The sequence below is a fragment of the Vanessa atalanta genome, chromosome 8, assembly GCF_905147765.1.
Source record: "Vanessa atalanta chromosome 8, ilVanAtal1.2, whole genome shotgun sequence".
Taxonomy (NCBI): Eukaryota; Metazoa; Arthropoda; class Insecta; order Lepidoptera; family Nymphalidae; genus Vanessa; species Vanessa atalanta.
The window spans coordinates 4,514,613-4,637,835 of NC_061878.1; the positions used below are offsets into that span (position 1 = coordinate 4,514,613).

At 30.1% G+C, this 123,223-nt stretch overlaps 5 protein-coding genes across 12 annotated transcripts; 2 read left to right on the plus strand and 3 right to left on the minus strand.

The window, feature by feature from the left end:
* Nucleotides 1–16,311: 16,311 nt before the first annotated feature.
* On the minus strand, nt 16,312–17,381 carry LOC125065830. The gene is made up of 3 exons (XM_047673674.1): nt 17,240–17,381; nt 16,956–17,070; nt 16,312–16,680 (listed from the first exon to the last, which is right to left on the minus strand). Exons 2-3 carry the CDS (start codon nt 17,041–17,043, stop codon nt 16,496–16,498), a joined length of 273 nt encoding a protein of 90 aa, XP_047529630.1. The 5' UTR covers nt 17,044–17,070; nt 17,240–17,381; the 3' UTR covers nt 16,312–16,495.
* Nucleotides 17,382–20,057: 2,676 nt separating this feature from the next.
* LOC125065875 (luc7-like protein 3) lies at nt 20,058–26,688 on the minus strand. Of its 2 annotated transcripts, none has more exons than XM_047673727.1 (9): nt 26,385–26,688; nt 25,972–26,167; nt 25,582–25,679; nt 24,769–24,920; nt 24,227–24,364; nt 22,652–22,882; nt 22,162–22,340; nt 21,578–21,660; nt 20,058–20,537 (listed from the first exon to the last, which is right to left on the minus strand). In XM_047673727.1, the coding sequence occupies exons 1-8, from the start codon at nt 26,487–26,489 to the stop codon at nt 21,614–21,616; spliced, it is 1,146 nt and encodes a 381-aa protein (XP_047529683.1). In that variant the 5' UTR covers nt 26,490–26,688; the 3' UTR covers nt 20,058–20,537; nt 21,578–21,613. The 2 variants fall into 2 exon arrangements, with proteins under 2 accessions (XP_047529683.1, XP_047529682.1); XM_047673726.1 differs by having other exon boundaries at nt 22,158–22,340.
* Nucleotides 26,689–27,009: 321 nt separating this feature from the next.
* On the plus strand, nt 27,010–28,692 carry LOC125065731 (charged multivesicular body protein 6-A). Its single transcript, XM_047673517.1, has 2 exons — nt 27,010–27,764; nt 27,851–28,692. The coding sequence occupies exons 1-2, from the start codon at nt 27,462–27,464 to the stop codon at nt 28,166–28,168; spliced, it is 621 nt and encodes a 206-aa protein (XP_047529473.1). The 5' UTR covers nt 27,010–27,461; the 3' UTR covers nt 28,169–28,692.
* Nucleotides 28,693–29,173: 481 nt separating this feature from the next.
* On the minus strand, nt 29,174–44,830 carry LOC125065651 (zinc finger protein 420-like). Of its 5 annotated transcripts, none has more exons than XM_047673402.1 (22): nt 44,414–44,830; nt 44,101–44,334; nt 43,718–43,865; nt 43,257–43,375; nt 42,537–42,611; nt 40,603–40,758; nt 40,086–40,292; nt 39,261–39,419; nt 38,392–38,522; nt 37,853–37,950; nt 37,383–37,521; nt 36,596–36,747; nt 35,410–35,577; nt 35,040–35,267; nt 34,744–34,924; nt 34,092–34,259; nt 32,491–32,658; nt 32,090–32,257; nt 31,844–32,007; nt 31,505–31,652; nt 31,110–31,194; nt 29,175–31,035 (listed from the first exon to the last, which is right to left on the minus strand). In XM_047673402.1, the coding sequence occupies exons 1-22, from the start codon at nt 44,471–44,473 to the stop codon at nt 30,910–30,912; spliced, it is 3,282 nt and encodes a 1,093-aa protein (XP_047529358.1). In that variant the 5' UTR covers nt 44,474–44,830; the 3' UTR covers nt 29,175–30,909. The 5 variants fall into 5 exon arrangements, with proteins under 5 accessions (XP_047529361.1, XP_047529358.1, XP_047529359.1 ...); XM_047673403.1 differs by having other exon boundaries at nt 43,302–43,375; nt 44,101–44,340; XM_047673401.1 differs by having other exon boundaries at nt 44,101–44,340.
* A 2,962-nt stretch (nt 44,831–47,792) lies between these two features.
* Nucleotides 47,793–120,166, plus strand: LOC125065775 (extracellular serine/threonine protein CG31145). 3 transcript variants are annotated; one of them, XM_047673592.1, is made up of 13 exons: nt 47,793–48,013; nt 69,765–69,797; nt 97,776–97,802; nt 97,890–98,123; nt 105,535–105,777; nt 107,956–108,080; nt 110,136–110,214; nt 113,307–113,399; nt 115,768–116,011; nt 117,316–117,396; nt 117,673–117,785; nt 118,111–118,251; nt 118,722–120,166. In XM_047673592.1, the coding sequence occupies exons 4-13, from the start codon at nt 97,915–97,917 to the stop codon at nt 118,909–118,911; spliced, it is 1,518 nt and encodes a 505-aa protein (XP_047529548.1). In that variant the 5' UTR covers nt 47,793–48,013; nt 69,765–69,797; nt 97,776–97,802; nt 97,890–97,914; the 3' UTR covers nt 118,912–120,166. The 3 variants fall into 3 exon arrangements, with proteins under 3 accessions (XP_047529548.1, XP_047529549.1, XP_047529546.1); XM_047673593.1 differs by having other exon boundaries at nt 47,937–48,013; nt 97,776–98,123; XM_047673590.1 differs by lacking the exon at nt 47,793–48,013 and adding an exon at nt 63,431–63,483 and having other exon boundaries at nt 97,776–98,123.
* The last annotated feature ends 3,057 nt before the right edge of the window (nt 120,167–123,223 follow it).

The following is a 123,223-nucleotide window of genomic DNA, read 5'->3' on the forward strand; positions in this document are numbered from 1 at the left end:
CTCCAAGCAATACAAGATAATAACACTATAGAACAGCATATAAAAATTGTCAAATCAGTCGTCGTCATTGATAAAATTGATCCAATGTTACGGGCATCGCACTCATAGCGGTCTTTTATCTTTAGGCTTTATGAAATGAACGACGAAAAGTCACGGACTAATCCTAACTAAACTTATAGAAAATCGTAAAGAAAATATGCGACTTGGTAGATATCTATTCACTTATATAGGAAAGTCGGTAGTTATGTAGTAAGGAGTTAAACAGCCTACTACTAATCCACTCGTCAAATCAGAATCACCCATTCATCAAATTACCTATATATATAGGTGATAATCTAACGTGGTTTTTAAAATAGAACATACACTTAATAGTTGTGATGATAATAATAATATAAGCGACTTTGAAATAATTACTTAATTATTTCGGTTACTTTTGTTCAAATCGAAATCGAAACTTAATTAATACGACTATGTTGTGTCCAACGGTCTGCGTCCAAATCACTTTTCTCATTAATCACGTGAGGCATGCGAGCTTATTAAACATATACTTGTGGATTCCATTCAGTGGCTAGATTAATGAATTACAACTGGCACTATTAAACGAAACATTAATTAAATTTTCATACAACATTGACATTTAAAATTAATTAATAAGCGCAACTGCTATTAAAGCGAACATTTAATTTGGAAGGCAATTCAACAACATATAATTTATTGTATGAAATGTTTTTAAAGTTTTTTATTACACAGTTCTCTAATTCATCACTTTCATAATCCAATGGGATGGCAATCTGGCATGCCTGGAGAGAGAATTGTCCTAGGACTAGGTTACCAAAGCAACCATCAAGTAATACATGTTTGTCTTTGAATATAAAAGTGTTTTATAGATACATTGTACCTGTGAGGAACGGAATATAAAATAATAATTTATGACGAATAGAGAAAACAAATGAAAGGGAGATACTTTTGATGTTTATTACGTAAGTAACATAGTTGCTTAAGTCGATGCGATAATTTACTTGTTGAGTAATTTATGGAGACAATTACTAGGCAAACTAAGTTTGTTTAATATAATTAACACACACTTGAAATATGAAAGTAATTAATATACTTATAGCGATTTCTATATACATATGAATATTTATACCAATTAAATGTTATATAAAATGCGACACAAATACAAATACATTTCTTTTCAACGATTTCCAAATCTTGATTAGATTCAATCCAATCCCCTATATCTATTTCCTTATTGGGTTTGCTTAATGAGATTTTGATTGACCCAAAACTCTGATACTAACTGCTTTTCCTTTTGAAATTGAGAAGGATCTTAAGGAAAATAAAAGTGAACACTAAAAGCATACATTTCGTGATAAAATTCCGAAAGTGTTTCAAATATATTTATTCCCTGTTCGATTTCTTAAATTGTGACCAAACGGTGTGCAATAAATTTCGACTTCCGAATTTTCCGATATTTTCCTTTTACAGAATATCTGAAGAAGCTTTGTATCATATAATTTTAAGTGTCGTATAACATTTCTATGGCTTAAAATAATAAAATAAGTCAACAGTAAAATACCTATTATGTATCAGACTTCTTCGATTCAAGACTTTAATTGTTCGTCTTGATATGATATAGCTGCAACCACGGTAACAGACTCTGACTCATTTTTATTTGATAGATACTTCATCAATGTTAAGTGTACTAATCGCTTACTATAATATAATTGATACGAATATTATATACTAAAGTGCAATTTACAGCCAAAGGCAAAATCTTTCTTCGAATAGAAACATTACACTTAATTATTGAATTTCCAAAAACCCTATCTTATGTTTAAATCAATTGTCTCAGTTTTTAGAAAAAAAACCCGCTGAAAGAAAATGGGCGTGTTTTTTATCACAATACCGACCGTGTTTCTTAATCTTCGCATAAATAATATTTATATTATCATTTTAGTAAACATTCATTTTAAGTACTTAGATTTAAATAAATTTGCATTAAATAATTATCTCAAAATCAGAAACCGGAGATACGTTTATTGATATTTGTTTCATCGATTTCCATAACATGTTTATTAACAAAATAATCATGTACGTTAACAAAACATTCATACAACGCTATCGTCTCTCTGTGGTGAATTATAAGTCGGTAGGTTTATTTGTTTGTTTGAACGCGTTTACCAATCCGATTTGAATAAAATTGATTATTACGTTGGTTAGGTTATAGCATATTTATTTAAAAAATAAATAAGCTATATAACATTACGTTACCACATAAGAATTATTACAAAATAACGAGATACTTTCTACTAAAATCCAAGTATATTGAAACTTTACAAATATTTAAACCGTTTACGTAACCGTACTACTTTAGCTCTTTAAAATAAATTTTACCGTATAAACCTTTTCTTGGGCTTATTTATGATATCGTTTTGAGTAATAGATATTGTATCAGGTCATGAAATTCTCGTTGTTTATTTATTGCAGTTGAAGTCACGAAAACAGCAGATTTTCTTTCCTAATGTCGAAACAATTATTTTATTATATAATGTTTAAAATTAGTAAAACATGATTTTCTTTTGTTAAAATCCTGGAACCTGATTGAATCACTAACTACTGAGTCCTATCGTAATCATCAAGGGAACCGCTCAAACACACACGCAAAAAATATCATCAAAATCGATCAAGCCGTTTAGAAGTTCAGTAACTTACACACATACGGAAGAATAATATTTATTGACAACATTTTGAGTTGTAAACAAGAGCGAACAGTTGTAGTCAGACAGATAACAAGAATTAGATCAATAAAACAACTTTACCATCGTTACGATATGCAACGTACACACCTAATAGTCGTTATAAGGATATCTTTAATGTTATTAGCATAATGGCTATCATTAGACAGGACTTGGCCGATTTACATTTTCGTTTTTAAGTCAAAAATTATACGAGTATATACCTAAGTACAGACAGATTTCACAAGGCGGACTATTTCCGAGCCTATTTATTATTTGACGACCTCCATGGTCGAGTAGTGTGTACAACGGTTTTCATGGGTATGCTACTCCGAGGTCCCGGGTTCGATTCCCGGCCAAGTCGATGTAGAAAAAGTTCTAATGTAATAAAATAAAATGTAAGTGTATATAAAAATATAAGAATGAATGAGTAAGCATTATTTTCTCTATAATATATTAACCTGAAGTTATTTTTTATCGAGCAAACTTAAACAATATCCGACCCGAAATCTCCTGGAATCTGAAATTTATCGGATCTATCTAGTCAAAGGAAAAAACCATATGACCTACTTTACTTTCAAGCTTAACTTAGTTTCAAAATTACATTCCCAGATGCCAGAATATTCTGGTTTTATTATTGAATCGTAGCGTAATTACGCTTATGTAAATTAAAAAAATTGTAAAATTTTCTGTAGTAATTTACTTTAATCAACGAAAATATTGATAATAGTGTCAAATGACAATGTAGATCAATGATACTTTCTGTAAAGCTGACATCAATACAAAATTTGAATTAAAATAAATCAGACAATTAAATTTAAAAAAATCAAAAGATATTACATGTGTGTATAAAGAAGACATAGAGATACATATAGATATAGAAGGACAGATATTTATTTGGAAGATCCATCTGATGGTAAGCGTTCACCTTACCATACAGATCTCTCAGACTCTCGGTATAAAACACTCCTAACAACGCCAATGGGCTGTCAGTCATAAGACCTTATGTTAGATACAATCTTTGTGCCTGTGATTACACCGGCTCAATATATCTTAAAATCTGAACATTGCAATGTATTGCAAATAAATGACCGCCGTAAATGACAACTCTGTGCACAGAGTTAGGTCATTTTTCTTCTTTTTATGTGCAACATTTATTGGCCTCCCTTGGGTGTGATTTCGACTCGCAAGTCGTGACGACAATCAACGAAGTGAAGACGAATCGAATAGTGTCCTGATGTTGTCAACTCTCTCTGTTCCATTATGTGTTCATGGCGTGTACATTACTTATATTATATACCTACATTATTATAATAATTTATGATACATTGTTATAATAATGTAAGTATTAATATATTTAACGAAACCGTAATTTTAATTTATTTTATATATTGACTTTCTTTAATGAATACATATTATTTTCATAAGAATTATTAACATAAAGTCCTTAAATATATACAAATATGAAATAAAAATAGTTACTGTATAAATCTTGACCGCTTGAAATGCTGGCGAGAAAGCTAGCAGTATTTCCCGTTGAATCGCAATTCCGATCCTCTGGGCAAAAAACGAACTAGCCTCGCCTTATTGCCTCCACCGCTTGTTGTCACCAGGCAATAAGGCGAGGTGTTATACTTTTAATTAAGCTTTTTGCACTACTACTCCAAGGTCCAAGTGTTACAACAGCAAATGGGACAAAAAACCGCTGCTGCGGAAAAAGATCCAAATATTCGTGTCTTATGTCAAAAAAATATTTAGATCTTTTTCCGCAGCCACGTTTTTCTTTAATTATAAATAAAACCATCAACTTCGGTATTTCAAGTCTCACGTGACGGTTACATTTTTAATAAATGTATTTATTAATTTTACGATCATGCCGTTTCAGTTTCTATTTTGAATTACAAGGCGCTTACATTATATTACATTGAATTACAATTCAAAATAGAAACTGAATAATAAAATACATACACGGTACCCTCCCAGAAGGGATTACACAAAAAACCTTAACCTGCTCTATATAATAAATATATCTATGTAGGTAATAATATAACAATATTAATTTCAGTTCGAGCAAAGTTTATGGAACAATTTCCATTTACTCTGTTTGATATTGATCTCATATTAAAACTTTGTAATATCAAGTTATAACTTAGAGATATTAGAAATCCACGAGCTACAACAGGTGGCAAGATGGTTCCATCGACGCGACGTAGACCAACTTGCATAGACATTGCGCTTTCTACTAGAAAGATAAATTTGAAGTTTCTATAAATATATACAAATTCATGAATATTATTTTTATATTACTTATGTGTTGTATAAGTTGAGAAAATAAAAATGATAGGAATGTATTATTTGAAATATGTTGTAATAAATGCTCTCTTCGTGCATTCACAGTAACAGCCTGTAAATTTCCCACTGCTGGACTAAGGCCTCCTCTCCCTTTAATGAGGTTTGGAGCATATTCCACTACGCTGCTCCAATGCGTGTTAGTCGATACACATGTGGCGGTATTTCGTTGAAATTAGACACATGCAAGTTTTCACGCGATGTTTTCCTTCACAGCTGAGCACAAAAGTAATTATAAGCACAAATTAAGCACATGAAAATTCTGTGGTGTTTTGCCTGGGTTTGAACCCGCAGTCATCGGTTAAGTTGCACGCGTTCTAACCACTGGGACATCTCGGCTCCTTCGTGCATTCATTGTTGTGTTATTGTAAATGTTATAAATCTAAGCAAAGGCCTTTACCACTTCTTAAGAATAAGGTTAGAAACTTATTCCAAACGATGTTCCTAGTTTGTAGATACATGTGCTACAAAAATTCATACGAGACATACAGATTTAACGAGCTGAATATAAGACAAATTATAAACACTTATGACGCACATAACAATTCAGCTGTGATTGATTTTTATCACTCAATTTTCATTTCAGATCCACGTGCATAGAACAGGTCACTACTAATATCTAATCTCGGTTCTATAAGCTGAAAATAATATTAGAATCGCCAACAAAACTTACTTCCTGTGCTTGCATCAAAATACCTCATTCTCTTATTAAGCAACAAGTAAATGTAGACACAGAATTTCCATAAATTTTCTCATTAAATTTTCCTGCTGCCGAGATTAAAACAAATTTCCTACTCACTCTAAGCGAATGAGGGTCTGAAAAGCTAGATTTCCCACGACGAATTCTCTACACTACTTAACCGTCGTTAGCGTTGTCGGCTGGTCTTTAAGGCTCCGTTTAAAGGAAACAGTTTTTTTTTTTTTAATTTGTAGTTCCTTTCAAAACGTTAAGGCAGTATAATAATTATATATATATTTTTTTATTTTTTTTTAATGTATTTTATTTGAAGTAGCTCAAAAATAATTTTTACAGATTTTTTTTTTATTATACTAAATTTATTTAATAACGCAATAATACGTGGATTATTACATAATCTATTACTTTTTACAAGTAGGCATTTACAACCGTCATTTTATATGAGAGTTACGAGTTACCACAGAGTAGGTCTCATCCATCCACTCATCATATGTGTTACTGCCAAAAAGCAACATTTAGTATTATTTTGTTTGATGGTCCCTTCAGTATATTACTAATAGTACAAGAGTTCTCAGAATTGAATACAACATTAGTAAGCCCGTATAACTAATAGTACAAGAGTTCTCAGAATTTAATACACATTGGTGATATTAGGATAGATTAATACTTCTTACAGTACCAATGATTATAGACAGTGATGACCACTTACAATCAGCGTTTGCCAATCTACCTACTTACATAAAAACATACATACTACATAAAAACATAGAATAAAACAATATAACATACTAAATAATAGAACCATAAAACAACAGAATAGATTTTTTTTTCAAGTCGATAGGAAAATAAATCATTATAAAAATATTCTCTATCACTGCGACCTGCGACAACTTTATACAACAGATCCATGAAAATAGATAGCTCCTTTGATTTGATCTTCTTTGTCAAATAAACTAAAATACTTCATCATTTATAATGGTATAGAAATTGAAATGCTAAATAATCCCGTAGATCAAACAATGGAAAACATATTTGTCGTCTAATATTTTGTCACTGGCAAGATTTTCTCCACAACAAAGCTATAATCTTAATGGATTTGTCTCAAAGCATAAATAGACTCGGTACTTCATAATACAATATTAAATTAGATTTCCTAGTTCTCAAACTTAATATTCTTCAGCAAAATTACATTGGTTTGTAAGCCATTCGAGAAATCCGAGGGTTTAAAATGGAGGTGAGGTTGTCAAGTGGATATAGAAAACGGTTCATAAGTTGTGAATTCCAATCCAGGTTCGAATTTATGTTAACAGTTTATCTCGTGTTCGTCCATAGAGAGTTTATAATCGAAAGAAAGCTAGTTAAATGTCCAGATCGATCCTGTGACATAGAAATTGAATACCTCTATTTCTACATTATACATTTATTAAATCCTTCAAAAAGAAACCAACCAAGAAAGAAAATAACCTTAGAAAATCTATAAAATATTTTAAAATACAACAATGACATAACGGTTCTACCGTAAGTACAGTAAGTATGTTATTTATATGCTATAAAAAATAACTTTCAACATATTTTCATTGGGTTACAACAGAAATGTCAAGTTTAATAGTGTAGTCAGACGCAGTTGGTGTATCTGAGATGTTCGCTCGTTAACGCCCGCAAGATGATTTATGATCTCGTCACAGATATAAACTGAGTGAGCTGAATTCTTAACGACGAAGATAAATACTAGATTACTGAAACTGATTTGATGTCTAATCAAATTATAGCTTAAGAAATGTATCTTTAAATAATTGGTTAAGCCAAATCGTTTTATAAAGTTTCTACAATTTTTAACTACTTAAAATTTTCATTTTCTACGAAACAGAATTACATTAAACGCCAAATTAATGAAGACCATATTTATAGTCTTACCAATTAATTAACATACTACATCTGCATGTAAAAAAATAAAAAAAAACTGCTGAACCTATTCGAAAGACCCGTCATAAGACGCAAGCCAAACTTAATCAATCACTCTGGAAACATGAAACTTTCTGTGGCTATGTCAGCATTATGGTTTTCTACTTCATTAAATTAATCAAATCATAAAAAACGGAATCAGTACAAAAGGTGAAAAATTTCATCAAAAATGATGTACGATAAAAAACTCCTATTAAGAATTGCTATCCTTTCCAGTGTTTTAGAATTCAAATATTTTGATGTGATTTTTTGAATTACTAACAATATAAATATAATATAAAATAAAATTGAGTCTGTATTGTTTTATACCTTTGCATGAGCAGGATAAAAAAATAATAAAGCGTCAACCGTGAACTGTCACCACTTTAATCACTTTATATAATAAGTACTGACACTATAAACTTATTAAAATTTAAATTAAGTGTGTTATTCGATAGCTTTGAAATATTCTACTATTTTTCGAGTAAATCAAATCATTCGACAATATTTGACAATAAAACTCAATAATCAAATAATTAAAATGGATACTATTCATTCGGCATCACATATTAAATGTATTATCGACAATATTTACTACAATTTAATATCCTTAATATAAATAAAATTTTAATTTAATGTTTATGGAAGACATTAGAAAATAGTTATATGATGGTAAGTGGACACCAAATTCCTTAGACTTAAGCACAAATATTAGTAATTCCTTCCAGTCACATTTTGTAAATATTTTGGCATTCAAATTTAAAAACAACAAAACAATATAAAAAGCAAATACAAATAAATCAGTCATGATCATCAAAAACTACGTCGACTGTATTTTCTTAAGCCAGTTCGATTTTTCGATTTGCAGTTTATAACATTTAAGCTGTTGCACCGTGCTGATTGGTTGGTACGACAAGCTAGATTGCAATCTGTGCTCGCTTTAAACGTTAACGGTTATTCCGCCATTTTGAACATAGACAATGGGTTTTGGTTTGTGTTGTTTAATTTCTTTTATCTGTACAAATATCAATTAATTTCTATTATTTAATTTAGAGTTGGGATATGGATATAATTAAAATATTATCAATAACTTAATTCTTATAAATAATTTTTCATAAAGGTCTGTCAATTTATCTATATTAAAGGTGACTCAGATCGCAATTTGGTTGGATATCCATTGTAATATATCGCATTAAAAGTTTCTGAAAAGATTGTGTATAATGGCCTCGAAAAAAATAGAATCCTTTATACATAAAATATTCCTAAAACGAATTTATACAAAAAATAAAGGGCTTCTTGAAAATAAATTACATTTCCGCACATGAAAGCTTAAAATAGTAAATAAATAAACATATTATAAGTAACTAATAGGCTCCGAAATACGCATACAGAGCATTTGTGCAATATAATTTCATGTCCTGTACAGTTGTGCAGTCTTGAGCTCTTGTCAGCTAGATTGGCGAAATCCTTCAGGAGTACATCATGATTGACATCGTAAAAAATATTTTTTTATTGTTATATAAATATTAAATCACTAATAAAATATAATATAATATTTTGGGTATTCCAAAACAATGTTTATTTCAATTACTTTAACGAGCAAAGCTGTAATAATCATATAAAAAATTTCTTGTCGGCTTGTTCCAGCTGTGACCAGGTTCTACTTGATGGGTATAAATATTTTGATTGCTGTCTTCCGGTTTGAATGGTAAGTGAGACGGAGACTTTAGTAGACAAAACATAATATCTTAGAATCCCTGGTATTGCAAGTTTACGCCATCTTTGAGATTTTTATTTTTTACAGTGTTATGCGTGGAAGTCAATAATAGACATTAAGAAATTATAATATATCACCTTGTTTCAAATAAAAAAATTGATTTAACATACTTGAATCATTTTTTTTAACAGAAATCATTCAATTATTAGTATTTTCTTTTAAATAATAAGTCTAATCTCGAAAGAATAAACACATTTACACTTGTAGTTTCACCATTAAATTCGTTAAGTCCTTTGTGTGCTGATCTGACCCTTAGCACTGTTTGCGAGAGACCCAGAAGTTAGAGACGGAAACCAATATTTGCCAGGCCCTTTTCATCTTTTTAATCCTACCCTCGTGAACGTTGGGTCGCATTAAATCTAGAATAAGGTTAATAATTATCAGTTGTTTATAAGATGTCTTGATATTTTATAAAATAAAAGAAATTAATCGAACTATTTATTATAAAAAAATGTACATATATATTATTACAATAACAAAATTTATGCTAGTATTGATTCGAGTTCTGCAAAATTAAAAAACAAATAACTGAATAAACTTGTTGAAAGGTATAGTAAAAAAATAATAAATAAATACTGTTTTTGAGTTAACACGACGTATGATTACTAATTTCACAGGTAACTCTGTTGCACATATTTTGTTATTACTATGAAGTAATTGTCTTGTTTAACGACTACTTAATTGTATTTTACATCAATTATTATTACAGAAGTCCATCCTACTCGACACAGTCTTCTTACTGTCAAATATAGTAAATACCAAATAGTTACTATTATATATATATATATATAGTGATTTTATTACTCCCGAGTCCCCGTTTTAGACCCTACTCTCGAGACATAGACAATTTTACTAATTTGATATATCCCTAACATCACACTCCAGTAATATTTATGTATATGATATAAATCATACAAGAATAATATTTTAGTAGCAGCGCTTATGCAGCGTTCACCTGAAATAACATAATACTATTTAGCTTCATATTATCTACTTGTTGAACATAATCACTTGAAGGTATATCTAAACAGAGTTAAACAAACACTGAACACTAGTCCGAGCCACTCGCAGGTGTAAGTTACACATTTAGGTATATAAAATATTTTTAGATATAAAAAAGTAACAGTCTCACCATTTCGGGCAGAAGGTCTAATTCTTATTTAACTGCGCTGCTCTGATGAGGGCTGGTGAAAACACCTGTTGTTGACTTTCAAATATAATTAGATAAGAAATGTGACTAACTATTCAAGTTGAAATTAAAAACACACTTTTAGAAACATTAGTTTTTGTTCCAAATAAATGCTTATCATTTATTGAGCTTATCGTTTAGGGTTCCGTACCCAAATGATAAAACGTGACCCTATTACTAAGATTAAGACTCCGATATCCATCCGTCTGTCTGTCACCAGGCTGCATCTCATGAGCCGTGATAGCACGTGGAAATTTTCACAGATAATGTATTTCCGTTAAAAAATAAAATAAAATAAATATTTAATGGGGTTCCTTTACAACAAACGCGATAATAATAATTAGTAAAGCTCATCGAATCAATCATTTTAACATAATATTTAGAATATTTTCAATGTTTTTTTACACAATAGAAATCTTTTAATTTAATAGGATAATTTTTATGAAGTAAAATATAATTAATCATTATTTAAACACACCGCACCGCAGAACACGAGCGTCAAATGTCAGTATGTCATATGCGATATTGACTATTTATAATATTTATATTATAAAATGTATAGATACACAATTACACATATTAAAATGGCGTATCATTGTAAGTCGGTTGTCAAAATTTCACGAGTGAGATACGAAAATAATTCTTTCAGATTCACACTGCTGCTCGTGACTTAACCATCACTTCAAAAGCTTTTTGTAACTTTAAAGAAATCAATAAAGTCATACTTTTCTTACACTTGGCTTTTATCTTTCTATATCTATTATAATAACACAAAAGTTCAGCAAGATTTTATGTCGAGTCTCTAAAGATTATAGGAGGCTTAACATTTAAGAAGCTTACGTTTACCGCCGTCGTAGCTAAACGCTGATCCCGTCCTTTGTTCAAACCACAAGTGACTCGAAAAAGAACCTTACAGTGATTTAAGTAAGCTTGCGAACTTCGTCGATGTAGAATCTAGATTCTAGAATTTTCAACTTGCGAATATGGTGGATTTTCATTATGTTTCTATGGTAACAAATTGTATCTCATCGCTGGGCTTCCTCTTCTTTCGGAGAAAATGTTCAGGGTTTACATCAATACGCTGCTCCGACGCGGGCGTTTAACTCCCATAAACTGGTTTCCTAACGATATATTTCTTTTACATTTACATTACATTTTACATTACATTAGCAGTCTGTAAATTTCCCACTGCTGGGCTAAGGCCTCCTCTCCCTTTGAGGAGAAGGTTTGAAGCATTTTCCACCACGCTGTTCCAATGCGGGTTGGTGGAATACACATGTGGCAGAATTTCGTTGAAATTAGACACATGCAGGTTTCCTCACGATGTTTTCCTTCATCGCCGAGCACGAGATGAATTATAAGCACAAATTAAGCATGTGCTTATATTCCCAGGCAAGCACCACTGAATTTTCATGTGAAAATTCAGTGGTGCTTGCCTGGGTTTGAACCCGAAATCATCGGTTAAGATAAGTTAAGCGTTTTAACCACTGGACCATATCGGCCAGTGTAATATAATCTCTTTTACCCAGCATAAGGTAAATTATAAACACAAAATAAGCACATGACAATTGAATGGTAGGTACTTGCCAGGGTTTTATCCCACAATCTTCGGTTGCGAGTCAGGTGTTATTATGACTACCAGTTCAGAATGACCTTTTTAAATTAAACTGTAGATTTACTTTAAATAATCTTTATAAGCCTTTTTGCTACTATAAAACATATCAGACAAATCCCGATATAAATCATTATTTATTTCCATATATATCAAAACTACTTATCAATGTAAAACACTCATATTATTTTATAAACGCATAGCATTGTTAAATTAAAGTTTTAACTACTTGTAAGAATCAAGAAAGAAACAATCAATTTAATACCATTAAAATAGTAAAGCGTTTCGTAGTATTTCTTTCAATTACCTAACTCGACTCCAAGGCAGGCGTACAGGGCATGGATAAAAGCATAGTTTTTTCGACTTGCTCGGTAATGGATTACGAGAGTTAAACATTGGGTTATACGAAGAGTGCTCCAGCAAAGTAATCATTGTTGAAAACGAAACGAAATTTCAATGTACAACTACACACTGATTTTGAAAGGTTTTATATTCATATAATGTATCGTATTTCCCACTAATTTATGAATCAATATTCTTCAGATTGCGGCTTGTAAATGTGATGCAAAAAGTAAAGGCAGTGTTGCCATATTATAAAACTATACTCTGACCGTAGTGTACATTTTAAATTTACTTTTATCTATATACAACGTTTATTTATAATTTTGCTAACATCAAGAACAATTCCATGTAGAAACTTTTAAAGTGCAATTGATTGTTATGCCGAAACGATTATATAAATGTTATCATAAAATTTATTTCAAAATTGGAAAATTTCAAATATCGAATAAATAACTAATATTATTAATTAAACCGTCTAAACTATAAAAAATCTTTAAAAAAATGTATTGATTTAAGTAAAGATAATACAAATTATTACAAATATAAAAATATGCTTTTTGCTAAAGAATTTAATATAATTTATTTTGTATAGAGAAATTGCAATCCCATATTTGAAGTTTCAAAAATATTATGAAATTATCTACCATTTATTTTTACTAATAGGTAACAATTATTACACAGATAACAAACAATAGGATAAAAGTGTACAATGATGAATAAAGATTTTAAAAGGAAGTTCACCAATTATAAATCATGAAAGGTATTAATTTTAATGTGCCATTGTTTTCAATAGTACGTGGGTATAATAATTAACAAAAATCTCTTTTAATTAATTCTGTTAAGGCGGTCGTAAAAGCCTATTGAAATCGTTTCCGATATCTGCTTTTCACCGCTGTATATTTTAGTAATTATGCTGAATTATATCGGTTTTTATACATAGGTCGTTTTTATCAAATTAATTAAAGTTAAATATTTTGTTGCGTAATATAGAATGTTATAAATGCAAAAGTAAGTTTGGTTATTTGTTACGATTTCAGATCTTAAGCACTCAACTGACCATCATAACATTTTTCTTACTCGTTATAAGGAGTAGGTCCCAAAAAAAAACATAGGATACCAAAAAATACCGCACTGATTGATGAAGCCGCGAGCGTGAACTAGTGTTTATAATTCACATTTCAAAAATTACGTGTCGAGGTTTTAAAAAAGAGAATATCCTAACATTTCGTAAATGTACCAAGAACACGACAAACGAATAACCTGTTCTAATTTTATTTACTTTGTTACAGCTTTCGTATCCATTTGCATTCCATTTCTACTAAACTCACGTGACACTTACATGAATTTTGCTATCTTTAGAAGCAGTTGAATTACAGACATGTGAGACAGTATACTACAACTATTATTTAACACCCTAATTTTGCAACCTTCAAATGTGTTTAAGCTTTTCAACCCTTACCTAAAGTAAAAATTTTGTTATGTAATTAAATATAACTAGCTTTTACGCGCCCGCTTCGCCAGACGTAAATAAACAAATAAAATTTTGTATAACACGAATTTATTTTATAATAAACCTGAAACGATTTCCATGACCTTAACTACAAAACGAACAAAACAACTTTAAATTTATATTTAAGCTTGTAGCAATACAATTTTCAAGATTCTAATTTGTTTGATAAAAGTCAGAATACTAACTTCCATATCAACTTACGGTTACGCCCCGTTGGACGTTGATGATTCAATAAGGATACCTTTATAATTTTATATGTAAATATATATAACATAAATTAAACGTGAACTCACATTGTTAAGCTGTGTTTCATAATCGTTATTTAATAAATCCGGGATCATACTTATATACGTAGACTTATATCCGTGAATTCACTGAACCAATTTTAATTGAATATTATATATAAGTTTAAATTCTACGTTTATATAAATTGCCTTAAATAAGCTTTAAATTTCATTAATATATGAACCCAAATGTATTTTAAACAAAAAGAAAAGAAAATGAAGCCACATTTCCCCGGACTTGTTTTTTTTTTATTTTAAGATAAGGCAAACACAAATACAGTACATACTGTAATGTCTGTAATATGTAAAACATAAATACTTACTCAATAAAGACTAAATAAATTACTCAATTAAGAAATACATGAAATTTTTTTTCGTATTTTCTTAGCGAAATGTTAAGATACAAAATACCTTGACACCAAGCCAATCGCTCAAAACAATGACACTGACTTCGAAATAAAGCGTTCTGTGGAGCGTGCGTCACAGCCGCCACAGGCGCTGGGATCGATTCAGCAACAGGTCCCATTGGATCGCAAAACTACGGCCTATATATACGTTTTTATGGGTTTCAAAGATAACATTAGAATAGGATAAATTAAATTTTTACATCACGACGATACAATTATTATAAAAACCTATTTAATATATAAAGATGGTTTAAATGAAACTTATAGCTTGACTTTTATTTCGATAAATTATGTATTTATTTGTTTATTTAGTTAGATAGAAAAAAAACCACATGCCAGCGATTGGCTCATTACAAGATCTTCAAAACTATAGGAGGGTTGTTTTGCAGTTGAGTTTGTTTAACCGAAACCGAAACCGATTAAAAATATATGTATTATAATTTAGTTATTGTATAGTGTTATACCTAAAGAGAGTAGGTATTTAATTTTATATTACAGCTATTTGTTTTCTTCTGTGATTATATCTAATACTTATAATAAATAATAATACCCTATTATTACTTATTATAAGTATTAGATTAAATAAAGTCAATTTGATATTTTAAATTATTTTCTTTTACAATTTCTAAATAAATTTATATCCCAAACTGAAACTATCGGAAACCATGGGATAATCCGAAATAATTTCGTATTCGTAATCGTATCTGAAACCGGTATAATATTATTCATGTATCCATATGATCCGTATCTATATCTATACTCTATTTCAACCATAACAGGAAAAAAGCCAAATAAATACCACTTGACAGCAAATTGACGCAAATTGACAGGTATATTAATCATAAACTCTTAGTACCTAGTGCACAATATAGCGGAGTTATTAGCAAATCGTAAGAAATACGTAAATCTAAGGTTTGTTTACCTTTTTTCCTATTTCCATTGGAATAGGCTATAGATCTGATGACTTGAAATTTACTTTTAGGAACTAACTGACAGGACCGGATCTACCATAAGGCTTTTTGAGCTTCAGCCCCCTGGGCTGGGCGGGGCCGGGGCCCTCCCCGTGAATTTAAGGATGCCCCAGCTAAGTCAAGTCAAAGTCAAAAGTAGACGATAATGCGAAAGAATCCATAACATTATTAAATTGAACAGATCGTATGGTTTGCAATCCTGTCAGTCCTGCAATTAATCAAACCCATAATTCAAATAATTTAATTCAAGTCTATATTCTGATATGTCTTAGGTGGGCCCTGGCTACTAACATTCTTACCACCACTGCAGGTCAAGATTTATACAGTATGAATGACTTAATGTAAATAATTCTTATATAAATAAATATTTGATTATATATGAAAATTATACTACATGATTATATGTAATAAAAAAATAATTGTAAATAATTTAAAAAAAAAACGAAAGACTTATTTAATAACTTTATTAAACAAGTAGTACAGACAAGTAAGAATATCTTAAAAAAACATTTTAGTATATACAAATTTATTTGTTATAAGTAGTAAATTCCACCATTCTGGTTACATAACTTAAAAGGTATGGTAGTAAATTAGAGTATTATTTGCAAATAAGTATAGTGATAACACAACAAAATCTTAGAGGATTACTTAAAAAAACTCACAAGTATTTGTGTATAATTATACAAGTGATTTTTCAAATTTAATTGCTAAAATATCAGGTGTTCTGAGTAAAGCAGAAGACATTTTAATGTTAGCTGGAGTTTTTAAATCATGCACAAGTATTTCTGAACTGTCCGGTTTCCATCCAGAGAATGTAGCTTCCAGAGTGGATTGCTCGTATGTCAGAATTTTACATGGCTCTCCTGAAATATTTAATTCATCTAATAAAATTACAAGATAAAGCTATATAAATTATATCCTTATAACTAGAAACTTTTTTTATTGAAGCATATTAACATGATTGAGCTGAAGTGGAACCAAGTAGCCCCATTGTTAGAAGTGTGAATCTTAACCAATGATTGTCAGTACGAAACCAGGCACATATCATTGAATTTTCATGTGCTTAATTTGTATTTATAATTCGCCTAATAATAATATTCTTAGAATTGACAATAATTCATATACTAATGTTACTTACCTTTTAACTCATTCATAGCTTTAAGAAATGATTCTCGTAACTGAGCTCTAGCTTCTTGAGATGATACCACATCATTGTCAGAATTCATTATTTCAAATTCAATTAGGAAAATATTCTGAAAAACACGAATTTTGCCTTTTTTCAAAACAATAAAAATTATTATTAATCATATTATGGATATCAGCTTAATAACTAATTTTAATTTTGTTCGAAATACATTTGCATTTAATATGCTAAAAACACTCTATTATTTATAATATAACTTAAATGGTATTATAATTTACCTCCAACTAGTTTTAATGTCATCGAAGTTAGATTTCATTAAACATTGACATTAAAAAAACAAGTTTAAATTGCTTTTGTTTGCTTATTTTAAATATACTGTTTACAAACATTATTTTAATAACCTTAAACCGCACTATTTTGATATGAAGTGTCAATTGTCAAATGCCTTTTTTTATTGTTAAATTATTTTCTCGTGAATAAGGCAAAAGTTTTACACTATGCAGCCCCTTCAAGGATAGGATTATTATATTATATATCAAAGAGATAAGATTTATTTGCTAGATTTTTTCAGTTGGACGCAAAACTACTTAACAATTTATCTTGAATCTTTATAGTACTTTTGTTCATAATTTAAAATCGGACATAGTTTTTTTTTTACTATGATGTACTGTTACCAATTTGAGATATAACTTAATATGCTGACATAGTCGGAGTGAAATGCCGGTACATTTATTGTTATATGAAATATGCCGGCATATTTAAGCGAACGCCACATAAACTATAAATAACAGTTAACAATGATCCAGCGCAGCCGTCACGGGACTGATATTTGACCAATGTAAGCACTTCGATTAAGTTTAGCATCTAATATTCAACGCTGGAACTGAACAATACAGCCTTTATTTTTTAAATCCAACGGCTGTCTTTCGCATCCAGGTGGAGTGTGCTAGTGTGGGTCTTCATAAAAAATATTTTTTTTTAATAATAATTTAAGTTACGCTGTAATAGTAGCACTAAATATGCATGTCGTAAATAATGTTAATTTGTTTATACTACTACTAAATAATTCTGAAGTTTAGATTAATTTATAAAAAGTAACCATCTTATCTAAAGGGAAAGCTGCACCACCCAAAGTGCATTGTAACCCAACATACAGATAGACGCGAAAAGTGATATTGTTTTACTTTTTGAAGATATCATTGTTGTTCCAATTTTAATTTAAATAAGCTCAATGAAAATTTCTCATTTTCTGAAACTTTGCATACCACTACCAAGTGTAACACTTTAAAAGAACTTTCAGCTAAATCCACTCCTGACTTTCCTGCTTTTTTCTTTAATTAGTCGTAAAATGATCGTTCCTATCCTGGACATTATTTCTCTAATAATAACTTCCATTTTTAGCCTTTCCATAAATACTGGTAAACATCCTGATTCCTGGAAGGACGCTCAAATTATACCACTTCCAAAAAAAGCAAATCCTTTTTCTTTTTCTGATTATCGTCCCATTTCTATCCGTTCCTTTCTTTTGAATGTACTTGAACATCTCATCCATACTCAATTAAATTATTTCCTTTCCAGAAATCCTTCCGAATCCTTTACAATCTGGCTTCCGACCTGGTCAAAGTACGAATACTGCTTTGATCAAGGTTTCTGATATTAGGCTAGGAATAGATAATCAACGGGTTACGGTGCTGACATTATTAGTTTTTAGTAATGCCTTTAACACCGTTGACTTTGATATCCTTCTTGGTGTCCTCGGTTCTCTTAACATATCTCAGTAGTTGATTGGTTTCATTCTTACCTGCTTGGACGCCGGCAGCGTGTAGGAGTTAATGATTCTTTCTCTAAATGGTCTCCTATTACTGATGGCGTGCCGCAGGTTGGCGTGTTATCCCCTCTCTTATTTTAGTATTTATTAATTCTATCTCCTCTCATATTATCTATCTCTCTACCACTTGTATGCGAATTATCTTCAAATCTACTCACTAAATAAGGTTTCAGAGTTAGCAGAAAATGTTTATTCAGTGAATGACAATTTAGATAAAAATGCTAAATGGTCAAAATCTTTTGGATTAAAGGTAAACCTTACAAAAAGTGAAGTTTTAATAATCGCATTTTTATTTCTGACTTACCCACTGTTCGCTGAGATGGTGTTGACATACCGTTTAGTACAAATTGGAAAAATTTAGGCGTTATTTTTATTCAACATTTATCGTGGGAACCACAGATAAGTAACATAAGTAAAAAAATGTTTTCTGCTGTCGAAGGTTGCGAAACTTTCTACCAAATCCCACAAAAATTTCACTTGCACAGAGCCTCCTATTACCAATTCTCGATTATGCGGACATGTTGACTTAAAAGAGGAGCAACTAAACAAGCTTGAGCGTCTTCAAAATCTTTGCATTCGTTTCATATTTGGCCTTCGTAAATATGATCACATTTCAGACTTAAAAAGAAAATTTTTTATGTTCTACTCATGATCTAAATCTTCGTTCTGAAGATAATTTACTTTTATAAATCCTTCCTTATTCGACTTTATTCTATACAAATTCCTTTATGTTCAGGCTGTTCGTCTGTGGAACTCTCTTCCTGTTGAAGTAAGACGAGCACAATCACTTGCGTCATTTAAAACCATCTTAAAACAATAATATCTTGTACTTTAATATATGTTATAATAATATGTTGTAATTTTTAGCGAGGATTTTTGTTTAATGTTATATATAATGTATATCTAATTAAATACATACATATATGTATGCATGTTAGATATCAGGTGTTATACATTATTTTAAGTATATTATTATTTCACTGTAATTTATTTAATGTTATGTTTATATCTGTCTTGTAAATCCCTACCTCTTTCTATATTGATACCTTAAGGTTGCCTGGAAGAAATCGCTGTTTTATCGATAAGGCCGCCTCTTGTGCATTCTTAAACGTAACTAAACTATGTGTTTATTGGTGTACAATAAATAGTATTATGATTTTTTTTAACTTGATAATATTATATGATTGTATCGTAATATATCATTATAAGTAGTTAGTAATTGATTCATAGTATATTCTAACGAGGCAATTGACAATAAAAGACAGTCGAATTATGGTATTGTTTTATTATATTAATATGGACAATCCCTATTGGTTCACACTTTATAGTCATACAAAACAAATTAATCACAATTATATTATAACGAAATAAAAGTTCGATAAATACCTGAAGTCACTCCTCAGTGGTATCTGGTTTACAGAAATAACCTTCCTAGGGAAAAAAAACATTTGCCGAGGTAGCTACATTTTACACATACTTATAGTCTAATTCGAAATAATAACAAGTTTATTTAAAAACGCAAGACGATACATGCATTTGAATAAACCATTATGGAATTAATAGAAAATTATTATTTTACACGAAACTATTCTATGTCACCTCGAAACCGATGTCCAAAGTGACGGTTATAATCGACGAATGCCTTCGCCTCTTCAGCGGCTCTCTGTTGTCTTAATTTCAAAAGTACCTCATTGTCTGTGGTCGAGACGCCACCGCGATGTCGATCTTCGTCTATTGTTGTTTGCCAACTGAAAAGTCCATCGATAGGCTAGTAACGAGAATATGAGAACATTTATTATGAAATATACTGCGACCAATGATTGCGATTAAAGCATTTTTAAATTCAAGTTTATCTTAGTTGTCAATCATCGTCAGTTTATTTCATTTGGGATAGTGGGTAAAAGATAACTTTGAATATGGCATCAAGTATAAAATATGATTTGCATAAACCTTCAAAATAATAACACAAAAGTATGAAACGTTTATTTAAACAAAAGGCTTGTTGCCATATATAGGGTACCTGGAAATGCACAGAAGATGATGTTAAAACAGCATCCGTTTTGTGAAACAAGAAGCATATGGAACATGCTCCCTTCACTTGTCCATTCATTGTAATTTATTCAAAGCGAATAAAACGACGTTGTGACTAGGTTGATCGACAAATTTATTAAAAAGTTTCATTGAAGCCCTACAACAATTGTTTGATGCAGTTTATCGATATTTCGTGACCTATTTCCCAAAACCGAAAACCTAACAAATACCTGGCAGGGCATTCGCGATCTGCACCAGCGGCTCGACCGTTGCAACTCGAAATTCACGACGACGAAACATACATTAAAAATACCTCAACTAGACGACGTCAATGCGGACAGCACATCTAAATTCTCATTGGTCAATCGCTAAGTTCTTTTTTTAATAACGCTTAACATATTTCAGAAAGATTGCGATTGACCAAAAAGCCTTTCCAACTTGCTCGGCTTCCAGCTATTCATAATACGTATCAAATACCTGCCAAGTCCGTCGGTGTGACGACAACTATCGAATCGAGAGTGCAACGGGGCATTACTCCCCATAGTTTGCCATAAACCGAAGTTTTATTTTGGTACGTTACTAAAGCTGTAAAATAACAGTGTTCAATTTATTACTTATATATTGTATCAACATTCGGGGCGAGATTGTCTGAATCGGTTGTTAGGTTGTCATTGTCTAGTTAATGTACTGGTGTCGGTTGACTTTTTTGTAGTAGCGTCACTTGTGGATTGAAAAATAACACTATATATATGCTTACCGGTTCGAGGTGCTTATGTGATACCTCAGTGATTCGCTAGTGACGCTCGCGAGAACGCCGGCGGGGACGCTCGTGTGAATTTTCTGAAAAAAGGGCTTTGTATCAGTTACGGATGAACACAATATCAAATTAAAATTACAAAATTTAAATGCTTCTGAGCTATGTTATGAATAATATCGTTATGTAATGTATTATCTGTTTAAAATGCTTTTAGAAGTGGAGCTTTTGAAACTGCATTGGGTTAGTATTTATGTGTAGTTTCAGAAATACAATCAGATTAATCCGAGGATTTTAAAAAAATTATGAAGAAATTTATGTGTTGAAATTTTGTATTTCTATAAAATTGCCTAAAAAGTAAATATTTTCAGCAAATTTCGAATAGTACAAAACAAAATGTAAAATATTAAATATATATTTTTATTTATCGTTTATTACCGATAGTTTTTAATTCGTATCCTAGCAGACATGTTTCTATTTCTCAAACAGAACACTAAACGTCATTTAGTAGCATTAAAAACGAATATTTACTGTTTGTGTGTATTATAAAAAAACCCAGAAATTACTAAACATAATTCTTAACTCACTTCTCTCCCTACGGTGTTTCCTATCCCGGTCCCGGTCGCGATCCTTGTCGCGATCACGTTCTCGTTCCTTGTCACGCTCCCGTTCCCTGTCCTTCTCTCGGTCGCGCTCGCGCTCTCGGTCCCGTTCGCGTTCACGATCACGTTCTTCATGACGTCCAGGACGTTCATCTCGATTTGATCTTGGAGAAAATATTAATTACCATTATTTTCATTAAATCTCAAGCCTTGCATTGTGCACGACTCAAATATCCAAATCTCTATAGAAGTGATGTCACCGTGCCATTGGTGTGTCTTTCCTTTTATTTTGATTTACTTTTTTATGTGTCTGCGTTTTTTTAAGGCAGCATCGCAATGTAAATTTGAGATGAAGAACTTTATTAATTCAAAACAGTTCAGAAAGTAGAGAGACAAGATGTAATAAAAAACTAAAAGCTATAACTATTATTTTTGTGAAATATCAGGAGAACAAAATTAAATTATATATGACTACCTATGACGCTCTCTTTCCTTATCCTTGTCCTTGTCACGATCCTTGTCTCTATCTCTGTCACGCTCGCGGTCTCTCTCCATTCTTTCGCGATCACGTCTATCAGATCCCAAACCGCCACCACGAATATTACGCTCCCTATCTCTTTCTTCGCGACGTCTTCTCTCCTTTTCTTGTTGTTCTTTCTCACGAGCTTCATTCATTTCTTCATAAGCTTGACGCAATTTGAAGTATCTGTATTGTAACAATGGACATTCAATATTATATGAAGTTCTTATTTTCAAATATTCAATTTCAACATTCTACTTTGTAATCTATACTTAATATTATAAATGTGAAAATAATCTGTCCGTCTGTCGGTCCCTCTTCCGCGACCAAACCAATGAACCGTATTTGGCGAAATTTCGTATCAAGGAAACTTAAATTCCAAGGAAGGATATAGGCTACTTTTTTGCCTAAAACATGACAACCAACCTCTAAACTGCAAGCTAAGCCGCGAGTGACAACTAGTTTTAAATATATTCAATATTCTAAAAGATGTCATCCAAAATTATGAGTTGCATCGTACAATTCTATAAAAGCTTAGTTAAATATACCATACCTTTTATTTCAAACAAAATATCTTTCATACTATTTTTTCTTAAGAAAACACAACTAGAAATGTATTTCAAAGTTGATTTTTTCTAGAATGCATTAGATCTTGATTTTGTCAACATTACAATATTGCTTAGTTACCTTGTTATAAAATTATTTTATTATATGAGTGTACATAGTCTTTTGAAGAAAAATGTTACTGATGAAATAAGCCTGCCACTATGAAATAATAATTTGTCCTAATAATTAGTCAATTTGTGTCAATTAGTTACTAATTGAAGCCTACTGTGAGCTTTGATGTTTTCAAATCCTTAATAAGAAAAATATGAATGAATTATTATAATCTTAAATTATGCCTAATTGATGAATTACTCCTATTTGTATTTATCTCATACTGCTCTTTTTTTTTGTTTCAAGAAGAGGAAATAGCTATTTACTTTGAATATTATTGATTTAATATCAAGCTTTAGTCATTTAATTCTAGACTAATATTATAAATGCGATACTAAATATACATATATCTATCTGCTTGGTTTACAAGACTAATTAAGCTGATGGATATATAACCTAAACTAACCTACTCATCCTTAGTTAAGGAGGTAGGTGTTTAGAGCAGTCACCTCGTTGAGATGCAGCCTGGAAACTATCAATAAGAACTCTTTTGTTTATCAGTCCTACCGAACAACTGACAACAGAATGTTGCCATATGAGTTCCAAGTACAGGGACTGATGATGGAGAAGGAAATCTCTGGCTGTGGTTGAGTAAAATGTGACATAAATGCGTTATTTTGATTAGCCTTGTATAGCTGTATTTATTTTTAAATCTTGAATTCATCTCTCATTTCGCATTTATAATATTAATATAATTTTAAATGTAGTTTTATTTAAATAAATATAAGACAATTCCCTGTATTTCACTTCAATAGCAAATATTGTCCCACATGTGCTGAGAGATTTTCAATAATTGCTTGTAAAAATATTTACCCAACATGTTGTTTTCCCGAAAGATGGTCATCTATTCTCTGCTGTGCATCACCCACAATAAGAAATGCTCCACACACAGGACACACTTCCATCTGCTTCTCTTGAGCTGCTGCTAATTCTGCTGTCATTGACCAGTGGCTGAAATAGTTTTGGTAGTGTTATACACATATACACAATAAATTAGTTAATAGTTAATCACACATTTTATACAAATGATGTAAAGAAAAACTTGAAACACCAGAAACAGAAAACCCTCAATTCATCCTTTCTTGGGCGAGGTGTTCACTTCAATAATAAAATACTTTTAGCTAATCAAACAATTTAAATCTCATAAAAAACCAAAACATTGTTTAATAAGCCATATTAATTAGTAATAGATTATACAAAAAAAAAATTCTGTCAAATAATAATTCAGAAGCTTATAAGAGCCTATCAAATACAGTTTTGTTTTTTATTATTATACAAGTCACCACATTAAATTTTAAGATTAATTATTTACGAATTATTCACAGAATAATTTAATTATTAATAATTTTAGATACCTATTTTCTTGTTGTTTTAGAAGCGTTTCTTTTTCTTCTTTCAATCTGTCACACAGCTTCATTAGACCTTGAGCTTGTTCTACATTCCCACAGGTACCTGCTTCCTCTGCTTCTCTGACTAAAGCACTAATCTTTTCTGACAAAAGTTTTACCTAAAAGTATTTGTATCAATACTATTAACTGGTATAAAAATGTTGCATCCTTCACAATTGTATTCAAATTGTATACTTTGATACAATACATCAACAAGGTTGAACCTCTTAAATACAGAGAACATAAGAAAAAATATTCATGTCAGAAAAGCCAACTCTTCCAAATGAGTATTTATTTTACTTAGTTACATAAGTTTTCAAAGCATTCAATTAATTGTTAATATTATGATATTTTTCTTAATCCATTTTTTGTAGAAATTACTATTGATTTATTTATTGATATATGATAAACACATGTTTATCCACTTATTTATTTGTATAGCATATTCCAACAACAAAGAGGACAAAGGTCAAATAACCAACATTTGAAATTATATTATTAGTCAAGAGCTTGGTACTATCTATGATATTCATTATGGGTTTAAGAAAAAATATATGGTTTTGAGAATTTAAATTTGGAAGTAACATTTTTATTAGATAGTTATGAAGTTTTATTATAAATAAAGCTTAATCAAGAACATTTAGTAGTGTACAATGTAATACATGAGTTTTGTTTATTTTTATTCTTTCTTTGATTGGAATAGACCATAGTTGTTCTAAACTTACACAATCAGTCAATTACTTCTCATGGTGAAGATATTTATATAGTGTAAAAAATTACCTGCTCCATGTTTTTTTCTGTTTGAGCCTGTGTCATAGGTGGTCCTTCAGGTTTTGAATTCATCAGTTCCAATCTTTGTTTACCTTTTTGAATTTTTCCTAAAATATAAGAAAAATGGTTAAAATTATTATAAATATTATTATAATAACTTTTGTAATTTGTGTTTTTGTTGTTATTTACATTACATTTTTCAGAATCATGTTAAAATCATATGTAAACATGTTAAGGCAAAATGTATTAAGATATTAACAATTTAAATTAATTTTTTTCTAACTTCAAATAACACTCTGACTATTGATGCACAAACATAATTTAATAATAATCTGTGGTAGAAATTAACATATTTAAATTATTTATATTTTTTAATAATTTAATTAAAGTAATAATTACTTTCAACATCACTGATCATGTGACGGCAAAATCGCAGGAACTCTTCAACATATTGAGCTTTCTTATAAGACCCTTCTGCCTTTTCAAACAGTTCTTTGACTTCATCGTCATGTACTTTTGGACAAGCACCAAGGTCTGCCCGTGTATTTACAAATAAATCATGAGGACAGAACTTAACCATATAATATTTACAATACTGTAACAAAACAGCTAAATTAATTTTTGACTTCCTAACAATTTTTAACAATACAGTGCAGTACAGTACAGTGGTTGCAATAGGAGGTATTTAAATGTATAGATATTGCCGACAAACTCCTACAGAAAAAATGCCGACACTGGGTTTTGTGTCGGCATTTTTCTGTCGGTATAGGTTATAAGCATTATTAAATTTTAAAATAAAGATTGATACTTACTTCAGGATCTTCCCAGTTTGGTTTTTTAATTTTTTCATTGGGATTAGTGTTTCGATGTCTTCCCATTAACTCGTCAAGCAGTTGTGCCGCTGCTAACACTGCCATGATTTGATAGTTTGTAAGAAGCTAACTCATGAAATCGTACTTACTCTATTTTCAAACCCTTTATAAGTTAGATATCGCTACGTAACAATGCGGAAATAAGCTAGTCGTTTGTTTTAATGACTACATTTGAACGAATATTATAATTATAATGTTAACAATTAACAAGCGACAGTAAATGGAACCCGTAGATAAAATAAAACGAGTTTCGCAGATTACTTAGTCTGCAGATAAAAAAAAATAGACAATCATGAAAGCCAATTGGATTTGCGTTGCGGCTTATCTTGCTCAACTAAGCATAACATTAATTTTGCACAATAAATTATTACATATATATATATATTTTTTTTTTTTATTTTTGTATCTGATTTCAAGAAAATTATTCAAGTATATTTACAAATATTATATAGTACAGTCGATATACTGACTCAATGAAACGACCATGGTTAAACTTAAAACAAAGATTGTCAGCCAAGATGAATCATTGGGTAGTGTATATTGATTTGATCAAAGATTTTTTTAAGCAAATAAAATAAAATTTGCATTTTTTTGCTTTTACTTCATCTCACGCACAACAAACTACTAAACGTCGATAACAATTTGATGTATAGTGGCGCTCTTTTGTTAGTGAATAGATCTGATACCAGAAATACCAACAATTTTAGCTAATTTTTCAATTATCCTCTGTAACAAAAGCCAAAAAGAAGGAAAATATAGTGCAATAAGTTTTATACAAGTTAGCAACATCATAAAAATTGGTACTAAAAAGACTGGTACCCAGATCCATTAGGTAAATTTACTGTAAAGTTGTAAACTAATAATTATTGACACTTCAATATGATTGTATTATATTATTGTAATCATTCCTATTTGTAATGTAAGTTGATAATAAGATACGTTTTCAATAGTAATGTTATTTTCCATAAATATTGTGCTTTTATTATTGTTTTAAATATTTCAAATAGTGTAAGTAAAATGGGTGGGCTATTTAGTAAAAGTAAGAAACCCGTCAGTAGAGTCACTGAACAAGATAAAGCAATCTTACAATTGAAGCAACAAAGAGATAAGTTAAAACAATATCAAAAGAAAATTGAATTAAATTTAGAGAAAGATCGGCTTTTGGCTAAAAAATTATTGGCCGAAGATAAGCGCGACAGAGCGAAGTCACTACTTAAAAAGAAGAGATATCAAGAAAATTTACTACATAATGCTGATATTCAGTTAGAAAAATTAGAACAACTTACGCATGATCTAGAATTTACTCAAATTGAAGTACAGGTAAAGTTAATACTACAGTATTACCTAATTTACATTGAATTGTTTCTAGAATATTTTTTTTACTTAAATGTATTAATTTTCCTTAGGTTCTGGATGGTTTAAAGACTGGAAACGAAGCTCTGAAAAAAGTTCATGATATTCTTAACATTGATGATATAGAAAAGATTTTGGACGAAACAAGAGAGGGTATAGAAAAACAAAGAGAAATAGATGAACTAATTTCTGGTCAATTAACTGAAGAGGATAATGAAGCCATTGATGCGGAGCTCGAAGCAATACTTGATGTGAAGGATGAGTTGCCTGAAGTGCCTACAGATAAATTGCCTGATGTAGTTGAAGAGAAGGAACCTGAGAGACCTCAAAGAACAAAATCTAGCACGAAGAAGATTGCTGTTGAGGCCTGATAATATAATGATGTTTCTATGTTTATAGTATATTATGAATTATTAAGTATATTTTATTATTATTTTAAAATTCTTTATTTAATACCCTTAAGAATTTTATACATTTTTCAATTCATCTTTATGAAGAAATTTAGTGAGGAATGTAATTTTAACATTATATATTGGTTATTAAAGGTTTAAAGCAGATTTAATTTTATCTCAAAGTTACAAGGCATAAGATGCATCACATCTATAAAAACACTTGAAAGGTTCTTTCTAAAAATAAACAAAAATGAATTATAGATCTTCAATCAGACTGATGACTTAATTAACTTGAAAACATTAAGGTAGAAAATTTCTATGCAGGTGTTTTTTTTTTATTTTTATGAAAAGTGTAAGTTATTATTGACCCCACTGAAGATTCCGTTAACTATGTTGGTACTTGGAAGAAGGTATCCATAAAGCTTATAACCCTTTGACTGCCAACATCGACTACAGGAGTAATAACAGGTCCAGACAGACAACCACAATTTTAAGCTACATCACTTTTGACCCTTATTTATATTAAATATAAGTAAATGATAATTTAAACAGTTTGTTTTTAATATCATCCTTATAGTTCAAATTAAAGTAAAAAAATAAAAACTTGTTCTTTGGAGTTTAAACAACACCATCATAAATTTGTATATATATGCTCCAAATGCGCATTTTAAAGTAGTATGAAGATTTCATAATTTCAGTTTTTTATGAGATTGTTAATTAAAAATTTTTTTTTTTAATTTTTAAATTTTAAAATTAAAAATTTAAATGTACATGCTTTAGGAAAAATTTTATTCATTGAATGAATTTAATAGGTAACACCTAATATTAAGTAATTTTTTAGCTAGTTATTGTGGAATAACTAGTAATCAAGAGATAGAGATATTTCGATCGAGTTTTGAATAAGATCCTAATTTGTTTCCTTCAAAATAATACAAAATATAAATAAAAAACAGGTAATTCTTTTACAGTTTAATCTCATTCATATCAAATTACTGAACATAATTTAAGATTTTAATATAATATATAATATTGTATCTAAATAAGGATAGGTTCTATAAAACATAAGTGTAACATCAAAGAGATACTACCATAAATATGATATGACTTTCCCAATGATTTACACATTTAAAAAGAAAACCTTATAATACCAGACGATTCAGAATCGTTGAATTCCCAATATTATATTTCCATTCAATTCAGCAAGATAACATAAATGATATAGCCTTAAGATATACTACTGGATATAACTATGACCTAAGTGTTAACTATTTACATGTACATACATAAAAACTAATTTATTTTATAAGCTGTGTTACAGTAATCATGGAAGTGATTATAACACCACTTCTTATACTGGTGGGTTGACTAAGCTAAGCATACTGCCACCAGTGTAACATCTATACATTTTTAATCCTTAACTTACTATTGATTTATCACGCTTGTACTGTACATAAATGGCAAAGAATAACCTATAAAATAGAACCACTAGTGTAGTAAAGTAAAAAAAATAAATCTTTATAAATAAATTAATGTGTCATTAGGGAGGGTGCAAGTTTATTCTAGGAATTAAGTTTCACGCTTTCTGGTCCCTACATGGATTGCAAGTAAAATAGTATAAAGTTATTTACAGTCATTACATTCCAATCTTTAAATCCAATGAGGGAAATTGATCTCTAATAAGTAAAAAATGTATTTAGCTTTTATTAAATACAGATAACACCATTTTTAAATTTATTTAACACATTTTTTTACAAGATTGAAATTTTGTTAATTAGGAATGTATAATTTTATGAATATATTATTTAATTAGTTATATATGACACCAATTTAAATCTAACTCAGAGTTCTAATCAATAAGGTTTTATTAGACCTTTATATTGTTTATACAAGGAATACAAAAAATATTTTTTGTGGTAACCTTCATTCATTTCAATCCTATGGTGATTTATTTTACTTAAAATAAAACTTTTAGTTCTAAGAAATTATATGTGTAGGAGTTAGAACCAATATCACTATTTAAAATCACATAATAGATATTCATAACAAACTATTAATATAAATTAATGTTCATAAAGTTATTAACAACTGCAAAATTCTCTTTTAGAATATTTATCAAACCTTGTAGCTATTTAACTTGTATTGCGTTAATTTCTTTATACAATAATGTACACATATAATACAAGTTTAAAATATAATTATCTGCCATAATATTACAGGCAATTTTTGAAAAATATCATTTAGTATGTTTTATCTCACTTCCGTTTAAAAAAATAGTAATCACTCACAAGTTATTTTTGTACTATTCTTTGTGTGATCAGACATTATATTTTTTAATATAATGTCTAAAAATTATACATGTAACAATTACCATGATAAAACACAAAATATTATTGATTTTCCAAACATATGGAATTGTATATTACTTTTAGAGGGTCTTATAATTTTTATAATTACAAGGATTATTCACAATTGGATTTATATACAAGTGAAAATATTAACTTCATCTTTAAAATTTTGTACTTTATTCCACTTTGTTCTAAATTTCTTAAAAAATCTTCAAAGTAAACATTAAACACAAAGAATAGAACAAATATAAATGTATTAACAGTGATTTCCTTAATGTATTATCAGGTTTCTTCCTGCTATGAGGACTATCAGCTCTCTATAAACAGGATCAACGGATCAGATATTGTCTCTGAATCCGAAGTTGTGGGTTGATGCTAGTAATTCACAGTAACAGGATGATGTGCTATGGTCGTACCAGTATGATGTTGAGTATTCGTTGTGTGAGTGAAAGTCCCAGCTGCTACACTTGCTACACTGGTTGCAGTTCCGGTTCGGACTTGCTGTAGAGAAAAATAATAATTACAATTTTGTTTTTAATTTAACTTATTATAGCTTGTAAATTAATAAATTTTACCTGGCTAGTTATTTGCATAACTGCTGAACTAGTAGTCTGATTTTGTGCCACATTTGTTTCAGTGGCTCTACTCTCTGATGATGCTCTGAAAATCCAAAAAAAAAATAATTTATATTTGTATAAAGAGAAAACAGGATCAATTATAAAAACATTATTTATAATTTATTTTTCTATAATATGTAATTCATACGATTGTCTCAAAAGTCAGCTAGTGGGTCATCTATGGCCTTTCAAACCAAAAAGATTGACACGGTAGCCAAAGCGACTAGTGAGGAAGAACAACTAAGTCCACTATGAAAAGTTTTATGAAACGAAATCAATTTTCATTACATTTATAAATAAATAAATACAATTAAACCAAATCTCTTACAATTATTCAAAAAAGTTTAAATCACCTTGTATCATGTTTTCTCTCTGTTCTGTCTGGAACATCTTTCTCGCATTTATTACAATCTCCGCAGTCTTCGCCTTCAGTTGCTGGTTCCGTACTTACTGCATTTTCAACTGCATCTGTATGTGTTCGTCTGTGCGTTACTAGATGACCTAAAATAGAAGAAGTAACATCACAGTAATTATATTTTAATTTGTTAGCATAATATTTTGTTTAGTGATTGCGAGGCTTTAATTTAAATTGTATGAACAAAATAATGTATATTTAATTAATTATTTCCGAAATTTAATTATAGAATTTTCTCTTCTATCTCTTTATTATTCTATACACCACTATACTTTACCTTTGCACATAAATTCCTTTGAGCAAATTTCACATCTGAAAGATTTATTTGCCGAGTTTGCACTCTTGTTGTGCGATCTTTCATGGAACAATAAATTGCCTTTCAATGGGAACGACTTCCCACATTCACCGCAACTGTACGGCCTCTCGCCACAACTATGCGATCTAATAAAAGAAAAATCAATTTTAATTTACTTTGCATTTGACTGTATTTTTAGGTTAATTATATTATTATATACGAATCTACCTCATGTGCGTCATAAGATGTTCCTTTCTTGTGAAGGGCTTAGAGCACACTTTACAAGTGTGTGGTGTGTCGCCAGTGTGTTGTTTGAGGTGGTTCGTGAGATGCTCCTTGCGAGTGAATGTCTTATGACAAAATTCGCATCGATGAGGCGATTCGCCAGTGTGTATTCTAAAAAAAATTATGTCACACATTACGACTGTAAAATTATTAAAATATTATTTATATTATATACAAATTACAATAGATCATAATAGTTACTATGATCTATTGTAATTTAATGTCAATTTGCAGTGAAAACAAACAATAAAACGATAAAAGTGTACTTGATACTGCAAGGTTTCTTCAATCACATTTTATTTAAAAATTGTCACTTAGTTTTTTATACTTGTAATCACACTTACCTAACATGATTAGTCAAATGTTCTTTTCTCGAGAAAGTCTTGGTGCAGAAAGGGCATTTATGTGGTGTCTCTCCTGTATGAAGATGCACATGGTTCGTGAGATGTTCCTTGCGTGAAAAAGACTTTGAACAATATGTGCACTTAAATGGTGTCTCTCCAGTATGTTGGCTGAAAATAAAATATATTATAAAAAGAGTGAAAAATAATAAGCAAATATTCAATACTTTTCTATATTTGGTCCGATCTAAGATAGCATAATTGGTGACATATTGTTAGAAAATCTTGAAGAAATAAAGACAATATTTCTTCAAGATTTACAAAATGCCAAGAGAGATTGTCACTTGGTGTTTATAAGATATGTTTATTTATCACAAAAGCTAGCAATAGGAAATGAAATACTTCGTAATATATACTAGCTCCTATTATTCTCGCAAAAGGCTTTGCAACGGTTAATAAACTAGTGGCTTAGAATGACTTTGTTTCGTTTATAATTAATATATTTTTTTAGTTAAGCACTATTCATCTCTAAGTTGTTTTGACGAGAAAAGACGGACGAAGGGTTTCTTAGACGAATAGAGTTTTACATATTTATGTATTTTTAGTAATTTATGCACTTCATGATCCGTAATGATTCTTTCTAAATAAAAATATACTTATTTGAATGATACCCAAATATTGCATTTCTCAATCGTCAGTAGGCTTTATTTGGTCAATAACGCCCCTAACTGAGGAATAATCTAATCTGCCTCTTTAACAGCCAGATAAATGTCTAGATACACTGCCGTTTAGGTGGAACTTATTTCTTACTTTTCCAAAGTAATATTAGAAATTACGGACATTTTTGATACTGTTGAAGACCATACAATCCTCCTGGTGTTGCATACAGGGATTTATTTATTCTTTTAGGTAATTTTTTTGATACCTTAATGCTTAAACTTAATGACTTCTTTGTCTTTATACTACTGATACTTTATGGACTAGAGTTAAAATAAGTATTTTTTTCCAAGCCGCTTTATTAGGGAATGCCTCAGTCTTCTTATTTTCCACTGTATGTTTGTGCAGACTAATGAAGAATTTTACTTCAGCAGTATTTAAATTATTAGAGCACTATTTTCTTTAACACTATTATTATTGAAATAATATCGAATTACTTAAACGAAATCAAGAACGCAAACTATAAAATCACTATACCACAAACTGCACCGGGGAAAACATAATAAAGGTTTTTAAACGTGAAATAACCGAAAGTCAAAAATGAAGTTGGCATCTACTTTCGACTTATTATTTTAGTTATTCGGTCGGTTATTCGATGATTGAACATTTAGCCATTATACTAATAAATTGATAGACAATAGCGCTTTGGGAATGAAATGACCATCTTCTGATTGTCTCGGATAATGAACTATTTTTGTGTAATTGGTGATAATAAATAAATATAATCCCGATGATTTTTTTACGCTGATACTTCATAGGACTGAGGTATTTGTTTCATATCTGTAGTAAAATTTAGTTTAGCAATAAGTAAGTGTAATACTTAATATGATGAATGAAGATTTTTTGATTAACCTATTACTACACTCGTTTTCAATTTAAGTACGTACCGAACATGCGTGACAAGATGTTCTTTCCTCGTGAAACTCTTGTTACAATATGAACAGGTATGTGGCATGTCCCCGGTATGTTGTCTGATGTGTTGGTTGAGATGTTCCTTCCGCGTGAAGGCGCGAAAGCAATACGTGCACTTGTGAGGAGTCTCCCCCGTATGCTGTCTGCACAACAAAGTACATTCCGATTTGATTATTATTGTTAATTCGTATAAAACCTAATAATGTCCGAGGGGAAGGGATATGAGTTTAGCTCTACAGAGCTCAAATCGGAATGCACAATGCTGTGCTACTGCAAAGGCGAGGGAACTGCCCACGAATGCAGTTGGGATTCATTTAGATATGCGTTATTTAATAACAATATGATTTCTATGAGACTATTAGTTCACAACCTTACCTTGGTTTTTAAATCACACTTGATATCATGCAAATATTATATATTTTTTACAGTTTAGATACCTGTAGCACAGCATTGCATTGTTATTCTTGGTACATATACGCTTCAGAAAAACTTAAGCATGCATGTTTACAAAAATAAATATATAATTGCTATGAAAATGATTTCCTAAATATTAACTTTCGTACATTGTACCCAACAAAATCTCTACGTATAATCTACAACCATCAAAAATAAAAATATCTATCTCACCGTATATGGTTAGTTAGATGTTCTTTTCTTGTAAAGGACTTCGCGCAGTATGTACACCGATGCGGGGACTCGCCCGTGTGTTGCCGCACGTGGTTGGTTAGATGTTCCTTACGCGTGAATGACTTTGTGCAATAGGAACATTTGTGAGGGGACTCTCCCGTGTGCTGGCGAACGTGATTCACTGAAAAATTTTGTTATGGTTACAAATTTACATTCATACATACAATTTTAGTTTTTTAAGTTTTAAAGTACTTTCCAATTATAAAAACGTTTTTTAAGGTAGTTCGCATACTTACCAAGGTGATCTTTTCGAGTGAACGCTTTAGGACAATAACCACATTGAAATGGAGTTTCGCCCGTATGTTGGCGAACGTGGTTAACAAGATGTTCGCGACGTGTGAAGGATTTCGCGCAGAAGTTGCACCGATGAGGAGACTCGCCTGTATGTTGGCGCACGTGGTTAAGTAAGTGTTCTTTGCGCGTAAATGTCTTGGAACAGAAGTCACAGCGATGTGGAGTTTCACCTGCAATCAATATATTCACGTTTAAAACATGAACAAATATTATACCGATCAACAATTAATACAATAAGAAATTCCGACAGCAAAAATTGCCAGAAGTCCATAGATTCAGGCTGACAATTGTTTTAGTAAAATCAATACTGACCCGTATGCCACAATATATGATTGGTGAAGTGTTCCTTTCTCGTGAAGGACTTGCCGCACAGTTCACATCTGAATGGAGTGTCATTTGTATGTGATCTCATATGGTTCACTAAATGCTCCTTCCTAGTATACTTCTTGCCGCAAATTTGACAATGGTGCGGCGTTTCACCTAGTTTTGTGGGGCAGAAAATAATATGTTAACAATCAATGATGCAACTATGTTACGGCGGTAACACTTGCAGAATATTGTATCGATAAATATTTAATTACGTAATAGGAGTTTTGTTAGTAACGGAAATTAATATGATTTTTGGAAGACCGGTTTACAAATTTAGTTGAATCATTAAATTGTTCTCTTACTTTCTGCACCACTGGTACTAACCTTTCGTTTTGGTGCAGGCTTGGACAATCCAAACTACTTGTCTACACATTGATATTGCGGTTTTAAATAAAATTACGCTAAACCAGTCAATGAAGTACTACGCTAAAAACATTTATTTAAGAAAAAAAGAAATACTGTAGAAGATATTTTACAAGGCAAGGAAGTAGAAAAAACATATTAAACATGCTCTCTAAACAGAGGTATAAGACTACATCATTTGCTATATTTTACGATTAAAGAAACATTTTAACGAAGGAAAATAAGAAATTGAAAATAATACATCAGCATCTAGTTTAATTTGGAGTACCTGATAAATAAGGATATTCTTCTTATATATCTTGAGCTTAATTCAATTCATGCATAATTTAAAATGATGAACATAATATTAAGAAATATATATTTAGATACATATGTACGCGCAAAATCGAAAATTGTGATTACTGTATCATAAAAACGGCAAAAGCCACATAAATAAACCTATAATGTGTCTGTTTGATTTTTATTCTAATTTTAATCGAATATTAAAACGTAAGCACTTAGGTATATAAGAAATTAAATATTGTTTATGTACGTAGAACTATAATTATACCCAAGAATGAAAATAAATGCGTCGACGATTAGCGTTTTAAGTAAAACAGAAATGGTCAGTAACAATCGTTACGAAATGATTATTTCAAGTTAAGCAAATACGATATTCACGAAAAAGGAGCATACTGTCTAATAAATAAAGCTGGGTTTAGACAATTACCGGGAATGCAATAGAATAGTAATAACAGGAATCAACGAAGGAATTAAAGGCACGTACCGGTGTGCCACATGACGTGGTTCATGAAGTGCTCCTTGCGCGTGAAGCTCTTCTTACAGATCTCGCAGCGGTGCGGCGTCTCGCCCGTGTGCTTGCGCACGTGGTTCACCATGTGCTCCTTGCGCGTGAACGTCTTCGCGCAGAACTGGCACCTGAACGAGTAGTTGGAGTTCAAAACATTTATTTTCGATCAAAAACATACATAAGCATTAAACTTAAACTGTTTGTTTTTTATTTTCTAAAATGCGAAATTAACAGGTTCGGTACTTAGGCAACTTTCGTCAACGAGTAGGAGTTACTACTAACATAAAATTAACTTGTGGGGAAAAATAGGAAAATTACTATTAAAAAAGTAGTATTCAATCCTAAATTATTTATTAATACATATATGACTCCTGTCAAGGTCCAGCTTATAAAATGATATACGACTAGTCGCGTTAGTTTAGACTAGACCGTATTATTCCAAACCCTAGCAAAGAAATTACCGAATCAAGATGTAAGTTTAATTCTGTTGTTCTCAATTAACAATACCGTTTTTTTTTAATATAGTAATAATGCCTCTTTTTAGCTTATAACTTGTGTAAGGAGTGGGGATGACAATAGACCAAGAGGTCAGAGATCGATACTGCAACTTTTTACATCGCTAGGTCCGTAAACCATTGCGCTATTGACGCTTAACTTAAGCAAATTAAGTCTTTCTTTAAATTTCAGTAAGTCATACAAATCTCAACAATCTTCAGACAATAACCTATAATTATTGTTTTATAACTATACAGTAAATACTGACCTGTATGGCGTCTCCCCGGTGTGGCTCCTGACATGATTGTCGAGATGTTCCTTTCGTGCGAAAGTTTTATGGCAAGTGGAGCACGCATACGGTTTGTCTTGAGCCAATCGTTTCGCCTGGCGTTCGGCGGGGTCACCAGCTATTGTGAGGAATTAAATTTAATTGAAACACCTTGTAAATATATCTTTATATTCAAAGTATAAGCAACTTCTTCCAATATCGTTGCGCTGCAGGGAGCCACAGGATTAAGTTAAGAACCTTGTGCCTCTTAGAATGATCATTCACCTTGCAAAGAAACATATAGCAACGGATACTGTACATCGGTAGAATAAATAGTGGTCTATATATTGCTAAAATTTTATTCTCTTCAATATTATTTACAACATAATATTATGTATTTTACTTCTACACTATAGATATAATGTTTGTTTATTTTCTATTTTAAAAATATTAATTTATTTAATGCTTACCCAAATGACATTTTCCATGTTTCGAAAGTTCTACTGGATTGGCGAACGCAGAACCGCATACTTGACACGTAAATGGTTTGCTCTCACCGTGGTATCGTCTGTACAATAACAAATAATAATTAGTAAGAACTATTACTAGTATTAAGCATTTATTTAACTGGAAGCGGGGCAGCTAATTCTTCTAAGTTATCAGCTTCGCCTACAGGTATGACTACCTTATGAGAATGATATAATACATTCCTTACACAGTGAACGTCATCAGTTATGAAAACTAAGATGTTACGTGCCTTGTTCTTGTAATTAACTTATAACATTGGCCAATTCAACACTTCAAATAGTACCTACACTGTATTTTGTTGATGTTTTGAAATATAATAATAAAATAAGAAATTACATCAAACTTTTTACGTACTTCTGGCACATAACCTCGAAAGATTAAAATTTAACTCTAATTTATTCTTGCCCATTAAATAGTAAAGTAAGTGACAATAAAGTTAGATGTTTCCATATTAATACATAGTCTATTAACGAATGTGAACCTGTGGACGATGAGCTGGTACCGGAACTGGAAGATCTTCCCGCAGATGTCGCAGGAGTGGTGTCCGGGCGACGACTCGGCCTCCGACAGCGCGGCGCTCGTGCCCGCCTCCACCTCCACCTCGCTTATCACCTGGAACACACATTGTTAGCGTTAGCGTGAGCGTGAGCTTTAGAAACTACTGTTCCCTGCTGTCACCATACGACACGATCTTAGTGCTCGGTTCCGAAAATGTATGCTCAATTATGTAACCAAATTATCCATGGTAAATACGTTCCCGAGAATAAAGTACAGCGAGCTCCTGAAGAATACTATAAGTGGAGAAGACTTTTTGAATTATTTGACTCAAGTATGAAATAATAACATTGAGAGCTTTACGTTTAATACTATTATATTTTGGTCTATATGAGAGTGTCGGTGTTCTATACAAACAAAAATATAGTATAGATAGGTAAATACCAGAATAAGCCTGAACATTTTGTGAAATTTTTCAAGCTAATTCTCCTAATATTTAATTAAGAACATTTTACTCAAAGATGGAAGTATAGAAATAAAACTTTATTTAATGTTGTTAGTCACACACACCTCGTGACGAATGTTTACTAATGTGAGATAAAGTAAAAAGCTATTGTTCTTTGCAGCTCTTCATCATCATTATTATATTATGGTGGGGATCTTACAATAAATACATGCATGCATTGTAACATAGATATTGATAAATATTGGTGAAAACTGGTCTATTCATTATGACAATTATCTTATTAATCAATACAATATTATTTAATGAATTTTAGATGATATTGATCTAATACTAAGCTATGCTGTTTTTTGTATTTAAATAAATACAAGTAACAAAAACAAATTGCTTACCTTTGCTTGTTGTTGGCCTTCGGAATTTAGTTTTCCAAATACTTCATGATAGGCAAGCAATTGTGATAGATCCTCTACATTAACTTTGTACATGGCGTGAAGATCATGTTCTGTACCAGTGGATATTTTGACCACAGCCCCTTCCATACCCATAGCACTCTGAAATATCACTCAGAATAAGAATATTTACTTGTTGATAGGGCTTTGTGGAAGCCCATCTGGGTATAAACAACCATTAAACAGATATTCTATCGACAAATTGCAATGTTAAGTAGTGTGTTTCGGTTTGAAATGTGAGTGTAACTACAGGCACATGGGATGTTATATCTTAGCTTCCATAGTGCATTGGTGATGTAACAAATGATTAATATTTCTTGTAGCGCCAATGTCTTTCGGTGGTGGTGACCACTTACCATCAGGTGGCCCATTTGCCCGTCTACCTATTATACAATAAAAACTCAAAAAACGAAAAGCATGAGACAGTTGAAAAATTAATTTATGTAATAAATTTTAAGCTGAGAATTATTGAATTACTAATATCAATTCGTGTAAATGGAAAATATATAAGGTCATTATCATTACTATTTGATAGTTAGAAAATTATACCGACACTAATGACGAGATTTCAATTTCTAAAAAAAAAAACAAAATTCTTACTGGTATTTACATCCAGTTCTATCAATCGTGAAACACAAATGACTGTTTGAATGATATGGACTTGACTGATCGTCATTCACAAGAGATATTTTAATGAAATTAAAACATCAAACCTTTAAAAAAATGCCTTCGGAGAATCATTCGACAAAATACTTTTTGCAATCTTACCTTTAAGTCAATTCCTTTGATATCTTTAATCTCGGCGGGTATCGCGAACTGCGTGGACTCAATCTTGGCGACATTCTTCTCGTCTTTCACTATGAGCGGGTCGGCGGCGCTCGTCTCAATGGAGGTGGTACCGTCCGGATTCTGCGTCACAAGGATATTGGCTGGCTCCCCTGTGGCTTGCTCGATTCGGACCACACTGTCTATTACCTAAATATAATTATTTCCATTAAAATACTGCTCTTGAATGTTATCAACATTATTCAAAACAGTGAGTAATTCTCTATTAGACGTCGGCTATTAAAAACACTTTCGAAACGTTTAAAAACAGATCAGTTTAGTTAAACATGAAACTACCGCTGATTTGGAATGTGAATTCTAACAAGAATAACCATAAGAAAGACGGCAATTTATTTATTTTAGCGATACATAATAATATTTAACTAAGTATTTAAAATTAAATTAATATACTTATTCACAAAACCATACAACATAATATATCTTATATAGATGGAGGTACCTGGTGGTGGCCCACGATCTGTTGCAGCTGGTGCACGGTAAGCGTGTGGTCGTTGGGCATCTTGATGGCGTCGTGCAGCTCGTCCTTGTCCACCAGCTTGCCGCCGCCCGGCTCCACCACCGTCACGATGCCGTCCTCGCTCACCGTCAGTTGGATCTGTGAGTCGATATATTTTTTTCAAATATCGCAATCGTATCTATCGGCCCAAGAGTAAGCGAATCCCCGTAGCGATATTGATGTAATAACTGGAAACGTTTTTTCTTTTTTTTTTCTTGTCGAATTAACATAAAAACTATTAGTACTACTACTTCTATCAATTACAGAACCAATTGACATAAATAATTTCGAGATCGAGTTCATTATATATTTTAAAGTGTGTTTACGTTATCGAAACAATTAGCAATTTAACTTCTTTCTGACAAACCCTAACTAGACTTAGAAAGAGAAAAGGAAGGTACGTATATATAATTTTTAATATTTTTTCATACGCTTAGAAAAATCATCAAAACTACTACATTTTAGGTCTTAACTCCGATTACGTTACGTTTAAATTACGTTAAAACATATAAATCGTTCGCTACGAAGTCGGATAACTGCCTATTTACAATAATATATTTTGAACAAATGAAATAATAAATAACTAAACTTTACAGAATATATGGTAATATACCAATTATTTTTTTAAGCGTACTTTTTATTTTCTATATTAATACACCCCCGTGAAATTGCTCGCTATCCACCAATTACACAAAACATTTGAACGGAGAAAAGAATTGTACATTTTAAAAATATCCTTTGTAATCACATTTTCTGTGACAACTAAAATTTATCAAATTTAATTACATCGTTACTCTAAACATTTCCTACTGTTGTAAGTCTGCCAAAGAAAAATTTGTTTTGGGTTTGTTACCAGCAGATTGTAACAATATTAGTTTGTTTAAAAAAAACAATTGACACAATAATTATTAATTGTACCTATGCTTTGGGATGGTTAATTAACATATGCACACATAAATACATACATAATATTTTAGTCAATGTTTAACCTTGTCTCAAGTTATAAAAGACGACCTTGTAAGAAAATATACTTTGTTCTTGTCTTGCTAATTTTGAATAGGTTTTTGCTAATATAAATATTATTTCATTGCGAATAAATATCATTGTATTCATGTTTTTAATTTTGAAACAAAAGCGACCGGTCTGTTTTTATATCGAAAGTAATACCATTTACGTTATGTCCAAAATACCATTCATTAATATTGGTCAAGCTAAAATAAATTTTAAAAAATTACCAAATTTTATGGTAAGAAAAATACGCGAAATTTAATATCGTTAAAAAGAATGGCAGTTCAATTTTAAACAGCAAGTACATGCGAATATAACATGTTCCATTGAAATTCCATTGTCCTCCTCATCTCTTCAATGTCAACACAATAATAGGTTTAAATATACAAAGCATTCACTTACCTCACTGACCTGATGTATAATTGTATAAAGCAGCGTGAATACAGAAATGTATGTTTACAAAAGGGTATCGAACAAACAATTGCTTACATTCATACAATGCTTGCAATAAAGGCTTAATAAATATCATAAGATTTTATAAAGCCGAACGACCAATTAGCAAATTTATTCAAATAATATATTATTACAAAACAAAAGCTTACTTAATAATATTTTTAAAGTAAATAAATATACACTACACACATCCCTCCCCTCCCTTGTTTGAGTTATCAAAAGCATGTAGAGTGACACGGCCCATGTCCTAGACAAATATTAGTCATAGGCGAGGCTCAAGGTGACTGTTAATACAAATATGCAAGAGCAATGCAAGAGTTGTTATGAATAAAACCAAATTAATGCTAAATATATAATATCATGTTTAGTGTTTTTTTTTTAATTATCAGGACCATTATTTTTAATATGTCACAAACCTGCTGGTTTGAATGTTCTGGACGGGTGGCAGCCATCAGCTGTTGCTGCATTATATGTTGTTGGGAGTGATGACCCTGTGAATTGTTCATTTTGTTATTACTTTCTGAAATTATTTAATAAATTAATTCAATTTCATAGATTAAGCCAATAAATAAAATCAATAAATATTTTTCTAGATTTACTGCAAGATCTATTAAAATTATTGAATTATTAAGTATATTGTCTTCTACCAGCTATATTTATATTGTTTGCTATATAAATGTTTTTATGATTAATTAACACTTGTCTAGAATCTACATAGGTAGTATAAAGATTTCCATAATTGCCATTATTGCATGATATCTCTTATCAATCATGTTACAAAATGAAAAAAAAAACTGATATAAGTATATATTAAATAGAATATTTTATACAGAGTATCAATGCAAGATTTTAGTAAAAAGATATTTGTTTGTTATTCATGCAAATTTAATTATCAATAATTAAACATTTAAGAAGACTACATGCAAAATAATATTAACGAAAAGACTTCCTATAAATTATATGTATCTAATGAAGAATACAGACAATTCAAATGAATCAATCATCTTGACTCTAAAATGAGACTTTTGGACTATAGGTCCACATGCAGTACTAACCTATTCCTAGAGAGACTAAATTCTACACGACAGCGACATATATCATTCCTGCTATTAACGGAGTGTTACCACTTGATTTACCATATCAATGTTATGTTGTACAAACTCGACCCGATTATTGGGTACCTGCTGGGTCTGCGCGCCCGCCACCGACAGCGTCCCGCCGCCGCCCTCCGCCGCACCGTGTGCCACCAGCGACTCTGAGATATTGGTTAGCTATATAAGCTTGTAATAAGCTTAGTTTTTTTATTTCCCACAGCTGAACAAAAGCCTACACTGTTATAAAGGTTATGTAGCTTATTTCACAATAATAATCTAATGTTGATTGTGTGATTGCAATTTATTTTCATTTAGTATCAGATTTTGAAATTAAAAATTTAACTCCTAAAATTATTTAAACAAGAAATGAATAATAAGTAATGTATGTCTTGAAGATGAGGCCTTTGCCAGCAGCAGAACGTTTACAATTATACTTTCTAATGCATTATTTTTGTTTATATAAATAAAACTGTTTTTTTTAAAATATTTTTGACATTATTTACCATGGCCTTGTGTTGCTTGATTTGCAATAATCTGTGATACGGGAATTTGTTGACCCCCAGCTGAAACAGTAACTTGTTGTTGTCCTGCATGCCCTAATATAATATTAGGATCTCCATTTAGAAGGCTTGCATGAGCCTGCCCAAGATCCTGAAACAATTATAAATTGAAATAACTCATATTATATACAATACTACAAATCATTTAAGAACATTAATATAAAATATTATTTTAATGAATGATTTGTACACAAAAAAAAAATGTACTGGTGCACAATAATAAAATATATTATCTTTTAGATATTTTGCTTATTGACTCTTCAGATTAAATAGTTCATGGTATGTTTCAAATGCATGTAAATTATTGCTATATATAAATTGCTTACCTGTACAGGCTTCCCATTTTCAATTCTTGCACCAGTGGGTAAACCATATACGGAAACCTGCGGTATTGGACCGGGAAATAAATTTGTAAACACCCAGTATTTGGCCACGCTTGACAAAGCAACGTTTACCGCCGCTGAGTTTACTCTCAAATCAGTAGCAGATGTTGTCGGAGTCAAGTTATTAGCTTGACCCTGCTGTTGTTGCTGCGTCGATTGCACTCTTTGATTTTGAGCCTGTAACTATCACAAATAAAGCAATTTAACCCTTGCCTAATTAGATGGAATTCACTAAAAACAAAAAGTAATATTGAACCTCAGAGCTGCCTGGAGGTTGGCCACCACCCGTGTTTATATTATGATGATCAGGATTCATTTTTAGTCCTTTTAAAAATTCAAAATAACAATCACTTTAAAATTTACAACATCAAAACAGTTTTTATAATTTCTCGTATCGGCATTGTCATAATTTGACTGTCATCGAAATGGAGGCGCGGGGGACGCGACGGGCCGCCATTATGAAACTTAGCACACAATAACATTTTCTCAACAATCCTTGTAAGAGTATTTCATAAGTCACTAATTTGTCACAGTTGAGTAAACTTTTGATAAAGATTAACGATTCAATTGTATACTTAGTAAAGTATTTTTTTTATTACTTATAATCGTAATTACTACACTTTATCGTCATTTTAACACATATTCACGACGGAGCAGGAACGAAAGTTTGTCATGTTCAATTTGGCCAACATTCAAGTTTCTAAAACTAAATTAAGTCAGCTAGAAGACTTTTCTGTAAAAAGTATAAAATAAATGGCGATTTATCAAATTTATGAAATTAAATATGTTTACATATATATAAATTATTTTCTAATTATTATAAAAAAATACCGTAAAATGTTGTTTAAATAATAAGTAAACAATGTATTTCATTTGATCCTAGTTTCATCTTCCATAAAGTAGTTTCAAAATATTTCAACAGGTGGCTCTATACACAAATAATTTAATCTTTTAATTCTCAAAGTCAATTTAGACAACATACAGAAAATATCAAGAAATTATTTATCTACCTCATCTAAAAGGGAAAGTTATGAAAAGTGAATTAGTTATATTACGACTAAAAGAGTAAAAAAAATATGTCAGGATTATTTTTAATAAACTCAAAACCTAATTTTAATTAATTTTAATGTTCTTAATTTTTAGAGACTGGAAACACATAACACGGCAATTTTTTTACTGATTTTCTCTTTTTTAAATTTGAATTACTAAACACGATGTTCCTGTTCAATGTTCATTACATTATTTACATTTATAAATAAGCCAAAATTAAACATATTTAATTACCACTATTTAATAAAGCTTAAAAATGGGTAAGTGAAATCATAAAACATAATAGGTAAATTAATCTGAAGTTTACAAAACAAAAATAATTTAAATTTATTCGGCTCATGATTTAACGTGACGTACGTTTGTTTTTTGTATAATCATTTATGATGGTGTTCTTTTTGTAATGAAGTTCCAAACAGGTCTATTATATAAATAGATTATAAGTAGGTAAGTACTTAACGTTTAAACCTATTGTTTCTTCGACGAAATTGATTAGATATTTAATAGCAAACCGCAAAGTGAAGAGTCAGGGTATAGCCGGTGATAATGTGTATATATTTGTAAAACGCATATTATATCAAAATTTTCATATTTTACCAAATATTTTTTTTGTTTATGGTTCCGCTGTATTCGAGTTTTGAGATAAACTTTTTAGTAGTCTCAGGTGTCATTAAGATATTAAAAATCATATTTAATTTTTTTAGTCTCCATTCAATAATAATTGGTATGTAGTGAATTTTGTAATTAGCAATAATCATACTAAAACTGATTACACCTGATTCCAATTGAACAAAAGCATGACAGTCGATATTATGCTTTATTTTATATTATTTATTTAGCAGTACGTAATATTAAAGTTTTGCAACTACTTAGCATAATATTGACATGGCTTCGAGCTGATTGACGTGGCTGACGTCTTAGAACTATAAATATGTAGTTATTAAAAATAATTTGAATAATTATACTTATTGTGTCGTTATAAACAACTTAGGTAGGAACATACAACACGAAACCGAAGTACTTTAAGTACTTTCGTTGTTGTTGTTGTTGTTCGCCGATTATAATATAATATAGTGTGTTCAGTTTCACTCAAAAACTTTTTTGTTAAATAATGCGTAGTTACATAAAGAAAATCTTTGCTTATTTATGTGTCTGGACTGTTAAAGATGAGAAAACGTCGAAAATAGTGACCATCTTTTGGCCATTAAATACACGCATACTGGTAAAATAGTATGACGTTGGGCAAGTGTCAAGCGTAGGTGTCCCTCATAGGGGCATACCATGATAATAAAGTTGTCTTGTGTCTTTTAATTCTTTTGTTGTTCGATACTATGTACTATATGTAAATAATATAAGAACATTTTGTTCTATTTTAAGTCATAAATTGTAAGTACAAACTGATAAGTTTTAAAGTAATCTATAATTTGAAAACGTATATTAAAATTAAAATATAGAAAGTATAAAATATAATAATGTAGAAACAAGTTTTTTTTACAGCAAAATATTAATTTATGCGTGTGAGACAATCCATCGACGACAATTTATTCATCCCTATCACTCTCACTTTAAAATGTTTACTAGAATTCGCTACTGAACAACAACTACCTCTTGTTGAATAAAAAAAATATTGTAAAACGTCAACTTCGAATTGTAGCTACAGCGGCTTTGCATTTTTGATTGTTTGCGAAACCGTTCAATGCGTACTGGGCTTTGTATCTATTATTTTAACTTAACAAGAGACAAAAAACTAAGCCGGTTACTTTACCCGCTATAAACTTAATTGTAGTGACGAAAGAATAAAATTGTATAATCGTAACTACCTATTTTGTTTTTGTAAAATTCTTACCATTTATTTGTTTGACTTGTAATTTTAAGATATGTTTTTAATTTATTTAAGTTCTGTAGGTAAGTTATAAAATAATTTAAAAAAATCATTGTGCCTACTTAAGCACTAGTCAGAGAGCTCCTTACTATGCTCATAAATAAAAAGTGAAGCAATACATAATATCCTGCCTCTTATTATTGTTTACAAGCTACTTTTGAAATAGCAGATTTGATATTTAATGTATTCAAATTTAAAATATTAAGTACCTTACCTTACCTACCTTATTCTACGAAAACGGTACATTTAACTTTTTTATCAATATATTGTAAATGAAATGTTATAGGCGCAACTCAAAAAAAGTTGCAGTACCTACTTTGCTAACTGACCAATTTTTTATACCTATATATGTTTCAAAGTTGTTATAAATTAGGGTGTCACCGAAATTCAAAATTGTAAGGAAACTTTTTTTGCTACAGAACTCATAAATATGAAACAAAAACAAACAAAAGATAACAAGCATCAAGATAAAAGTTTATCCAATTCGAATGATTATAATTTACTTAAAGGAATAATTACTGTAAAATGTTAAAAATGGAACAGGAAAATATGACATAAATTGTATCACACACTGATCCTTGTTAGCTTAAATTGTCCAAATCTGTACGTCGATGTCCACACGAATGCAGTATATATTCAAAACAACTACGCTTCGACCAAGTTCCAAGTTCCAAGTTTCAACTCAGTAATAACTGAGAGGCAGGCTGGGCTGCGCGCCTCCGTGTCCATACGCCGCGTAAATATTTACGTAAACTTTATAAACTTTAAAAATCTCGCGATTTTACTTAAAAAATCTGTGAAAGTGATTTGATTATAAAATACCGGTTAAATATTGTATTTGCAATTGTTATTTCGCGAAAAATATTTTAATCAGCTGTGTCATTTGTTAAGAGATACATCGTTTTGTCGCCGGTCATCAATTCGCAGGTTGGTATTGGTGTTTGTACTGATAAAAATGTTTTGTTATTCGAATATTTATCTAGACAAAGCTTGTATTGGTGCATTGCCAATTTCTCTAGTATGTTACTTTTGTTGTTTTATGTGTCACGTATTAAACAAAATAAACAAAACATATTAAAGAAAATAACAAAAAGTCTGTTTAAATATTAGATTACATTTGTTAAAATAAACTTAATGTAACCATATTGTTTTAGGAAGTAAATATAAAATACAATTAATCAACAAGAAGTACAATCAAAACTTTGTTACACTTTATATCACAATTATTACTCACTTACTTAACAGCATACAATATAACTCATTCAAAAATATTAAAATTATAATATTTTGAACGACCTAAAGTAAAAATAATAAAGGAAAATAAAATATAGGTATTATATAAGAATCATTAAAATTTATTTTGTAGTTTCCTACTCGAAAATGTATTACCTCTAAATACGTTTACAGTAACATACTTACTTCTGATAATATATGAACGTGATATGGAGAAACAAGTTATGATATTTTGAGGTTAAGTAATCGAACAAAAAAAATATCTAATAATACAAAGAATAGCGCCCCACGCATACTTACAGGTTTAACACGCAATTACGTAAAATGTTTGCATTTTAATATTGTACGCCTCTTTGAAATGCAAGTCTTGTGTGTCTGTATACACAATGGTAACCATTTGTTATCTCAAATCTAAAAGCGACATTGGGTACATTTTCTTCGCTTTTGTCAAAATAGTTTTCGTATAATGTAATATTTAGATACCTAAATAATCTTACTAAATTATTCTAAATCCACATTATATGGAATGAGTATACCTACCTAATTATTACCTTTATTAATATATTTAAATTCCTACTAAATATAAATAAAATTGTAGTCAAGTATCTTAAAATAATTTATAAATGCATAAATAATGATTTTTACTATCGTAAAAAGTATTCTTAGTAAAATATGTTTTACATGATTTTATTATGTATAACAAGTATTAAAGGGACTTGTTTTTCATCGCGCGATGTTTAAGGAAATATTTGAACCTAAACGTGAAAAGTGGAGCAGCTTCAATTAAAATTTATCGCGACAACAACAAGAAATATATTTAAAACTATTTTTTACATTTGCAAATTTTATTACAATAATAAATAAAAAAAATCTGCCTTTTTTTTGGATAATCAAAATCAACAAATTCAAGCCTGTAGAAGATGGTCGATTATCCGATCCGGTCGATTTCATTTATTCATTTAAACGGACTCTAAATAGTCTAGCCTAATTCATTTGATACTATCAACACATTCATTACATAATCAAAAAACTAGTGTAAGTAAATTTTACATTGGTTATATTTGCGTACCTTTGATCCTTATATCTTTAGGCATAGGAGCTAACTTACGGTATTTCTGTAAGTTCAATATTGTCCACATAACTTGTTTCAAATGTTGTTGTTAACATGCACTGTTTATAAATTATTGCGATACTGAGCATTTCATTATTGTTCAATACGATTTGATTGTTCTAATTTGCTTGGTTATATCATGCTTTAACATTTTTGGCGTTCTTATTATATCACTATTTTTTTCCAAAATAATAAAAAAAATCTTTGCGGTTAGATACTTGCGATAATAGTAAATGTCTGATTAAATAAGTAATATTGCTATGGTAATATAATATGACGTCAATATTTCGCCATAATTAATATTTTAATTTATACTACCTATATAATTAAATTCAATGTATCTATATAAATATATAGCAAAGTTCGCAATGTAAGCGGAAGTGCGGCTCGATTGAAATTCAAACTAGTATCTATAACTGCTGTAACAGTCTAAAGAAACTTAGGTACATCATTGTTCACGGTGTATTCTCTATCCAAACTTGGAACTACTCAATTGACTATTTGGTTATCACGAACTCGGTAAAGTTGAAAGGTATATAAATTATCATCATCCCGAAGCTGACATTTTTACGTCGTTAGATTGGCACCTATTATATCACATCAATTTGTTGTCATCTATGTTGTATTGTTGTCATTTAAATGTCTATCTAAATGGTTGATGCACGATCTTGGGTACACAGATGCTCTATTCCTTCATCCGCTTAGTTCGCTTGGAGGACAATCTGACGAGCCCAGAGAGAGATCAAGCACCATGAAATTTGGCTTTATGTGCTTTCTGCGAGATTGTAAGTCTGTTAAGCCAATTAAAATATGTCATAATATGTAATCTTTAATTTTGGACTCGGGTTTTTTAAACAAATCTTGTCTAAAAATAAATGCTCTTTCAATAAATTTAGCTCAAAAAAACATGTAATAAAAGACCTGGAATACATAGTTGACCTGCTTTGATTGAATCACCTCGCGTTAAAATTTTCAATATGTATATATATTTTTTAAATAAAGAATAATATAAGGTACATAGGTATACATTGATAATTATTTTCGGAGTGTGCTTTTTAAATTTTTACGTTATTGCAAAAAATATTCAACAGCGAAAAATTACAGAATAACTAGGTACTAAGTACAATGAAATATTACCGCTTATTTTAGCAATAGCTAGGATGCTTGTTTTCTTAAATTTATTAGGATTAATGATTAGAAAAAACGAACTGTTTCAGCAATATTATATTTAGAATACATTTTAAACATATTTTATTAAGAACATACTGAATTAATTTTGTTGAACGATATTCTAATAAAAACAAAAATCTTGAATATATAATATATATGACCTTGTTTCAAGTAAGGACTTGAAATAATATAATAATGAGCTTATGATTTTTCATTTTTATAAAAATGTAAAATTTTATAAAAGTAAAAAGTATTGCAATGAATATTTTTATATTGATGTGGTATATTTAATCTGTCATTAAAACTGACATCTAAAAAAATATAGTGAAGTAATGTTGAGTCGGTTGAAATTAAAACTTCGTGTTGCTATTTGGCCAAGATCACTGGGTAACTGTCAAAGATATTGCCGCATTCCACACATACCGGTCATTTATCTAATTATATTGCAGCATTGGTGTTATTACTATATAAGTAAGAAAATAAAGTGTTTTATCTGTAACTGTATTATTAAGAATAAATATTATTTTCGTTAAAATCTCAATAAAACAATATAATAAAATTACTCGATTGTTTGAATAAAATATTAGTCAGGGATATTTTTATTGGAATTTAATTATTATTTATTTTTAAAAATAAGAATAAAAGCCTGCTGTAGATAAATGTCTATAAATCTTTGTAGTTTAACTACTACATTTAAAAATCATGAAATCATGATACTTAATGGTAAATTAGACACAATAATAAAGAGCTATGTAAGCTATGGCTCTATAAGCCACATTTTCACGTTCCACTTTCTACGAGGAAAATTGTGGACTCCATGGTGTAATTAGGCCCCTTAGTAAATGTCCACTTAGTATCGGATGACAAAGTATAATAAGTTCAAGAGTAGGAATGAAATTTAATTATATGTTATCAATGCAGATTATGGCGTAATGTACTGTTGATCGAACTACTACATATCGTCTACACCCGCATACCATGATGATATACCTCTATATACCACTTTTCCGTAGAACGTGTGATTACAGTGGTGATATTTAACTTACTATCATATATCATTCTGACTTTGTGAACTTAAGAAAAAAAAAAACAATATGTTTTAGTCCTGATCGAGCTGGCGTAGAACAAAATACATTGTCATGTAGTTAGTAGTTCATTTATATAAATTCAGTCTTATTATTATTGAATTGCAAATGGGTTAACAGTAATTACGTTGCATTCCAAACTTTAATACTATTTAATAAAATGAGTAATAAACAGTTTTAATAATATTTGCTTTTGTTAAAAAATACAGAAATGTAACATAAATTATTAGATAACCAATAAAAATCGTTCGTCAGTCATCGTTAACATAAGCAATTATTAATGCCGTTACCTGGTATAATATTGTAACTGCTTCTTACTCTGATTAGTAACCATTTCGCCTTCATATTTACAATTTCACTCAATACTCTTTATAAAAGATTAATAAAATTGTAATGATGCTTGTATATAAAATCAACTTATTTAGAAAATTTTTGGTTATGCTCTGATAGACTTATCAGAACCAATTTTAGTGTTATTCACGACGGATTTCACAGTAATCAGAGTGATTTATGAGAGATCGACTGGAAGAAAAAGAGGACCTGAAGAGACAATTTATAAAATAGAATTAATTGAAGAAATGTACGTATCAAGAAAAATACATGTCTGTAACCAGGGTACAGTTGTACATAACAGTATTTAAAAAATGTTTAAAGTATTAAAAGTGCAAAAAACTAAATTATACAATATTTAGTAGATCTAAGATAAAAACAGTCAAAAGTAATGTAATCGTTGCGTCGACTCCGAATTGACACTAATCTTGCGGTCACGGTCAACTGCTTTTTACCATTAAGATAGTAAAATTTAAAAAAGAATTATACGAAATTTTCGGTGCGTTTTGATATTTGAAACGTACGATATTTTTATCACTGTAAGAAAAAACAATGAAAATTGCTCGTCTGGGTATTCTGCGTCAACAGCTATACTTATACGTATGGTTATGTTCCGATATAAAGGATGAGTGAGCCAGTGACATAACATCTTGTTTCCAAGGTTTGTGGTATATGAGGAAAGAAAAGTAATTATATAATAATATATAAAATAATAAAACTTGCACTACCAATGTCTATGAGCAGTGACACCCATGCCAGTCCGCCTACCCATGACATAAAAAAATCGATAGTTGATATTTATAATTATTTCAACTTTTTAATAAATTTGCGTCAATATTTATTAAAATATTTTTATTTCTTTAATTCATTGAAGAATACATATCTCTCCGAAAACCATTCAAGTGTGCCGAAAACCGCATATAACACGAGTAATTGAAACTACTTAAAACTAATAAAGTAAAGTGTGGTTAATACTTTACGTATTACCTCCTAGTTTTTATACCTTTTCGTAACAGTTATGAGCGCTTCCTCAAGTCCCTTAGCGTTTCCTTACATTAAGCGTTAATCAAACCATTTCAATTAAAGCACTGTAATAACAATGTTTATGATTTAACTGCTGTAATGATCATTAATTATTCATTAATTACTCCTTTTAGGAAATATTAAATTTAGAAGTTATAATACGATACTTAATTTATAGGATTATAAGTTTTAATGATTAATGTAAGAGAACATATTATAAATGAAGCGTGTTTTGATGATTATGTATAAAAAATGTGGTAAAAATAAAAAGGAAATATATTACAAAACTTATTTTAATTAAATTGTCTGTTGCAAAAATGAAATTAAATTACGAACTATCTATTATGGTTCAAATTAAAACTGTAATGAATTAACACATTTAAAATAACACTGTGTTATCTGTGCCGTATTATATTACATTATTGACTTGCCTATAGATTAAATAATTGAAAATAATTACGGCTGTTACGTTTAATTATTACGTTTACATGGACTGTGCTGTTACGAATCATTCAATCAGCTGAGCATTCGTTGAAGAAACGTGCAATCTATTCCTGATTATCTACGCCTCAAAGAAAATAGTGTTTCAAATGAATTGTCTACCGCTACCGAGGCTAATAATGTATGAGAAAATAATTGGATTGGATTAATTAAGCCGCTTTTTGCTTTAACCGTTGAACTCATTATGTATCACGTGGATGAATGAGCAAGTCTAAATAAAAATACTATTCTTCTTATTGTTCATTGTATATATCAAAGTTATACTACTACTCCTGCTCTTGGATTAAAAGATTGTCTCTAATAATATGTTTATTATTTAATTAGCATAATAATTATTTTCATAATGCGGATCAATGACTAAGAAGAATTTAGTAGAATATGAAACCATCTAATATAATGAAGTAATAAAAACTTTTTACATTTTATTTTCAAAATGATTGCCTATATTATATGCGACCTCATCATAAAGAGAAGAAATTCAGTTTACATCACAGACGTATTAAAAATATATAAATTTCTATGATAATACAATAACATAAAATTAAAATTATTGACAAACAAGCAATAAAATTATGTGAAAAATTCTCACGGCCATGAATAAAGATTATAATGTAAACAATCTTTTTAACAAAGATAACATTATAGTTTTATTACCTACTTAGTAGTTAGTACTAGTAGTAGTATTTTATTCGATTACAATTTTACTGAAGTAAATTTAAATTAAATTACTGAAAAAGTTTGAATGCGTCACTAAGAACGGCCTAATAGTTTTCGGTAGAAGTAGAATTATTTGCAGCTAACTTCAAATACTTGGCAAATACCGTGTCACGATTCGTTAGCAATGTCTGAAAGTGTAATTACATAATATTATACTTAACGTTTGAGTGCGTTTTGTAAACTAACAGTATTTTTTGTGTACAATGTACGTAGTGAATATGTTTTTTAATGGTTATATGTTCATTTGTTTAATTCTTTGTAAACTTTAATCAAAAATCTTCATAATGTAATGTTAGGTTCTAGGTCAACGAAAACTTAGAAAAAGTGAGAGTTCGGTAAAGTTGTTAGTATGCTGACGTAGTATTTTGATACTTATTCTACTAAAATATATATATTTTTAATCCTCATTTTTAGAACTGAGTCAATGTGATGACTATGTAGTTCTCGTAAGGCTACCTTATATAAAGCAACTTAAGCAACTAACTTAAAACTAATTCATTCTACGATTCATATTATTGCGCACCATCTTATACATCCTTAAAAAAAATATTTCATAAAAGGCTTAAAGTAAATAATTAATATAATGTTTCAAATAACTAAAATATAATTTTCATTGTACACGGAAAATGGTTAAAAAAAACTAAAAAAATATATCCCGCTGAGTTTCTTTCGCCGGTTCTTTTCAGGTCTGAGTGCTAAATTCCGAACCGGTGGTAGATTTTTGACAATCAATAAGCAAGTGTATACACTTCTATATTGAATAAAGATTTTTGACTTTGACTTTGACTTTGTTTTAGGTAAATATTTTTAAATACTTCAAAAGGATATATTTTCATGTAAATAGGTATGCTTGCGATCGTATGTTTATATAATTATAAACAATATAAAAAGATAATAGTTACTATTATTGCAAACCAATTGCAGTAATTCCCTTTTTTAAAACCGGAAAAAACAAGATTCGTGCGTAGTAAGAGTTCGTTCACATTATACCGAATGTCTGTTTCTCAGTATAATCCCGAAATAGCATCTATACTAGACACATTTTCTTTGAACAAAGTATTTTGTAGTAATGCTTTTTCGTAACTGTGTTATTTAAAAAAGTAATGCAGTAAGTCACGAAGTAAAAACAATTTCAAAATTCATTGATAATTTAAATTCGACAGTGAATAGTGTAGTAAAGTAATATTGCTTTACCTGAACACCCGGAACACTCATACGTACAAGTACCATAGGTGTTGAGCATTTTACTGCTTTAATTAGTAATAAAGAATAGATCCTACAAATTCATTCTTAATCAATGAATAAAACGCAATCGCCTGTCAAAATTTACTACAGATTTTAAAAGTGAAACTCATAGTGGGAACAGTCTCTCATATAAATCAGTCCCGTGAAGCAGCTATTTGTCAGTCCGGACACGGGGTCATTTCGAGACAATTGATTCATCGAGACGTGGCAAATGTCGGTGTTGGTTTGTCGACCTACCTCCTATGTACTCGTATCAGATAAATTAAAGCGCTGAAAAGGTAGGAATGGCCTATATATAAATAGACGCAGCTAAAACAGTTCACTCTCTTTTTCTTATCGTAAATCGATTTTCTTTCTTGTTTTTCGGTTTTCTGTGTTTAGCTCGTTTTTGTTAATGTCTTAAAACTTTTCTTACCGTTCTTCTCTATGGCGGGCTAGCTGATATTCATGTGTTAGAATTAATTTCGAATCATGTAATTTACTCTGGCGTCTCCACCGATAATGAGGTTAATTACAAATGCAGGTGGTGCTTGTAAGGATTTTGAATGTTTAACATTCGGTTAAATCCAAGCGTTCTATATCCTGGGCCACTTCGGCTATAAACATTTTCACCATCATTCATTATCATTATTTTATAATCTAGATCCCTCTTAGTGATTTATATTTCTGTCCATACCTACTTAATTATTTAGGCATGATTTTTTAGTCTGTCTTTGAATAAGTTGGAAAAAAATATTTTATAAAACATCCCTCAGCTTAGTACCTTTTGAATGTATGCTTGTAAAAGACTTAGAAAAAAGTAGGCCTTTAATATAACTATAAGAAAAGTTACTTAAGAAGTACTTCTTATAAAAGGTAAATTGTAATCATGTATTTCACATAATGTATTACATAATTTAATGCTTATTTCGTAATCGACATAAAGGTCCTAAATGATGATTTCGTCCTAACCGGTTTATGTCACGGCGGCCAATCTCAAGGGAGACCAGCCAACTGCACAAGACATCTTATTGTGCACAAGTGTGTGCGCAAACACAGGTACACTCTATTTTCTCAATTTCATAATCAGATGGGACCGAAAATCCGACACGAACGGGAACAATTCAGACGCAGGGCCAACGGATTTCTGCACGCACTTCCAGACTCCGGGTTTGTTACTGAGCATTTTTCGCCTGACTCGACCTCGAACCAAGAACCTCGTGATCTGCTCCTTTTTTTCTAGATATAAGCCTAACGAAGCATTCAAGTTTTTTGCTACAATGTTTAACGAAGATTCAAAAGTTCAAGCTAAGAATCATTTTAAAGTGAAAGTAAGTCATACCTCAACAAATCTTATCTGATGCACGTAACCTTGACTGATATTCACGTACAACCGATTTATGAAATTACTAGCTGTCCCGGTCTTCGCTTTTGGTTTGCTGGGTTGAAGAATAAAAATTTTTTTTAAACAGTATATATGCCTCAAATCCGTAGAAATATCATAAAACAATTTTGTATCGAATTAAGTGTTTGCCCAAACTACATCGATTAGGTTGCGTCTATTGAAATATTTTGTATACCCCTGTCCCGCATCGCATTGTTAGTAATTGTCTACAATTAATAAATTATTTTTTTTTATAAGGATTCATACTACGTGATATATAAATTGAACTCTTATTTTGTATGTATGTATATTTTTGTAGCATAGTTTTGGCAACGTTTGCTTTTTGTCAACCATCTTTTACAATAAAAGTTAATTTTAATATCTTCTTAATGTGTTTGTAATATTAATATAATTATCCAGAATCTACAAAAAACTATTAGGAAGGAAGGAATTAATAAGTATGATGGTAAGTTGATTAAATTGAGAAAATCCAGGATTATCTCTCGGTAAAATAACAAGTATGTTTTTTTGACGACTTAACAAATAGACAAATATGATTTCGAATATACTACATTTAAGAAATTTATAAGGTTTTTGATGATTTGAGGGTCAAAATCTCTATGAACGCCTTATCGGACCGCGATTTATTTCAATTCTATATTATGTAAGGTCAACAACTGACTATTCAATACTAATTCCAGAAGCAAAAGTATTCATAATATTTGCCTTGAAATATAATAGTTTTTGTATTATTGGCCTTGTTACAATATGTTAAATTATTTTTTAGACTAGATTTTTGTCGTGGTCGTTTGTACCATTCTAAAATGTTCATAATTATAATTTATACCTACTTTTAAAATATTTATCATATAATAAAAAATATATTGCTTAAATTATACTTTCCTTATTTCTCAGGGCAGTAAAATTTCATGGTATACTATTTTTTCTATATCTGTTGTATTTAAAATCTAATAGTACCGTGCGACCTTGGCCTTTGGAAACGAAACCATAGCATTACATGCTCTAATGAGATTTGAACCCGCTTCGTGAGCTCTATCTGAAGCGCCTTTAAGCAACGTACATATTTTTCTGTACCGTTCGTTTATTACAGTCTGTCTTTTATCGCTTCATTGACGTTTTAATTAGTGGTTGCAATAAATATGCTTTTTTACAATAATTGCGATAATACTGTTACACGGAATTCTAGTGTCATTAATGAGATTATTGTCATATTTTTTTGCTTTTTTACGCTTAATTTTTTATCGTATTATAAAGTATATGTCTTTGATAAATAATCAGTGTGTATTTTGCCTTGTGACTTGTATTATAAGTTTTTTTTTTAATAATTTCAGGCACCAATGTCTCACTAAGGATGGTTTAAATCTGTCGTATTGCTTAATTTTAACTCAACGCAATTTTAAGGCGCCCATTTAGTGGAGAAAAATAATAATTATAATATTTAACTTAAATAAATATTAAATACTCTTAAAATGTATTTCATTTATGTAACGTGACTAGTAAAATTGACTCACATGCTGATATCTAAAATAGTAATGTGCTCCGATACCACGGTCAATTGCCAAATCAATTAGTTTTCTTCACTTATTTATAATTATTAGCGCTAACAAAAGTATAGCACAGCTGCAACAAGTCAGGCATACTTACTTTCGCGGTTTAAATAACACGGAAATACCTTTACGTACCGCTGAAATAAACCAATATAAAGACGGTGAAGATCGTAGATAAGAAAATGTACATAATTCCTCGTACTGAAGATGTACTTATTTATTAAGCTTCTAATTTGATTTTTTTTTCAATAAATATAAATTTTAATATACGTTTATGAAAACGTGTTTTAATTTGAAAATTATGAGTACTATTACTTTTTTTTTTTCCTTGAGAAATTTTTAGTCTACTCAATATTATGTAAACGGACGAGTTTCAACTGTATTAGAAACTAGCTTTGTACATGGTTGGTTTTTTACAAACGTTAAAAAGGGAAAATACTGAGACTATAGCAAAGACTTTAGATCCTGTTGACCACTAAGCAATTTGGAAAATTGGTTTGAATTTTACTAGGCGGTTTTCGGTAACGAAAAATATTTCAAATAAAATTGCGTAGTTTATTTATGTATGCATTAATTAAAACACAGACATTACAAATAAATAGACTTACCATTAATATTTTATATATAATTTTATTTATAATAATTATTAAATCTCATTTTTTAAAAACATTTTTAATGTTGATTTGTAAATTTATATTTGTTATTCTGTGTCACATTTAAATTCTACGCATCATTAATAATTATAATTTCGGTATCAAAGTTTGCAAGCGTTGCTCAAAGAACGACAAAACTTAAGAATTTCTCTCTTGATTATACGTCTGTATCTTATAAAATTTTATCTGTATTATATAAAATAAAAAAATAAAAAACAAATGAATATTATAATGTAACTTATATAATAATTATAGGAAAAGATAACGATGATGAAAGTTCCATGTGAATTGTTTGTATTAGTTTCAACATGAATTGCAAAAAAGTTTAATACTAATGACCTCCTGACCAAATTTGCATTAGATGTACTTGTACGAGTATGATACGAGTATTGCTATCGAATAGTCCGATGAGACGGCAATTAGACACGACCGGAGAGGGTAGGGTATTTTGATACTATCAACATCGTGCTGCTACTAAGAACTCCTTAAAAGAAAACTTAATAATTTATTATTGACTAGATCAGACATTTAAACTCGGATCTGTGGTATTTCCAATTCTTTAAGCTATCAACTAGACCAACATGAATACTAGAAAGTACATAAAAATTAAGAAATCTTCGTTATGTTTTTGTTTTTAACTTAGTTATTATTTGTATTCGAATATCATGTACGAGTAGCGAATTCTCTATAAGGTTAATATATATGTATAACTGTATATTTATTCCATACATTTTCTACAAAATTTTTGTTCAAGTAGGTATTTAAGGACGATACAAACTTTTAAGTAATATTGTTTAGTAATAACGACAGTTGACACTATTATGAAACCGTAATATTACCACATTATAATAATTACTTAATGATTCTTGATTGGCGACTTTCTCTTTCTTTCGCATACAGGCATAATATATTTATCAATATAAACAGTGTCATCTTTCTAATCATAAAAAGTCCATAATGCTTAATAGAGCTGTTACTATTCTATAATATGAATTCATTTTACAATTTCGAAAGGAATCTTAATATGCCAAAATAAATAATTTTGGAATGTAAATAAAATTATTAAATGTTGGATTTATTAATTAAATTTGAATATTTAATGGTAGGTATGTTGTTCATGGAATGCTTGAAGTTGCATGTTGTTGCTGATATTTTTTATTTATTGAGTTGTTAAATCGAATTTTGATTTTAAATTGTTTTTTTTTTTAAATAAATATAATGATTCTAATTACAAAGGTATGGTTATGAAATGTACAAAACTGTTATAGAGGCTGCAATGACATTTATTCGTAACAGTTCCGCGATTATCCGCCTTGACGATGACACGGTGCCCAATCGACTCGTCGGTGATCACAGGTCACAATTCTAGGGTTGTCTATGTTGGTTCTTAGAGATAAAGATAACTGTTTAGGCTGGAATATGGGTTCAAATCTATATTTTGGGTATTAGGGCTGTCTTAATTTAACTTCTAGTGTCAAAAAATTCGACAGCCTCATTGATTCAGTAGCTGTTTTATAAGGCTCCGGCAGAAGTCGAGTTTCTTGGTCCCTAATCGAGCCAATATAAGTTGACTGTTTCTCACAAGGAATTCTCGTAGTAAGTGAAAGTACCGCCTCATCAAACTATGACAGTGAGTGAGTTGTGAGGTAAGAATTATTTTATTATAGAACATAACCTTCACACCCAATAAGTGGAAAATGTATATAAATATTAAAAAGTAAAGTAACCGATCGTAAAAAATGGATAACGATGGGTGACGAAAAGGGGACAACCTTTGGGTTAAGAGGTAACCGCATCGCACTAGTTCAAACCGGCTCTACAACTTTCGCATCTTGTCCCGAACAAGTAAACTATTACGTCATAATTTATAAGATGACATTACTCTCCATTTAACTAATACCAAAATGTATGGGAATAAAACTAAATGATATTTGTTTTAAAAATAGGAATGACTATATTTTAGCAATTTGTTTCATTATATTGTTTGCCGACTATTTTTAAAAAAAAAGACTGTCTGTAATGTAGCAGACCCTACGTTTTTGATTTAAAATTTTCTGACGACACAGAATTTCGTTATCGTTCAATCGCAAGTTTCGAAACAGTGTATTTACTATAAAACCAACTGTCGCTTCACTGGGCCTAAATTAGTTTAATAATTGTATTAAAAAATATAAAATTAAATAGGTACATTTGATTTCGTCCCGCATGGGGGTGTCACGGACCACGATATAACAGACATCCTTGCAACATTTTTTACGTTTATAATATTAGTATTATTATGTTACTGTTTAATACCTTAAATAATTATTTGTTTGAGTACATAATTTAAATATAGTTATATCGTTAGTTATATCAATCTTACTGCAATTTATGTATTTTAATTATGTTTACGTTAAATGGTGATTATGATATACCGATACTCTTCCATACGATGATCTAACTTAAAGAAATAACTAAATCGATTTTTATCATGTTTTTTAGATTCGTTGATGCGGAGAAGGCTCGCGAACTATATGATATAATATTAATTATGCGCTTAAAAACTGGTTATACAATGTTATATAGAATTATCGATTGATTTAACATATTATATGATGATGCTTTGATTTGAAGCGACTGAGCGGAACGAGTTATTTAAATAAAAATTGTTCCACAGAATTAAACAACTGATTTGAATTGAGTCCTTGAGTATTGCATCGAAATTAACGAGCCGCCTTCTAGTTCTTTCACTTTCAACCTTCATATGTATCTAAATAAAAAAAAATGTATCGCATGTTTTTGTTTATACCATATTTTTTATGAAGCATTGAAAGCGTTCGCCTAAACCTAATCAAAACAGTTCGTTTACGACTAAACTTTACTGGTTTTGCTATTTCAAATTTTAATGTTTTCTTGCAGTAAAATCTCGTACATAGATTTATGATTTTAGGTAGTGATATGGAATTATGTTGCTGACTGGTAAACGGATAGAGATGAACATAAAAACTATTTTTTAAAATAATCTATTTTTATTTGCCTCAATAATGGTTGTTTTATTTCATAACGATTTTTTGTGATCCACATATTTGCATGAGTTTGTTTGTTAGTTTATTATTATATAAAAAAAAACTGTTTTCATAGGTTAAGTCTACGTTTAAAAAAAATATTATTTATTTCTCAACACGGTACGTGTTACCTATATTCTTTAAGTGAATGGTTTGATTGTTTTAAAGTATGGTAATTATACTAATACGATAAAACGTAAGTTTTGTTAGTTTGTTTAAATCCAGAGTTTACGCACGACTATTCCTAAAGAAATGGAATTTAGATTACGAAAGCTTATAGTTTCAGGTTAAACTTAGATAACTTAACACAAATGTTAATAATGTATTCCTATTATCATTTGCGTTAATCTTCAATACATATAAAGAAACAGAACGTTCTTATATAAGCTTTTATTTAATTTGACCTGTTAGTGTGTTCGGTTCAAATCTTGCAACTGAATTTTAAACAAGTTACACCTAACCGATACGGGTGAAATTTTGGTCATATTTCCAGTTTTTATTGCAATACAATGAAGTATGATTATTGTAACAAGTATGATGTGGTAAAACCTTAAATTTACACATACGAAGACAGGACGGTTGGTAGTCTTAAAGTAAAGCGAATGAATACGGAAAAAACAGTTTGACTTTAGTAATGTGTCGAGGATATGAAGTCAGGAATGCGCCTCACCAGCTGACGTTGACTGGCAAAACGCCAACAAGGTCGTCAATACTTTCTATATTTTTTTCAAGAATCTCAAAAAAAGAAACTAAAGTGTAATTGCTTCCCTGCTAATATCGTTAAAATATTTTAGATGAGTACGTATGAGAACGCAGAGTCAAGTTCTAAAAAATAAATACTTAATTGTTTAAATATAAACGTATTTCATATATTATATTTTTTAAAAGTGGGGTAATGTCATGGTATAATTAATTACGGCATAACTTCAATTAAAGGAAAGAAAATGAGAAAGAATTTGAAAAATATATATGTTAAAAATAAACTCCATGTGCGGGTTTACACAACCGTATGATTATTCTGAAAGAAAAAGTGATGTTCCCAGACGTTTTTGCTATCATATGCGATTTTCCAGGCAACCTTGCCCCAGGGCCGGCGACACATGCTCTCGTTATAGCTCGCACCACGCGCGATGCGTGGGCGCGCGATCTTTCTTTACTACTAGATCCGCTCAAAACAACTCGCGCGCAGCTCACTTTACAACACTTTTCCAATTTTCTTTTAACTTCTCTTCTATAAGAATGTGTGTGTGATTTCGATAAAATGGTGAATATAAATAAATCATTTTAGTGCAGCGTTTACCTAAGTTGTTTCAGTGATGCGGTATTTACAGTTATGTATAGTGCTTTTATATAGGTAAATTTTTATTATTTTGCTTATATTTTAATTTTGAAACTATAGTTAAACCATAATTGTTTTACTGAATGAGGCAATGAGTATGATAAAAAGAAAAAAAAAATTACCTATGTATAAAAACCTCTTATTATTCTTAATGTTATTTGAATCCACATTATTATAATACATATACAAATAATGATTGATTGTATCATATTATATAATGTAGTCTAAACACATTTAAATGTACAGAGATACCGCAGACTTTACACATAAATTATTCAAGTTATTTCGTATTTTTTTATTGGTATACATCTCATCTGATAGTAATAAATAATGTCTCACGAATCACGATTCTGTAAGCTGTAATCTGTAGCGGATTCGCAAACTTAAAATGTTATTTGTCATTTATATTTGAACTGCACGTATAAAATGTGTAAAGGTATCTGTGTTTTTTCCCCTAACGTAAAACATATATTTATAAGTTTATATAATATATTTGTATAAACTAAAAAAAGGTAACTTTTAGTTGAAATTGTCCTATAATTTGTTATAGGACACTTTCTTCACTAGGAGATTTTTCAGTAGATAAAATGCGCGAATTTCAACCGAAGATAGCAGCTTTAAATATGTGCATGCAACGCTCAGTTTTCATGTGCTCGACATTTTCAATAGCTCGACAATGAAGGAAAACATCCTGTGGAATTCCAAATGTTTCGAATAATGTGCTGTCATACATTTGCATCCATCAATCTTCAGTTGAGCAACGCGTGAAATAAGCTCCAAGGGAGATTTGCTATGAGACAATTAAAAGCACTTTCTTACTGCACTGTAAACTGAAATTATAAACGACACAAGAATTAACCTTACATCAAAACGAATATAAAAATTTACTTTATTTAAGTAGGCTTTTACAAGCACTTTTGAATCGTCATTTAACAGACTATATTAAGTAAAGTTACCATTATTATAACATAGCTTCAAACGCATTAATACGTAACTATCCTTACATAGCTTCTGACATTAAATGCATGCAAGGAAAAAATGTAAGGCTTAATAACTTCGTTTCGACATTTATCAGGCAAAATAATAAGTGAGTTCATATTGTAAATGTAAAATTGTGCAACTCTACACATGACCACATCGGCTTCATTATATTCCATATTACGTAAGGTATAAGAACTAAATTTGACGCATGTATACATTACGTGTATGTTCTATTAATTTTATCGATTAGTAACAATATTAAGTAGCTATTTATGAATATTTAAAAGCAATCGATTGTCTAGGGACTATAGTTTACAATAATATATATATATTATTGTAAAAAATACCGCTAAAACAGCGACAGATCGAAGCAAATAACTGTAGGCATCCGAATTAGTATGCTTCAGTAATTATTTTAGTGACAGCGATTTAGAAATGTACGCAACCACACTAACAAAATTTGAAATGTATAATTAAATTACAACACTATAAATAATTCATTAATACAATAAATAAATAAAACACTTATATTTTGAAGAAAACGTTTCTATTTTAGTACCTTTTATATGCTGGCTTACCTAAAAAGCTGGTACGTATATTTCGAGCTCGAGTATTCATCATATCAGGAATGTTCTCGCTTTACTACGTCTATTAAGAGTGTTTCTGCAAAACTGTATAATAGCAACAGTTCCATTATTGCACATTTGTGTAATGTTATCCAACAAAAATATATGATTATTAGGTGGTAGATAAATAGGAACGCTTGGCTTGGCATAGTTTTTGCGTTTTGAAGGTAGAAATCCAAAACGAAATGTCAGAGATCGAACATATGTATGTATGTCTCAAACATACATTAGTTCCGAGAAGGAATCAAAAACATTAATGCCATTACACGATCATTGGTCTTGATTTTTATAAATATTTTTTTTGCATACACGGATGTGTCCGCGACATTTTCTTTTTATTGTACTTGAAATAAATACTCTGACTTTAAAAATACATATGTCAATTTGTTGTTAGTGCGGATTACATTGAATTAATAGTCATTTTATTTTACTTGTATATATATATTTTGATAACCTTCGTGTGATATCAATTGATTTTATTTATGTAATTGTTAGGCGGGCTGGAAAATGGGCCACCAGATGGTAACATTGACGCTGTAAGAAATAATAACCATTCCCTACATTTCACCAATGCGCAAACCCTAAGGGAGCTAAAATGTTATGTCCCTTGTACCTGTAGTTACACTGGCTCACTCACCTTTCAAAACGGTAGAATATCTGATGAGTCAGGCTTGCACAAAGCGCCACCTGGCATAATTTAGATGTCACGATTATATTTTTAACGTATAATGACCTAGCATAAATTCGTGCATTTATGTTTATTCGAATGCCTTATGCCTACACTGAAACCTATGATATCATCGCATATTCCTAACAATAATTGTTAATGTATTTAGATTAGTCATATAAAATTATTCCAATATATTTAAAGAAATGACATAAATATGTACTTACGATTTTATTTTCGTAGTGCGCTTATTATGCGTTAGTACGTTCTTTAGTATGTACCTAACTAGCACCAGAATGTTACGTTTTCCATAAATCCATTACAGTCAGAGTAAATTCGTTGTTCGATCTATTAAAAAATAAAATTATTAATGGAGTTATAAACTTATATCAGTTCCCGCCCGTACGGTAGACATAGTCCTTGAAAAAAAATTAATTTTGTACCGACTTAAGATTGCTTTTTCGTTTTTCAAAATTGTGAAAAGACTCAGAGAGGTATTTTATGGTAAGATAATATATTTGAATATTCTCTCACGTCTGGAAAATATGCAATACCTATCGCTATAAGTAAGATATATTTATGTCAGCGCTATGTAAGTGTGTAATGTGCATTATCAATTTAAGTTATTACATATTTTGCTTAACCTTTTACGTTTTACATGCAATGGAGATGATTTATTATGACCACGTCTTGGGCCGTTTATGTTAAATAAGTACATACTGTTCACATCTATTAGCCATTTATTTTCTGTAACTTATCAACATATCGCTTTAAAAAATCCAATCAGTAGTACTTGGGAGCAGACAAAAATATATATATGCTTAGGCTTTTATTTTGGACTATTTTTAAAAATATTTACGCCAAAAGTGATCAGAGGACCAGCTGCTGAATAAAATAAGAGTAATGAGCTAGTATTGAGCTGAGATGGCCCAGTGGCTAGAACGCGTGCATCTTAACCGATGATTTTCGGGTTCAAACCCAGGCAGGTACCACTGAAATTTCATGTGCTTAATTTGTGTTTATAATTCATCTCGTGCTCGGCGATGAAGGAAAACATCGTGAGGAAACCTGCATGTGTCTAATTTCAACGAAATTCTGCCACATGTGTATTCTGCCAACCCGCATTGGAGCAGCGTGGTGGAATATGCTCCAAACCTTCTCCTCAAAGGGAGAGGAGGCCTTTATCCCAGCAGTGGGACATTTAGGGGCTGCTAATGCTAATGAGCTTAAATATATTAAAGATGTGCGTAAATTGTTTAGATCTATCCAACACTACGGATCTATACCCACACCTTTTTCGCTAAATAACATAATTTTGGTACATATGTGTTTTTTTAACCTCATTGTCTACTTACTATATATGAAAGTATATTATATAAGTGTACACTTCCAAAACACTGTTACTATGCCGAGTCCCATGTCCAAAGATTGTCTGGAAAAGATCGCTTTTTAGCGATAAGTACCACCTCTGTACGTCTTGCGTTCTTTATAAAAAAAAATTGTAATGTGGTGTACAGTAAGGAGTATTTGTAGTTCTTTGCCGGCACTATACTCTAAAACGGTCGCTGCCAACTGTTGCTTCTAGGTTGTACAAATGTTTACAAAATATTTATAGAAACTATTCTATCATAGTTTTATGTATGGAATAAATCGAAACACAAGTCAACGCTTGAATGAACAGATATAAATCCACAATGCAAGAGCGTGTCATAATCACATACATAAGTTGCAACAATGCCTAATAGAAGCGATGGCGCATTTGTCGTTTGCTGTATGTAAATGTTGGTTGGAATTAGAAAAGGATACATATATTCTTTCGCCTATTCTAAGTAAATATAAACAAAAACTTAGATTTATATGTTGCGATTTGCTCATTTTAATATTTCCACTGCTTCGATAATTACTTCGCCGACATTCAAAACAGCAATTTTTTAATAAATTAATAATGAATATAATAAGATTTTATTAAAGATCTTTACCAAAGATACACATCAATTCAATGTCAAAACTGTTTATTTGGCTCTACTACTCTTGTGGTCAGAATAGGCTATATAAACCAATTCGCAGATGCTCGGTTGGGTTTTAGCGGTAATATATCGAAGGAGTCAATGATTTTCTTCATCGTAGTAACCAAGCTACACATAAATGAAAATTTTCGGAAGACTTCTCTTTTCACTTGATCAAAAACAGAAATGAAACCTTAATACTCCTTGTGATACGATCGATTAGCAAAAATCCTATAAAAAGTTAAATATTTTTTTCTTAAACTTATAAAAATATACGATTAATTTGAAACATGAAAATATTCATATAAATAAAAATTCAGTAATATAGGTGACGCTAATCTCAGGGTCTTCTAGTTTACTCGAGTTTAAAGAGAAATCTTTGTAATACATAGCCCATTTATTGAGAAACGTAACAACATCACGTTATGTACCACAGGGTCGGAGAAATAAGGATGTACGCGGGTAAAACCACACGGAGCAGCTCTCCTCGAACGTATAAAAATCATTCAATCGAAATCGTAAACCACAAAAACAACATCTTTATATTTATTCAAGACCATATAATACTTAACATAAAAATGGATTGATAAATTTGTATTTTATACGTCAGACGTCTGATGTCTCGTGCGGTACTTATGGCGGGTCTTTTAAACCTGTCTCCGACCTTGGCTCTTAAATAACCGGGCGTAAACCGGTACCGAGTTGATGTAAACAGAATGATTATGGTGCATGACATTTCTACGTTATTAAATAAATTACATATTCTCTACCTGCTACTGTAAGTATAACCTGAACTAAATAATTCATTATTTATTATTTGATAATGGATCTTTTTTAACGAACTTTTGTTTTTAAATAATCGTAAATATAACAACTATACTATCATTAGTTTTAATTAGTATTTTAAGTTAAATAATTAACCTTAACAACTTTTTACCTGTGAAATAAATATAATAAATGAATGAGTTTTAATCCGAAAAAATAGAGTAGATGAAATACGTTATACATATCATTATTATATTATTATAAAATTATATAAAATAGTTATTAATATAAAATTAATAACTATTTTATTATTATCGAATGTTATATACGTATATTATTTTGTAATTAATAGACTAAAATTACAAAGGTCACAAATATGTATATACCTATCTTATATTATTAAATTAAACAATAAAATATTTTGTTTAAATAGCTGCTGTGTTAGACAATTCATATTGAATAAGTGTAATTCAATATACCTACTGTATATATTTATTTAGATATTCATACTAATATATCTTTTGCGAAGCAAATATTATGGTACCTACCGATTTTTCATTTTGAATCATAGGAAACCACTAACGTATCGCAATGCAGTTATTATGTATCTACTTATTTGAAATTAGTCATCATAATTAAAGTCAGTAAATAAAAACTAACTTTCTGGTATAAATTAATATAAAAATGGTAAAAGTATTTTGTAACGTTGTGAGCGCAATTAAACGAAACGATTGAATTTCTGTTCAGCGGTTGGAAAAAGTTAATGGTATAATTTTTTTTTATAATTTACTATTTTATTTAAAATAATATTTAACGTAACAACCAAACCCTCGTCAATTAAGGGGAAGTTCTCTGTCAGTTGCCCAAGTTTCTGTTTGATTTGATGTTTTTGCACTAATGACCGAATCGGGTACCGCCCGAACTCCTTAATGTTACTTGATGCCTGGTATTTATTCACATTTATTGACTTTATAAGTATTCGTTATTAAAATTTATTGTTATTTGTCATTTTTCAGCTACATTTGTGATTATTTTCGTAAATAGGTACCCTATAATTTTCGTTTTGGTTTTTGATTATTGTTGTCTTTTTGTTTAGAATGTCAAATCAGTTATGCCAAAAAAGTGAAAACTGTGTTTAACTAAACATCCGTTAAACTAACTTTATATGTAAATCTATAAGCGTTTTAGATTGTTTGTTTAGATTAATTTGCTATTTAAAATTAAATATCATCATTTTTTTGTTATTTTCAGGAACCTGTGGTCAGCAGCCTTCTTCTGTTGCAGGTAAATTAAAAATATTATTATAATTTTAAATTACGCGTTGAATATAGAGCGAATACTTAATGATTGATAGATGCTATTCATTGTTACACAAGATTAAATAAGTACAATGGGTAGATATGAAACTATCATAAAGATTGAATATAAACATTTTTCACATCCTCATTAACAGTGAGACGACAAGGCGACAATAGCGTACAAGTGATTTGTAGGTCGATCTCACGATACGATCCCGGTTAAGTAACCGTGGTAATATATAACACAGAAAATAGATACTATCTTTTCTATTATTTATTATTATATTTATATAAAATATACAACCAAGTCTCATTAGATCTTATTCCACGTGACCGTCACTAGCCTCGATAGCCTCGACAGAAGATAAACAATGTAGGGGAGTGAATAAAAAAAAAGAAATAAATACGATAACTATGAACATATGACAAATATACTATTTATATATACTATACTATATTTAATATATACTATATTATAATATATTTAAATATACTATATTTGTACACTAAAAATCTATAAAAACAGGTCCAAAATACCGGAAAGTATTAAAAATAAAAGAAATAAATTTTTGTTTTTATGTTTTTGTATTTATTATTAAATACAACTGCATTTTAATTTTTATTATTATATATTTTTATAGACATACCGTGTGTGTCTTTGCCATGGTTTACATATTTTCTTTAATCTTATCTACCTTAATTTCGCTCCGAATTTAACATTCACAATCCCTATTTTATTTACGTGACCGGTTGATATTATAATATTTCACCATTGATTACATAGTATAATTTTCAATCTCACGGGATAATTTAATTGTAGTTTTACTACGTACAATAGTAACAACAAAGTTAAGCTTTATAAAATATAATAAAACACAATTTGTAATAGATACGTCTTTAGTTTCAAAGATGAATTATATCGTTAATATAATCTTATATCAAAAGTCTATAAATTCAATTTCAATAGATGATAATCGACACTTTAAATAAAAACCAATCATCGTTGTTTATGTGCTTGGTCAAATAATATTCTCAAAAATATGTTTTATTCGTTACGACTTGCTTTGATAATTTCAATTTTAATTTAATATATCATTTTAATAATATTAAGCAAAATGTCCATACTTAAAACGCCTTTAAATAGTTTTCTATACATCGACAAATAAATAAACGAATATTCATACCAATAATAAAAATGAAAAATCATTTTAAAATATGAAACAACTTCATAACATAACCGAAGCTGAAGTAAATTGGAAAAGATATATTCATTGGTATTTTTATGATGTGTACAAGAATGCTTAGATAAAGAAACATAAGTTGAACATTCTACGTACCCCGCATTTTTTGAAGTCGGCAAATAGTAAGTTTATTGCTTAGACAAATAATCCTACCGTTTCATTGGAAAGTTAGTGATTACACGTATGAGTGCGCTACGATAATGCTTGTACCTTCGCTGTCACTGTTTTCTACTTGAAATTGGCTCGTTTCGAACGTTGTAAGGTATTTTTATGGTTTACCTCATTAATACGAAAAACATCACAAAAACGAATGTTACTTCGCCATATTGTATCTTACATTTGTATCACGTATCTTTTTAACGTTTTTAATCATAAAAATGTTTGTATATAACGTATTATTAAATAAATACATTACCGTATTTATGATTATTCTTTAAATTTTTATACCTTCATAGCGTCATATCACTTTCTGGGACAGTGTACGTTTTTAGACGTCATAAAAAATGATTTAGCTGTTATGTCTAGTGTAAATATCTACTAGTATATGAACAATGACTTCCTTCTTGAATATCGACCAAGTCGGCTGATCACAAAGATGAAGAAGAAAAGGGATATATTACATATAAATATGTGCACTATGTTTCCCTCATAATTGGATGGGAAGACAATACGACATGACCGGAGACAGATCAGGCTCAGGACTGACGAGGTATGAGCAACTTTCTAACTCCAGGATGGTACTGAGAATCCCTGTAGAGAAAAGCCCTTTAAGTTTTATACGCTTGACCCGACCGACCTATGTCTAATTCGACCACGGGTACTCGAGATAGCATATAACGCATACAACGTTATGCTAACTACTAGTTAAGTATATTTTTGTCAATATATTAATACAATTTTCATCCTCAGCCTCGCTCGCGTTTTAGGGGTTCGTGGTCAAGTGTTATTCTGACGTATTAGCTTGTAAAATTTCATTAAAATGCATTCCATAGATTTTGCGTGAAAAAGTAACCAACATCCATTCATACAAACTTTCGCCTTTATAATATTAGTAAGGATATTAAATTATAGTAAGGAGCTTCCGTGTAAAAATGATGCTTATAGACGAACGAGTTTATGCTGTTTCTATTGGATATTCAGTTAGAAAGTGGTTGCTTTAAGAATTTCTTTTCTTTTGAAATATAATTTAATAATAATTAATTAAACACACGTAAATAATTAAAAAAAAAGTTTATGAATGCATCGTGTTATAAAATGTCAGTGTATTATACACTAGATATCACGAGCGCAATCAACATGTACCAAGTAACGCAAGACGTAAGAAATAAGTGGATGGCAAGTAGATGGATGCAGATACTCATACTGTAAGTGCAACCTTGACCGAGAGCTCCGTTTTGTAAACACGTATCGAGGAAAGAGAGAATATTAAAAATAATAACAATTTGAACTTGTTAAATAATTCCTTAGTTTTGGAAAATATGCGTTGTATAAATCTTATGGTGGTAAGTGGTAAGATTTTATTTCCAATAAAATCTAGACTAAATATATATTTAACGTAGGAGCTATTTTAATTATGTGAATCTGTTCCCACTTTTCAATTTGAGATGAAATTTGAGCTCCAAGGATAATTTCAAATGTAAGCAATGGGTTCTTAGTGGAGGAGTTAATAGTTCTCGATTTTATAATAATAATGTGCTCATGATGTCCTCTGTCGGATTCCGGTAGTTGCCGTAGACTATTCTCAACAGAGAATTTGAAGGAAATATCATGTCATATCATCACAAGGAAATATGTGTGGAACAACGTATGAAAAATGAAATCGTAATAAAATCAAAATGTTCTAATTGTTATAATAACATGATATGACACGTTATTTAATAAAATACAATAATATAGTAAATTTAAAATGGTTAAGAAGTAGGCACAAGCCCTTTTGAATCATTTTAAAAACTATACCTATTAAGTGAGGCTACCGCCGGTTCTATTATACCGAGAACAACTCAGTAGTTACTCTTTTTTCAATATTCAAAATACAAAGTTATGTTAGCTAAATACAATTATATATATATAATATATCTTGTCTGGAAGTCAACAAGTATTATTAGCTTGACGCTTTTTTATGATCTATATAATCTTGTATAGAATAATATGATTTTTTTATTAATGTATTTTTTACAAATGATTTGAAATTATTAATTATTAATATATTAAGATATCTCCATATTCATACTGCCCGTTTAAAACAAACAGAGAACCGTATACTCTTCGATCGACAGTTTCCCCAAACAAAGTTTCGGTATGTCTACAATAGTTTTGCCAATGTTGTCAGCGAAAACGTCCAGACCAATTCTCTTTCCTACTACATCGATATAAATCTACGTACTCTTAACATTTTTTGCATCAGTCAATCTGATTCTACTATATTTTTTTTTAAATTGCTGACGTGAAAATCTTGTTGGAAAATTTTAAATAATTTATATCGTACATTCATGTTACTCAAATAACCTCTCTAAAATGATATACATCGTTAAAAATACCGATGATCCAGGGTTCATATGCTAATTCTTCAAAATACTAGTTTTAATAATATAACTTTCTGAAAATTGATATAATTAAAAAATACGAACATTTTGTCTTTCTATCACAAACATAAGTCAATTTACCGCCAATCGAAAATGTAAGCAAGCGAGTAACATAGGGTTGTCGTTTACAAAATGTTAAAACAGGGCAATATTTAAATTTATAATATAATATAATACATTATAAAACTTAATTATTAATCATAATTTTAAAATCTTATTATACAAAAAATTAAAGAGTTATTGCTATTTTTATTTGACAAAACATATCAAAAGAAACGAGAATATTATAAAGATAAATAGGGTAGAAAAAACATATACAATCTTACTAAGTAGACTGAATATATTTGTTTTTTATTTACCAATAAACTTCAATTTTCTATTAATTTTTTTTGAGCATTATTTAATAAGCTGGTAACCCTAGCACTAAATCGCGTGCTATAGATTTTCCGCTTCCTATGCGTTAACAACGAGCGTGCAAATGTAAGCATCAACACGCAATAACTTGTATATTATTAATATACTTTGTATTAAAAAGGTGAAAGTAAGTTTGTTTGTCCCGTTTTAAGTCTCAGTTATCTCAATAGAACTATGTTTAAGGGCATTGGACGCGTGATTATACACACTTAAATCATTATACCATTTGTGCCCGTAACACGAAAATACTGAGTAATCGGACTTGGCGGTAGAATAAAAGTTAAGATGAGTAGATTACCTACCTCTAGCCTTCGTGAAATTTGACAGACTTTAGTGGGTCACCGATTGAATACAATCGAATATTTGCTGTGATTCCTTAATTACGTTCATCATGGGTAGTTGTATATAACATAATCTCGTATTGTCACATTACTATCTACCTATATAGTCTGAGATAGAGATAAACGAAAGAGAAGAGATGATTGTAAGTGTAAGACTGATGATCCATATATATATATAGCTTATCTACTAACACCTTTCTACTTCATGTTTTATAATTTTTGATTAGATTTGTCTTTTACCTGACTACAACAACATACATTTTCATGGCTAATTATTTATCTGAAATTACTTTTAAATTTAAATTAATGATTTATTTTGTAATTCATTATTAGCAATTACCAAACAATAAATGTACACTTCATAATAATTAATAAACAATTAATGAGCTCACAATTTACAAAACCAGTTTTATTTATTTTGAAATTATAAAAAATGTCCAGAATGAATGCTATATTAAATTATATATTTTGTTAATAATTCGATATATAGTTGAATATTAACAAATAAATTGTTTTGTTCTCTAACTAGCAAAGTTAAAGAATATTTAATGCTAGCAAGCCCAGCGGGCAGTCTTGCCTGTATATCTATATATATGTATATAAAAGCGAAATAACAATCACTGGTTAATCACAAAATCTCAGAAACTATAACATCTACAAACTTGAAATTTGGTAGGCAGGTTCCTTATTTGGTGTAGACATCTCCGCTAAGAACGGATTTTACGAAACTCCACCTCTAAGGAGGTAAGACAGGGGTGAGAAGTTTGTATTTTGTAAATTTCGCATGGGTAAAGTGGCAAGTTCAGCTAGTATATAATATACCATTCATGGCGATTGTTTGAACGGTATAACAATTGATGTTCTGCAAAGAAATATTGCGGCGAGTTACATCAAAGTTCCGTCCGTCTGTACGACTAGATCTTTCAAACTAGGCTGTTTCAAGGAAAGGTTTAATGTACGATACATGCATATTATAGTAGAGAAAAGCCTAGAATTTGAACTTTCCTATCCGAATTAAACAACATTTGTTCATTTTGTTTTTTGTTTCAAACTAAAAGTTGTATACTTATTGAATCTGGGCGGGGTCTGGTAGCTAGTATTATATATACTTTAGATATACATATAGATGCGATATACTTGGACATTGTCAAATACCTACGACGAGTTCAAATATAACTCTCAAAAGAGCTAATATAACGGGTAGTTAAACGAGATATGTCTATAAAATATAGTACGTGTAAAATAATAATGTACACGCACTAAAATATTTTATCGTTTTCATTATATATCGGAGCTTGGGCGCGACTATCATCTAACTTATTATAGTCACACATCGTCTTTGTGTAAGGATATTATAAACGAATGTTAAGAAACAAACAAATATAGGTATATTACTGATGAAAAAGGGCATTTTTTAAAATAATAAACTGTCTTAAAAATGAACTAAAAAGCTGAATTTAAAATATTTTACAACAAAAAGCTACTATTTAATATATTAGAATCTTCTCATAATACTGCAGAAATATTCTATATAAATACTTATGTGAAACTAAAGTATGTAAAAATCGATTGCCAATAGAGACTGATTTCAGAATTTACATCTACAAATGTCGTATAATACGAAGTCGGTTTAAAACTAAAAATAATGTCGAATGTACAAACTAAAATAGCGTTGAGGACTTATAAATCGGTAATTAACTTTCCTCGTAAACCTATTTTATCGAAACTAATCATATTCATGCAGCGTATTATTTCTTGTCCATCGACCGTGTAAACTCAGATTTCACGGTGACACATGAAACTGTAAAATTTATAGCTCATACAAAAAGCTATATTTTTATTTTTACAATTTCATTTTTATTTTCATCAATAAACACGTTATTGCGTAAATATATATGTAACAAAAAAAAAATACTTTACGATTGAATCTATATTATTTATTATCTACATAAATAGTACGCTTTTTATGTATAAATAATTTGACATTCAATATGAAATCGATGTTTAAAAGCGCTTGTTAATGCGTATTTAATTTAATATTAGGATAATTAAAAAATCGAGAATTGCAAAGATTTTTTTAATTCCAATGAATTCATAATAAAAAAAAGAAAGACAAATAATTATTTTCGAGTGAAAATATACAGTTGGTATTACAAATGAATATCAATAAGCATCTTGTTTGTAATGGCTATTGTTTCATACTAATGATCGCACGTGACCTTTTGATATGTTTGCTTGGAGTGTGGGACGAAAAAATCCAAACAATTTATACATACAAAATCATTATATTTTAAATCGATTTTAATTTCTTTAGTACACATCTGTTTGTATTCATTTGTTTTATTATAATATTCTTTGTTTATTATATTGACTCGGAATTGTAAAATACCACTAATTAAGTCTACGATCTTCGCCACGTGGTCTAAATATTCCGCTAACTCAGCGAGTGATTAAAAATGTTTTTATTAATTTGAATAAATTAATACCCGATTCAATTGTTCGGTGTGTCCAAATGTTGTAAAGAATAAAGTTTACTTGGTATTTGAGGGTATCCCACGCATCATATGTTCTACCGCCAATCGTAAATATTGTTGTATTGTTGTGTTCCAATGTGAAAGATGAGTATGCCAACGGAATTACAGGCACAAGGCATATAACAACTTAGTTCCCAAGGTTGGTGAAGCTTTGGCGATGTAAGGAATGGTTAAAATTTCTTACTGCGCGAATAGAATAGGGGAATACATTAGAAAAGTAGTGAGCACTTACAGAACACATTAAAAAAAAGTTAAAATAAATATATATTATGAGTAGTGCAGATATACCGAATCAGAAATCAGATGGTTTATTAAAACATAACATTGTTTATGGTCGTCACTATACGTGAACATCGTCGACAGGGCGCTGACACCTGTAGCCACGCATGCCAAATATCATATGATATATTTCTCTTTTAATTGCACATCAATTCATTATAATTGTCGTCTGATATGATTATGTCCTACCCAATTAATTAAACACTGTAAGCTTAATTATATTATTGTTTGAATCTGAATCATGTAATAGGTGATTTAAAATCGCATTTCGAAAGGCTAGAAACCATATAGTATAATTTTATTATTTGTCTGTAATAATTTATAGTTTACGCGCCCGGCTTCGCACGAGTATATTTTATTAATGAAGAAAATCTGAAGAACGTTCAATAAGAAAATATTTGTAGGTAATATTTGTTTTATATATGCAGAAAGGAGTTGGTATAAAAATTGGTTTGAGTCGTAATTTTGTTTTGAAACGTAGATCAAAATTTGACGAAAGGTTTACATATTCAAATTTGGGTAATTTTAAATTATATGGTCAAAATTTTAATTCACAGCAAAATATTTTTTTCGTATCAGTTATATGTTGAAAATATTTACTTGAAAGATATATTGTAATGGACAAGTTTATTGGAGATAATGACTTGGCAAATAATCTATAGCTTTTTACTAATCTGTAATACAAAAATAGTTGTTTTGAATGTACCTTAGAAGATTGACACGTAGGTACTATCACGGACTTTACTGTCTGCCTTTTTTTTATTTAACTCATATGTTTTATATTTAGACCACGTGGTGAAGATCGTAGATCTAATTAAAGTGGTATTTTACAAAGCGTGCAAAAACGGTAACATTAATATTTATAAATTAAATACAGCTCTTTCTACAAATCGTATCAAAATCCGTTGATTGGTTTAGAACGAGTAAGCGCAGAGGCAAACAGCGATTTTTATAATATTTATAAACGGATAGATTATGATTTACAATTAATTATTAAATTAACATATTTGGTATTGCCTACCAATAAAAGTAATTTAATAAAGTTAATTTAATATTTGGTGTAAAAATCTACATACATATACAAGTGAAATACCACTGATTGGCAAATTAAGTAATCCACTGTCCGATTGATTTCAAATCTAGCAGTAACTAAGGTCGGGGTTGCTCAGCCGGTGATCTAGTTTATCTGACTCGTAGATGGGCGGAAGCAGTTGAGTCCAAGGGAGTGGCATTAGCAGCCAGCTTGGTCATAGCGAAGGCACAAAGCGCTTCTTTCAAAGTTTCCTTCCTATGGGCTTCCCGGGAAATTATGCAACTGGATCACCAGCTTCTTGGCCGATCGGAGCATTAAGGTCGTTGTCGATGGTGCATGCTCTGACTAAAAATTCGTCAATTCTGGTTTTTCATAAGGTGTGCAATATCACTTACTCTGTTTCTTCTGCGTATTAATGATTACTTGCAAATCAGCAATAAGTATTCAGTGCTATGTAGACGACAGTACCGTAGACACCTTATACACCGGCCGGTCTACTATTTCTCAGAAGCACGTTAACGAAAACCGGAACAACTTGTGTCTGAAATCGAGTCTTTCCTACCAGCTTCTTCCGTTTGACTGTATTCAACGCAGATCGACTTGAATTAATTATCGACGATCAAGCCCTTTCTGACCTGCTTGATCCTTTGGGTTTGCGTAGAGAAGTTGGATCACTCTGCATCTTCTACGCATTTTTCAATGCCGGATGCTGAATTTCACCACCACTGCACCACCTACAAATCCGAAAATCCACAATAGCGCGGTTATTAGGGCATTTTCTGCTTCGCACAATAACTCTGTAGAACCGGCGATTTTTCCGAACCTGTACGACTTAGGAACCTTCATTGGCAGTGGTAGTCACTTTCCACATGATGAGTCTCCTGCTCATTTGCCACCTATACCAAAAAAAAACTATGCCTTTCGAGGCGTAGACGAACTCTATGGGAAGTGGTAGGTAACTTTCAAATTATTTAGCTGGTCTGAAGTCGGGACGGACTACTACTTTAGCTAAATAATGATATATCTATTTAAGGATGTACTAGTTAGATAAAACTTCTTATCAATATGTTTCACAAGAGCGTAAATATTAAAAAGATTTTCCGATACCGAATTCCTTCAATGTTACTGTAACCACTTATTATAGAAAACAAATTTAGTACTTGGAAATATGATTGATTCATAATGCTTATCTTTGAATCTGATTTGCGATCCGTGATATAGAGGCCACTAAAATTAATTTAGCGACGAAAAATCACCGACGCTAAATCTTTAAGTTTATCTAATCGACTGCTTAAAAGTTTCCATCAGTAACCAGTTTCCTCTGTAATCAATGATCTTAAGTAAAATAGAATGAAACAATCAAGAAGAAAATACGAATAAAATAAAGCTATGAAATATTTATCTATGCTATCATTAAGAGAGACAAGGTTTGTGTATTGAGCAGTTCACTAATTAAATAAAAAAAATAATTAATATAAGATTTTGTAATCTATTATTATAACATTCCGTCTTATTACTGTATATTAATTGTTGTTTACATCCCGGAGGTAATGCCCGAATTATTCCGTTTATAAATGTAGTTCTAGGTCAACACCTCCAAACGCATTGGATTAAGGCCAATTCACATAAATTAATACCTATCTCAGTTTAGGCACGTGTTTATCAATATGTAAACTATGTGTAGAAAGGTTTATAATATACTATTATTGTATATCTAATTATAATACATTTCGTATTGTGTGTATAAAATGTTATATCAAATAATATATGTATTTGTTTCGTCACAAAATAAGACATTTTTAGATTCAAAATCAAAATATTTTTATTCATGACTTGTAAAAGCTCTTGAATCGTCATGTACAGTATTTAATTAAATTATGAAGCAACCGCCGGCTCGGAATGTAGATTGCACGGAGAAGGACAGACAAGAAACTAATTAGTTTCTCTTTTCTACCTATTTGTATACATTTATATTAGTAAATTATGAATCATTACATTACAAGTTAAGTACTCACATCTGAATAGAGTTGTTTCGGTATTATGTTATTTTGTATTATTATTATCCTTTGGCTTTGCGTAGGGATGTTAGATAACTCTGCATTTTCTACGGCATTTTTTAAGGTAATCATGACCAATTGGAATCATGAGGAATTGTTTGGATTAATCCCGGCTGATGAATTTCACCACCACTGCACTTGTTGCTTCTCAGATATATCTGACGAATTAAAAAAGTAACCTTATATATCGTTCCCCTGGATTTAAACTATATTCATACCGAACTTCATCTGAATCGGTTCAGCGGGTTAAGCATGAAGAGATAACACTTAAAAGACTTACTTTTTCATTTATTTATTTATTTGAGTATTTACAAATTTTTATTTAATAAATTAAAAGTAAATGTTATACTAATATCTTGTATAAAAATAAATGAATATTTTTTTAGTATCTATAATTTTTTTATAATAACTACTTACTCCTACTCTGCTGATCATTTGCACTGTACGTCTTGCAACAGAACTATTAAAATTAAATTTGCATAGGCCAGTCATCTTTGCTACTATTAGAGGCAATAATAAAGTTTGTCGTTGTAAAGAAAGTTACGTCGAAACGAATATTAACCTATTCATCACCATCACCATCACCATCATATAAAATTAAATCATAGTAAACTACTCCAATAAAGTATATGACTTTATTGGAGTAGTTTCCAATCAGATTAATTAAAACGACGTTTCAAGAAAATTCAACGAAAAGATACCTAGGTTCGAAATCTATAAATAATACTTAAATAATTGTATTTTTTTTTATTTCATTAAAGAAGGCAGACTTATAAATGTACCAACTGAACCATCCCTTACAATTTCAATACCCTACCAACCTTTGGAACTTAGATGTTAATTCGTCAGTTCTTGTAGTGTAGTTGAAATTATGTGAAAAAAAATAGGTCAATTGACGGCTATTTCACAATATATTTATATATTTTTTTTGTATTTATTTTTATAATACTATAGTAATAGTTTATACCAAAATATATCCAAAAATATTAAACTGATATACATATTATTAATACTAGAAATAAAAAAAAACTTATATCTTACTATAGAAGATGTTCTTGTTTTTGATAGAAGCGTATATAATTAAATGTCGGATAATTTAAATATTTTTTTATTAAATAATACTTTTTGGATAAAGGTGCTTAGAATTAATCTAAGGTTTAAACGAAGGACTGATCATAAATAAACGGTAAAATAAAAATATTTACAATTATTGAAAAACAATTGTAGACAACATGAAAATAGCATAAAAGAATGCTCAAATCTTTTACTTTCATTTTTATACTCCTTATATATAATAATCGTTTTCTAGTAGGTTTGTATATTGTGTTGATATGTGTATGCAATTATGACATAATGAACGTAATTTGAACCGTTTGCGGAATAGGAAGGCGTATCTGTCAATATGGGTTTAAAATATCTCGCCAACGAAACCAGATTTGAAAGATATTTATAACCGATACGTGATAGTCGCGTTTGTAAACGCGTGTTCTCTGTGTTGATTGAAACATATTATATGTTTGTTTCACTTACTCCTATTAATATTGAATATATCTTCCTCTATTCCATGAAATTCGTACCGTTTAATATTTTCTATGGCTTCCAGTGATGCCATGTGATCACTTTATATTAAAGTCAGATTTTGGAAACAAAAATTGTATATGTATATATATATATATATATATATATATATATATATATATATATATATATACTGCCAATTAATATACTCGATATATTTTCTTAGTTATATTCAGGTACGTCAGTCAGTCAATTTTTTTTCATGCTTTGTATCGTTTGTTTACTCCGTGACTTGTCGCATGGATGTTGAATATTTTGAGATAGAGATTATTATACTTGCTAATAGGATTTTGTTTTTCCAGAATTAAATTATCCTTTAGGTAAGTATATTCGGTATAACCGTCTAGTATAAGTTTATAATGAATTCTATTAAAACCTAACAAATGACTACAGTGACATATCGAGCAGTCGAGCACACTTACATACTTGTAGTGTATGTGTAATTATACGCTTTTTTGTATTATATGTTTTCGAGAAGTTATAGCTGTCATGGACATGAATGGAAGGTCCACGCCCCCACTTAGATTTCGTTTGAGATTTCTTACTATACCACTTGTCTTTCTTTAAAAAACTTGAAATTGTAATAAACTTTTTGTCATTCATTGAAACCGCTATATATATAGCTATATATAGCTACTCTTGCTTCACCGGTGGTATTAATAATAATATTTAATATACATATATATTTATTAATAACTATGATTACGATGATGATGTGATAACACATAAAAATTAGTTATCTCAAGATATCCGTCAAATATTGATAAGACCACTTACAATGCAGGTATTTGGTATATTTAATTTTTATATTCAATATGCAAAATCTATTTTTTTTTTATTTTTATAGGTAGGCAAACTAGCAAATATGCACCTATTGGTATCTGGTTACCACCGCCCACAAACAAGTAAGAAATAATAACCATTCCTAACAACGCCAATGCGCCACTAAACTTGGGAACTATGATGTCCCTAGTGCCCATAGTTAAGTTACACTGTCTCACTCACCTTCAAAGCGGAACACAACATTATTGAGTACTACTATACCGGTAGAATATCTGATGAATGGGTGACACCTACCCAGCCCTATCACCGAATAAATTAAAATATTTTTTTCGAAGATATTCGAGCGTATAAAGCCGTAAAAAACTATAATACATTATATACATTCATTATAGTATATTATCTATAGTATTGTATCCATACACAATAATTATTTTTAAAAATAATATCTGTGTGGTTGCGAAATAGTGATTACTCCTGACTAATTTCTAACCGGTTAATTCAGTACGCGTGAGTGTCACCAACTGGATCAACATTGTAAATAACAATTAAACTATTTAATATATTTCTTGGAAAAATACCAGAATCGTGACCTTAGTCACTTTAACTAATATTAACTATAGTGTAGATAATATTAGTACAGATGACGAAGACTAGATTATAAAGAGAAAAAAATTGTTTGTTTGTATGTAATCTACGGAACAAATGATTCAATTAAAAAAATTCACTGATATTCTACTATATTTGTGAGTGTTTTATTAATATATAATATTAATAAAACATTGCACAATAAAACATTGCACACGTGCGAAGCCGGGGCGGGTTGCTAGTTGGCTATATCTGACAAATTAAAAAAGTAGCCTTATGTCCTTCCCCGGGACTTAAACTATATTCATACCAAACTTTATCTGAAGTTCTGCAGGTTAATCGTGAAGAGATAACACTTAACAGAGTTACTTTCGCATTTATAACAAATAAATAAATAAATACATTTATTGTTATTGTAATTCCTAAATATACGTTGCCTTTGACTTTAGAATACTTAACGAACTGCCATGGTCCGTATGTATTAGCTGAAAGATAACATACAATTAATGTTAATAAAATAATACTTTAAAATGAAATCCCTTCCATTACCAATATACTAAGCATGTATATATTTTTAAGGTATCGACCATTGAATTATTTACATTTTAACATATAATTGCAATAGTTGAAATAATTGTTTAAATTTTATTAAAATGTTTTGGAAACTGATAATTTGCATTAAAATACACAATTGGAATGTTCCGGGCTTTAAAAATTTACAATAAAAACTATTGTTACATAAATGTTACAAAAAGTAAATATGCGTGTAATGCAATCGAGAATTCTATTATTCTATTGAATTGAAAGAAAATTTAGCATTTGAACATGACGAAGAATACATTGTAATATGTTAGTATTTTGAACATTTCATGCTTATTTGAGTGACGTAATTATTTGTGAGATCAGCTCGGACATTTGTTACGGACACGTACCTACGGTGTAAATGTTTTATAGAATGTTTGAATAGACAATATTTTTGCTTTTTAGATACTCGTATTAAGTCGGCCAATAAACAAACAGTCACGTACTAATTTTATACATTGTACGTCTTTTTGTTGTATCTTATGAATATAAAAGATTAAAATACATTCAAAATGATATAAACACGTATACAATGATATTGATTTTGTATGAGATACCGACTCATGATTTAGAAACAAATTAAATAAAAAGTGTAAGGTTCTCGTACCGCTAAAAGCAAATCGATTCTAAATTCCGAAATCAAAGGTCGTAGCTTAAGAAAGAAAGTAAACAACGCAAATGGAATACGATAGCAATCGTCATAGTGCGCCTGTCCGCAGTGACACATACTCGTAGCAATTCACAACAATGTTATACAGAATAATTCTGTGAATTTAAATTGCACGATCTCATTTTGGGTGTTTTCTCTAAATTCCCTTAGCGTGACATTGATAAAGATCGCCGTTTTACATGGTTACATCCGTGAAACTGGAAGTGACTGTTATTTGTATGCAGCGCGGCCGGCGCGGCGTCTACTGCATGGCTTATTAAACGTCTGACACACTTGTAGATACACGATTTAGATATCAATGATATAAATTTAATGCCTCAGTCTCGTTTATTGTATATGATTCATTCATATTTCATAGTTTAGTATATTTTTTTAAACGGAATTTAAATCTCAGTTGAGATAACGTACAATTTAGGTTTTATCAACTATAATTTGAACTTTGTCTGCAATGGTCTAATAATATGTAAATTAACAAACGCATTTTAAATTTAAATATGAGAATGTTATCTTAAGTTTGGGTGCAGTATTTTGTATAATTATCATAAAAATCACACAACCTAGATAAAATTGAATAGACTAATTAATTTAGTAAATTATTTTTTAATAGATGTATGTTATGACATACATGTATAAACGTTGTAATGCATATGGGAGTATATTTTCATTGACATACCATTAAATGAAGGTTTTTTTTTCTGTTAAAAGATTTGACTTTGATTCTGTTACCAGTCACCCACCGACCTGCCGTCACCTAATTACGTGTAACCCATTGTGAAACTGTCAATGTCAACTTTACATCAAGGTGGGATTTTTTTACTATCACAATTGTGGTCAATATGTAATTGAAAAATTTTAAAGTAATAAAGTTTAGATATAAAGAACAGTTTACGTATATTTATAGGTATATTTTTTAAAGACAAGTTTTTTTATGTTTTAATGGTATTTGTATGGTAAATGCTATTTTAGTATGGTAATATTCTCATATTTCTGAATTACGTTACGCAGTTTATTAAATAACTGTGTTCCCTCAAACATAATATTCTTTTGACTGATGATTATGTGCTTCTCGCTATAAGTTTATTAATATTCCTTATAAAATTGAGCTACATTCCTTTAAGTGACTATTTAGATCAAATAATATGTATATAAATTTTACTTGCAGCGCTTTCGGTTACATTATTTCATAATAACTTGAAATTAACTGTACTTCTTAAATCTCTATGTTTATTAAAATTTTACATCGATTTTTCTTTGGTCTAAATGAAATAACTCGAAACTTTATTTCTTGACTGCGAGCGTTTAAAAATAAATGAAAGAAGCGAGGTTAAAAAGTATACTTGGACTGAATCAGTCAGTCAAGAGTGGGGAATAAGCTAAGCTGAAAGAACCTCATTTCCGCCGTTTATTCAATACATTTCATTTAAATTTCTTAGACCGTTTAAGAGTTGGTTGAGTGGTTTAATTTCTCACATTGACTCCGCACGTGGGATAATACGAAGAAACGCTTTTATCTCCTATAGGATATTTTATAGGTTGAGTGGATTGATGACATTCCTTTCTCTATATTAGATTCTACCAACTTTTGTTTTAACTTATTATTAAATATCCTTTTGAAATTATCGATAAACTATAATAATAACAGACTTAATACATACACCACTATATATAAAAAATATATATATTTAATTTACTAACTCAATAATTAATAATTAAGGTAACAACACTTATGAAGGAAAAAACTCGTCGTTTCGCACTACAGCGGATATACATTGACTGTTGATTTTGTATTCGCTTTTGTTGGTTCACTATAGTGTTATCCGTGCTTTTTTACTTTAAATTTCGATGTATCTTCAGTCTTGTTATTTAACTTTTTATTAAAAAAGTATTTTGTACAATTTTGATTTTAAGTACGCTCCGATGGAATCGATGTTTCATTCAAGAAGTAAAACAATTCACTCACACTTACCTACGTCTTTAGGAATATTCAATATTGTCGTGTTGAAAACATACATCCATACGTGTTAAATAATATAATATATTAAATTTTAATTCTGATACAATGCTATTATAATATGCTAAGTTTATTATAAATGAATAATATCTTGACTACATACAGCTTTTTGGTTTTGCATGTCTACATCATACTTTTCCTGCAATTTACAATGGGTGACAGAAAATGCAATAAACCGCTTTACAAAATTTGTGGCGTAAAGAATTTGAATCAAGTAAAACAGTTTACATAATGTCGCGTCGTCGTCGTGATCATCGCCTTAATATTTTTTAACAACTAGTTGCCTTGTGGTTCCCTCCGCATTAATCATAAGTCTAAGGGCTATGTAGTGATATATTTCTGAATGTATGGGCCAACTAACGCAAAAAAAGATTTATTGTTAAGAGTGGCAGATTCTTCGATATGGTCGTTAAAAAAAATTATCACTCTCTTTACCTAGTAGATTAAATAATGTTTAAGGTTTTAATTAAACAGATACAATATAAATATTTTTATTTTTAATAATATACTTTAGGGTTGACCTAAATAATATTTTGTTCTTTGCAGCACATACTCGTACATATCTACGTCACTACAATCCCGTCCTCTACTGTCCGGTTGGAACACAACAATTTAGTCATTAACTATCTTGTGGGCAGGTAATTTGTCCTTCCGTCATTTGAGGGCCAATTTAGTTGTTATCCTAATATAAGCAATTATAAATTTATTTATAACGACTGATAATTCCCTTCCAAATTCAAAAAACTCTTATCAGTTAATAAAATTGAATTGATTTAAACTAGTTTTAGACGGTTTATTATGTGAATACTAATTTATTATTTTGCTTAGTCGAAGATCATTTTATTTTCAATTATAGTTATATTAAAATAATTTTACACAAATGAAAATCCACATAGATACAAAAAATAAATACCGCGTTAATCCACGTATCATGGTAACCGTAGTGTTTTATGCCATAGACGCTACTAAGAAGGAGGTTTTAAATAAAGAAAGGAAAAGATAAATAAAAAAATATAATTACAAAGGTGATATTCAAATTTGAAATTAGAATTCAAATCAAGATAATCTTGTGGATATTGAAATAGCAACGAGTAGTGCTGAAGCCTGCAGTGTACTCGCCAAACAGATGCTGAATGATTAAATTATTTATTCCTCGTAGGTATTTAAATAAATATCAAAATATGTGACATAGAGGTAGTTCGTTAATAATAATTACATGCTTAGATTGAAATACGAGTCGTTTCTATTTTATTAAATGTCTAAGCAATTTACTGTGGCAAGTTTAGTATAATTTATAATGCGAACCTTGCTTTTATTAATTTATATGCAGTGTTCGATTTGTAGTTCCACAATTCTAATTTTTAAAGGTTACTTACCTGATAACTTTCTTGTCTGATACTTGAAGTAATATCACGGAATAAAGTCAAAGTCGAAAATCTTTATTTCATATAGGAGTGTTACTTATTGATAGTCAAGTAGTCGCTTGGATAAAATAATGACTACAAAATATTTATATCGTAATACATACAACTATATTCTATTCCAATCAAAGAAGGAATGAGGATGAACAAACCCTAGAAATAAATATTTCATGAGATTTGTTAATAGCTCAGCTTGTGCACTACTACCAGTTATTATTGCACTTAACTACTTACATCCACTTTAATTTAATTTCCAAAGTACCGATAACAGTTTCGTATAATTTCAAAACGCTATTTTTCCCATAACAAATAGCACAGATTATTCGAGTTATCGACCAATGACATCGCGTCAAATCTATGTCAAAAGTTGTTTATTTGGCCTTTGCCCTTATGTGGTTGGAATAAACTATATATCGGTTAACACGGCGCACACCATTAATACTCAGATTTTATTCCGACATATTTAACAATCATCGTAATATTTCAATCTACCAAGAAGACGACAAGCTCGAAGTCCAGCGAAGATCTGCTGATGTTCAGTAAAAATATAAAATATAAAAACGCCAAAATGTATAAAAGTAAAATGTAAAAGGCACGGGCAACTGTGAGCATGTGGATGTTGTAAATTAAATTAAATTTTTATACACACCTACATATATATATATATAGCAGCCTGTAAATTTCCCCCTACTGGGCTTAGGCCTCCTCTCCCTTTGGGGAGAAGGTTTGGAACATATTCCACCACGCTGCTCCAATGCGGGTTGGTGGAATGCACATGTGGCAGATTTTCGTTGAAATTAGACACATGCGGGTTTCTTCGAGATGTTTTCCTTCACCGCAGAGCAAGAGATGAATTATGAACACACATCAAGCACATTGAACCCGAAATCGTCGATTAAGATGTACGCGTTCTAACCAATGGGCCATCTCGGCTCATTGTTATTTATACATATATCTAAATAGACTGTAAAAAATTAGTACAAGTCGAAAAAATAGTACACGTACTGTACTAGTAAAGTAGTGTGACGTTTGGCATATGTCAAGCGTAGCTTTCACACACACAGAGATAATAAAGTTAACTCGTTTTTTTTTAATTCTTTTGTATACGTATAGAAATAATCTAAGCGTTACACATCCTGTGATGAACACGATATATTTTGTTAATATATGTATTTTAAAACAATTGCACTTCCTTTATTGCTCTTATATTACGTCATTATGTAGTTATTCTGGTACATAATAAAAACAGATGCTGCGCAGGCGTCGGAAATCTGTCATTCAGGATGCGCTGCATATAATGTATATAATGAAATGCTAATGAAGGCAGGTGTCCTTACACCTTCACTGAGTGCTTGTTGATATTTTAAATGTGATGTTTTGCGTATGAACGTAATAAACTGATGACTGAAAAGTACTTTATTAGAGACCTAAAGACAAAAACATTACTTAATTGAATGATTGTAGTGCTTAATCCTAATCTCCTCTTATAGATAAAACGTCCAGAAATCATTTTAATCAATATCGTTACAAAAATCAATATTGTTTTCGAGTGTTACCAGATTACAATTTATCTCATGAAGCATATTTATGGCGAAGATAATTATTTTCATTTATTTAATTGTTAATTTAAGTTCGGAATCGCAATTTTCATATGAGTAAAGCCACAAGAAATTAATGTAGTGTATTTATTTTAATCGCATAGCAGAACAACTATGTCCATATTAAAATTCCTGATACGGATCTTGTTTAAAATGTACAAGGTTATCAATACATGTAACGAGTTTCGTAATTTCATCTGTTATATGGAAGTCGATAACTTGTATTAATTAATTTTAACTTTACAAAAATATACTCTTGCAACCCTTTTGCGTTTTTATTACAAGTAATAATTATTTTTATCTTACCATAGACATATAAACGGCTGATGCACAAAAAAGGTTTAATTAAGATAAATTTATTAAATACTTTCTTATACGTGCCAGCAATAAAATAGAATAAAACATTATGTTAGAGAACCATGTACATATATATGTATGTACGGCACGTTTATCAGTCATTTAGATATATAAAGAAGTATGCATACAAAATCTAAATTACAATGTACTGTTAATTTCTTCCGGAGTGAATTGATATTGGTGACCACTTACTATTAGGGAGCCAATTAGGCAGTTTGTAACTAGTATAAAATATCAAACAAATAATAAAGAGAAATCTAATCGGTCTCGGCTTTCAGGGTACAATTCATATAATTTAGCTTCTAATTTTTCCGCATGACATAGTAATCGTTTTTTTTTAAGCAAAATAAAATGTATCAGGCCAATAAGCACATGCAAAAATATAATTTTTTAAATTAATGGATAATTACTTATCACTGAGACGATTCTGTAGATCTATTCTATAAGGATAAACTCAAAACTCACCACATGGACTTGAAATGTCAGAAAGTTAGATGCGATAATGCCATGTCGACTACAGTTATTGTAACATTTAAAAGATTCACGCATGAAAATAGTATATCTGCGCAAGTCCAATTTTAATTTTACACGAATGAGATACGAAGCGAATTCTTACAGAATAGTACTGCAAATGTACTGTAATTACTTTATATTAATTAGGTAGATATGTTACGATACAAAATGAATGTTATTTTACAAAACTTACTAAGAATAAGCATTCGTAGAGGCTGTGCGTTATTTGAAAAAATGTCCTACTTCACAGTGCTGACTTTCCACGTTATTGTATTGAATTGTGTTTTGTTATCTGCTTTAGATCGTAGACTTATATAAGCTGGAAGCGACATATTCACACTACTTTATTTCGTTACATGATTCGTAGATAAATTATTACGCATTAAAATAATTAAAATAATAAGCATAATTATCTAAATTAAACGAAATAAAAGTTAAATGAGGAATGATCTTCTAACACTTTTCCACTTGTCTCTTTACAATTTGTATTTGAAATCGAAGCGATCGAAGAAATAAAGCAATTAAAGATATATTATTCGAATAGTTTGCATGTTAATATAATGTTGATTACACCAGTCCCTGATATACGGTCGATAGAGGCTTCTTATTGTCTGTTATATTGTTCTAGGTACACGTATATTGCAGAAAGTACCTACATTCGGCTAATGGAAACTGTGATCAAGATGTTATCTCTATATAGCTGTTGTTGTACCATTGTTTATCTCCTCATTCAATGACTAAAGCGATCATTGCGTGCTCCTAGTGCTTATGTTTGCCTGGTACATTGTACGTCTGTTCCTTACATCTATTGTTCTTTAACTTACCTATGTATGAACTGCAAAACTTTTTCTTTTGTTAAATTATTTTTACGTAACCTTTTTCTTGTTTGGTAAAATATTTACCATTTATCTAATAATGTGGATATTATACCATGTTAACTTTAAGGTATTGTTTACGGATATATTACATATGATATTGGAGTATAATAATAGTTTAAATATAATAATAATTGCTCAGAACTTTTTGATATTTTATGAAGTCAATGTTAAAAGTCAAAGTGTACACAGTTGTGATGTTGCACCATATTTGTGTATTCGTGTTGGTTTTGAAATAGCACTTTCAATGACACTAATGCATGGGTGCATACGAGTAGGTAATGTTAGCTATCGTCCTGCGGTGCATAATGACCGCTGGAAGTTAAACATTACGCAAACACAACAATCATTTGTTTCTTTTGTAAAATTGCATATATTTTCATTTATTAAAAACAAAAATTAAATTAAATTCTTTATTCCATTGTAATAATCATGCGTTATATTCCCAAATATTATTTTGCGTATTTAATTATTTGTAATTTATCGATGTTTGTAAATAAAAGATCCATGAGAATCGTATTCAATAACGCGTTTCTCGGATTCCTTTAGTTACATCAGCACAGTTTAATTAATAAAGTCATACTTCTCTCTTTTTTTTAATAGCATTTTTGTGAATTACAATGGAAATTAAATTTATAAAGTTATTGCATATTTCTGATTAAATAATGATAAAAATTCCAAGAAAGTCAAGTATTAAACCATGGTTAATCTTAAAGTTTGTTGAGGAAAGGCGCGATAGATGCCAGATCTTCGCAGTCAGGAATCAGCTTGCCTTTGAACTTGATACAGGATTCAGCACAAAGGGGTCCTTCGAACCACGGACCAAACATCTTCTTGCATTGAGCGCAATTTTCAATGCAAATTTCCAGAGGATCCCATCCTGTTGCAATAGCTGGGCTGGCGTTGGTTTGATTCAAACAGAACAAAAACATAGCCACGCAGAAGACAGCGCAAAAGTTGAATTTTCCGATCATTTTTATGTGATTGTAAGTTTCTTGTATTTATTGATGGAAGAATGAGTTGATGAAGACTGTGGATATCCGAATGGATCGCTAGCATTTTATACAAGAATTTGCCGATTTTCTTAAATGAACCGTATCTGTGAACCACGGGTGGTTTTGCGTTTTCCATTATCTAAATGTATTTTTTTCTAATTAGATTGAAAACTATGGCGATGAAAGTTTTGAACAAATACTTATTTATAACTAACGCTTCGACATTATTGCTGTAAACAACTGTCAAAATGACAAATTGTTCGAATTCTTTTGATAAAGTTAAGTGGCGTTTGTAAAATCGCCTCTACATATATTTAATTTGTTTAAAGTCAATGTAATTATTAACTAAATATAACTATTATAAAATTATTTTAATTATTTAAAGACATTCAAAACGATGCAATTAATGTTTGCATTTCAATTATTAAACAGAAAACGTAATGTTAAATATATTTTTTAAATAAAATGTAGCTCGTATCGTAGAGCTGCTTGAAATGATTATAAATAAAATATTTTATTGTGTTATGTTATAAAGAGTCTATTATTCATTTTTCTATCAAACATTGTCACAGAATTTTCAATTTTATGTCAATAGCACTAATTAAGTTGGCTCAAGTTGCGAACTTATATAAATTAACGAGGGCTGCGTAGCGTGCTGCAAATTGGATAATTGAAGTCTTTTTGTTCGGCGTTATCATACTCGCATGCAAGTCTGAAGAGTCTCATGTACGTTTTACAATCGAACGGGAGTTGTACCACGTGTACCAACTTTTTTTCAGCCAACATGGGAATTTTGTTTCTTGTGACATGATAGGATAGTTTTTCTTCTGATAAGGTTAGAAAAAATGCATGTCATAAATATGTATGATGTTTACTTCTTCGGCGATTCCTATTTTTACTATTAAGAAAAATGATTATAATTTTGAAATCAGCTAAATTTAAGATTTTTTTTTTAAATTTAAAATATTTATAAATTAAAATAAAAAATTATAGAATTAAAAAAGTCTCCACATTTCTTATGAGGGTTTAGTAATGTTTGTTACTTTTAAATTTTGTATTTGATAATTTATTTGTATGATCCATAAAACTCTAGAAAATAGTTTTAGATAAAAGTTTTAATTTTTATACAGTATCCATCTTTTCGCCAACTATCAAATAAAACAAAATGAGACCGGTCTGAACATGAAACCAGTAGTAGAACATCAATTTTTAAAATACTGCAACAAAAATACAAAAATGTACATTTTTGTTTCCTCGTATTCGATTTCGAACAAATAAAACAACTTTGTCCTTTTTCATCTCTAATTGATGTTACTAGGGTGTTTCAATTTTTGAATCAAAACTCATACGATAGGACCGATGCAAACTTGAAAATGTGTAGAGAAATATTCAACAAAAAAACTTTTATTTTTACGAGAATGGTTCTAGTATGGACGTGGTAGCTTATAAGGCAAGTGAAAAACAAGAAAGGACTGATTTTGCCGACGGTGACCATTATAAGACTAACCAACTGCGCAGGAGATATAGCACACATGTGTGCGTGCAAACACAGGTGCACTTTCCTTCACTCCCATAATTCGATGGAACGGCTAACCTACATGACCGAAAAAGTTCAATAGTAGCAATTGCTTTAAGCGCAAAGAAAATATTCTTTGTTAAACGAGTAGGTACAATAGATAGTCCATTATACTTGTATAAACGGATGACACGTTATAGAAAGAGATAACTTAACTTCGAGAGAAATTAAGTTAGAAATAAAACACCCCATGTTCTGTTACTGTTCACTTAAGTTATATACTAAAGATGCAAGCAATGCTGTCTATAACATTGATTTTCGTAAACTTGTTTTTACCATCTATTTTCGTTCTATTTTATCAGAATATTTTTCTTAAAGCAAAACTTAAGTGTCGAGGATAAAAACACTTTTATTCTTTCATATAACGCGCTTTTATGATTTGAAAATGGTTGTGAACGCTTTGTAACGAAAAAAATATACGGGGCTATAATTTATTATTAATTATAATGTAGAATATTACTATTATTTCGTCATACTTTTGTAGGATTGGATCTTGTTTGAAATATATTACAGCTCGTACTCGTACAGATACAATATCCATTTGGTATTATGTGTTTCTCCGACAGCGTATGATATTCCCCTTGTTTTTTTCCTTGAATATTTTACAATATTTTATGACAATGTTTACTTTCAACGTCTCCTGGGGAAACTTTACATATGCCTAATTTTTTTTTATGTATGCCGCTATATGAAGAAAAATGTCTGGAGTTATTATAATTATATTAAAAATACAAACATACACGGAGGAATCTGCTTAAAGTGAGGAGTATTCAAGCGCGATCCGAGAGGGTGTCATATTGACAAACTTTCGAAAAATTTGGAATATTTCTTACGTAAGGATGTCTCAAAACTTGGTTTGGAACAAGCATGTTAGAAGAAATGCTGACAGGTTTTGCTCTACTAAACATTAATGTAGAAATAACTCCAGACGTCACAAATATATATACCTATGTATAATCAACCGGTTTGTCAATAAGAATAGATGACTTGGATTTGTTTGAAAATTGTATTCAGAATTATCAATTTCTCATAAATTTATTGAACAACCGAATGTAATTTAATAAATACAACTCCAATCCAAATTCATTGGCTGCGCAAGCGCCTGGAATTATTAGCTGATTCCTCTCTACGAGTTATCTGTAATGGTAATTGCTGAGTTAGCCACTGAAAAAGATTGATTATTTCAATAGAAGACCCTTGATAAGTTGACTTTAGGTTTTAAAACTACTACCGATATACACCCGATATGCTCATACAATATGCTGTTTAACATACATATAAGGCAGTTCAAAAAGCAATTCTTTTATATTTTAAAGGCGTTAAAACTCTGGAAGAGAGTAGGCTTCACCATGAGTTATTACATGGGGAGTCTTAATTTTTAATAAAATATGTCTATTAACACATTCTGGGACAGTAAACGCCTAGAGATGTCATAACAAATACTCCGCTAATGTGTTAAAAGTACTGTCTAAAAGATGCCTTTAATAATTATATTTGTCAACAGAGTTTTAAGAAACGCCTTATCTTAATAGATAAGACTTATTAATTCTAATTGTGGATGGTTTTATTATCAGTTGGGTTCCATTTTTTTTTCACAACACGCACTAACTATTACACGTTGATGGTTCAATGTGAGGAACAAAAACCTTCCGAAAACAACTGCAAAGTTTCAACTCAATCGGATGATAAATGCCTAAACGTAAAGAATATGTACAAAATTATTATATACTAGATGTGCCCGCGACTTCGTGTTTGAATTTAAATTATTTGGATATTGTAGCGTGATTTTATTTTTAATTCTATATGTAATTCTAAAATAAAAGTAGCCTAAGTTACTCCTTATTACTATTAGAAAGTCCCGTCGAAATCGGTTCAGCCGTTCCAGAGATTAGCCGGAACAAACAGACAGACAGACAAAAATTGTAAAAAATGTTATTTTGGTATATGTACCGTGTATACATACATATGCATTTAGTAAAAATGGGTTATTTTAATATTAGAAACAGACACTCCAATTTTATTATATGTATAGATATGTACAATATTTTCTTACCCGCGTATGAGGTATGCGTACATACCCATTTGCACATTAACAACAAAAATTACTTACATGTCTTTAAGCTCAACCTAAGCCATTTGAATGGCTATTTATATAAATTAAAAAAAAAATATCCCGATATCGTTTTCATAAGACTCAACTTATGCAGAGACTGTATGTTTTGTTAGATGCCACATTCGGGTGCTTCATATTTACTAAGTAAAATAAATAGGCCAGTCAAACTAGTATATATTTATCTAAGTGGCTATTATTAACTTAGCTTAAAGCAAAAAAAGAAACGAAAGGGTTCTAAAGTAAACACATACACAAATATTTAATATTTTAGTAGGGTTCAGGTCTTACGAAATATTTCACCTTTATTAAAATTTAAATTTATATTAAAACTAAGTACGGTAATTGGCGCCAATTTTCCTATAACTAATTGGTATAATGTGTCTTACAGTAATTTTCATGTGTAATAATTTACGCTTCTAAATCTTTATATAATCTATAATAGTTGTTCTGATATCAGGTAATTGTAATATTTATTAAATTATATAAAAAATAAATTAAATTAAAAATGGATAATAGTAAATTAAATTAATGATATTTGTTGTGTCGTGACGGAATAATATTCGACACATAGTCGGTAATTTGTTAATCTAAAAAGGTCAACATGTTTTACAATGTATTAAATTATAACATTATCAATTACTCGTGTCAGTTTTATCTGCGTTTGCGCAGATTTCATGTATTGGATTATGAGTGATTAGCAGATTCAGCGATATTTAACACTACGTACCTATAACATAAATATTAGGTTCCTATTTCTCAGACTCAGCTAAACTTGCGAGCTGCATATAAATGTGTATAAACGTAATTTGTAATATTTTATTTGTAGAATATATATATATATATATATATAAATAAATTTATTTATGTGTATTGGCGGACTGCCAGAGCCATCTGATGGTAAGTGGTCAGCACTGCCACTGCATCCTGGACACCAGTTAAACATATTCTTACATCTGAAAAAAGACTTGTAAACGTGCACTGCTGGGTCTAAAACCTTATCCATAGATTGTGCCGAGGAATATAAAAAAATTACATGTCTTAAAATTACACGCTTTTTTGAACATGATAAGTTAAATAATTTATTTAAATATAAATATTTTTTTTTTAGAAATCTTTAAGTGATTTTCACCAGTACTCTGATCCAGATAAACAATTTCAATTTGTTTTTCGAATGAAAATATTTTTTAGAACTTAAAACTCATTCTTTATAATTTAATATTTATCCATTCAAAAGTATTAATTTAATTCTATATAAGTACTTAAATAAAAACGAAGCTTCCTTAATATTTCAAAACCATTATACTCAGACATTACTCCAGCTTGCGTAATCGGTTAACCTCACGGTCGTGAGTAAACGCTAGTGAACTCTGTAATAGTGGTACCAACATTAGCTGTTTTCTTGGTATTTGAACACTATATGAACTGGTTTTATATAAAAATGTCACGTTGCTGCCATTTAATTGAATGCATTTAATGCCATTGTCGTAAATAGCTATCGGACTCTAGTCTTACATTTTACTGTCATAAAATTGTACACTATGTTTTGTGGCAGACGAAATTTAATTAAATTAATATTATCAATTAATCTGAAGAATTACGCTAGACGAATCCTTATCTTGTAAAATAAATATACTGATAGAGAAATATATTTATGTTTATTTGTGTAACCAATGGGAAGCTTAGAAAATCCCGAACAATGTATCAAAAAAAATTCCAGTTTTTGTAATTTAGTTTGTTTGCTTTTTGAATAAATAAATAAAGGGAAATTTCCGGGAAAGTAAAAAAATATTACGAATTTAATTTTATGGGTGATGCGTTTGTTACAGTGTGAGCGGGTGGGCGCGCGCACAGTGGCGGCGGTGGCGGTGGCGCGGTGGCTGCGCGCGCGACTGTAAGCGCTCGCCGACGCCGGACCATGCGCCTGGGGGCAGTGCGACCGCGCCGCGCCGCCAGACCGCGCGCACCATGCTCAACATGAAACTTAAAGAGCGCCTCGCGCTTGCCCTAAGCGCCTTCCTCGTACTTTTTACGCTCATGCTAATTGTAGACCTACAAATGGACTATGGCATATCAGGGCATAGAGTACCTTTGCATGGTCGAGTGAAAATAGGCGACGACACTGATAAAGGACGATCCGCGTACATTGAATTTCGGAAACGTTTTCTTCAGAAAAGGTAAGTTAGTGTGCTAAGTGTTTTGTGATAGTGTTTGTGTGTATTTCGGGGTATGTATTCAAAATATTCTTATTTGCAAGAAATATTGGATTTATTATTCGAGATATCCTTCGTCGCAATAATAATCCCTTTAGATTTGCTTATCTTATCATAAATTAATATAATGACCTCCGATACCGGGCAAAATTAGGCAATATTTTGTAATATTTTTCAAAAGCAAATTTAATCTTTACTCGTTTGACACTCATAATTTTTGTAACTTAAGTGACAATAACAGGTAACTTAATTCATTATAACTAACCATATTAAAATATCAAATGGTGTAGTTCTAATAACTTTATTAATAATTTAATTCTATAAAATTTAGAAGTAAACTGTATCGTTGCGTTATCATGTGTTTACTGGTTTGACAGCGTCTCCTGTGATAAGAAATTACGTTTTCTCATTATGTAAACAAAATATCATAATGATGTCTATAACAATATATATTTTATATGCATTAACTAATCGTTCTACTTTATTCTTGCTACAAATATTTATTTGTATTGAAATAAAATTTTAATTTGGATTTAGTAATTCATTAACTGAAATATATATTGTAGTGCCATTTATATATGAATATTTAATGTATTCATATAATGTTACCGTTTTATTAAACTAGCTGTAAATCCTTATTCTAGTGTTAATGTATCATTATATTTTAACTCTTTCTTGTTTAAATCTATAATTAATCTTATTTAAATTTTAAGTAATTAAAAATATCATGATAAAATTGTTTGCGCTATCCTTCTTTAAGTCTGAATAATTATTTTTATAACATAAAGTTATGTGGTTTCATTAAAATTAATAATTATATTAAAAAAAAGTGATGATCAAAAATTTACACTCACAATTATTAACTTACGAAGTTCGATCACAATGCATATGTATATGTATAATAATGCATTGTACTACTATACACTAGGTACCTGCCCGACTTCCATAATAATACGACACTAAATATTTTATTATTTTTTATTTATCGAACAATATTTAAAATGATTTAAAAATTAAATAGATCATTAATATCTAGTTCAAAATTAACGTTTTATTCAGTATAATTAAAAAGTAAAATAAAGTGATTTATCCGTCACATATGTATGTTATCTGTGGAAGATTTTAAATGTACCATTTTTCTATATAATTTATTTGAATATCTGATTTGTGTTCGGCGTCGGTGACTATACATTGTTTTAGAAAAAGCAACGAATGTTAAATTACAGAATACTAAGCGTGTAAGTTGTACAAAGGCAACTAGCAACACGGAACGATTTGAGACTTCGAAGCTAGTGATTGATATACAAGCACGTCCTTATGAAACTAAAGTACTATTAGATGTGTTGAATAATACTTGAATCAACAATGTTTTCAGTTTCTTGACCCGTCCCGCTACTTTATTTCACTAATATGTATCTTATCTAATCTACGTCACCCTTTCTATCACATAATGGATTACTGATATAGTTTTTACGTGTATGATCAAAGTATAGAAAACTAACAGTGCGACTTAACTGTTCTTGCTTCACTGTAGTTGCGAATAGATAGATGCATTCTGATAGTTTTTTTTTTTCGAAATGTCAACTTTGACAATTTCCCCAATGCGTTTACATGTTGTACATGAGTTTAATTATATAAACATTTAACACCTAGAAATGTAACGCTCTGAATTCGCGATTTACCCTTAAGTACTAATATAATATTTTTTCGTATAATTGCACTGATACACCAACATAAAGGAAAAATCGCACATATTAAGGTTAGGCGTTATCGAGTTTATATTTATTTGTATATGATTAACTGTTCCAAAAAATAATATTTTTTATCATATTTATTATATTATTATTACTTATTTGTTTACATTACAATATAAAAATAAGTTATTTATTTAGTCAATTGTTATTTAGTCAAATAAATTGTGCTCTCATGAAAAATTACTAGATTACTACATTGTTTTCTATTAAACGACTACTTAAAAAATTTAAAATAAAAATAATTAATTAATGTTAAATATAACTACATCAATACAGAAATTATTGTTTTTATTTTTTACGTAAGTAAACACGTTCGAATTTCGGCCCTTTAATATTTATCAGTCTAATCTGCTTTTTTATCAAGTTTATCACATTTTTTTATCAACTCAATCCTTACCTGTTGTAAAGATGTATAAAGTGGTTTTTTTTTCTATAATTTAATTTTGTCCCAGGTAGTTATAATTAAAATCATGAGTGTTTTATTTTTATTTTTAGGTAATATACATATGTTGATTTTCTTTTATAACTAACCTTTTTCGTAACATTCGAAGGTGTAGGTACTGTTTTATACTGCGTATTAAAGACCGTACAATCTAGACAAATATTGTAATTGTAACGAGGCCGTATGCCTGTGTATATTTATTTTTAATTTATTCATAATAATTGGTTAATGCAATGTCAAAAGCAATTTTTATAAATACTGTCATTCTGTGCACACAAAACTCAAAATTGTGCATCTACAAATCTATTCAGTTTTTCCTTAGGATGAATATTATACGTATTAGAGAGGTCATAAATTTATAGTACATGATTAAATAAAAAAAAACGCGACAGAATTTAAATAATTTTGCGTCAGAAACTTTTTATTTAAACTTAACGTTTAAATAAATTGTTAGTATAGGGAAATTTTACATTTATGGAATTGACACATTTTTGCTTAAATAGTACAGTGTAATTAAACGGACTATTGGTTGAGTTAGTTATAAATTAGCGAACATAGCTTCGGTGCTATGATACTTATAGTTTCTTCTGTTTTTACTTTTAACCTTAGAAAAACAAAGACTTGCCTTTTTATGATTTTAAAACAAGTCGTTCTTTTAAAGAAACATACTGTAAGCAACTAAACAAATTATACAGGAGCTCGATATTTACATTATAAATATTGGACAACATCACATACATTACTTTAATCACAATGTAAATAGTTAAAGTTTCCATAACACAAGTGGTGTTATGGAAAATCAGAAGTAACGACGGTACCTCAAATACCCAGAACCAAGACAACATAGAAAACTAATGAACTTTTTAATATCTACTCGGCCGGGAATCGAACCCGGGACTTCGGAGTTGCGTACCCATGAAAACCGGTGTACACACTACTCGACCACGGAGTTCGTCGAAACATTATTATTGTCTCAAAAATCCATAACGATGTAATTCATTTAATAGTCATATTGAATTTCTTCGCCGACAAAAGAACCTTTCACAATAATTTTAACGATTACAAGGTATATAATTTCCAAGATAGCTATTTCATGTTATTACATGATAATTAGTGTATTTCTCGCCATAATATATCTAGGAATAAATTAAAACAGATTGTTATTTAACAGCCTGTTATTTCTATCGACGGAGTAAAAAACAGTGGAACAGCATGGTCTAGTAAGATTCTGAAATTCTCCTGTAGGTCTTACTCCAGATGTGAGATGTTTAAGTCCGGACTTCTACTTAAGCGTGGAGCATCCAGTAATAACTTTTCGAAAAGTAGCAATTATAAATGTCCCACTAAACTGAGGCGATTTCTTTTGAGGAGATTTGAAGATTATTCATAAATTCATACTTCCCAGATTTTCATACGACATGCAGGTTTCCTTACGATGTTTTTCAGTTATGAAATAAATTGGTTTTACTATGATTAATTGAAGTGTTTGTATAATTTTTGTACGTGTATTTAGTGTTTCAATAAACTATTTTTACCGTATAAGGTCGAGAAGTGTTTCCAGTTCTGCATCTTATCACTAGATTGCAGATGTTATGCCAAAGGTCGTGGGGAGATCCACTACAAACACTCGCGTAGAAAGATCTAAGACTCAATATTTATATAAATAATATAATATGTATCTTTAAAGTTAATACTCGTTGAAGAGGTTATTTAAATCAAAACAATTGATCATTTCAAACATATTATTTTAAATAAGTAATTAGTCAAATTAAAAGAAAAATAATCAATTTACAATAAGTTTCATTTTTACCCTTTTATGTCATATTTTTTTGTATTTGTTGACTTTCGTCCAGGATGAATAATTAATTTGTTTTGTATATAACATTGTTGAGTAACTATTGAGTTTCTTGTCAATTCAATTCTTAGTTTAATGGCTTTTAGTTGTTCCGACAGGGCACAGATAATGTACAATTTAAATAGTGCTTACGTTATATTTGACAATTCGCACGTGACATTGGCGAAATAATCTGTGCCCTCTTAGCACAAATAAAAAGCCAAAATTAAAAAAAAAAAAAAATTGACAGTTTTAACTTCTCTAAAACAACCCTATAACTAAAGCAACCCTATAAGTACATTTGTCAAAATAAAATTTTGACAAATATACTTATAGGGTTGCTATAAGTATATTTGTCAAAATTTTATTTTTGAGCTCCAATAAATATTGTTACTTTTTTAGCAGTACTGTGCAGCAGTAGCATTTGCAGATACTTTTATTATTGTTACAAATAAACATATTCTTCATATTCCTATACGAAAACTTTATATATTTTATTTAATCATACAATATTCTAGGATGTTATTATAGATATACAGTTATAAATATTCTCGCCTGTGTGTGGCTTTCTTGTACATATTGGAAGTATTAGGTATTGATATTTGTTTGCGTCAACATGTTCCTTATAACATTTGCAATCTGCCCATCGCTTTACATTCACGTAATAGAAGTGACAGCTTTTGTTGTAGAACAATGCATTAATTAATTTGTCACCTCGGCTGAGCAAATATGTAAAGTAAACGAAATATGAGTTCGCCACTCAATGCTTTTATGCTTTAGAACAATAGCTGTGTACAATCGAAACGTCATATCATTACAATGGCCCAGCAAACAAAAATCTTAAGAATTAATGCTCACACCAAGCATTGCCTTCATTGTTCAAGTAAATTATTTCTAGAATCGTTTATGTATAGTTAAGTTAATAAATGCCCGTATTAACTTTGCGCGCGATAAAAATTTAACGTTCAAAATTAAATTTGACTCACGTTACACTTAAGTGTCTTGTATTCAATTGCATGCTCTATTTATTATTTATTTGGAGACTATGCAAATTGCGTCTAATACACCATACTCGAAGGATGATGTTTGAGACCTGATGAGTCGTAATATTTTGTATTCAGGTAGATCCCTATTTAAACGTAAAACAGGTTTTTAGCAAAGATTTCTTTTTTGGCTTGTAGGATTTTAAATTAAGTGCTCAATACTTAATGTTGCTTAGTTGCTGATTTCATCAATCACGTCATTCATAGTGTATCAAGATGAGTTGATTATTTAAACTAAAAGAAGTTTTAAGACTTGCCGTTCACACAGATTACATTCATCTATATATATATATATATTCAGACATTTACATATGTATATAATAATTATGTTTTAGTTTCAATATTTCTATCTATTTGTGCGGGGAAATATAATGTTTTTTTATTTTATGACCTTACACGAGATATAAATGAGTTTTTTAACAATTTTGATGTCATTATTATATATAATACTAGTTGTCAGGTTTGAAATCGACCGGCAAATCGTACCAAGAAGAATTGACAAGAAATTTAATGAGTACTTACTCTTTTTTATAAATGAAATATATTGTCAACTGCACTTAAATGTAAAATTTGAAGACAATTGTATATTTTTTGCATGCAAATCAAAGATTACTAGTATCACGTTTTTTTCATCTAGAGATAGGTAAATATGATTTTTTTATATTGCACTATTTTAAATTTGTTACTCTATTAATAAAAAACAATAAGTATATATAAAAACTCCTGTATATGAACTTATATGAAATAATACCAATTTCTTCAGTCCATTTGCTTCGTCTAAAATGTTCCTTATGAGATAAGATAATTACTACTAAAAATTTGCATCGAGTAAACGGAACTTATTAAGACATTGTTGCTTCATTAACATTTAGCATCATTAAGCGTGCACTCTAAATTGTAACGATCTGGCTATTATGAAATATTTAATATGAACTAAAAATTACTTAGAAGAAAAATGAAAATATAAATTTATAATTAAAATTTGACCTCTAAATTATACAAATTTTATTAAACATTATATATATTATTACACACAATCATTATAATTTATTAACAAACTTAAACTTAAAGAATATGAAAAGAAAATAATATGTAATGATAAAAAAAATGACTAAACTAAATTAAATAAATCTATAAAGACATTTAAATTTTATACATAATTATATTTTTTTAATTAGTATACTTAGCTTTTTGCAAAATCACAGCTTTAAATTAAATAGTTACTAATGTAAATCTTTCTAGAATTGCGATAATAATATATGAAAAAAATAATACTCAGCAACACTACGATTATTTATTATAATAATATAACCTCAATTATTGACCCAATGTACTTTAATAACGGTTTCTCTTTAAAATATAGTAGAAAAAACATTAAAACTGTTTTTTATTTCCTATTTCAATTAATTTAAATAATGCTTCTAATATTAAGCACGCTATTTGCGCCGTTTTTCTTGCATTGTAAAAGTAATAAAATGTAACCGCCTTTCGTTGTAAGCAGAATATTTAGAGCTTATCTCACCACGCTGTCTTACTACGACTAAGTGGTAATACATTTGGCAAAGTTTTATCAAACATGCAAGTTTCCTCACAGTATCATACTTGGTGATCTGTAGTAAAGGCAGTCATATACTTAATTTAGATTCCAGCTCTTCAGACATTCAAGACTATGATATGAACCTCGTTAGATATAAATTTATATATTTTTATTATAAACATTATATAATATTTTTAATAATTATATTGAAACCAATTATAAATTTAAATTAAGCGCTTGAAAATTCCTTGGTGATCCCAATTTGAACCCACATTGTTCAGATCATATGCTATATAATTATATACACAAGGAGATAAATATATTATTAATAGTATATTAATAATCATTTATTTCTGCAATACTATAAATAAACATATTATTTCTATATAAAGCGCCGGTAGATTATATATTTTATTTCATTCTTTTATTTCACTTCGACATATATGATATGAAGACTTTATTATCATTGGTTAGTGACTAAAATCTTGATTGGTTCTTCTGTTATGAAACTTTTAAACAATTCAAAATCAAATATTTTAAATACAAGTCTGGAATAAACGAAACAATTGACTTGAAAAGGCTTAGGCGTGAATTGTGAAGGGAATTTCACTAATTGACTTAAATCTATTGAACCTTTATTTATTAAGATATTATTGAGTGCGTACTCACAAAATTCGTTTATTATTAATTGGGTATAAAACATTATAAATAAAGCTTTTATTATTAAGATAAAATAACTAAAACTTAATTCGATTTTATTAACAGTAATGGCAGCAATGGCTCAAGAGAATACGAGCAATCAGCCCCGAGTGAGACGAGTGGGAGCGATGTTGAACTTCGTACTCCAGCCACGCCGGCGGATCGTTTTGAAGACTTGCAAAGAATACTTCTTCTACAACTTCAAGGCAAAGCTGACGACAATCCTGTTGTGATACCCCCACATCGCGATTTAAATGTCTTAAGGCCTGAAAACCCGACCATAGGTGAAATGGAAGATTTGGAGCCCAGGTGAGAATACAAATATATTTAAAAAAAACTCGTTACGGTCCGAACAATATTTCAAAATAAATATTTCTTCGTTTCGTTTCGTTTAACATTAAGAAAACATTAACCTAAATATTCAAGAATGTACAGAAATTAATATTAAGACCGAGAAATATTAATTAAAATTGTTCGCGAAAAACGACTCGAAAAGGACATTACAAGGAAAATTTGGGAAAGTTGTCGACAGCTGACATCCACAAGTACAATTTATGTAGCGCGCGGCAAGACGGCGAATTAAATAGTTGGTTACCTACTCCGTTATTGCTGCAATTAAACTCTGATAAAACGTATATTGCATTTAACGATTCAACCGTTTCGTTTCCCCCACGTTTAATTTTCTTAAGTACCTTGCGTTCGTCATAATGATAGGTATGTAAAGCCAATTATTAATTTGAAACAAAAACCTTGTTTAATTATAATATTTTGTAGGAAAATTATAATTTCAAAGTCTAACTAAAATAGACTATACAGCATTCATCATTGCAAGAATAGTCGACTGTTCGTACATCCTAAAAGCTTTTCATCCACAACGAATAACCCGGCTGAGCGCTGAAGTATGCATCAAAACCAAACAGGTTGGTCGCTCAGTGGTTGACGTAATTTTACCAAAGTAAATATTAGGCCAAATCTCATAGGACCACGGCGAATGGAATGAAAAAATATCATGCTACATGGTCGTTCGTTTTTAGCTTTATGCTTCTCTTATGTCTTAGGGGAATGTATTTTCGATATATTATTATAAAACGGATCATACTTGAACGATAGACTGATTCTATAATGTAACAGACAGGGCGACCTTTTTTATCTTGTAAAGCGAATTTTACCAGCTTTGCTAGGAAACTTATTTAAAATCCTGTTACGGGGCTGTGTGGAGATAGGCGCGGGCCTTTGACAATAAAACTAAATGGAATGAATGCATGAGGGCTTCCTCAAACGTTGCTCAAGATATGACGAGGCCTTATAGCTATATTCATGTATCGCACAAAAAGGGTTGCTTTGATATATGAATAATTTTTACCATATTCTCGGCTCATCTACGAAAATGTAAAATTAAATGAGAACATTTTCGGAGGTATTTTCTTTACTGCATATAAGGCGAATATTTTCACACATGTGATATGTTCTTCTTCGTGCTTTTTAAAGTGTTATGCTATTAAGCGATTTATAACCAAACATACGAAGACTATTCTCTTCTAATCTATCAATTAAAAATTCCGTCTTAGTTCCTTTAGTTGTATCACGTGGGCTAAGTCATTTTTGGTTCAGACAATCGGCATTGCGATTCAACGGGGAAATACTGCTAGCATTCTTGTCACTATTCCACGCGACCATGATTTACAGTATCTATTATTATTTTTTGTTTGTATATGCATGTTTGCTTAGTCCACGATGAAAAAAAATAGCTTAATGTTAATGTAATAGAGACAAAAATAAATGCACAATATTTTGCAAACATACTATTTTAAAAGCAGTGAATGTTAAAATTGGAGACACTAAAATTTGCATTTTTCGATTTTATTCAATAAACTGGACACATAGCAATGCTTCCAAATGGAAAGTTTAAGCATATAAAATATACCGAGTTTCTATTTTAAGAAAATAACAATAAAAACAGCGGCAGCGTCTATTCCGTTTCAAAAAATTACCTGCAGGAAAAATGTTGCTTTTGCAATTTATCAAGTTAGCCATTCAGAATTCTAAACGTCCATTTGTACTAAATCGAATCGATCGTTTTGAATTCCCATTTGACACGAGCACAATTCACACCGAAGGAGAGTCAATAAATTTTATGGCAGACGGCTTGATTTCTAAATGCAGGTTATCGGGGCATGCCACAAATCGAGAACGTAACACGTAGGCTCCTTAGTATTCCGTTCCTTCCTGCGCCGTGTCGCCTGGAGTCTCGCCCGCCTCTAGCAACCAAATCACGTCCACTTATGTGTTCCACGCAGCCAAAACCAACACGCCGTAGGAAAATCTTCCATGTAAATCTCGACATTAACGATCAGGTTTAAGAATGTGTGATGCAAATTTAAAGTGCCTCGATAGATATTCCATTGTCCTATTGAACTTGTTACTTTGATTTTATCTCGTAAAACGTTACTGGTCAAACGGATATTGATTTTTTTATTTCTTTTCCAGCGTAAATGCATCGAATTTAGAAAAATTCCAGCTCAAAATTGCACAACATGAACTTTACGAAGACGGAGAGCCGCTGGTTGGCGCGGTACTTCAAGACATGGCTACAATCCCAATATTACACGTTGGTGCGTATATAATGACTGTAACTTATTAAAAACATAATATATTTTAAGAAAAAGTATCTGTAATTTGTCCAGCCCTTTGCTCCAATACAGATTATTAGACTTATATGTGTATGTATGTATGTCACAATTATTTCGTAATTTTTTTTCTTTAAAAATGGCTTGACTCGATTTAACCAATTCGACCGACCATGATTTTTATTTCTCATTATTAACATATTGGTAAAAATACCAATAACATAAAACATTGGTAAAATTTATATATTTATATAATGTAATGTCTTTGTCATTTATTTTAGTTAAAATACGTCGTGTTTTAAAAAAAGGATCAAATCATATAAATAATGATTTAAGATAAAACTTGTGGCTCGAATATTTTACACTGTTTTCAACATAGTCGAAAATTTATCTAGTGCCTCATTGTTATACGAAGGCCTTGCTTTAGCATCTATCAAAATTCACAAATCCGAAATTTCAACATTTAACAAAGATATTCTCATACAGTATTACAAATATAAGATGCTGTATAAAACGAATAAAGCACAATGACTACTTAATCTGCTTTAAATTACGACTGTAGCGGGTTCTTCTCTTGCCTTGGGCCATATTTATTCTAATCATAAATTTGTTTGCTCCGGGCTACGTGTTGTCCTATCATTGTTATTTAATAATAACAATGATAGGTCTTTCGGTAAGAAAAAAATCACAAGACTCCTTTGGTTAGATTGTAATAATATTTGTTATAATTTACCAGTCCATATAAATATATATCTGTCTATACCTAAAGAATTTATTACGAATTTAATTTTGTTTGCGCAGAATATGACAACGAACATTAAATGCACATGTTGACTATGAGTGTGTTACTCCCTTTAGGAAATGCTGTTAGTACTACTAACTCTTGAAACGTCATACGTTCAAAATTATTATAAATCTTAATTTAATATTAAATAATTTAGGACATTCTAACATAATGAATATTAATATATAATCTAATTGAAAATTGTTAATTTCAAACTAAGTTTAGCGTTTAAATATTTATGTCAAATTGCAAAACTTAACAATCACCCAGTGAAACGAGTTAGGTTCTCTGCATTAGGATATCTATACTATTCTATAATAACCAATGTTGATCTGAATACCAAATTCCACCCACTATAATAACCAATCACATTTATTTTTCTCGTGTTACATATAATATTTAATCATTTCTATATTTTTGTTTCAATCGTTTCTAAGTATTGCCACTTAATTATTTAATTCATTAAGAAAGTCAATAAAACATATTAAATGAAGGCTGATTTCATACCTAATAACATTATTATTTATACCTTGACTTCCCTTTGGGAGTTGTAATACAACGAAAATATGTTTTCCATGTGTACATAACTACGTACTCGTAATTATTAAATAGAGCCACACCACACATTATAGTAACGTTTTGACAATAATATAAATATTATGTAATCAAATTCGTTTCATAGACGATATAATTACATTTTTAACTTCCGATATAAAGTAAAGCCGAAGTTTCATTAAGTAGGTAAAATACGTCGCGACCGTCCACCTGCGTGTGTACAAAAGCTTAAGCAGCCAGGGTATGTATATTAAATGAAGTCGGGTCTGCAATCAGTGGAGGGTTAGCGGTCTGCGGACAATGGTGCCACAACAATCTCGCCCTTTACTTCCAATTGGACTTTAATATTTAAACTACTTAAATGGATTTCATTGTTAAAATCGGCTCTATCAAATACAACTCTATTTTTAGTTATACGATCAAGAATGATTATTGTTGAATGTATAGATGTATATTACCAGATCGATTGGGTCCTTAGACAACTTTCAAGCTTAACCTTACTTGTAAATTCTCATTTGTTTTGAAGGTCGTACTCTAATTTGTTATTGTGATAGGAATCACATCGAATATAATATTGTTACCTTTTTCGAAATAAATCATTTGATTGAATTGTTATTCTTAATAAAAATATTATAATAAATTCACAAGCTTAGTTTTACTTATATGTTTGAGAAACGTTAAAAAGTTGTTTTCTATTACAGAACAAAAAGAAGGCGGTACGCAATTGAAGCTTATAATAGATTACCCCAATGGTGTCCAGGCGTTATTCAAACCAATGAGGTGAGATCTTTGTAACCATATTATATTGAGAATATTTTAAGTTATGTTTTTCTACACCAGCATTGTGCCATAACTTTAATATAAGTACTTTAGTTTCGAGTGCTTGGTTCTGTACGACTTGTATAAGTTATGTCATGTTGTTGAGAACATAACGCGTTGCTTCCATTTACCTAACTTCGAGAACATTCTTTCACATGATCGGCTTAGAGGCTTGCCCACCCTCTTTTGAACTACAAGTGCTATTGAAGGAAGTAAGGAGTTTTTTTCGAAGTTCTGCGACGCTTGGGCTATTGTTACCGTTATATTGTTGGGTTGTTCAAACTACGAGTGCGAACTAACTTATGTTTATTCTAATACCGAAGTTCGGTATTCTTCGGTATCAGTACATATTGAAAATATAAGTACAAAAAAATAGTATAAGAAAGAAAATAAAGTTAAGATAATGGCATAATTCATCACGACATTATCGTGATTAAATTATTCTAGAATACTTAAAGGAAAACATCGTCGGTTTCGAGTGGATAGTATATCGGATGTCAAAAGCTTTTAACACTTCGGAGTAACTTAAAATTTTATTAATTGAAGTTGCGAATTATTTTTTTTGTTTTATTTGGTTAAAATATAAATCAAATTGAGTCACATACACCTTACATAAATTAGCTTCGTTTTAAGATTAACAAGAAAATTGTATATATCTTGGCGACAGTTCAAGGGTTGGTGATAGCCCTCACTATTCGCTTTGGGACAATAAATTGCAACAGTCGATAGGAACCCTTCCCTGTTGATAGGTTTATAGGTCACGGGCTTATCCGAGTTATGTGATTACTTATAAAAATAAAGAGATCTATTTTTATAAGATTCTTTTTTAAGATTTACCTCTTAAATATATTTGAATAGATTTATCTTTCCTGATATGCAGTTTGTTTATATGTTTTTAGTTTATATTGAATTTGTTTAAATTCTTTAAATTTTATTAGTATCGTTAAAACATTGGATGAGAAATTTAGCATACACGTTTAGAAAAATATTTAAAAACGGACTTTAAATAAATATATAGAATATAACTAGAAAAATAATGTACATAATATTTTCTTTATGAAGAATTAAAATTATATATATTATTAAATAATTAATAAAGTGTTCCACGAAGATCGAACATTGACTCTTATCGTCAACGTCATGCTAATGGACGTCGAAGATTTTGATGTACGGCCATTATCGAACTGAGACGCGATTGATACAAAATTGTCACCCTTCCACTGTCTGCCCTTCATTCTTGTTCAATAAAATAATAACAACATAATATATGATACGCCTGTAATACTGTAGTATTCACATACAAATATGTCTGTACTCGTACAAATATCACGTCATTACACATGTACATCTACATATTTAGCTTTATGTCAAAATATTAAAATAGAATATGTGTCTTATTCTATGTAAGATTCTATAGATGACAGTAAGTGGAGCTAGTGTTCGTACTCATGCATAATTATACATTAAAAATAATAATAATAAATATTAATTCATATATCACAATAAATAATTTTATCTAAGTATATCTCGCTCTGATGATAGTTTTACTAAGAGACACAGAGTCTATTGTCGTCCGTTGAATCGTCGATTGTTATTAAATAATAATGTATTGAACATACTTTGTTATTATTGAGAATGAGTAAAGTATAAAAGGTTTAAATTTCATCGATCTGATCCACTAGAGCGCAATAAATTGGATGACATCCATGGTCGTATGTTACCTGAATCGCTGCTATCTAACCAGCTTCACGATTTAAGCGCCTTTTTAAACGTTTTGCTTCCGACGTATTGATATAGTACATCGTTTGTGTTAAACGATTATGTTGTTTCTATATATTTATTCAAAATTAACATGTGCTTTTGTATACATAGACCCTTATTGGTAATTTTGAATTGTAGTTTTACAAGTTTAAATTTGTATTTACTACTGGTTCGGAATGTAGATTTTATCGAAAATAACGTGCAAGATAATCAGTTGCTTATTCTTTTCCAAGAATTAAATAACAGGAGTAAGTTAAATAAATAAAAACGAATGCTTACTTTGTATTATCTTTGTATATATTCTTCTATCGAATACGCTTTCTTTAACAATGTTTTAATTTTTACACAAGATTTTAATAAATTAATTGGTAAAGATTATATCATAAATATTTTAAACTTGAGATCTATTGTTAGTAATTTAATAATATCCGTAGTCATTAACGTTCGTTTTTAAATTACTCAAGTGATAGTGAAGTGTGAGATTTAATGTAACAATTTAGGGGTTTCAATCAATATAATTAATTAATCTACCTACTAATTAAATCATTATAAGATGTTTTTTTTAATAGTCTTGCTCAGCTAACACATACATTTTATACGCAGGAGTATTACATTATTAAATCGAAACAGCCAGAATCGAATGTAGTAAAACCTTATTTATGATTAAATTTAATATATATGTATATCACAATTTAAATTAATAAATAAGATTATTATAGGTCTTAACTCTTAAGTATTCTTCTTAGAACTCAAATCATCTAAAGTAAAGCACGTTTTATTAGATAATCAGTCTTGATATACATTAATTAAGTAATCAGAACAGTACGCGTCGTGCTTTATCTAAGATCATACACTTGTACACTCCTTGCTCTCATTTAAGATATTATCGCGTATGCTCTGTATGTAGGCATAAAATGTAAAGTATTTTAAAGTGGTAATTTGTAACATTTTAATATTTTTATTACAATGATTTGAATTAAACTAACTAAATAGATGAAATTTTAGTTAAGTACAATGTAGTTGATGCTTATTTTAGTAAATACTAGAATGATTTGAATGACAGGGATAATCTAGGAAGATTTTAATATATAAGATATGAAGGTTTCTTATATACAAACATACTTGATTAGTTAGTTTAGGTAATAAGAACAATTTGAATACATATATATTTGTAGAATTCTAAGTATAAAAACCGACATAAAAAAGCTATGCATACAATATTGCTAAGATCTTGTCTAAACACAACGTGGGATCCCACAACGCCAACGCTAACTAATATCTTCTGCCGACAGATTCGCGCGGGACGTCCAAACATTGCCTAACCACTTCTACTTCTCAGACTACGAGCGCCATAACGCTGAAATTGCAGCTTTTCATCTCGACCGGTAAGTGCTCAGATTATTACAATATAATAACTGTAACAAAATTCGTAACAAAAAACGCATTATCGTTATATTTTGTTATCATGAGTTAAATTCGTTGAAAATTTGTATATGTTACAATAATTATTGTATCTATTTTAAAAAACATAACAAATTGTTTTTTAATCCTATTATGTACTATATGTTTTTTATATGATAATAATTATAAAATAATGTTGGGTACTGAGACAAAATAGTTCTTAGTACCTATCTTAAAATCGAATAAAACCAAATAACAAATGTTACCAAATAAAAGGCGGTTATTTAGGAATATCTTCAAATATATTTTTCTTCTATACGTGTGTAGTCACAAAACTCCTGCTTAAGGTCTTTCTAATTGACCTATTTTTATAATTTTTTAAGTATATGTGAGTAGGATGGCTGAATGGCTTAAACTTTAGTCAGTATATCGCGTAGCATTGTGTTCAACGAGTTTATTAAAAAAAAAGTATAAAACTTATTCCACCTGTACAAAGACGCTAGTGCTTAAACATACACATAAATCAAGATTTTAGTGTGGCAATAAGTTGATCACAATAACATAAAATTACTTTAAACATAAAACAATAATTGTCACAGTGGTTAACAGGTAATTAATAGGCAGTGTCCAACAAGATGTAATAGCACACTGTTGACTAGCACGAGACTAATTATATGACGTAGAACTAATTAGGATTGTCGTTATGACGAGATGATTACACGTAAATATAACCTTGCTAACTTAGAACAGAGTAATTTAATGTGGTTGAAGGTTTAAGTTTAACAAATTGAAACTAAAATATGTAGGTAACTTAATTTACTTGGCCAATAACTTGTTCTACTAACAGAGTCTGTGCAAGCCCTTCGAGATAGATATCTCCCAATCATGACATGTTTTTCCGTTAACAATGATTAGAATTGTTGTTTTCCGGTTTGAAGGATTAGTGAGTCAGTTACAAGGGACATGAAATTTGATTTCTAATGGGTGTTGTTTTATAAGAGATAGTTAAAATTACGTATAATACCGTAAATGTCTATGGACAGCGGTGATCACTTACCATCAGGTGGCAATCAATTTTAATCTTATGCTCAGAATTATGATTATTTATAAAATGATAAATGAATATGAACCTTTCTGATTTCACTTACATTGTTTATCGGAAAATGCTCAACATATTTCGGGAAGACTACGGTTCTCAAACTTCTCAGTCTTTTTTCAAATTATTAAATAAAACCTATAATTATATATAAGTAGTGATATATGTAATTATTGTATTTATTTCAATCTCTTTTATGTCAATGATAGTGTTATGTTGCTGATAATAAACGACTCAGTAAACTTTCACTTATGTAAACCTATCGAGGAATAAAGTGTAAACCAAATCAAAGATTAGATATTATGACAATGATATAAAATGAAACTCTACGTAATTATAAGACAAAACAATAATTTGCTACTGTTATACAAATAATGATTGTTCGCTATGATTACAGAAATGCACAATTGTAAATATTTGACGTGTCTTACAATATATATAGACATACATTACAGACCGTGAGTCATTATATATTGCGTTCTACCTAACATTATAAAGGCACAAAGGTACAAAAAAACATAGTAGGTACTTTACTAGCTGTGCCCGCGACTTTTCCCACGTGGATTTCGGTTTGTGATAATAGCAAAGGATAATTATTATTACTTAAATGAAACACAGCCTACACTACCTCTGAATAAATAAGCTTTGTAATGGTGGTGTATTATAATCGGTATAGTAGTTTCGGAAGCAACCGATTACAAACAAACAAACCTTTGCTTTTTATATTCTTATAGATTATAAATGTAGAACAAGTAATTATATATATACATATATATAAATAATTGTTTATATAAATAACTTTTAAATTTGCAAGCGATCGAAAATAAATCTCGAAAAGACCACACACGTAATTTTTACAAAAAAATAAATATAAACAAAAAACAATTCCACTTAAATAAATGTAACGCAAATTGTTTAACCTGTAAACTGGATATCCGATAATGCATGTCCGACATCTAATCATCTTACCGACATAATTAAAGAGTTTATTTAAATTCAGACGATAATAAACCTTGTAATCTTTGCTGGGAAGGGTAAGGATAATTCTTCAGAAAATATTCGTAACGCACCATTTAATCAAATAATTAACTTCCGCAGATGTCGGCCTGAGTCATGTGAAACCCTTTAAATAATTGATTATCAATTTTTACATCGCTAAGTTTTGTCGCTTACTCGACCTTTTTTAATAAAAAATACTAAAAACAATGTAGATCACTGTTTTCATGTTATCAATGTTATTAATATTTTTCAACCAGGATTCTCGGCTTCCGACGAGCGATGCCAGTCGTGGGCCGAGTGCTCAACATGACAACTGAGATCTATGACGTCACTGAGGGGGACATCCTAAAGACTTTCTTCGTGTCGCCTGCAAATAACTTTTGTTTCCACGGCAAGTGTTCTTACTACTGCGACACGGGACATGCTATCTGCGGGAATCCTGACATGTTGGAAGGAAGTTTCGCCGCTTTCCTGCCGACTGCGGATTTAGCTGAACGAAAGGTAAGTGATCGAAATCTTCAATTATCAATACACATTTTCCCTTCCCATATGACAGAACACCTTTGTTCAATTATAATACTTTATTCATACGACAATAACGTTTTAATTTGAGTGTAATTTTTAGCACAAGTATATATTATTATTTATAAACAATTGTAAAAAATTGAATATATAGATTTTAATTTATAAAAAATGAATTTTATTATTCGATAAAGATCAAAATCGTTCGTAATAATGAGAGGGGATAAAGCTAATTACGTGGGTAACCTCAACGCGCCGTCTGTTCCCGGGCCAGATGTCTTAAATCTTTTAAGGGTGCCGGTTACTTATGTTTATCTGAAATTTTCTTTCGTGTTTTTGATGTAATAAAACATTAAGCTGCTGTTGTCCTGAGTAATACTATACATTCGAAAGTGAGTTTATTTAGTTGTTAACGCTTTCACGTCTTAACTGTTCAACCAATTGAAAGTTTGCATACACGTTGATAGTTGTACAGAAAAAGATCTGATTCGCACCCCGAGCGCCGCCCAAACGCGAGTAAAACCGCGGGCGGAAGGGATGTGCTTAAAATGGAGATCAATTTTTTATCTTAACACTATTACTTTTCTCTATGTAATTAATTATTGTAACTATTGTTGTTAAATATTTGCCTTTAACCATTTAAAGCGCTACGAGTTAAAAATACACCTGTATCGGTGTAACGTTCACTTAGTAGTAGGCCTTTGTGCAAGCCTGTCTGGGTAGGTACCGCTCATCACATCACACCTACCGCCTTACAGCAATACTTAGTTAGGTGTGTTCCAGTTTAATGGGTGACGCAGTTTAACTACATACACTACATAACTACACATAAAACTAAACTAAAGTCTATAGACATTGGTGACGTATCATTAGGTGACCAATGTGCCAATCAGGTAACCCACATGATAAAAAGTCACGTATGAAAGACATTAAAATATACAAAATAAGCGACAAATCGAGGTTTACTGGGCATTTAAATACTTCCAGTATTCACCTTCTAGATCCATCATCAGAATATGACTTTCAAATTATTGTACATTATTCAAATGAAATTTTAAAATTTTGCAAAGTTTGAAATCGATACAACGATTAGAAGTAGGTTGAATCGATTTCCTAGAATTGTTTGCGTACCGACTTTCTTACATAAAACATAAGTTAATACAAAATGTCTAAAAATACGACATTTGAATCTTGTATTTTTTAATAAATTACAATACAAAATCTCTATCTTTTATACATTAAACTAACATATATATTATTCAAAGATTAAAATATTTCATCAGGTTTGGAGGCATCCGTGGAGAAGATCGTACCATAAGCGAAGAAAAGCTCAATGGGAATTACAATCTGACTACTGTGATACGGTTAGTGATTGCTAAACTCATTTTATATATAACATATTATATATGTTTGCGTTTAAAGACACCATTTCCTTCCAATCATAATGTTTTGGGAAAACAATACAATTTTTTAGGTTTGACACACTGTCTTGGTTTGAAAAAAAGCATAGTCCGATTTAAATACTAATAACACATAATACTTTTTAATAATAATTTGTCCGAGGACATTGGCATATTTTTTTTTTAGGTATAGCCATACAAAATAAATATATGAGCTGATGATGATTATTTTATTGACAGGTACGCACGACCCCACCCTACGACTCTGGGCGTCGTCTTCTGGATTTGATGGATATGTCTATATTCGATTTCCTTACCGGCAACATGGATAGACACCACTACGAGACTTTCAAGTGAGTATATTAAAAAGGATATTAGTGTCGCGTGTGGTCGAAATTATTTTTTTTGGCCAAAATTTTACTAATAAATTACCTGGACGTTTACGGCGCAACAACTTTTGAATGATGCTTCATTTACTATTTTAATAATAAAAACATAGAAATTTGTATGACTATTTTTGACACTTTATTAAGGTGCGTTTTAAGCTGGCGTCGTATCTGTATAAATTACGTGATATTAGATATTACGGTCTGAATATGTGTATAGTAAGCCGATTAATTTGTCGTGAGGATATCAGCTACAGTAGAAGTTATTTCATTATATAAATACTTGTTCCAGAATGTTCGGCAATGAAACTTTCACCCTACACCTGGATCAGGGCCGCGCGTTTGGGAAAGCCTTTCACGACGAGCTCAGCATACTGGCGCCGCTACTGCAGTGCTGCCTGGTTCGTCATACAACGCTTGCTGCGCTGCTCAAGTGAGTCATACTCGCCTCAGTCGAACTCAAACTCTTTGCCCTATATATCCATAAGTGGTTATATCTATAATAATATTATAAATTCGAAAGTAAATATGTTTGTCTGTCTGTTATTCTTTTACGTAACCGAATTTGATAAATTTTGGTGTGAAGCAAACTTGAACTCCAAGGTTGTCACAACGGACAAAGATTTTTTTTTTATGCTGAACACCTGACGACCAACATTAAAAATAGGAGCGGAATCGCGGGCGCCAACTAGTTGTATATAAATATTTTATACAATGGCATTTGAGTACTTGACTTACGATGGTGTCATACACTTTACAGTGTCTAAAAATCGTTATGCATTATGCGTAATGATTTTTAACTGAATATAATAAAAGATGTTAAAATAATATTTGAGTGGCATTTCTTTTTTAAAGCACAACAAACATTTTGTCTCATTGCATGTTTGTTTTGTTTCCTTTCAGGTACCATAACGGCGTTCCTCTATCAACAGTTCTTCGGGAATCTTTGAAAGCTGATCCAGTGGCTCCTATTTTATGGGAGCCTCATCTAGCAGCTTTAGATCGACGTATAGTCACTGTTCTGGACGCAATTAGGAAGTGTAGAGACAAATTAGAAAATCCAATACTGAATGAAGTGAACGATTTTGTATGACCGTAGCCAGTTAAATGTGTTGGAACTTTTGAAGGATCAGTTTGAAGACAGTGATAACAGTGTGATATGCAATGTTACGAAGTGCGGTGTAAGGGAAGGTGCAATTGATAAAAATGACTCACTAGTCGAACTCTCGTATTCCTGATTTAGATATAGGAAGATTTCAAACGCAAACGCAGGTCTTTGGTCCAGAAAGACTATTAGAATTAAGTTTTCGTGCCAAAGATTGTCCAAATGAAATCTTGAAATTTATTCAGCATAATCTTTTAACCATTCCACTGATTAAGGAGCCATGTTACATGCCAAAAATTGAAAAAAAAAATCGTGTAAATCTATCCGTTTGTACAAATCTATTAAAGCGACAATAGTTTGTGTGAACACGTGTTTGATATATTAGCTTAGTTATTATAAATTTTTTTGTATATTTTGAAAGTTGAAGTCTGAAACAAGCCTATGCTAAGTGCAAACTTTGTACATAAATTAAATGCAAATTAGCTGTTATGTTTAAGATAACTCAATTTTTCGTTGTGAATCGGTTACCATAGCTCGAAGCTCAATAAGACATATCGTATTGCGGTTCTTCTGCAAGTGATATTTATATAATAGATGTTTTTATTATCTGTCTCTGTTGTTATAGTACTCGTTACTTTTAGAAATTGATAATGCAATTATTATTATTTTTTCATTTATATTTTAGATGTCTGCTCTAAATTTATATGATTAAGTTATTTGCGCCGCGTTTATTGCGTTTTTATTTTAAACTAAATAAATGTTAAATTTAAGTTCTATTAGTAATTTTAAATTATTTGTCGAATTATAAGTTGGCGTTAGTTAAAATTATACGTTAATTTTTCTGGAATATTTATTTATTAAAATGTTATTTATACTTGAATTAAATAAAACATAAAAATTCAAAATAGTTTTTATAGCAAACGCTTTCTATGAATTATACCGTATTTGGAATGATATTTCGAAAAAGATCTTTTATTACATATATATAAGGTGTGTTCAAGTAGCATTCTTAAAAGTTAACGTTAATTATTATTCCTACTTAAAATTATAATTTGAATAAGCTTAGGAATGGCAGTGTCAGTTAATATGAGGCTTTATGTGAAACGCAGTTGGAAATAGACGACTTGCCAAAGATGTACCTACATACATACATACATACATAATTGTGTTTAAACGTTGTATGATATATATGACGCTACTGTAATGCGTGTCTGTTGATTGTTAATAAACTTTTAAAAAGTAACTTGTGATGTTTTTTTTATTGATCTATATCGATATGTATATTTTGTTTCGAGTTCCTACTATGAAGAAGAAGCAGAAAATAAAAATCAATAGTTTTTTTTTCCACCAATCATATGATATAAAGTACGTCATATCTACGGCAGTTATTTTCGGACGATCAGAAAAATGCTTTTTAAAAATTATTGATTGAATTATTTATTACCACAAAAATATTTATTCGTGTGTTAACTACCAGATCTGAGACAAAAGTGATTTATTAGTATATAAACATTATACAGAATAAAAATCCTGCGTTAGCATTTCTATTGTATCTACAACTAAGCTATTTTTAGGCGCTGGTGTGCACCAGCAGTGCTTTACCAAAAGCAGATTTAAAAAACAATTATAAATCCATGACAGAACACCAAATCGGCTTTATTTTAAATAGGCGGAATTTCTTTTATGCTTATCTTTTATATTTTTAGTGTTTTAATGCATTTTTTACGTAAACTTTTCAAGAAACCCCTTATAACCATAATATAATAATAAATATAAGTACGGTACGGGACGTTGTGCTGACCAGAACTCTTCACTCTCCGCAATGTTTCTAATTTAAAACATAACGAACTTTCATACAAACTCATCACCTGTTTAACCTTCTTGGATGATAAACATTAAAAAGCCAGCAACAGCTTTCTTTAACTTCGACATTTATAAAACATCGATGAAAATGTTCACGCACTAGATATGGCGTTCCGAACACTCACTCTTTCAACTGAAGTGAACTGCAGACTGTTAACATGACACTGGTTTTTTCATTCATTCAGTATGGGATCGCACGGAGCGGATCATTCGAATCACACTATATTCATGTATAATTTGTTCAAATGCTGGTAGATATTTGAAAAAAAGAAACATTTAATTTATATTTATGTTCTTGTCGAGAATATATATCAATGGAGAAAATACAATTGAGGAGGATGGTGTCACGCGGAACACTTAGTAGATAGATGAGGATTCCCATAAAGGACTTGGTTGAAGAAAAACCGTTATTTTAAAAGATCCTATCTTCAAAACCAAATTTCATAAACCGAATTATATGGCAACAAAAGGGTTCTCGCGGGTCAGTGATCCCCTTGACGTAATCACATAAAGGTCACATAAAGCTGAAGAAACACAAAGATATGGGCGGCCGCTATAAAACGGGGATATGAATAGCAAAATATTTTGCAATAACTTTTTACAGCCTTTTTGTTGCATATTAATAAAGAAAATCGTTTCTGTTTTATTTAATCTTTTTTATCTGCTCTGAAAATTATAAATGATTTTTTTTTTAAATTAATTTATAGATTTTTACTTAGAATATTATTTGCAAGTAGCATCAGAAAATACTTATACTTTTATATTTGTTTTTATATTTTTTTTGTATTTTAAGGTTTGTATAAATTATGGAATACCAAATTCTTTTTGACAATTTTTTTGAGAATAAAGGAATAAAAATAAAAACCTAATAAAATATCAATTTCAATGTGTATATTTTGAAATCTATTACAAAACTGACGAAACCAAAACGCCCAGTTACTGTTCAGAATTGTGAATACTTACTACTGAAAATATGTCGCAATCTATAAAATTGTATATTCACATGATCACGTCAATTCCCACACGTCGGATCATCTACTGCATAACAAGAGTGGAATAGCGGGAAATTCTCGCATCTCGAAAATTGACATTTTTCAAACAAACGTCAAACATTTTTTCTAAAATTTTTATTTAAACTAATACTGAATAACAATTAGATTTACAGATTTAAAACAAAACAATTCTGGAAATATTTAAATGTAAACATTCATTGAAAACATAAGTATCAAAAACACATTTTTAAGTAATAAATAAAAATAACATTACAAGACCTACATTAACATTTTTATTATTTTCATCATTTCGGTAAGACTTCATCGAGTTACCCGTTTCTGGAAGTCATAAATAAGATTTATAATTGCCAAATTAAGGTCAAGTTTAAATTATTATAGTTTGTTTATTACAATTTCTTTGTTAGCATATTTTAATAAACTTCTCTTACTTTAAGCATAGAAAATCGGATTTTCTAATTAAAAACAAACATTACCGTCTTAAGAATTTCTTTGAATGAAGGAGCTATATTAAAGGGAATATTTTAATTATTGTAGGTCGCCATCCAGATTGGGGCAAAGAGAATTATCATGAAACGGGACGACAGTTGTTCTGAGTTACTTACAATTTACCCTCAATCGTAAACAAACGCTTATTATATTAATAATTCGCCGCACAAATCCTTGACGGGTTTTCGATAATATTTCAATAATTAAAAACGTTCCTAATTTTATTAATTTGATTTGATTGATTGATTGATTAAAAAATTGAAGTTGCGTTTAATGAACAATACATTTTCTCATGACATTCAATATTTAAAATGGTTACATATAAGTTTGCATATTCGAATATGAAAGCCGATGAGTTTGTCGCAATGTTTCGTCGTACCGGTATATTGTGTATTCTGAAGGATATTCTGGTCTGAATGTGTACAGTTTTCAAACTACCTATCTCATTCAGACTTCCTAGTTTACACGAGTACAAACTGAAACTGTCGAACTATTAGTATACCTGAGAGAAATAAGGCATACCGCATGCGTCATTACTTACATTGTTGAAAATAAATTGCTTATTATCAAAATACTTAGAAATGAAGGGTGAGTGAGCCAGTGTTACTACAGGCTCAAGGAACGTAACATCTTACCAACATTTGATTTACTTGGTTTATGGCTCATTGGCATTTAAAGAAGATTTAAAGAATAGTTCATGTTTTTACAGAGCTAATGTCTATGGGCCGTGGTAATCTCTTGCAATCAGGTTGCCCATTTTTTCATCCGCCGATCTAAATCGTAATATATTAATATATATATATTACGTTAAGTTATATACAATTCAGTTATATATATATATATATATATATATATATATATATATATGTGTGTATATAACTCTTAACAGAAAGACAAATAATGTATTAAATGAATGAGACTTAGACTAAGAGGCGGCT

Coding starts and splice junctions, on each gene's coding strand:
- LOC125065775 (XM_047673590.1), top strand. CDS start 63,446: ATGCGGTATTTACAGTTATGTATAGTGCTTTTATATAG. Junction 69,798..97,775: donor GCAGCCTTCTTCTGTTGCAG/GTAAATTAAAAA, acceptor CGTTTGTTACAG/TGTGAGCGGGTGGGCGCGCG. Junction 117,786..118,110: donor CACCACTACGAGACTTTCAA/GTGAGTATATTA, acceptor TACTTGTTCCAG/AATGTTCGGCAATGAAACTT.
- LOC125065875 (XM_047673726.1), bottom strand. CDS start 26,489: ATGGCAGTGTTAGCAGCGGCACAACTGCTTGACGAGTTAATGGGAAGA. Junction 24,365..24,768: donor CTAAAACAACAAGAAAATAG/GTATCTAAAATT, acceptor AAACTATTTCAG/CCACTGGTCAATGACAGCAG. Junction 22,341..22,651: donor AAGGAAAGAGAGCGTCATAG/GTAGTCATATAT, acceptor ATTTTCTCCAAG/ATCAAATCGAGATGAACGTC.
- LOC125065830 (XM_047673674.1), bottom strand. CDS start 17,043: ATGAATTCTGACAATGATGTGGTATCATCTCAAGAAGCTAGAGCTCAG. Junction 16,681..16,955: donor AGCTATGAATGAGTTAAAAG/GTAAGTAACATT, acceptor TAAATATTTCAG/GAGAGCCATGTAAAATTCTG.
- LOC125065651 (XM_047673401.1), bottom strand. CDS start 44,473: ATGAATCCTGATCATCATAATATAAACACGGGTGGTGGCCAACCTCCA. Junction 40,759..42,536: donor CAGAACATTCAAACCAGCAG/GTTTGTGACATA, acceptor ATCGACTCACAG/ATCCAACTGACGGTGAGCGA. Junction 32,258..32,490: donor CATTTGACTAATCATGTTAG/GTAAGTGTGATT, acceptor AATTTTTTTTAG/AATACACACTGGCGAATCGC.
- LOC125065731 (XM_047673517.1), top strand. CDS start 27,462: ATGGGTGGGCTATTTAGTAAAAGTAAGAAACCCGTCAGTAGAGTCACT. Junction 27,765..27,850: donor TTACTCAAATTGAAGTACAG/GTAAAGTTAATA, acceptor AATTTTCCTTAG/GTTCTGGATGGTTTAAAGAC.